Raw genomic sequence first — 144,179 nt, 5'->3', positions numbered from 1 at the left:
GGAATCTGATGTATAAACACAACAGGGGATCACCTGCTGGATTCAAGACGAGCGAGTGGGGGGGTTGATGACGCTTCTAACACACGACAAATGAAAAAATGAATTCCTCCTGATGAAAACACACATTGAAGACACAGACCAACATGTCAAGAGGGTTTGTGGTGATAAGAGCTGATGACGACTGTGCTGTAAACAAAGTCATGTGATCTCCGCTGTGGAGTTAATACGTCACTTCCTGCCTCTGCCTGCTGCACCTGGCTGCTCCACCTCTCGCCTGAATAATGCGGAGGATTTGTTGCTGTTGTGAACGTGTCTGTGCAGAAAACCTCCAGCTGTGTTGTACATGTGTGAAAAGCAAACTCAGGGTAAACTTCTAAACGTAAGCAATTCTCCAGATTTGACCTGGAGGTCATGTCTGAAAACGGGTTCTCTCTTTCTCTCTCTCTCTCTCACAGACAGACACACACACTGATACAATGCGTTCCCTCGCCCCTTACTCTAATTCTAACCATAACCATAGCATGATCTTAAACCCTTTAACTGACCTTTGAAAGTTAGTTGTAAAGTAAAAAAAACACCCAAAATGTCCTCCCTCCAATGGATTGAAACCCAAATTGGTCCTCACAATGTATGGCCATAGCAGTACAGACACACGCACACACACACACATGCGTGCGCATACACACATAGATCCACAGAGGAAGAAGGAGGGAGTAGCCTGGGCCTCATTAGCCATGATGAGGACAGGGAGCTGCCATCGCCTCTCCATCCCCTGCATGTCCCCCATGGCTAGGAACAAATTGGTGACAGCGCTCCCAGCCACTCTGCCGGGTTCCTCTCCTTCCACACAACTACGCATTTGTATATTGGAGTGTGTGTGTCCGTGTGTGTGTGTGTGTGTGTGTTAGTGTGTCTGTGTGTGTGTGTGTGTAAGTGTGTCCGTGTGTGTGTATGTAAGTGTGTCTGTGTGTGTGTGTAAGTGTGTCCGTGTGTGTGTGTAAGTGTGTCCGTGTGTGTGTTTGTGTGTGTGTGTGTGTGTGTGTGTGTGTATGTAAGTGTGTCTGTGTGTGTATGTGTGTAAGTGTGTCCGTGTGTGTGTGTAAGTGTGTGTGTGTGTCACTGTGTCCGTGTGTGTAAGTGTGTCCGTGTGTGTGTCCGTGCAAGTGGGAATTGTAGGTGCACACAGCAGAAAGAAGAGAGGGCGGATCAGGATCTGCTCCTTGGCTGCACCCCCCCCCCCCCTCACCTTTCCTTCCTGTGAACACTTCTGCTCGGGCCTTGAGCTTGATGAAGATGCCCCTCCCCTTCCTCCCCCCCCCCCCGCAGTGCTTCAGGTTCAAGGGGGTTCAACTTCCTGCCTCAGCTCCCGACTGGTTCTCGCTGCACCTTGTGTTCACGTCAGATCCGTGGGCGGCGTCCCTCCACTGTCACTGCGGCGCACACATCACATCCATTATGGGCGTGCAACATATTCAGACAGGTTGTGTTTCTGACGCAAGAGTTGGGAAAGCGTGTGTGTGTGTGTGTGTGTGTGGGGGGGGGGTATAGTTGCAGAAGTGCTGATGCATGCAATGATATATAAACATATGGCAAGAGCACATACTCTCTCTCTCTCTCACACACACACTAATACACACACCTCCTGACAAGCTGCACCCCCCCCCCATACACCTTCATTTCATTTCATTTCTTTATTCTAATTATTTCTCAGCGTTTCCTCTCCATTATTTTTCTGCACCGGCTCATTATCCCTCCTTATTGCCTTTCTCCCACTATCTCCCCATCTCCTGACCCGCTCGGTGAACTTGCTCGCCCTCCTGAGTGACAGCGTCTCCACGGAGCGGCGGCTGTTCCCTCCACCTCGCCGCTTCAAACCCCCCCCCCTGGAGTTTCTTTACAGGAGGAGGCTGGCGTCGAGTTTCAAGGTGCATGCATTGGAACACACTGCGTACACAAACGAACACACAACCTCTCTCAACCCCCTCCTCTCTCGTCTGCTTGCAACCCCATCGTCTTCTCCCACTTTTCCCCCCCTGTTAACCCCCTTTTCTTTTTCTAATTTGGCCACTCCTCCCTTCCTCCCTTTTTCCACTGGAGCATCTTTCTCTCCAGCTCTCTTTCTCTCCCTCTCCACCTCTCTCTCTCTCCTCCTCCTCCTCTTCTCCCTGTCTGAGTTAAGTTTAGCAGAGGCACCTGATGGCGGCATCATCCTGGAGCACCTGTCAGCTGTCTGCCTTCATCACGGCTCCTGTGCTGCCACCGGGGCCACGGGGAAGTAAACCTGGAGACAGTCGCTACTATCAACAGCTGCATCTTATTATTTTAAACACCAGTGCCACTCAATTTCCACCAGAGAGGCGTGCTTTTATTTATTTATTTGGTGTGTTTGTGTGTCGGCGCGTGTGCCTCCTCCTCCTCATTGCTCCTCAGGATTCGGAAGCTCAGCTGTTAAATGCGAGCAATTATAATTGAGCAGAGAGGGAGACGGAGAGACGGAGTTTATCCAGCCTGTGACAGAGGAGAGGAGGCAGCAGGGATAAGTTGTCAAAGTGCTTTTGGCAGCGCTGGAATGTTTTTGACTGACTGTAACTGTAACTCTGGCTCAGTGTCTGTCACTCGTCTAACAGGCAGCTTGGTCACTCAGGTTCCTCTTTGTTAATGTGGATATACTTTAGGATACTTCATGTGGTAAACACAAGATGTGTAATGATACAGAGATTCTTCATCCTGTCTCGACTTCTCTTAATGCCACGGCTCCCGTCTTCAGTCAACATGTCCTCAGCGGAGTCGCAAACTTGTTTTTTAAATAGTTCAGACACCATGGGCATGAAACATTGATTTGGCCGAAGGGTGAAAAGGATTTGTTTCTACAAAAGCAAAGATTTACATACACTTAACATAAACTATATCCAGTATTAAAGGAGACATATTATGCCCATTTTACCACAGTTGATATGGTTCCTTGGGGTCTTAATGAAATGTCTGTAACATATTTTGGTCCAAATTCCACAAGGATCATTTAAAACAGCACCCTTTTCACCCTGTCTAAAACAGCCCTCCTCAGATTGACCTGTTTTGAGTGACCCTCCTCCCTCCTTCACAAGATACAAGCGCCCAGATTTTTAGCTATCCATTACCCCTGTAGAAATATGGCTACTGGAGACGAAGATACAATCTTGCAACCATATCGTTTTGAACCAGAGTCAGGTGGGCCGAAGCCTGGCTCCGGGGAGAGACGGCCCGCGAGCTAACAGGGTTGGCCGCGAGGTAACCGCTGGCCGGCGAGCTAACCTGGCCCGTGGAGCTGGGCCGTGTAGCGAGCCTATGACGTCAATTCTGGTCATATTCCCATTCGACGCCATCTAGCGTATCGTTTCTGACATAGAGGAACCACAACAAATCACGGGAGTTGTTTTTTTCCAGAGTTTTTGGGACGTAGACATGCTAGATACCCAAATTAACGTGTAGACTGTAGCACTACAAAAGAGGAATTTTCATAATGCCCTTTAAGATGCCAGCCTAGATATAAAATGAAATACAAGCGCATCTCCTACTTCACATGGTCGGCTGTGGCTGAGGGGTAGAGTGGTCGTCCTCCAACCTGAAGGTCGGCGGTTCGATCCCCAGTCTGAACCATCTGCATGCCGAAGTGTCCTTGGGCAAGATGCTGAACCCTCAATAGCCCCCCATAGAATAACAAAGTGCTGCAAGTAAATGCACTGTATGAATGTGTGTGTGAATGTGAAACTGTACTGTAAAGCGCTTTGAGTGGTCTTCATCAGACTAGAAAAGCGCTATATAAGAACAAATCCATTTACATGGTTGTGTTTCCGTACACAACCATTGGCACAAACCTGATATCCTAAAGTAGCATTGGATCAATGGTAGTCTGGATGCTAGTTATCATATATCTATGATGATATGTGCATTATGAAAAGATTCTCATCCACAGCTGCTGTGGATGTTTTGCAGGACGGGACTTGGTTTATCTCACCGCGTGTTGAATAATGTACACACAGCAGGTGACAGGAGATATAGTAACAGGGAGGCAAAGCCAGGAGAAGATTTTTCCAGCTTCTTCCAGCTCTAAAATCTCCTGAGCACAATAAGGATGTATTTAACAAGGACGGATTGGGTTGTATTGTTGTTGGGAGGCACAAGTCCATACTACAGGCCCCCCCCTCTCTCTTTTTCTCTACACTCTTGAGAATAACTGCAAAAACTGTGATTCGTGACAGATTTGTCATTGTCTAAAATGTAATTAGTCATTTCCATACATTACTTTGAGATGGTTGCCCTAGTACATACTTTACAGGAAACTGTATTTTTTTAGTCAAAGGGCCCAGATGGCATTTTACTATCTGAATATCATATTTTCCAACTTACTATGCCAAGGCCCGATAGTCCCCTTGTGAAACCACATTTCAATTTGTTATACCCAGATTGTTATTTGGATCCAATGCCAAATTGCACTCACTCATAGATATCAGTCTCCTAAATGTAAATTGAGAAATTGGTGAATATATCATATATAAAGGTAGGTCTCGCAATGTTAGAGAAACTTAATTTTTTTCTTATATCCAGCCCTTTGTCCTCCAAGAAAACCTTCTTGGTGGGAGAAATTATTAGATTTTCTTATATGAACTATTTATTTATGTGTCAAAAGTTGTTGTTTTTTGTTTATACATGTGCATACAACTATGGCAAGTATGTTAGGTCAAGTTTAAATTAAAAAGTAGGTCTGTAAGATCTAATAGAGGTGCAGTGCACAGGGGTTACCACATCTTTGGATCTCATCAATAACACTAAATAAAACTTTGAGGGGATAAAAGATGTCTGCCTATTCAGATAAGGGTTACTGAACTGGCAGCAACATCAGTGAAAACAGCCTGTGACCCTCAGATTTCAAGACAAAAAGTTCACAATTGCCTCTAATTACTTGGACAACATATAATAATGAAGATCAATAAACCAACCACAATACAACTTGCAGCAACTTGCAGCTATAATTCCATGTGGACTTTTATGGGAGATCCTGGTGCGGCACCAGAAACAATACTTCAAAATCAAAGTTGCGAGATGATCAGTCATAATCAGCGTGTTGCACTCCAGGAGAGGAGCGAACCAAAATAACAACAAGTACAGACACAGCGTTGTAAGCCATTACTGAGCTGCCATTACCGATCGAAGTCTGTTTGCCTCTGCACACTTCATAATGAGTGCATCTCATAAATCCTCCCTAAACGATTCCTCCTTAAATGATTCCCACAGCTCCGGGTGTCTGCTCAGTGGAGGGCGCTCATGGATCAAACCATTAAACGGGGAACCAGGGCGAGGTGAGGAATGGGGGGGCAGCAAGCTCAGGCCCCAGATCATCACCCCGCCCCGAACCACCACCCTTTACAGACCTAATAGAAAGCAAACAGACAGACAATTTCTTTCAATTAGCCCGAACTGGCCGGCCCAATAAATTTTAGTTTGTTCCTCAAGACGTAAGGGCCCTGTTGCATGTCTTGCTGAAAATGAAGACTAATGGGGTATTGTGGAGCTGCTGAGTGCTTGATTTTGTGCCACTATACCACTGCCACTCGGCGGCTCTTCTTTTCACCCCCACCCCCCCACACCAACCCCCATTTCTCGCCTTCCCTCCTCCTTCCTTTAGCAAACTGGAATCCGTGCTGACCAGGCACAACACAAATGTTTAATACATTTATTCACGACTTGGATTCATTTTCTGTTTTAAGCATTATTCCTGAGTAGTTAGGCGAAGCTATTCATCACAGCGTGACAACAGCAATGATTGTAACCATTGTTCACCCCCAGTGTCATGCTGACGTGAGGCCTGAAGAATAAGAGTCAGCCACTCAGCTGTTTGCTGAAATACCTTAAATTCAAATAAGTTTCAAAAGTAACAGAGCTCACTAGGCAGATAATTCCCCACAACAGTGTCATATTATACATATTATAATCTTTAGTCTTTTCTTTATTCAGGTACATTTAGCATGTTGCCGTTAATAAATATGTTTAATTTTCTAATTAACAATAAAATAAATGAATTTTCCTTTTTAGATGTAGACACGGCAGTGCTCCACACAGTCAAGACCAATGCTCTGTTGACATTTACATGAACATAGATAAATACAACTCAAAATGTCTTTCATTTCTATCAACCGTGTCTTGACAAAAACAAGTGGAAACGTTTAACTAAAGCATTAATGATCTGACACTGAGACTTACCCGTTTATCTATTTAGTTTTTCTTAAATATTTTATAATTATCATTTGTGCTCCGTCTTTCCTTGATTTCCTTTTTTGTGTTGTTCTATTTTTGTTTGTTTGTGTGTTTGTTTGTTGGAGTTTGTGTATTGGTTTTGTTGCCCGCTGTTTTATATTTTATTTGATAATTGTTAGACATATACATAAAAAATAACTAATAATTTTAAGATGATCAAATATTTTAACATTAAGTGAAGTAAAAGTATAAGGTGCTGAGTAATGTGTAGATACTATGCTCTTAACTGTGCAGTTTCACTTAAAGTGAGATTAGATTAATAAAACGACCAGTGGCCGGCACTTTTCCTTTGTAATAAAACGGAAATAACAGCGATGCCGATAACAACAATAAAAAGGAATAGTTTGAGTTATATTTGCCATCAAACGCTGATGTATCGGAGATCCTCGGGCCACCGCTGCTTGATGAAGGAAGAATCAAACTTGCTTTGCCAAATGGAGAAATATTAACTACAAGTGAAAAGGAGGCAAGGAGACATTGATTTTACAATTCAGGACTCAATCAAAGAGAATTATGGATTGCGATACGACTGTGATTTGCCTGTGTTGCTCATTAAACTTAGTGTGCGTCTCCCTGACCCCCCCGGCAATAAGATTCACCGGGACAGGTTAAATACAGTTCAATACCGCAGAGAGGTGAAGTCACGTGATGGTTGGTAAAGGTGGGTGAGCTCGAGGAGGTGAGCGGATGTACAACGCGGGAGAAGGAAGGAAGGGGGGAGAAGAGAGGAACTGAGAGGAAGAGGAAGTGAGGCAGAGAGGGAGGAGAAGGAAAAAGGAAGGATGCACACAAATACAGAGAGGGAGGGGGGGGAGAGTCCATTATTGTAGCCTGAACAGAAACTATGCATCAAAGTGGAGCGTTTATTGAAAAAACATTTTTATGTGTGCTTCGAGGGCATGAAAATGAGAGGCCCCGTGTTCAAACACATCAATACAACACTGCAGCAACCTATGTATTCTTTTTCTTTTTCTTCCCCCCCTTCTTCTTTTCCCCAAGATTCCCAATCAGATCTTGTGGCTCCCTGCAGGCTTTTATGCCAGCCACAAATGGTGCGACTGCCAGACTGACAAACACGCAATCACTCAGAGTGGAGGGAGGAGGGGGAGAAAGAGAAAATACAGCGTCTCTCCCTCAGCCTTCTATCACAAAGGACCTTTTAATAAGGCCGTGAAAAAGAGCAAGTAATCCTGCGATTTCATTAAATGCCCTCATCACACCTGCAGATAATTCCATTATGATTGTGGCAATAAAATGAGGTTTTCATCAAGACGCGCAGGCAGCAGGAGGAAAAGCTATTATTCCTCTCATATTCAGAGATGACGCTGCCTCTTATGTTGTGATATGAGGCCATTTGGCAGAATTTATGCCACTCAAGATGATCCATAATGTTGGTAGAGAGAGTTTCTGCACCGGCAAAACCAGACACTTGACATGCTTCATGCTGAATCCGCCGAGGGGAAATCGTTTGTGGTGTTAATGTGCCAAAAATCCTTCAACCTTTAATTGTCACATGTGTATTTTTTGCCTCTTCTTAATACGTCTAAAGTGTTTTACAAGTGTTTAAAAGTGTTGAATTTGCAAACAAATCCAACACCTGTAAACTAAAGGTGTAAAAATTCGAACCTTTAAAGTGTGGAGAGGCTTTTTTCACACTAAGGGATAATAATACATCATCACAGTTTAAACACACGCTAAAGGATTGCGTTTGTTTTAAATTAAAGCTGAAAAACACACACACAGACATAAATTCCCTTTGTCAGGTTGTCGGTCAGTATTATTTATTCAAAGTCATATTTCTGGCCTCCTACAGGAATATCAGTTAATAATAAATTATTATTCACTCTCCCTTCAGCTCATATGCATTCACCTGCTGGTCATTGGCCTTTTGGTGCAAGCCTGTAAAACTGATTAACTATTTGATCCTTAAATTCAGAGTATAGTTTATTATACAATGGGTTTATTTCAGCTTTTCCCTCCCAAAATAACAGTGAGAATCACAGGTTGTGGGTAAATTTCTTTTTTACATAAGGAGTTTAAAATGTTAAAAAGCATAAAGTCAGGGAATGATTACCTCTGCCAAGGAGATTATGCTTTGAGTGTTGTCCCTCAGCAGGATTACTCAGAAACCGCTGACCTGATTTTCTTGAAACTTGGTGGAAGGGTATGAGCCAAACAAGAATCCATCAAATCCTATTTGGATTCAAATAAAGGGGAAGATCCAGGAAGTGTTTTTGATACTTATCACATTGTGAGATAGGGCTTTATTAATTTTTTTCTATTTTTTTTTAATCAAGAAATAATAAGGAAATCTTCATGAAAAAAGGAGGCGCAGAGTTTGAATATCTATGAACAGATCACTTTTTATGCATATCCAGAAAATGATCACAATGTATCTAATCTCAATACATTTATACGGAATATGGTGATAAAGTTGCCAATCAGATGTGGCCGAGGTATGCGCTCTTCTGGGTTCCTCATTTCACATTACACATAGTCTTTTGATCCATTGTCAATATTAAGTTATTGATTTGTGCAGCTTTAAGTAAATCTCCAAAGCAGTGAAGGGAAATGTATTTAAAATGACAATACATCGAAAATCAATAGTGTTATTTAAATTGAATGGAATGGAATGGTCTCCCTGACCACCTGAGGGCAACACAGACCCTGGACTCTTTTAAGACTGGCCTAAAAACCTTTTTATTCAAGAAGGCGTTTTTACTTTGAGTTGAGTTTTTTAGGACTTTGTTTTTAACTATGTACTTGTGGCACTCTGAGATCCTCGGATGAAGAGTGCCTTACAAATAAAATGAATTTATTTTATTTATTTATTTAAATTGTACGTTGGTTATTGAGCTGAGACAATATTTAGATATTCCAGGTTTATGTATCCTTGAGGGTTGAGTGAACACAAACCTACAGAAAATAAGCTCTAACCTACAAAACATTAGGGTAGAAAGATATGAATAGAAGAAGAGGAGAGAAAGAGTTTTATTACAAAGTGTACCCAGGCAGAACTTCAGCACTGCCACATTCTGTTGGCTGGCCGTGTGGATGTACAGTATAGGGGCTCTCCACAGAACTTATATTACTGCAAAGAAAAAATTCCAGCACGGCATGGAATATGTGACAAAGGAGATGTGGCGAGGATTCTGTGTGCTGTCTGGAGGAATTGGAAGCTATGTGTTTTTGGCATTCATGTCACATCCCTTTTGAAAAATGCATCAAAGCAATCGCAGAACTCGCGGGACTGGGTTTGGGCACACAGAGTCGTGACCATCATCCAAAGCTCACTGGTGGTGAGGGTGGAGGCGAGCTGCTGCTCATGGTGGAGGGTTTGAAACGCGCTATACTGTGCCACTTAATAATAAAAACCAGTGCCCAGCTAGAGCATGCTAACACAGATTCCTGTCATTTCTGCGGATGTGCCTGTTTAGATTTTGAGAGAGAGTTTGTGTGTATGTGTGTGTGCGTGCGTGCTTTTGTGGTGCCTCTTGAAAAAGTTGGAAACAGATTGTGTTGTTTTTCATGTTTACATTCACACATGGCGATTAGCTGGAATGCCTTCTGCTTTAAGAACAGCTCTCTCTCCCACCTTCTGCTCAGAGAAATCACAAAATAACGATGGCCACAGTCTAACCATGACTTTCTTACATGTGCACTAACTGTTGAGGACTGAATTTAGAACAGTCGCAGATGGATAATTACCCACAGATGTCGTACGCTCTTCTCATCTTCTACTTTTTTATTAACTCTTAGCCTAGACTACTCCAAAAAAAGAAAAATAAGTTACTCTCTCTGGGTTGTTTCTATAACAGGTAGGTATTGTGTTCCTTGTTTAATAACACTACAGTACGCAACTATCAAATAAAAAACCATAGGGCTGCAGCTAAATTATTTTCATTATGATTTAAGCTACCAAATATTTTCTTAATTCATCGATTGCTTCTTCAAAATTAGGTCAAAGAATTGTTTTAAAAAATAGATCAAATATACAGATATAGATAATGAACTGGCTCTCAAATGTGTGGTGCTGACATTTTAACCTACCTCCAAAATATCTCTGGGATCTCTCCACAGCAATATCTTATTACTTAGCAACTGACCTATACCAATACCAATATATCATAGATAAAAAAAATCCCCTGATAATATCAGACGTGCTGCTTTATCAGTCAGGCTCTAATTTATAATGAAGTTGGTTGGCAGTGGCAGGACAGTTTTTCACATTACGCGTCTCAGTCCATCACACCACACTGCACTTGCTGGTCTATTAAAAGGCCTTCACGCTCACAATCACTCTGTCTTCAGTAACTGCTGCTGCTAACAAAGCCACAAGGTTCTGCTCTGTTTAAATCAAAACCTACACACTCTGTTTTCAAGGTAAATTCACTGGAGGATTTCACGATGCACCCTGCATGTTATTTATCATGTTGTCCTTCCACATACGGTATTTCTAACAACAATCCGTCATACGGTGTAAAGTACATTTCCACATCCATTGTATTGCTGAATCCTATATTACCACAGAAAGATTCAAAAATTGATATGTACTATATCCATCGTGCTCTGTGAAAGATTATTGACTTCCTTCTAAACATAAATAAAACATGAAAAGCAAAATAAAATGAAAACTATTTTTTTTGCATCAGAGGAAATATGATCAGTTATCCCCCAGATGAAAAACCACAAAACATTTAGATCACAGATTTTCGAATACATTTTAAAGAAGTAAGATCTTCACAACTGAATCTTCATTGTTGTTATTAATTATAACTTCTGCACATGAGGAACGTGATATTTCAAGTGATGCAGTGCATTCTTTTTCAGTGTGTTCCTGTCGTGAGATGAAAGATGAATATTCCTCTGGGTTCTATGCAAGAAGGTGACACTGCATGATGACACCCAATATCCCAAATCCTGAGAACATTCACTCTTTTCATGAGGTAAGAGCCAATAAAAAGTCAGTCTCTTTCTCAGCACCACTAAAAAAATCTTTAAATTCTGCTTTAAGAAAAGATGTTGCAAGGTGGCCCTGATGGTTTTATATATATAAAGTATAGATTTTATGCATTAAGGTAGGGAGTCTATCTCACCCTCTCATAAGGACTAGAATTTAATAGTGGCACCCCTGCTCCTGTGTCCAGGCTCTGGAAATAGAGGTCAAAATTCAAAATAAACACAGTAACAGTCAATCTCTGTACGATCATGAGCCACAATCTAAGGGAGAGAAATGAGGAATGGAGCCATCTATTATTTGAAAGCCATCCTGGTGGGATCAGATGTCGCAGTCACCACTTATTTGTACATGGGTGAAGATGTTTGATAAGGCTCCTGTATTCCCTGGATGAATCAGACTCGTGTCACTGAGGGGACACATGAGTACTCACTACTCTCTGAGGAATGAAAGAAAAACATGTTGAGAATTTATGGAAGTTGTGTCTGTGTGTGTCTGTGCGTGTCTGTGCGTGGTGGATTTCTGAAACACAACAGGTTTCATGACCTCATTGTAAAGACTTTAAGAAGAAAACAGATGGACACTCAACACATCACTGAATGGTTTGATGCGAATGGGAAATATGACAATTATATGCTATGACCTTCAGAGTCCCATATAAACCTGCCTACAGTTTTTCAAGGTAATTGGCAGCTTGTTCCCAGCATCTTGGAGAACTTACCACAGTTCTTCTGTGGATTTAAATCGTCTCTGGCTATATCCATAATCACACAGTCACTCAATAATCCCTATTTCACTAAAAGGTGACTTCTATTCAGACGACAATACAGTGAGCTGATCGGGAGAAGAGAAAAACACTTTTAAACGCTACATATTCTTTAAAGGTTAATTTTATACTGAGTATAACAAATTTCAGGTAAAAAACAAAGAGAATGACTGTGTTTAAATGTAGAAATAAACGTGTTTGCTGCAGTTTGTGATGTGATGTGCTGATCTGCTTGTATTTAGATTTGTATGAAAGATCGGGCGGTTCCTGAGATCTTTCGTCCTCTGCCGAAATGCATGATGGTATATAGTGCTAGGTTAGGGACTATCGGTTGTATGCTACTTTTCACGATGCATAGTGTAGGAAACTGAGTCCACCATAAAGGGGCCTAGAAAATTTGACATCCGGGTAGCACTATAAAATGTCGATCTCACAACATAATTGATTAAGCAGTGATAAGTGAGTGATTTCTGAGTTTTCTGTACCTTCATGTAATCTGAGTAGACTGATGTTGAGATAGTGGCTCTATAAAGACCATTTGTTCTTCTCGTAGTTCTTTGGGACTGGGGCTTTATATTTTAAGTAGCTGTCATGTTGAAGAATCGATTAAGTCCGATGCCTCAGTGATGATTTGCATCGTGGATAAATATCATCTGGACATCTTGAGTACGTAAAACTTTTGATCAATACTTCAAACTGTACAATATTGATATAGCTACTTTACGAATTAAACAGATGTGTAGACAGCATGCAAGTGTAGCAATGTAGTGGTGGATTGTTTGGAGGTTGGGTCAAGTCTAGACTACTGTATTCAATAAATACCAAAGAAATCTGATTAAAGCCACTCAGCCTCAGCTGCATCACCAGTGGGAAACAGATTTGGATATTGTACTCTTTCACTGTATTTTCTTTTAAACACTTGGCCGGTAATCTGTTATGGGGAACAATGGAGGAGACTTATGAGGGAGGGGGGGTGGACATATTGACTTTTTCTCTCCCCTCTTTCGTCTTAATGCATCTCATTTCCCCCCATCCTCTTCTGTTGAAAACCCTTCCTTTCTCATCAACCTTCATCAATCTCTCTATCCTTGCTGGGTGAAAAATTGCGCCCATTACCCTTGTCATGTGGTATACAGAAATAGCAATCTTTCCACTGACAAATGTCAGGTAAAACAACTTAGGGTGACTCACAAGACTGCAGGACGCGGGCACCGCAGCATAAATCACTCCCAAATATTAGACAACTTTGGTACAGTAAACACGTTAAAGTTGATGAAATTGATGCACATCCAAAAATGTTGTAGGTTGTGCAGAATGAGCCTCTGCACGTGGATGAATGGGTTTATATCCTCCTCATACTCTGAAATATTGATCTCACAAACTGCTAAAGTAGATAAAAAAATAGGTTTTGTATTTGGCCAGTTACACGAGGGGAAACCTACAGTTACAGCAGGGCTCTGTCTTGTAGTCTTGAACCTCTTTAGAAGGTAGGGTTGGGCAGATGCTTGTCAAGCACTTTTATCATATTTGTTAAAATTCTCTTTACATTCCAATAGCCATCAATAAAAATAATAAATAATAAAAAATGAAAATTTTGACCTGGTGCTAGAGAAAAAATTCAGGCGATTACCTGAGCTCTTAAAAGTCATCCTATAAGGATCAATAATATAAAAATCTAAATACATGTGATTCTTCCTGATTTTCATTGAGAAATATTCAAAACACAGTTTCAAAGTCAAGATGTACAAAATAGTGAATTACAGTGAAAACATTGACCCTTCTGGTGGTGTCTGACTGTATATCAGTCTATGTCACTGTATATGTAAAAAAATAAAAAAAATACTAACAATTATTGAAACTAACAATTTAGTCGCACTTAGATGGCACTTTCTTATAGCACTTTGTAGTTTTGCTTTATTTTGAAGAAATTGTACTTTCTTGATTCTTGTTGTCCTGGGTCTGTACCCTCGGGGTTGAATGCATTTATTGTAAGTCGCTTTGGATAAAAGCGTCGGCTAAATGAAATGTAATGTAATGTAATATCGAGATAGACGACATGATGGCTCCCCGAAAGTGGAGCCAAATCATCTTGATAATTCACTAAAAAATCTAAGCCTCATGATGGGGCTATAAATGTAGAACATCACCAAAGTCAATGGTATTTATCTTCTCACGGGACATTCCAGATATTTCAGTCTGGATCAGAATAAAAGTTGTGGCCCATCTAGGGTTGCCTTCCCTAGAGCCGTGACATCAGCATTATTAAAAAATGAAACCACTCTGCCTCGTCCACATAAACATGATGAATGGTGCAACCAGTACTGTAAGTAAGGAATAGTAATGACCTGTGCCATTTTGCCCAGCGTAGCATTTTGGTGTTAATTACATTAGGTTGCAAACTGTTGTTAAGGAACCTGAAAGGTCTGCAGGTGCTGCATCACAGACCAATCAATTGTCATTACCGGAGACAAAGGTCTCAACCCAAGGGACAAGTTGGACACCGCCATTACTTCTCTGCTCTTTACACTGAACGAGATTGGCAGCTACATTTATTGGCTGCTGGGGGATGATTTAAAGTATCAGAGTGATGGCTATCCATAAAAACAGTCATTTTAGAAATAACAATATAACATGGAACTATCCGACCCAATAGCTGCAGTGTGGGTGTGAGGTTTGAATATGAACCCATTATTGGAGCTGGCTCCTCTATTGCTGCACCACCAGGAGAAAATGTTCGGAAAAATATCTGTGTGTATCTGTTGTGTCAGTAAAAATGGGACTTTCAGTACCTGCAGTTTTGTTGCTGTCTAACAAAACACTTTACAGAACCCAGTGAGCCTCAGTGGAAACTTAGTGTCCTCAGCTGACATGATTATAGGGATTAGGACTGTCTCTCGCTCTCTCCCCCCTTCTCCCTCTCGCCTCTGACCCTCTGGTTTATCCAATGGGAGGGAGGGAGCGGTGGCAGAGCAGAGAGATTGTCAACAGGTTTCTGTGCACTGGCACAGGCTCTGTTCCACAGCTAACAATCAGCTCTTTCTGTAAATCTGCACAGAGACACTCACTCACATGGAGACATTTGTCAGACTTTAGCTGAGTTTTTGTTTTCATTTGCCGGATTATATTTTCGTTGAACAACAGTAAAAGATGATTAGGACCATGATCCAACAAGTGAAGAAACACCCAGGGGTAGGTTGCATCTGTGTCTTGCTGTAATTCTTTTTATAGTCTATTTATTATAGTTATGTAGGCCTAAATAAACTGATGGTATAGTAATATGCTACGCTACATTTTAGTTTGTGAATACGTTTTCTTGAACTTTTGGCATAAGTTTTGCACCATTTCTTTTTTTCAGTAGTTTAAAATTAACGGAGGAAAAACACCTGAGCCCATTCTTATTACTCAAAGTCAATCTTTGAGCGTCTTTTAGATTATAAACAATTACAATTTCATAAGCACTGTGAACTCACATCATTATTTTGGCATGTTAATTTGCTATAATACTTTGTTTATGATGAAAGACGACAGGAAGAAAGACACAGAAGCTGTCTGTGTTTGTTTTTTCCCCTAACTGTTCCCTCTGAGCTTTTCTGAGGGTGACCCAAATTTGAGGATTGACGGGGTTGGCTTGGCAGTGCACCAGAAAAGTAATAAGGGCAACAACAGCATCAAACTAAGTATAAAACACTTTCTAAAGTAGTCAGGCTGAATGGTGAAAAGGTGGAAGCCTCACTTTTGTGCAGGATATGAAGATATCAGCACTGGGGAATGGACAGCTCCCCTCACGCAGGCCTCTGTGTGTGTTTGTGTGTTTGTGTGTTTGTGTGTTTGTGTGTGAGAGTGAGTGATCAAAGCTGACCTGCTTCTGTGCGGTAGTGTGTGTGTGTGTGTGGTTGGTTATGTTTGCCTCGATGATCGAAACTGATCATCTGCAGTCAGGCCACAGTATATGTGCACTTGTGCATGTTTTCACGTTCATGTGGATGTGAAAGAGACAGAAATATTGTATTTTTTTCCAAGTTTACTTGGAGAAGTTGAGAAGTTTATAGTAGATCTGCATAGAGAAGAATTCAGCATTCATAAACCCCATGCTGGGTGAGCTCAGGGTACGAGACATGACTGAGCAGCTCTGTGTCCTAGAAAGCAACAGGAAATATCGTTTACTTCAACTTGATCTGGTTAGTTAAGTTTTCTGTTAGTGTAACAAGAGTGACACTTTCATTTATTTGACATTATATTAGTCAGTAAAATAGTCACTATTATTATTATATGTAGGTTTTCCACAAATATAACTAAGTATAATATCCATTTGTACTGATTGCAGATTTAATGAAATGTTTTTATGGTTAAGGAATGAAAGTGGTCTGGTTTAATGCAGACAAGTTCACAGAGACTTAACACACAACCTGCTTCAACAGAAATCACAATCTGTCCCTATGACTTTAACCAAAATGCTTGCCTGAACTTAAACAATCATGACAGTGGATGTGAACAGTTAAACTGTGTGTGGTGTTAAAAGGTTAGATGGATATCTAAAAGAAATAATAATAGTTTATCAATTAATTAGTCAATTAGTTATTCAGAAAAAATAATTTGAGACTAGATTGATACTTGGTTAATAATTTCAGTGATTGCTTCGCCCAATTCCATAGCAACTCCAACGTCCCAAACATATATTATTCTGCTGTAAACTGAAAAGACTTTCATGTATTGAGTTAAAGTTGTTACACAGTTGTGTCCCGAGTGGTTTTAAGTGTGTGGCAGAGGGAGGGGGGGATATTTTCTTTAACCCTTTGATACACAAGCTATGCAAACCCCCTCTAAGGCACAACATGGGTCAAAAATGACCCGTATTGACTTACAATGATATTTCATGCATGGCTGAGTGTTTCTTTGCTATATTTTTGGAAATCTAATTATTTCATCATTTAATATTCAAAGTATTCATTACATATCTTGTTTTTGATTACCACAAATCATTATTTTCATTTTATCTTTCATAATTTATGAACTAAAATAGTTTTTGTATTTTTAAATCAAGTTTACACACATGGGTCAAAAATGACCCGATGGAGTTTAACGTGTAAATATCTTTGCAATAAATTTATTTCATCATTCAGAATTTCAGGAATTCCTCAATTAACTTGTTTTTGATCATCACATATTCTTATTTTCATTTGTCCTTTTCTACTTTTTTAATAAAAAACATTTTTGTATCACTACCCTTCCATGGGTCAAAAATGACCCGTATTCATTTCACATGTTATTTCATGCATGGCTGTGCTTCTTTGCTATATCTTTTAAAATTTATTCATTTAATCATTTAATATTTCAAAGTATTCATTAAAATATCTTGTTTTTGATTACCACAAATCATTATTTTCATTTTCTCTGTCTTACTTTTTGAACTAAAATAGTTTTTGTATTACCTCATCATGTTTACACACATGGGTCAAAAATGACCCATGTATGCAAGTGTGAATTTGATAGGAACCTTTGATTTGTAAATGTTTGTAGTTAGGAACATGTTTACTGTGGACAACTTTTCACATGCCACACTTGTCAAAACTACTTGTCAGAACTAAATCATGTTGACCTAGCTATCGTTAGCTAGAATTTTACATAAGCTAACATTAGCTAGCTAAAAGAGAATATGTTAACAGCTAGCTAATAATATTGGACATATTTATCTTTCCCACCAGTAGAGGGAAATAATGTTCAAATATTATGTGCAGTTATCTTTTCACAATATATCAAATATTTTCTTAGGTAAAACAATTGTAAAATAAGACTTACATGAATCAGATGTGCAAAAGCAGCCCGTTTAGTTCTGACAAGTAGTTCTGACAAGTGTGGCATGTGAAAAGTTGTCCACAGTAAACATGTTCCTAACTACAAACATTTACAAATCAAAGGTTCCTATCAAATTCACACTTGCATACATGGGTCATTTTTGACCCATGTGTGTAAACTTGATGTAGTAATACAAAAACCATTTTAGTTAAAAAATGAAGACAGAGAAAACGAAAATAATGATTTGTGGTAATCAAAAACAAGATATTTTAATTAATACTTTGTAATATTAAATGATTAAATAAATAGATTTTAAAAGATATAGCAAAGAAGCACAGCCATGCATGAAATAACATGTGAAATGAATACGGGTCATTTTTGACCCATGTTGTGCCTTAGGGGGGTAGTGATACAAAAATGTTTTTTTATTAAAAAAGTAAATAAGGACGAATAAAAATAAGAATGTGTAATGATCAAAAACAAGTTAATTGAGGAATTCCTGGAATTCTGAATGATGAAATACATTAATTGCAAAGATATTTACAATTAAAACTCCATCGGGTCACTTTTGACCCATGTTGTGTATCAAAGGGTTAAGGGAGTGAGTTTTGTCAGCAGACATTCTGCTAATCAAGAAGAAGGCAAGTGACAAGGAAATCAGACAGAAGACAGATGTCGAGATACAGCTGAGTAGAGACATCCTTCAGTTCAACCTGATCAAACTGTCATCTCTCTACAGCTCGACTAGATCTGTGTGGGCTGAGAACATCTGTTCACCAGCGGTGTGACTCTGTCTGCCGCTCTGCCTCCGTCTCAGACACCAGAGTCTCACAAGGCGGAGCAGAGAGGAAATGTATGGCAATGTGTTGTTGATGAATAGATGCTGCACGGCGAGAGGATTTTCACACTTAAGCCTTGGGTGTTTAAGACGACATATCACATTATCCCCCTGTCCCCCTAATGTGCTTTTCTATTTTAATTCCTGTCATCATCACAACTCAGAACATCAAATTAAACTGTGTCTGCATGTGTGCACACATTGAGTATGCAGCCTAGGTGTGTAGGCTCATTTCTGTGCGTATTTGTGCGAGTGTCTCACTCTCAGTGCGTGTGTGTGTGTGTGTGTGTTAGTGTGTGTGTGTAATGCGGTCGCTCAGTCTGACAGGTATGCTGTAGTGTTGAGGAGGTAAGGCTGGCACACACTGACATGCGGCAGCTCTCTCTTCCACCGCGTCCTTGCCCATTCAACCCAGGCTGACAGTGAGCTGCCTTACACATGGCCTGGGCCTCATGCATATGGAGGAGGGCAGCGAGAGGGAAAACAAGAATAACAACTACCCATGTTTGTGTGTGTGTATGTGTGTGAATTTCACACAAGTTTGTCTTACCATATCACAGTCAACCACTTAAAAGAAAATGGGTGTTTACCTTCATATGTCTCTTTTTCTGAGATTAATTTGTTCCTGCTCTTCTCTCTCCTCCTCTCCTCAACCCTAACTCCTCCATCATCTATCATCTACCCTCCTTTCATCTCCTCTCCTTTCTCCTCCTTTCCTCAGTTAATCCCTCAATTTTTCTTCACGACTCTGGGCCTCACCGGGGCCTTCCTCTACCTGATCCGTCTGTCAAGAGGGCCTCATGTCACGTAAGTCTTTCGGATGTGTAGTTTTGGAATCTTCCACCTTTCCTATGGAAATATGTGCATGTTACAGAATGTGAGCTGAATCTAAACTCTGGATTATTGTTATTTGATATTAACATTTTCAATATGGCCGATAGGGTTGGGTCCTGTTGGTCCCATGTTGGATCTGAAAATATTTTTGGCAATGAGTTTAGAGGTAAATTAATCTCTTACAGAATCCCTCTTTTTTAAAATGTTATTATTAGCAAAGAGCAGCACAAAAAATATCAGGGTACAGGAGTTTTACTTTAAGTGAGTATTGTCTATGTTTTTCACCAGAGGAAAGGAAATATCAACAGTAAAAGATTATAAGCTGTGAATTTTTAACAAGGCCAAAAGGATAGTGGGATATTGTCTCTGCCAAATAGTTTGTAATTTTAGAGATGTGCTCTACTTTCTCTTACAAATAGGAAAACCACACCTTCTCATTCAACGTGTCAGGTTTTCATATAATCAACTTTTCATGTGATTTAATTGTTGGACTCTGTAACAAATGTTCATAGTGAAACTCAGGTGTGATAAAATACTCTCCATCCATACATGCGCACTGGATTTTATACCAATATCACAACAAAGCTTTTATGAAAGCTGCATATTAAATTAGAGTTAACAACAAACGCAGATGGCTGGATTAACCTGTCATGTTTCAGAATGACAATGTGCACCAACCACGGTGAACTCAGTGACTGCTTACAGGAAGTAAATGTGCACGCTCATGTCCTATTTTGAGCCACACACAACCACTTGTTCTGAGGGTCAGCCATAAAGCCTGACCTCATCATCAGCTGGTGATGAGTGCTGTGGTCAGCCTGTGCCTCCCTCCCTTTCTGAGCCTGTCTAATGTTTGTGATAATGGAGAGAGGGGGGGGTTGCTCGCTCTGCCATCAGTCTCTCAGTGTCTTTGTTTGTGCTTTGGCGGCGTGACATGCTACCGCACGGGGAAGGGGACAGTCGCTGTGAAATCCAGACGTTGGTTAATGAACAGAGGAGCGATGCCAAGTCACTGGGCTGAGTTCACCTCATCTCATAATCACCTCTCTTTGTTCATCATTTGTCTCCATCCGCCATCTACATCTTTATCCCTTTTGTCTCTGACCTCCTGCTCTTTTTTCCCCGTCTTCTTTGTTAAAATTTCGGAAGGTTTCTCCCCTTCTATTCTTCATTCTCCGCATCCCCTCCTTGCCATGATCAAGTATGCCTCTCTCATAATCCTCCTGTCTCTTCTCCTCCCTCTTTCACGCCTCTTTTTTCTCCATACCCTGAATCTTTCCACTTTTTGCAGCCTCTGGAACAAGAACAAGAACCCAGAGCCCTGGAACGAGCTTGACCCGACCTACCAGTACAAGGTGACTCTTCCCATCACACTCTCATGGCCTCCTGGCTCAAACCAATCAAGTTTGTCAGAAACATATCCATGCAAAAATCTTTTCATTTCATCAACTTAAAAAACCTCCCCAAAATAGATTTAAACAAACCAGTGTTGACAAAACGATGTCCGACCAATATTGTTGCTTCCTGGCTTTCAGCACATCTGTTCAAATAAAAGAAAACAACAAGGAGAAACATATTTTTCAAAACTAAATGAAAGCAAATGGAACAAGGAGCTTTTAGTGGTTGGCCTTGATTTCCCTTACCTCCTGAACTAGGCCAGCACAGCTGACCAACTGATGAAAATATTAACAACCCCGACCACTCCACGATAGAGTAGAAAAACAAGCAGCTGACAGAAGACGCGATCTGGATGATGTGTTTTTCAGTGAAAAGAACGTTTTCTGAGGGTTTCAAGGCTGCATTGCTTGCCAGTGGAATGAAAGACTCTGCAGACAAAAGGTCAGGACATGGCATGTTTAATTCTCCACAGCAAGGCAAAGGTCTCACATCGAAATTCCACTGAAGTCCAAACAACGATCGTAATGAGGACGGGGAAGCGAGAGAGAGGGGAAAGAGAAGGGGATAGGCGAGAGTGTTAATGGCAGTCAGAATAAAGAAAAATACACGGGGAGGAAATAATCACTGCCAGTGGAGAAATGTGTCTTTTTCATGGTTGGAGAGCTGTAATGTGCTGACATCCAAGCAGTCACACACTGCATATTATCCATGACCCAAGTATTCATGTTTTCCTAAAAGACTCAGCAAGATAAACATCTATAAAAAAGCTAGAAAGAAGGTTTGGTGAGCAAATGCAGGCATCCAAATCCATATCTGCTCTATAGATGAGAAGGGATAACCTTAAACTCAGTATTTTTTTGGCCATTGAAATCACCAAAAGACAACACTGATTAATTTAATTTAAGCAAAGCAGATTTAAATGTATTCCTCCTGCCTTCCGCAGTTTGTGGCCATCGACACAGACTACAAGAACCTGAAGAAAGAGGGCCCTGACTTCTAAAGGTCCTCCAGGAGGCTCCGGCTCCACGAGGCTTGGCAGGCCCCCCCGCTGTCCCCTCACCGATGGGAAACGTCTTCCTCTACATTTCCTCAGTCCCACATCGTGCTCTGAATTAACACTGTAACCTTATGAATAAAAATGATTAAAAACGACACAAGACAGAGAGCTGGTTCTTCTGTGTATGAGCATACACATTGTTTATATGCAACTTGTTTTCAAGCTGCTCTGTGTGTCCTGCACCAGATGGGTTAAAAGCAGAGGTTAAATTTCCCCTTGCATGAGTGTGCTTGTGCATGTCTGTGCATGTGTTTGGGACAAATAAATGTATCTTAATCTTAATCTTAATCTTAATGTTGGGTATTAATCATCACAAAATAATCTACTTTGGGCTTCAGTGAAACAGTCAAAATGATGATAATTTGTTGGAGGGCTTTCTTGTGTGAATCATTGTCAATCAACTGTAAATAAAGATGGACAAGAAATCTTTACTTCCTCCTATTTTACAAAAACGAAGCAGATTCCAGATTCCGCCATTTTGTATTTTTAACAACATTTGGAGCCAGAGTCTGTGCAGTAGTGATTGTGGAGCCGTGGTCTCAAGGTCCCACCGATGAACACACTCAAAAATGATGAAGTAGTCTCAGCTGTCAATCGTGACATTTCATTTGTTTGTTTAGCATCAAATTACCAATTTAAACCAAAATTAACCGATAAACTAACACTTGCATCAATGTGATAATAAAAACATGAAATAAAGAAATACCATCTTTGAGAAAAACTATATTGATGGTTACTTTCACTATTTTGTATTCCCATCGAATAACATGGAGGAGGTGGGGTTTATGACCCACACTGCAGCAAGCCACCACGGAGCAATCGAGAATATTTGACTACACTTTTGAAAAACCGTTATGGACGGACACGGAAAAGCAACTTTACAGCTAGTGTAGTGACCCATAGCTTCTCTATTAAAAGCTGCAATAATCAATATATTTTATAGTCGCACTGGATCAAGCCAGAGTATTATTACCAGACTCAGCTGTTCCTCGGAGCTATAGATCTTTCTACCGTCTTCAAGCGCATTGTATTCTTTTTCTAAACTGAAACAATGCTGTTTGGGTTCATGGTCATTCATTTGCAGCAGACAGCTGTTTTCAGACAAAAACTAAAAATCTCCACGTACAATACCTGATGACCAGCAAGTGGCTCACAAACATTAGCTGGTACACCAAAGTGGATCCTTTCACAGCTTGGTTGAGCACAGTGTGTAATCACATCACTTCAAAATGTAAATTACAATAAAAAAAGAGGACAAATAAGAATAACTGCCACATCTGCAACAACAAGAGAAGGCATCGTAATATTTTGAAGAACTGGTAATGCACCACATGTCAAAGTAAAACATAGATATTGAACAAAATAATAGAATAAGGACGACACAAAGACGAAACAAAAGAAAAGAGTATCCAAACATTTCATATTGTGGCAGAAGAGCACCATAAATTCAAGGGTTAGCTTCATGTATTTTAGACAAAACAGCAGAGGACACTTTTTCCAGGGACGCCAGGTGAAGGACAACCTCTCTACTTATTATGCCCTCCATGCTGCTAAATTAATAAGCGTGTGACATTATTATGCACAACATGAAAAGCCAATATTTGTGCTTGACTGTGTTAATGAACCCACGAAGCTCCACAAAACCAGACTTTTGCTTTTAATTTCCAAGGGAGAGACATTATTTACCGAGCTCATCACTTCACAAATCCAGCACCGCGGTGACAAGTGAGGCACACATGCACTCACACTGAGATATGAAGTTGCAGATGAAGAGGACCAAAATAGAAATTAACCATGAGAGAAGAATATTCGTGTGGGTCAGTGAGCTCTTTTTCAAGCAGTTTTCAGCCCTAGAAAGATTCAGTCCGAGGAGACGCATCGCTCGACTGTTTGATCACCGCCCGTCTGGAAAGACCAAAACAATTTATCTTTGCTGAGGAGCAGGAAAACGACAAGCTCAGAAAGTGTGCCTCCTACTGGCATAATCCCCCCATGTCGGAGTGCTCATTGAATGATGAATGCTGGTGTCCGTGTACACCTGTGTGTCTATGTATCCGCTTTCATTCAGTATCACTGTGCACCCGACAGCATAATATCCAGCACTAATGGCACACAAACTGTCTGGATGTCGGACCCCTGAGTTCTCCTAATACACTACTTAATAGACAATCTATGTTCCAGGCCCCGCATGGGTCCATTTATGTGTGTGCGTGTGCGTCTGCTCCCTTTAAACAGCAATATGCTTCCTGCAGCAGCGTGGTGACCTGCCCAGTGGGTATTGTCTGTTGCTGGGAGGTGATTTGTGTGTGTGTGTTTCAAATGCACGAAACCCGCTGACAGGTAATCAGCCGGGCCAAAGCATCACACTGGGGCATAATCACAAGGTCATACACACACACACACACAAACACACGCACACAAAGAGGAGGGATAGTTATTATAGAACCTAAACGGCTTTGTTGAGATTGGACTGGCTCGGTGCGTTATATTATCGGTACAAAACTTTAAAGCCGAGAGTGACTCACAGCAGCAAATCGCTGCCATACAATTTACCAATTAGGATAAATGCTTGTAGAATATGTCAAGATTCTGTTTGTATTTTTCGGCGTCTCTGTTTTTTTCGTGCCATTCGCACTCTCCCCTTTCATTTTCCAACACCTCGAAACACAATGTGCCTTTTCAGATGGCTATTCAGAGCTTTCTTTATTCAATAATATGTTGTCCTTGCCTGCTTTTAGTCATTTTTCTCAACTCACGCTACCAATTAAATAGGCCCATAGAGCTAAATTACAACATTCGCATGGCTTCGGCTGTTAGAGAGTGTGTCAACAAACCCACGCAGTCCTCCTCTAAAACAGCAAACACTAAGGCAGACATGCAATCCCAATCAGGCCTGAGTAGGCAGCCAAGCATGGCGCTGTGTGATAAAGATCTCCGTTTTACAAACACAGGCTGTGTTTGTTGGTTTTCTGCTTCAGAAGTTGAAGGGAGAGCACTTTGTCGACACGCAGACACTTCAGCACTTGTCAGTTAAGAGGCAGAGTGAGGCAGATCGAGAGGGAGAGAGACCCTCTCCTCCTAGATTACATCCTCTCTGACGAGCAAGAGCAGATATTTTTAGATGAGGATTAATTTTAATGGGTGAGATAAGAAGTGAGTCGTGGGTGGAGGAAGGGACGAATAAATAAGTAAATAGGACATGCCGCAAAACAGGAGGCAGCGGTGGCAGCGCTCGGGTAGAGTGGCTGTTGTTGCGAGGCCCTGGGCAGATCCACTGATCCAGTGGAGATAGTGAGGCCTTTCATCCTTGAATGTTTTCTCCCACAGCTTGAAAAACAAAATCAAAAGAGCAAACCAGCCAACTTGTCCATATCTACAAATGGAGCGACCTTTCACAACGGAGAGGCTGCAAGGTTAGGTGGTGCAGGAAAAAAGCCAAGAAAAGCTGCTATGATAGTTTTGAAGTTTAACAGAAAAAAATACATATTGGTTAAGCATGTTTCAGAACTGAAGACAAAAGCTTTAAGAGTTCATTTGATAAAAATGGCGGGGGGTTGTACTGACGCAACGGCCCACTGGCATTTGTCTCCGTATGGCTGATGTATAAAACATTATGTATCTATCTGTTTGCTTATACTGTATTTTTAATCACACATTTCAGCAGCAGTGGCCATAATGAAGCATGGTTTTGTGTTCACATTTTTCTGTATTTAAAGTTTTACTAAGAAAAGTATACTGCTGTGACCAATGCAGATTGTGTTTACAAGTGAACCACTGGTAAGCACAGCTGAAGAAAACAAACAGCAGATCCCGCTAAAAATATGACAATGTACAAGGCAACATTCTTCCTCCATATATACACAGACACTAACTGTATATCTATATATGAGTGCCTAAAAATGCCAGCGGCGGGTTTATGATATACAGCATGAGAATAGCTCATACAGTGTTAAAAGCAGGACAAAGAATTATGCTGCATTGGCAGTCCTGTTGCTTGAATCCCTGCTCGCTTCAGGAGCGAGGAGGGATTCCATTGAGTTAGACCAGGTGGAAAAAAACAGGTTTCATTCATTGCTGGCTGCCTGCTGCAGGTTTGCTGCAGGATTGGAGGAAATGTTTGTTTGCTATTCTGGTAAAAATAAGAAAAGAGGTATAACCGACTCTTTCAGACACAATCTCACAGACCTCATTAACACAGATACAGACACATGCTGGTACACAGTTTCCTGGATTGGAGATCAGGGGCACTTTCTAGACGATTATTTGAGGATGGAAAGATTTCCTTGTCCTCCTGAGTATCATCTGAGTGTCATTAACGCAGCCTGGATACAAAGAGACAAACAATAAAAAGTCTGTTTTGCTTTAGGAGCTCAGAGATAGTGTTTCTTTTTCTTGAAGAAAGTGAAATTTATAATTGAAGTAATACATTACAGTGACCCAACCCCAATACATTAAAAGTTATAGCCAAAGTTTCCAAGAGGCCTTTTTCACTGCAGACATTTTTCACTGATGATTATTCTATTCAAGGGTCAAGGCCATGGCAGTGTGACAGTGAGTCAGCATGAACAAAAACCAGGAATCTCTAACATGGAATTCAGCCATCATCAAGACTTTTTATTTACACCTTACACCTACTGAAAACATGTGTTTCATTGTATGGCCACAGTCTCCTGTTTGATTGGTTGATACGCTCTTGTCCAATCAAACTCTCAACAAGAAGTCACCAGAGTTACATTCACAAGGGGAAAAGCGACCATATCACTATCTTTCAAGGGTTATTGCATTGTTTTTGGCAGCAATAGGAACAGACTACCTGAATCTTTTTATGGAAGAAGACTAAAAAGTTGAATAATAACTTCCTGTTATTCATTACATCATGACTCACTCCGATATGTTCAGGTGTTTTACTGAAACAGACTTTCTTGGTCTGGTAGCCGTACCTCTTGCAGGCAGTATTACACTTTCAGCAATAACAATTATTTCGTAATTGTCACTTGTGGTCACAGTCAGCGACGTTGAAATTAAGCAACATATTCTATATTTAAATCCCTCTGATCACCTGTGCTAGTCCAACACATGCGATTTAAATATTGGTAGACAGGTCCTTATTGACATTTCCCCAAATATTCAGTTAACTTTGTTGCACCTGTTAGGAAGGTATTCTTATTCACTACATAAATTGCAGCAGCAAGGTTTGGTATAAAAGATTAGGAGTTCGATTAGGATTATTGTACAGAGGTAATACTTGTGTTTCATTACAGGGTAATTGCAGTCAGTGCATTATCATGGCTTGGATGTCTAAATAAGACTTGGTACATCAATACAGACAGACAGACCCTCCTGTCCTGTGTTTTAGTATCACATAACTTCTGTCAGGACAGGTATATGACAAAAGGGCGAACACTCTATACACACACAAACACACACAAGCACACACACGCACAAACCAGTTAGGCAGACTGAAGATACTTTTTCTAATTAATTGCTGGCATTGTCATTTATCCCTCTCTTCATTAAACAGACATGATTTATTGTCAGATCAGCTACGATGGAGACTGAATGTTATCATCTTTTTCATTTGTGTATGCGGGTGTGTGTGTTTCTGCAAAAACAAGGGGAGGATCAGAGGGGAGTTTGTAAGGCTTTGATATATGACCAGCATTACGAGGAAATGTACCAGATGGGTAAAACTGTGTACAATTATTACAATTAGAACTGAGAAGTACTTTTTCATCACACTTTTTCTTGCTTACGGACCTATTTATTTTACAGAATGATTTTACAATCCGCTCTGCTGCTAAAAGATATCGATCATATCAGTAGACATGTGTAAGACTGTTTGGTTTTGGCAGAGCTATGCGTTCTACTGCGTGTTAGTTACGCTTATAGCACAGTCAGAAGCTGAATCATTCCATAGTAGGCAAAACCTTAACCCAGATACCATTAGTCAATTTAAACTTGTCTCTTTAGCTATGGCCTTGTGATATAGTTTTGAGTGGTCCATTTATTTAAGGCATACAATTTTGACACATCTTTTCTACAACGGATATGGAGTCGACCATGTGTTTAATTGACTACATTTTTGGTATCGCAGCATAGATTTATTTTTCAACCCCACTAGCATACACCTACCTGAACACATCAGGGAATGTTACAGAGCAGGAATGAAAACATGCAAGGATGGCAATAATAAACTGGCATTAGCAATAAGGCCAAATGTCTGCTAACATGTACTACTACAAACCCTGCTGCACCAACTTACATGTGGGGAATCTTCAGTATACTTAGTATTTATGTTGATGTATATATATATATATATATTAACACATTATTTATTACACCTGATATGTCAATCACAGGTAAAATCATTGCGACAGATATTCAATTATTATTAATATGAGTAACACTGATTGTAGATGCAAACCTCTTATGAAATGTTATGGACTGATGAGCAGAGAGAAACAGTGAACTGATCTACAGTTTAGGTTAAGAATGAACGCAGGTGATGCAGCAGCATTAAACTGCAGAGAAATAAGCATCAGATTCAAATACCATGAAGAAAAAAGAAAAAGAAAACAGTAAATCAGACAATCACATCAACACATAATTGCTTCCAGTTTAAATAATTCTCTAAAGTGTCCCACTAAGGCAATAGTACAGAGGAATAGTGTATGAATGGGCCATTGGAAAGACAGCATGGGAATTACAGGATAATGTCAGCAGCATCCAACCAAAGCAAACAACATGACAGCAGATCACCATCAATAAAAAGGACAACAGCAAATTAAACCCAGCAGACAATCTTGTTGGACATGAAATGCTTTGGAAAAATTATCACAAGTTGTCCAGTGCAGCTATTCCAAGTGTTTGTTGAATCTAATAATCCACGTAAAAAGTAACTGAATCGAGCAGGTGCATACTAACAGCTAGGAGAAGCTAGCAGAAGTTAGCAGCTGGTGGCAGAAGTTTAGAGAAGCTAGAAACAGGTAGAAGTTAGCAGTAGGGGGCAGAAGTTATAACCTTTAATAGTGGTGTAATAAACCTCTAACCACTGTCCCTCAACCCATTACTAAATGAAAACATCAAAACAGCAGTGGAGGAAATAAAACTTAAACCTATGTTATAATTTTGTCAAAGCCTTTCGTTAGTAAAATGTGTGTAATTAGTACAATGTTTTAAAGATAAATGTAATTGGTGTATTATACACTGATTATGAGGTTTGTATGTAAAATTGTATTTGTAAAGTAACTAGTAAGTTAATGTAAAATAAATGAAGTGGAGTAAAAGTTATGTGTTTTATATTAGTATCATAAATGTTAAGTACTTCAAAGTTAATCATTCAGTGCTTGAGTGCAAACCTTAACCAGATGAGTCATCAATGAGAAGACCGACCTGATTAAGTGATCTTATTAATCACTTTGTCACAATTTCAAACAATCTAACACACAAATACATCAGTGCTCCCAGACAAATGTGCATCATCACAGTCTAGATAAACACACATATAGGAATTATGGCCTTGTAGTATAAGTGTATGACAAGAAATGAATAATCATATCACTGAGACAACATCAGTTACAATTGCGTTATTCGATTTTTATTAGATTTCAGCTATTAACATAAAAATGTCCTGTAAAAGGCAGTTCAAACTTAATGTACAATTGCTGGCAACACATCAGAGATGAAAAAAAACAAATAGTGCATTTATGAACTCTAGTAAAATACTTGTTGGTGCATTTTGGCAACATCTACTTTATTGGCTGTCCAGAAAATATCCAGTGATGTGGATAATTCCTTTAATTCCGTTGACTTTAGAATCTGGGTTCTGTGCAAAGTAAGAGAGAAACACCCTGTTTCTAATGGCCTCTTTTCAGTTGTGCTGTATGACCACAGACAGAAATCTCGCTTCCTCACTGATGCAGTGATAATGACAACAGTGCCAATCTGAGAACCAGAGAGACAACAAAGTACCTCGAAAATGTTTTATCAAATCCAGCTGCTTCACAGTTTTCATGTGGTAAAGTAAATGACACTCAGAACAGACAGCACAACAAATCACTTTTCCCTCTAAATCCACAAATCATATTCATACTCGAGGTGAAACGATAGTTACACAGTTAATTCTATTTAAACAACATATACAAAAGTATATACTCTTTGTAAATGCACTTGAAGGAAATGATCCAGGATGACATCTGTATTTCATTTGGTTGTTTATGACATAACTAATATATAGAGCAATTATATTCTGACATTATATGAGTGCAGAGAAAAAAGAAGCGTAAAAAAGTACCTGGTTATTTTCACACCAAGGAGATGTTTCCAAAGCGGGCTTATTATATTGTAAAGCTATCTGATGCAAACAGAGTACTTTTTTTGTCTCAACTGTTGGCATGAAATGTATTTAAAAAAAAAACGTGAAGTTTGTCGTGATGCTCTATATTAATATTTCAGATGAAGATAAGTCCACCTCCTGTGCACTCAGACATAGACCCCTGAGAGACGGGGGGGGGGGGGGGGCTAGACAAATCTTTACTGAGTTAAAGGGCTACATTTCTGATTTTCAAGAAAATTCTCCTTTGAGAAAATGTTAGATGGTCAACACAACATTTTTGATAAAACAACCCTTCACATTATGAAGCTTTCTTATGAACATGGTTATGTAAACAGTAAATTAGTTAAAAAAAACATGCATGCATCTCCATGTGAATATAGAAATTTACATTATTGATTTTAGTTAGAACTCCTTACAGCATTAAGACTCTTTAGCATAATTTATTATATTTACCAATTATACATTACTCAGGCCACAGAGGCTGTGTGACCAATAACTGTTGCTTTGATTTGATTCAACATGTTTATTTAATCCTCGCTCTCATCAATGTTACAGAAATGTGTGTAAAAACAAGTGATAAAGATCTTCTACATGTACAATAGAAAATATTTTCTTCGCCCCTAAAAAAGACAACCCCTCTATAATATTGTATTTTTTTCTTTGCCTCAATATGAAGGCCAGGTTTCGGCCCCCCCAAAGAATAGTAAAATGATGACTGCAAAGAAGTATGAAAATGCAGTTTCCCAAATCTGACAGATTACAAGGAAACTTATGTTTCATCCCATTTTACTGGCAACAAGCACATTTGACTACCACGTGACATTTTTCCCGTCTCCTTAGACATTTCTGCTCAGCCAGCTTTCCATCACCTGGCTTGCAGCGTGCTGAGTCTGCACAGACTGGCCTAATGATCGTGGAAGCCTGGCATGGGGAAGGGCCTGGCGAAAGCTTCAACGCGGTGGCGTAGATCAGCGATGCGAGCCACAGTCTCTGGGTCCTGGAGAAGAAAGTTCTTGAAGTCTTGGAGCTTTCCTGGAAAACACAACGGAAAAAGAGAGTGTTCATCTTTTTCTTTAGAAACCAAAGAGCCTTCTTTACTCTCATGTTTCTGTATTCAACTATTTAATATAGCATAATGTCATTCATTTGCTGCATTTCAACTAACAGGCTAAACTGTAATCTGTCTCCCTCCTCACATTAGGCTTACCTGTCTTTTTCTTAACATCCAACGCAATCTTGAAGCCTTCGTCCATGAACTCCACCACTTGTACAAAGTCTCCTTCTTTGAACTGCCTAGATGTCAAGGCTGGAGCACCTGGAACAGAGACAATTACATATTTAATGTATTTATCTTTTAATTCAGCATTTATTTAACCAGGGAGGTCTCATTGAGAAACAATTATCTCTTTGACCAAGGAGTCCTGTTCAAGATGTTCAAGTTTCATACATAAATACAAGCAGAGACAGATAAAACAAAAAAATCATACTAACAAATCCTGCAGCTTGAAATAAAAAGTGAAGACTGGTAATTTCTTCCTTTTACTTTTACAGTTCAACGGTCTGTTTTTCCTTTTTTTAAACTGAGGAACCATATGGTCTTTGGAAATAAAATAAAAAAACAGAGCCCTTGAGCTTCTGGAAATTTTGAAATAGCAGATTCTAGATGTGCCAAAACCAAACAGATGCTGACAATCAATGGGCCACAAAGGTGCAGTCCAAGTTTCGATAATAACAGCAGAGCATTGTGCTGCTGGTGAAGTATTTGCCTTAAGATTATGCTAAATATGTCACAGAGTAGAAGTGGAGCTCTTGAACTTCCTGGAAGATGATTAAAAAGCCAAACATGCTTAATTAATTATGTTTTGCTCAGTGCTTGTGGCTTAATTGGTGGCTGACTAATTTCCATATGCAAAACTACATTTTAGAAAACTAAGCAAAACAGGCCAAGTGGAGTCGACTGCAAAGTAACTATGACAAAAATAAACTCTCTCCATCTCAGTGTGTTGGTCAGAACAACTGAACAGCACTAATTATCTTGAGTAGGAATATTGTTTACCGTCTTTTGAGCTATAAAACTTTCTGATTATACAAATCAGAGCAGTTCTTTTTGTTTACTAATAAGTATGGCATGAACTTGTCTGAGTGGAGCTAAATGTGGTGATGTCTGACGAGTTCCTTACCTAGCCTGAGGCCACCAGGAGTCAGGGCGCTCTTGTCCCCAGGGCAGGTGTTCTTATTGGCAGTGATGGAGGCGAGCTCCAGCACCCGTTCGGCTCGGGCTCCGTCAATGCCCTTAGGCCGCAGGTCCACAAGGACCAGGTGGTTCTCGGTCCCGCCTAAAATATTCAGCATTATGAGTTAAAACTTTTGAAGAGGCCATAAGTCCAAAGCTTCTTGGACACATACTTCACCTTTAAGCTTTTGATCAAACCCTCTCAACTTTGAATTAATGTTAATGAGGTTATGTTTCTAGATTTATTAACTTGAAGATATGTAATTGATGAAACCAAATTACTGTCAAGGCCCCAAATGTTTTACATCTTCACTTTTCTCATGCATTTGTCTACTTGTCTACTCAACTGATCACCGTGTTTTACTTAATCAATGAAAAAAATGAGTCTGCTTTTCTTTGGGAGCTCCGACAAGTGAGTAACGGCCAATTCCATTAAAACTACATTTTAATCAATTTCACTGAGAGTAAAGTTGATTGGTATTGTGATTATGAGCAAATCAGGAAATTCGTGACAATGATATTACAATTAAAACCATGATCATTTGTAATTGTTTCATATATATATATACACTTAGTTGACAGACTCCTGACAGCACAGGGGTATATTTTGTCCACCCTTGCTCTATCATTGAGACTGGGCTAAATAACAGAAACAATCAAGTTTAACAACACAGCAACGACAGCCTCTGCAAAGACCAAAAATTTCAATCTACAGCTCTCTAACAGTTTTAATAAAACATCAACGTTAGCATTTAGTGCAGTACTTCTGCATTAGTCTACATTAGTTTAAAATGAGAGTACCTATTAAATTAGCATCTGACTGAATATTTTATTCTAAAAAGGACATTGCTGAAAATGTCTAAATCATATGTAAGCCGCTTACTTGAGAAACTGCACGATTTTATTTTTTTACAAGTTTCTAATTTAATTTAATCAGTATAAAACACAGCTTTCCTTTTTTTTCTTTTTAAAGCGACATCTACAAAGGGATTACAAATAAAAAGAGTACGCAAATAAAGCAATGTAAGCACAGGACGTGTCTGTATTTGTTAGGGTTTCAAATGAAGAAAAAGCTGAGGCCAGCGTATCGAATGCAGTACAATATTCTACTTTTCACTCACAACCACAAAGTGAGCACTTTCTGGTTTCATTTTCTTGACTGACGAGGTAGTTACTCTGACATAAGCCCATTTGCACATCATGAATTTAAATGCATTTCTGTTGTTTTTTTAACAATGTAATTTCAATGCGGTGACAGGACATTTCTCTTTATTGACCTGTGTTTTGAATTTTTCTTATCGTGTTTGCTGAGCCAGTGTTTAAAAGTAAGAGAATGCTTAAATATAAATTACATTACCTGATACCAGGGTGTAGCCTTTACTGAGAAGAGCTGTGGCCATTGACTTAGCATTCTTCATCACCTGGGCAATATACTCCTTGAACATGGGAGAATTAGCCTGGTCACAAAGAAAAGATAAGGCATTAATATATACATGACATTGTATTTTTCTATATTTTTTTTAACTTAAGTCTTTGTTATTTTTGTCTTGGGAGATAAACACAGGATACTTTCCTAATATGACCTTATGTAAGTGATAAAGACATGTTGGCAACTTTGGAGAAAATTCCCTCCAGTGGTTAAAGTAAAATATGCAGCCTGTCTGTCCTCTTTAACATATTACATTTCAATAACCATTTATCACAACATTAATGACCACACAGTTCACACTTGGGAAAGAAAACAGACAGATGTCTGCCTGTAGCTCAGGGAACAAGCATCTGAGGCAGGTGGTGTCAAAGCATCTCAGGGGTAAGATTTCGTTTCACTGTAAAATTTGATTCAACAGTTATCAGTGTCTTATTACGAGATAACAGAGCAGCATAATAAAGCGCTACATCAATACAAAGTTCGTTATGAAACAGGGCATGTGTGTGCAGTACTGACCTGTCTGAGAGCCACAGCCACACCAGCGATGGCGTGGTTGTGAGGTCCACCCTGCAGCGAGGGGAAGACAGCGAAGTTGATCTTGTCCTCCAGGTCATACATGATCTCCTTCCCCTTCTTGTCCACTGAGCGGACGCCCTTACGGTAGAAGATGAGGCCAGCCCTGGTCAAAACAGAGCAATTTACTAACTGGGCATTTTTAGCATTCTATCTTTCTCTAAAACCCAAGTCCAAATGTATCCCTGCTAATGTTTGTCCCTGCCGGTGCCTCCTCTAGCACATTGGCTGTGCTTCTTACCTGGCTCCACGGAGGGATTTGTGTGTGGTAGACGAGACCAGGTCAGCGTATTCAAAGGGAGAGGGGATGGCTCTGGCTGCTACCAGACCGCTGATGTGGGCCATGTCAGCAAGCATGTAGGCCTTGATGTCAGTACATAGCTGAAAGTGAACGGATGTAAAAGAAGAAACAAAGTCCAAATTAGGTTTCACATTTATACCCCACTGCAGGAAATATTAACTTTTCATCTTTCTTTGTCTGTAAGATAGCAGGATTATGCAAAAAGTACGAATCACAGTATGGGTCAGGGAAAAACCCCTAAAATATTGGTACGGATCAGGGGTCATTTTTTCCACTTCCTTTAATGTTGTTGGATAGGCTTTTTCTTTGTTACATTTTCATAAATTTCCCAAGGAATAATTAGTAAAAATTCACAGATATTAGCAAAAAATATCAGGTTAGTTTAGGGGAGTGATATCTTTGAATGTTTGGTATTTGGTACAGTATTACCAGTACACTATTTAGCAAAATAAACATCTTAAATCTTCTTTTGAGTTTAATTTGCCAAATTGGAAGATTAAGTATCAAAACGGGTTAGTCGTCTTACCTAAGAGTACAGACTGTTCTCTGTACTGAAATGTGAGATAAAGAGATATGATCTCTGGGCTCTAATACATTTACATTTTTCCCCCACGGTTAAGATTTGATAACTAACGCTACATCTGTTAGCAGTTCCTACCTACTCAAATGGCAGATATTTCAAATGGGAGCTGGTGTAATTACACTCTTCAGTTGTCTTCAGAGGCCAGAAATATTACAGTATAATTCAATAAATCCTGGCTGTCTCTTGCCAGTATTTATTGAAAAAGAGACAAACAATAAATAGCTCGCTATCATGCAAATGACTTGCTGGCGAATGATCAGAGTAGTAAACAATCTTTTAGTGCTCCAATTAATATGCATTATCATGACAACCTCCCTTCCCTCATATCTAAACTGGATCAGCGCATGTTTATTAGATTAAAGGCATGGGAGATGGCAGGGTTACTGGAGGGGGTAAAGAACACAAGAGGGTGATGTGCAGTAGCTGATGAACACAGATAGTGAATCAAATTTCAGATGTGGTGTGTGTGTGTGTGTGTGTGTGTGGGGGGGGGAGCTGCTCCAATCTAGGTAACAACGCTGAAAGTCTGGAAAGGAGCCCGGCCCAGCAGATTCAGCCATAAAACGGTGAACAGTTCCAGAGAGACATGCCAGGGGGAAAATATGGCCCCACTTCAGGCCTAGTGGCAAAGTAGTTATGGTGCTTAATAAAAACACAGCTCTGTAATGGTGGGACACTCCATCTGATGGTGCAGGCTAGAGTGGAGCTCTGCAACAAAAGGGAAGCAGTCATGGAGTGAATGAAGTGAGTCAGCGAGTGGGTATAACAAAACAGATAAAGGGGCCTCTTGTGCACTGTCAAAGAGCAGTGAAGTGTGCGGCTAGGAGTCGGTGCTGCGTATGCGTGAGCCGGTGCCATGTTTAGTTTGGTCGAGTAGGCGAGAGAGGAAGACAGCATCTGTGCTGGTGTGCAAAAGGTTAAAAGAGACTCAAAATCGGTTTGTGTTTGGAAGTCAAAAGTTAAAAAGTGAATATTTAGACCAGTCTCCGTCTCTTTCTGCTCTAGTTTTTAGAACAGACGGAAATATGTTTAGAAATAATCCTAGCCGGGTTTCACCGAGGGAATCAGGTGACAAAGTGACAGGTGAGTTTAAAATAAGATGTCCTTCTTCAGGCAGGATGAGAGGTGGAATAAACAGGCTGCTGGTAGAGCGAAACACATAAATAGAGAGATGGATGGGGTAAGAGCTGGGGGACTTTTGAATATACAGAGTTCTCCGTGCACCTTCTTGATGCGGGAGTAGTCAATGAGGCGGGCATAGGCGCTGGTGCCAGCGATGATGAGCTTGGGTCGGAACAGCTTGGCCGTCATCTCCAGCTGCTCGTAGTCTATGAGTCCCGTTGCAATCTGCAGAGACACAGAGAGAGAAAGACATCATGAGAGGAGAGAATAAAGAGGACGTGGAAGAGGAATATGAGAATATTAGAGGGAGAGTAAGGGTCAGGAGAACAAAAAATGAGGAGAGACATATCTTGAGGATCAAAAGACAAGATATCAACATTTTTTTTTTTCTTTTGAAGATTATTTGAAGCACCTGCAATTGAGGCACTTTGGCTACCTTAAAAGGGGAAGAAATGTATCTAAGGGAGACATTTCAACCCATCATATCATGGAGGAAGATAAGGCAATTGCAGTAATCCCCCCCTATTTATCCTAATTCAACCTTTCAGGGACCTACTCAACTGGTGTAATGAGGCTGAACAGATTGGAGGTTGGTTTGGAGACTTTTCCTGCTTTTTTCACTGAACTGAGCAATAAAGAGGCATGTTAGACCGTCTATTGTTCAGTGGGTGAACTTCAGAGTCACATGAAATGGAGTCAGGAGCACTCAACTGACCAGTTTGTCTTGTGTCAGAATCTGAGGTTTTAGCCCCAAGCCTTCACTCCAAGAGCCAGAAAAGAGAGAAAGGGCAAGATGGAGGAGAGAAACAAAGTGAGAGACAAAAAGGATTGAGAAGGGACACAGGAAAAGAGAGAAGAAAGAAGAAGGGAAAGCTTTATTTAGACAACCTGATAATCTCCCATCTCCAGAGCACATCTATGGATGCCCCCTCACTCCATCAAGCTGCTCATTGTGAAGACAGAGCCAGTGGTGCTGGCCAGCCTGTCGATTTCCCATTATCTCTCTCGCAGAGGGGTCCTGCCAGCCCATACATCAGCAGGTCTGGACATGCACACTTTCATGGCTATCCATCAGCCGCTAGCAACACTACCACACAACTATGTCCCAAGGAAATAAAATGCTGCACACTAACACATGATGATGATCTTATCTACATGTTAACTTGAAAAATTACTGGTCACATCTGAGTGGGCCTGTTAGTACAGATTCTCATGGAGGTGGAAAGCAGCACTCCAGTTGTTTTATGTTGTATGCTAATAGGATTGAATGGCTGGATTGGGGAAAGACTGGCCACACATCAAACAACACTTGAGTTGAAGTTGCTCTGTCTGGCAAGCACCAGTAAGAGCGAATGTCTGATGGGATAATGATTCCCTGAGTTAAATACTGAGGCTACATATCAACTTATATGTTTTTGTTTTAAAATAAAACAATCTCTGTTCAGGCAAAATTCCCAGTTCATATAACAAACCCTAATTCCATTCAAATCCCAAACTTGTACAAAGTAACTTACAAAATAATAGGACGGTCAGGGGTAAGTCAGGGGTAGCTGTTTACAATGACCACAAACATTGAAATTAATGTAACATAGATTGACTTCAAACTGAGAATATCTGCCTTCTGAGGTGGCTCAGTCAGAGCCCAGACCATAACCCAGTGAGGGCAGATGCTGTGGTATGACCCCAAGAGAGCGGTTCACACCAGACATCCTAAAAATATCACTGAACTAGTTCTATAGATACATTTTTTCCACCAGCAATGTAAGTTTTATGTCTGTGTTGTTATTAGTTATGCTGGGGGTCTATAAATGTGAGTAAGATAATGCTGAGATCACATTTGATGACATTTCATTCCAGATGTTTCACATACATTTTCTTGCCTCATAGTCAAATACATTATTTCGCAAAATAACCACATTAAGTGCAGTTTATCAATAAATACCTGCACAATTTAATAAGTAGCAGAGATGACCTTGTACAGAGTGCTGCTGCAGAACAAGTCAAGCTTTGCACTGGCAAGTCCAGACATCTGACAAGTCTGTGGCAGCTCTGACCAACTGTTTATGAGACAGTCATAGAAAACAACTGACCCTGAAATCCTGCACACGACTGTCTGAACTTTAAAGGACCAAATTATAGGAACGAAAGTCTATTCATCTGACAATCCAACATGATTATACATAACATTTATTCATTAATTCCAAATATGGTTCTGTATAAGCTGTATCAGCTGCACAGCTTTCATGATACTATAACATGCTTTTATCACTGTTTTATCAATTTGTTTAACCAAACATCTTCACCATTTTTAGGAATCTTGTTTATCACTAGTAGAAAACTCCTCTTGTTTGTTACTTGATACCAGTAGTAAGGGTCTCTACTTACGTTTAGCTTGTATGGCATGGACTCAAAATAGATCGAGGTTGCTGAGATCCTCTTCACGTCAGACATGTAGCCATGGGTCAGACTTGAGTGACAAAAACAAACAGGCAAACACATCAGTTACAATACTTTGCAAACAACCCGATTTAAGTTAAACAAAAGTTAAACAATTTGCAGCTAAAGAAAAATAAATAAAATTCATTCCTCTGGTCCTAAATGTGACGCTGTAGCATAGACCTAGAAAACGGGGCAACTTTGCAAAAGTGTGAGTAGAGGAGAGAATAAGTGACAGGGCAGTGATGAAGTGTTAAAAGGAAACCACAGTAACTACTCACTGTCCTCCGTCGGGCAGGTCCAGGCCCATGATGCGGTCGTGGGGGTTGAGGACGGCCGTGTAGACAGCAAAGTTAGCGGGTGAGCCAGAGTATGGCTGGACGTTCACACCCCACACAGCTGGGTCCAGGTCAAAAGCCTCCAGGGCTCGCTTCTGACACAGAAGCTCAATTTGGTCGACCACTTCTGCTCCGCCATAGTATCTTTGAATGTATGGTCACAGGTGTTCGAGAGAAGGAAAGAAAAGGAAACAAGATTTGCTTTGAATGAAAAACACACACTGTACAAACAGATCCTGGAAATCACTTACTAAATGAAGTTAAGATACAAATTCAGTTTAAGCCAATCTACAACAATCCCTGTTACATTCCATGAGTTTGTGACAAATAACAGTGTTGGTCAGCAAATGGTGACCTGACATTAGATCTGGGACACATTGGGTGAAATTACAGAGAAAGACACGAATTTTACCTTTTAGCTTCATTAATTTAAATTAGTTCATGACATTTAGGTGTAAGATGACAGACAAGTATAAAGTGGGGGAAAAAAAAGATGAAACATATTCATTAGGAGGGAGCTTTACTTTAGGCAAAAGAAAAATCCAATTAGGAACATTTCAACAGTTCTGTTTGCTGCTGTTAAATGTGAATTATCCGAGGGAAATAATAGAAAACAGAAAATAGAAAACATCCAACTATCCGCCTGGCACCAAATTCTTCCAATGTATCCCCTTAGGAATCTATTTTGGCAAAGCAGAGGCTGTGGATTATTCGCTGTGTGGCTGGCACAGTAATACGGGTAGAATGCACAGTATAAATCAGTGCGTGCCTATACGTGTGTTTGTGTGCGTGTCTGTGACAAATATCCCGAAGCGAATATCAACAGTGTTAATAATCTGGGGTGTGGCTGGATAAATGCTCACCTTCTCCCTGGGTAGCCTTCAGAGTATTTGTTGTTGAGACAGGAGCCCTGAGCTTCCAGAGCTGCTCGGCTGCAGAAATTCTGTGGTGGTGACACAAGCACAGACACACACAGTCAGATCAATGATGCCATTGGACAAAAGGGACAAGGATGGCAAATTAAAGTCTGTTAAGTGATAGTGAGAAATCCCCCTCCAGCTAAAGACAATCATTACAGTATTGAACCTCTGGGCTTCCATAGACTAACACTCTGCACTTCACAATGCTGCTTGAGGATACAAGATAATATAATAAACTTTTCTGCCTTTTTCATCATTTTGCAGTGTGTGTGAAACATACTTTTATTTCAGAGAGTGCGGTTTGCAAAGGACAATTATTCCACAGATTTATAAAACATCGTGTCCATGTGCTTGAACATAAGACATGTTAAATAAGATTAGTTTAATATACCATTACCAATAACTGATAAAGAACTCAATGATATTTATGAACCCAAATTAAGTAAACTCATTCCATTGATTTATTTTTAAAAATTACTGCGAAACATTAGATTGGACCAATAATGATCTTATACCAGAATCATGATCAGAACTGGATACAACTTTAGTTTATTAATTAGATCATACTTAAGAGGCATTTTGACAAATATTTTAGAAACCTTTCGTTTAATCTTTGTTTTTAGAAAACCATTCCTTCATTTGAGCTTCTCAAAGGTGAGGATTATCTATCATGATGAAGGGCTTATGATTCAATATGTTGGGATATACAACAATACTGAAAAGGTGATATTTCAATCTAATCCTTTAAAACATAGTATAAAGAATACACCACCATATTAATTAAATAATTGTTGTTTTTTCCTTTATATGCAACAGTTGGATCTGCATTTGCATTCATCCCAGTCCCTGTCATATCCAAAATCCTTGCACTAGTTTTCAGCAAAGCAAGAATCTTTTCGTAAACATATTATGTAAATAAACTAAATGTGAACTGACAGTTTTACATAGAGTAGTTGAGAGAGATCCACTCATTCCATTTGCTGTGCTCTCATTTTGGTTGTGTCCCCAAAGTCTTTGATGTTGGCACAGTACATTTTGCAGCTTGCAAGGCTCTTGTCAAATGGCTCCTTAATTGTGGAAGCCGACACTTCAGCTCTGTACTCCACGGGAGCATGTATCACTATTTGGTTTCTGCCATTAATGGTAACATTCTTCACCACCCATCATTAACGCATACCACTTCCTGTCTCCAGTTTATGTTGGCTATGATGAGTAGAATAGGTGATTAATACAAATTTAGCTATTGAGGATTTAAATTAAACACAAAACTTTTGTCCTGCCACTACTTCACGAAGGGGTTTCGGCCCTGCCTTGTATGCACGTAACCACCCACAGCTTTTGTGATTTTATGATCAGCTATTTAAGATTCTCCTGTTTGATTTTCCTCCACTGAGGTTTCTTTTTTTCTCTTTTTTGGGGAGTAAAATGATTCTGTTTGTTGACATATTATTGGTATATCAGAGAATTTATTTGTGAATATGTATTCTGGAGATTAGGAGTTTCTCCAAATCCTGTCAAACCCTTCTTGCCACACAGACACTTCCCTCTTATTTATTTCATAAAATTAAAGGACAATGTACAAAAATGTTAAACTAAACATCAGAGGTATATATATATTAAGTTGCTTTTAATGTTTTTACTGTAAGCTTAGCCCTGGCAAAGTGTTGAGTTGCATGTATTTGGGCACAGGAAAATATGTCAATTTATTTTTTTTAATTTTATAAAAACAACACATTGCTGTTTTTAATCACACTGGCCAGTAAAAGGCTCAGACACAAAGCACACACAAACACCTACAGTCTCCACCTGCTCTGGCGGTGCTCGTGTTGTGTGTGGTTATGATAATGTTTCACCTGGGAGCCAAGAGGAGATCAAGGGAGATAAGAGCTCCAGTACCAGCTTTCTGCTGCGTCCGTCTGTCATGCTGACGACTGTGCATATATTAGAAAAAGAAATTAATTTGCTTTTCGGGGACTTGAATGTGTGCGAGTGCGTCTGTTTTTACATCCCGATGGCGACTTCAACCTGAATACACAAATCCGTAGAGTCCATGTAGTCCAGCCCACTTTATACAAGGGTATTTTTTTTTACAAACGCCACATTTTAGCACAGAGGCTCCAGTTAATGACAAGTACTTTAACTGCATTGAAGTAAAAGGCCAATAGGTACTTTATAAAAACAGATGTTCATAGAAAGATACTATTTTCACTTGGTGAAACTTGGTTTTAGGATCAGGGAAGTGTTAGGTTTAGGGTAACAGTTAGCGCTGCAGCATTTAGTTAGTTAATGTCAGGGTAAAGGGTTATGGAATGCATTTTGTGTACGAGTGTGTGTGTGTGTGTGTGTGTGTGTGTGTGTGTGTGTGTGTGTGTGTGTGTGTGTGTGTGTGTGTGTGTGTGTGTGTGTGTGTGTGTGTGTGTGTGTGTGTGTGTGTGTGTGTGTGTGTGTGTGGTACTGAGATGCGCCAGAGAAAGAGGTGGGAAAGAGGCAGAATGAAGATATCAGCTTTATCTCACACTCGAGTGGTCAGGCTTTGTGCTGAGAGGGAGCTGATATACTCCACTGAACAACTACTGTGGCAAAGAGACAGGAGCAGAGAGAAAAAGAGCAACACGGGATAAAACCTTGCCTGCTTTTTTGAAGAGTAAAACGTTTTACATTTCACACCATGCAGCTTTGGAGTGAAAACAAAAGTGTTACACAAATGTGCTGCAAGTTATTCAAGCCACATTTGACTGAAGAACAGCAAACTGTGCACAGCTGGTCAGTGGGTGAATAATGAATGAATAGTGAGGATAATTTGAACTGCATATGTCAGAGTTCATGATATCTGTTTTTTGTATGCCTGAGTCAGAAGGTCACCATTATGCTGGAGAAGCAGTTCACTAAAACGTTAAAAAACAAGTAATTAACTGTTAGTATATAATATAAAGTTATTTTTCCAGTTGTTACTGAAAAGTACATATAAATGTTCATAATGTCGGTGTTTTCAAGGCACTGGACAAATGAAATCATATTTAAAAGAAAATCGCAGAATCATGATCACTAAATTGAATCTTAATGTCTGACTCATTCAGCAGCCAAACAAACTCATGCATTTCTTTGAAATATTGGGAAATATTTATTGTGAAATATAATCTGTGGAAATGGATTCCCAACACTGTTGCAGAAGCTCCCACAAATGTGCTGCACTTTGCATTTTCACTTTCTGTCCAGTTCATACCAAAACCTGCTTGATCAGGTTTAAGTCCAGAGACTGTGCTGCTCTTCCATTATGGGATTCCACAGTGTGACAACCAGTGTGCATTTGTTTCCTGCCTTTTTCTCACCATTCTGTTAACAATAGGCACCAAAACTTCCTGCAGGGCAACATTGTCCTGATAATTGAGGTGTAGTAGCACAATTTGTTCCCTCACTGACTTTTTTTACACCAAGTTTCTACCATTGGTTTTCTTGCTTATATTAGCAAGGTCATTTAAGGTTATTCACTTATCATGAGCCTATTAAAACTCAATAAAACCAAAAAAATGTGTCTCTTTTAATTTTGTTAACTGTGTATATTAGAAAGTTGCTTTACCTCAGACGCAATGAGCTCCAAGCCTCGGCACTGCCTGTCCTTCTCTTTCAGAAGAAGATTCCACATCTCAGGGTCGTCCTGGGCCAGGCTGTCCTGGCCTGTCCATGGACGATCTTCATTCTCGGTATGGGAAGCAGCGTGAGACTGCTGCCCACGTACACTGGCAAGAAGAGGGGCTCTGTGGCACAGAGGCTGTGGACAGAGACAAACGGTTAGGGGCTTTGATAAAAAGGAGCAGGGAAACAAAGAAAGGAAAACAATCAAGTGACATTGTATGAATTTAGTACATATATTAGCGATATTGTTAATTAATTTATAAACACTGTCATTGCACAGAAACTGGTCTCGTTAGGACTGTTATTAATTGCTGAATTTTTGGGAGATTATACTTTAAACTAAACCTGCAGATTGTACTACTAAATCCACAATACATCCATGCCTGTCCAGACAGAAATATACAGAAAACTGATCAAATTTTATGAAATGTATTGAGAGTATTTTGTCATATTTAGTATAAGAATTATTAGGTGATGATTCATGATCAAAGTTGTGTTTTGTGAGGTCACAGAAACATTGACCTTTTACCACTGAGTTCTAATCAGGCCATCCTCCAATCCAAGTAGCCGTTTGTTCCAGATGTAATGAAGTTTGCTCAAAGTCTTCAAAACCATAATTTCCCGAGTGAGGGTGTTGTTGGCACTGAGGATTAATTTGGACAACTGTAGGGTTTTTGGTGATTAGGAAACATTAAGCAAGATAAATTATCTTTGTAGAAAATGTGGACCTGTTAAAGGAGGGAAGAATCGATAACAATGTGTCCGATGAGAATGTGCTGATAAAAGGTAGTTGGGGCTCTTCTCTTAAACAGGCACCAACAAATAAGAAGAGACACACGTTACACATAAAACAATTTCTCTGCAGAATGTATCAGATCATTTTACATACTTGAAGTGACACTCTGATTTGTCCTACATAAATACAGAGACATTTGAGGTCTCTTGCCCTCCTCTGTTCCTCAGTCTAATATGTAGCCTGGTATAATTAGAAGCTGGCGTGTTTGCATGATATCAATTATCAGCATGGTTGTTCAATTATGCCTCTATCAGCACTTCTACAAACTGTTGGACTGACTTTTACAGCCTCAGTGTACCAAAGGAGGCATATAGAGAACAGATTCAGCACTTCCTGCTTATCTAATCTGGACTGGAACTGGAGAGTTTTTCCTCTGCTGCTGCAGCATGCCTGATCATGTGAGTGAGCACAGTCCATACAATTTTCACTGGCTCTATATCTTTTTTGAAAGTTTCACATGAATACCGCTCCTCGCTGGGCTAAGTCCTGGTTCTTCCATGGGCTATCCCTGGCTTGATATCACATACAGTAGATGCTTTGACTAGATAATAATACAATCTTAAAGCTGCATGTGTGTAACCTTCACAAGTCTCCTTTAAAAACCATTAAACAACAGGGAAAGCACTGAGTGGAAGAACTCTGAGGTTAACAAAAATCCCAGACAGGTTGATTGCACTCTGAAAAAATTGGCTCTCTGCTGTCATTTAATCAACAACATGATGACTCTGTGATGAGATCAATCCCACCACAACCAACCTATAGTTATCATCTGTACAGGTGTGCTGGGGTGTGAGGGACAACCTCTCTTTAATAGCACCATTAAAAAGCAATTAACACAATGCTCAGGACTGACTGAGGACACCCATAAGACAAAACCAAATGGTTGAGCGCTTAATCTTGTGTAGTGGTTGTATTACACCGTAAATCTAACAAAGACACTAACTATGGGATTTTGTACTTAAAAATAATGAATATTTGTCTAAGACAGAATGATAAATGCTACGTAAACCAAATGAGGAAAACTTCTCTGCAGGCAAAACGACCAACCATTAGTTTATAATGGTTTCTAGTGTAGTTTATATTGGATTTTAATAATTGTAATTAAAAAAGACTATGCAGACATGTCATGTGTACCAACTATGTACTACAACTATATAATCATGTATGTGTTTGAAGATTAATTTGTACACGTGAAACTGGCTCTGCACTGATGCCAGATAAAGTTCAGCATGTTTAATAACCCACTGGTCGTATTTCAGGATAGAGTTCACCAGTCTTCTCCTGGTCAGTGTGTGATGTGCTTGTGTATCCTGCATTATCTTGGGTTTTCGAACTAAGTGTTATTTTTGTGTTGATAGGAAACTTGGGCTCAAAGCAAAAAGTATTTTTTCTTTAGATGTAGCCCAAATGCAAAAACATTAACAAGGCAATCTACACACTTTGCCTGATGGAGGCGGCAGCTTCTGGAGGAAACATTTGTAATCTACCGACACACCTCTAAGTGCAGTGCAAGAGTTCAGTCACAACATGGCATCTCTTTCATAACTCTCACACAAACTGACAGGAAGCCACCCACAAATGTGCAAATCCCAATTCATAAATACAAAAGGATCCAAAAACATGAAGATGCGCAAAGAATAAGTTCTGTGAATTTGCCAAGATTTCAGTATGAAATGAACAACAAAAATACAAGTTAATGTGAGTCATAACTATTCAAGTCCAATAAACCAACGTCTGAGAAAACTTTACAAGAGCCCTATTCTCAGAAGCAGCTTGAAGATCGGCTCTTATCTAATCCCTCGCTGTTTGTCCAATCCTCTCTACTCCGCTGCTCCCCGGGGTGGCAGAGGAGACACTGGTGACACACCAGGGGAGGCGACAGCCACATTAATGGACGATTTCTAACAATCTCTACCTTGGCCTTCTGTCACCAGTGGCAGTGGTGATGGTGGGGAAGGGGAGAGGGTCCCCCCCGGGGGTTCTGGCTGAGATGAGGGCCTGGGGAGACAGGTCAGGCTGCCTCCGAGGACAAGTTTCTCGCAGAGAAATCACACGGGTCATTAAATCTTGACGGGAACTGTCCTTCGCTGTCTGGGTTTCTGCTGGTACACACCAGGGCCAGGGTAAGCAGCCAAAGAAAAACCCAACACAAGGCAAAGCTGCCATAGTTATAGCGTAGCTGACGACTGCAAAACAGACAAGGGTGCCTCTCCCTCCTCCTCTGCACCTCCACACTTCTCTCTGCTTTCCTTCTCCCCTCCTTCTGTCCCCATCATGTCACCCTACACTGCTAAGCAGACTCCAAGTTGCACTCGTGTGGCATTTTTATTAGTTCCTCATGTCAACCGTATCACTGCCATGGTGTCCAAACGGGACAGCTCTGGGCTTACACAAACACACAGGTCAGTCCCAGTGGTCTTCCTCTGTGCCTTTCCGCCTCACTTCGCAGTGATAATCATAACAGGAGATTAATTAATATACACAAGAAACTGATCCAAGAAGTGTGAGATCCAAGAACAAGCACCCATATGTCAGAGAAGAACTATTTTTGGCGACAGATTATGCTGTCGTTTGAAGGTGAACTTGATGAAAACTCTGCTGTGAGTAGAGGGGCAGGATAGGCCACATCAACCTGGGCGTTGAGCACAAAATAATGGCAGAGTCACAGATGTGCTGCATCTGCATGACAATGATAAGGTAATTGTCAGCAGTTTGCCTTTCCTCTCAAACATCTGTGACCAGATGACAACGGCAGAGGAGGAGTAACAGGAAGACGGAAAATCATTTTTTTCATTAATCCTACTTCTGTATTATTTTTGCCCATTTCCTGATGCAGCTTCCAAAGCAAGGCAATTTTACAGATGACTGCTGTCCATCAGTGGCTGTGCCAAACAGCATGGTAACACAAGAAAAACAGAGGGAACTACAGAGAAGGGGAAAAAAAACGTATGTACGGTCAGAGAGTAGAAGTGTCAACAGGGCAACAGCATCCGTCAGTCTGACAAGCAGTTGCTTCTTTCCCTGTCACTGACTAATAGTAGGGCTGTCCGTTACAAATTGCCCTGTGATTCAGTCTAGATGACACCAGGCGGAGAGATCTGGATGGGGTGAAGAAGCATGAAGGGACAAAGGCAGAGTCTGAAGCGACTCCACTCTATTTGGGTCAAAGGGTTGTAAGGGTGACAATCACAGATTTAACCGATGCCAGAACGACTCAGTTTTGGTGTAATTCTTCCGTAACGCTTTGTGCAGTGAAGAAGATGATGGTGAAAGAGCTCTTCACGGGGCTTCATGATGCCTTAGTGATTCAAGATACAGGTGCATGGTCTTTCTTGAACCTGAACCCTGTTGAGGAATACCAATACAGACGTGTCCTTCTTTGACGAGGAATAAACTTGCTTTGCTGTTGACATTTGTCTAGGGGTTCAGATGTGCTTTTTCATAGGGTGGGTTAGTCGGGCAATACACTCCATATATAGTACTGCAAGTGATTCTGGTCTTAATAAGGAACTTTTTTTACCAGTTTGAGGGATGTTAAAATGGGCACAACAAGGCCAAAAAACAAGTACCTCCAGTTCATATAAAGTATAGTAGTTTAAAAGACCGTTTCTGATGGGTGTCCAGATGTAGCTGGACAGCAGTCAGTCTCATACACTAACTCTAACCCTGTTTCTTTTTTCTTTATTCCCCAGATGTTCAACAGAACTGTCAAATTAACAATCTGCCAAAAAAGTGAAAGTTGAAATACTTTACTCACTGATAGCTACACTTAGTTTGCTGCACTATTGCATTACATGATCAACGTGTCCTTTTGAATTCAGATGTTGTAAGGTTTAAGCTTTTGTCATCCATGTGCTGTAGATTGAATCTAAGACTAAGAACCTTCAAAAGCCCTTTATTTTGTACCTATACAATTCAATCATCATCTGTAACAGAAAAGAGAGTATGTTAACGTCGCACATTACAGTCTGAGGTTGTACTTGAGCTCAGCATCGCAATATGAAGGAAAGTTAATCTTGTTCAATCATAGCTCTAGCACTGATGTAATGTGAAGCCCTAAGATGTCTCACCGAGTACGATTTGATGGAAGTGCAGAAACACTCAGTTCGCTCATAGTTGTGCAGTAGTGTTACAGAGTGATGGCTCTTCTACCACAAAATATCCTTGACAAGTACTGACTAAGGTGTGCAGAGACACACAAGTTAAATTTAGACTTGTCATCTAGTTAATTAGTATCAGCAGACTCGAGGACTCATCAGCACCAGGTAAAAATGAAAAGCTGCAGCTGAATGTTTCCTACACTGCATTCATTGCTTATGTTAATGATGTTCGCTGATTTGCATTGGAGTTTGTTAATCCTGTACAGTCTGAGCTGGAATCTAATACCTTCAGCAGCTAGTCCAATTCAGAACAAACATGCCAGTGATGAACAAGAAAATGTGTGTTTGTCAGAGAAAATAATAACAAAGTTTCCCTGGTAACAAGTTATCTTCATGGGATCAATCCTTAAACTGTCCCCTAAAGAAATCCAGGTCAACTGCAACAAGAAAAAACTGCAATGTGACCTATGAGGACACCACATGGTTTCACCTAAAGGAAGACGGTCTTGTGAGGCCTTCGAAAATTCAATGAAGAGTCACATTTAACCACTTAGGCTCAATAGGAAATGTGTGCAAGCACGTGAACCACTTTGTTTAATAGTAACGTCCGACATACTGATGGTGACTTATAAAATCTAGGTCTGAGTGAGAGCCTTCTCCTGTAAGACATTTTTGTGAGTGATGGCAATGTGTGCCATACAAGAACAACACTGGTAAAACAAGACATGTAGCGAATGGATCTGAACTGCAATTTTCTCATCCCCCCATAACCATCTGAAACTGTAACAACGTTGGATGCTTTCAAAAATCCCTGTTCGACTGGACGTCTGTAGACGGCTCACTTTTCCAGTAACCAGCTCTACAACCGTACAATGAGGCAACAGAACAAAACACACATCTTTTGTGCTATTCTGGGAAGTGTAAGAAAACATCAGATCATAAAGAAACAATGGTGACCACCACAGTCTGGGTAATTAAATAGACTCAGAGTGGTATAGTACCCTACAATTACTGTCAGAAAAAAACCTTATTTAATTTTTTTTAAAGGGATTTTCATGGTAGGAATCGGACTGCATATTGTACGAGGATAATATCCTGTCATTAAATTACAACTTCATGAAGCTTATAACCAACAGTGACAGATGTCAATAGAGAGAGCAAATTCCAAAAGGGAGAGAGGGGTTGCTTCACTAGTCCAGATATAAAAAAAAACAGGCGAACTCTGGATCCAAAAACAAATCATGACACTGAGAATTGAGAAATCTTGTACTTTGCCTTGTGATAAACAAGGCACAACAAAAAGCAAGGTATGCTGCTTTGCAAAATTCAAAAGCTCCATGTGTTTCAACTCAAATTCTTCATCACAATGTAAAAACAAGTGGCAGCTAATTGTTTACGGGTAAGTTCAGGTAATGCACTGACAGCTGTGTGTATTAGGTCAGTGGACCTTGGAGCTTAGACTCTCTGTATGAGGATAATATCTATATTGTATCATAATCAAAAATAAGATTACAATACCATGGCAGATACAATGCAGCTATAAATATTCCAGCAGTCAAGAAGCTGCTGACACTGCTGAAACGGAAGATATTACTTCCCTTATATGACAAAAAAAAGACAGTGTTATCTGTTTCATAATTTTTTCAAAGTTGGCAGTAAATATTTGCTTGAAGCTTGCAGAGTACAGTTCCGACCTTTATTGAACTTTGGACGTTGTTGGGGACAGGACAACTGCTTTCTAGTTAATATATCAGTGTGTGACGCTTCTCTGATATCTGCATTGAGTAACAAAGACTGAGGCTCCTAACCTGAGGTGCATTTCAGTTCTAAAACAGCCTATGTAATGCTGTAAAACGGCAAAGTGCAGTTCTAGTGTTTTCATAACTGAGACCAAGTCGTAAATGCCGAGAACAAAGTAAAAGATCGTGGCATGTCAGGAACGATTTATGTGGCAATCACTATGTGCAGCGTCAGTAACTGTACGAACCAAGTCAACATGTAAACACATGTTAAAAAATAGCACTTTTTCAGGCTGTGCTCCACTTTACCACAGCAGCACAAGTTTCAGGAGGCACATGATGCAATCAGATTTTAGGATTGCATTTTCAGTTTTCCAGGATGGTGTGTGGGTAGCAGCAATGTCCCCAACTGAGGGATTTTATGTATAAATGTATGTTTCGATAAAATGGTGATCAATAGGAACGTAAACTCCTGGTTTCGGAGATACAGGAATAAAAGTCTGTACACTTTTTTTATATATATCCCGGTGGATTATTTTGTTTCTATATTTTTGCTCTGTATTTTGTCATTTCTTTATTTTAATTTTCTTTCTTTCTATATTAGGATCCCATTAGCAACAGTATAAGCTCTTCCTTCTGGGGTCCACCTCACACACAGTCACACACATAACTTAAACCTAAGACACAAACACAGCCACATAAACAATACAAATTTACAAAAAAACGGTACAGCTCATCTCATTAAGCCTTTTAAGTTCAGAGTGAAGAGAAACTAAATTATCTTTTCAACTTTTGGGCAAAACACCAGATTTGTGATCATTTAGAATTCTTTTAAAACTTCATAACACTTTTTCCCTTTTTCGTTCACACAGTTACGTAATACTTCTTATCAAAGACTGATATCTTTATAATAACTTTTAAGTTTTGTTGTACCAGTCTTGCACAGTTCCAAGGGAACACGGTTATAATACTTGTACTTTCACCATAATCCATTTATCATCTTACTGATGAGGACCCGTGAGTCTGAAACAAAGTTAAACTCAGTTAGATAAACTAAACAAGTTGTTTTGATGCATAGAAGCGTGTCCGTCGTGTTGCTGCTGACTTCTCCTCCACATGATGAAACCCAGCAGTCGCTGTTGCATCATCACGTGGACTCAGCTGCAGCTCTGTACCACGCAGGCACGACTAGCCTGCTAGCTTAGCAGCTAGCTAACCACTGACAGTTTCCAATGAGAAAAAAGCACGGCAACAACACGAGCAGAGCAGACACACAACTAGCAGCAATGGTCGTTAATCATTCTTTTATATCTGAGCTTACTCAAGCAGAAGTGGACCCCCCCTCACCCCATGGCTGTAGTATTAAGTAACACACACGTTCATCTGGCTAACAGCTCACAGAGACCCGCTAACTCTCGCTACCTGGGCAACACAGTGAGAGAGAAGCTGTGTGTATCGATGCACGTACCCGTGTGAGCTGCCTCAGCGTGAAGGAGAGCATGTTCCCAGTTCTCTGTTCCCAGTTCTGTGTCCAGAGGAAGAAGCAGCGCCGACTGGCTCTGGAAGGACTGGGAGGATGTCACGGCTGAGCTTGCCGCGAGGGCTGCTGGGAGTCGTAGGCCGCGGAGAGGAAGCCGCCTACACGATCAGCTGTCTGTACTCACACGTTGCATATCCGTGCAAAGGGCTCATGGGGATTCTGCGCACATGATAGCTAATATCGATATTTATCACAATATACATCAGATCATTATTTCCTTTGAGTTCATAGACTGGTGCTTGCTTTAAAGTCCTAGTTTTCTTTGATGTCAATGAATGACATCGAAGATACTTGATAAACAGCAACTAAGTCAACAAAGGACAATTTATTTTGTCTTATAGCTTCTCACTATCCTTACAAAATGCATAAAGTCTCATTATATTGCTTTTGATTGAAATTAAAATTAAAATAGCCATATATGATTTATATAGTTGCGTTGCCCAGGCGTGCATTGGTTGTGCATTTCTAAGGAAATAGGAACTGGTGTGAGAACCTACATTTTTTTGTCATAAAACATGGTTAAAGAAAAAATAAATCCTGGATTCATTCCTTGATCTGCATCCGCAACAAAATGCAATGAGTTCATCCCAGGACCAGGCCCCATCCCTTCCACAGGTTTGGTGTGTGGACCGTGTGGTTTTCTTTATTAATGTTTGTATAATCCCGCTAACATATAAACCCACAAACACACACAGCAGTGAAAGAACAACATTCTTGGCAGAGGTAATGAGTGTAGGCAGCTTTCAGTGGTTTTATCATCTCATGGAGATACCGAATAGAAACTAGTTCAATCAAGATAAATCTGGAATCCCACTGAATTGTGCATAGTCATGATCGTTGAAGTTAACTAATTTGCAGTTTGAAATGTGGAGTTTCAACAATTTTGCACCAATTTTCACACATTAAGCCTTGGATCTTCCAACTTTTATTATACTCCAGGGTAAACAAACTGTAGAAGATTTGTACCACATGATCAAAATGTCAAGAGATCCTAAGTAAGCATCTGAGCATTGCATTGCTATTGTGTACTTATTTTTATCAGTTTATTTATAGAAAATATATACAAAAAAAGATGTGATCACATCTGGTGTCACACACAGAGGCGCCCACAAGGATCCACAACAACTTGCCTGGTGATTCGCCATCTAATGATGGTAGCAGGTCTGTGGGGAGGGGAAGAGAATCTGGGTTGCAGTGACTCCCATCAATCTCTGTGCCCGGACTGTCCTCGCCAACTTGTGTAAGATACATGGACCTCCCCGGACCTCCAGCTCCATGCCATCGATCACGAGCGTAATAGGGTATTGAGCCTCAGTGAGATGAAGATTCAATTAGCATTGACTGTGTGTTACCTAATGAAATTCTGAGCACCATTAATGTCGAATCAGAAGTGTTGCAAGCACTCTGTGCCGGGGAAGAAATAAAGGAAGTGTGAGATGGGCTGAAGGAAGGAGGGTGTTTCAAGTGGAGTTTCTTTATTTCAATCAACGAGAAGGTGGTGAGCTAATTGAATTGATCAAGTATATATTTTTTAAATAGTAGAACTATCCCACAGAGCCCATGAAGGGTTACAGCGAGAAATCTTGAGGAGTACTTTTTTATTACCTCACAATACTTTTCTTCTATTCTTTGTGAGCCACATGTAGTAGAGGGCAGCTGGGCACCTTTCTGTCTGAACCCATCCAAGGACAAGAGAAAACCAATCACGCCCGACCCAAACCCGACAGGCATTCTGTTTCGTGGTCCGGACCTGACCCTAATCCTGATGCAGTTAATGTAAAGCTGCCCTGTCCCTGACACATGGTTATTGCTTGTTTTCCCCAATTACAGACGTGCAGTGTAAAAAATATGCCCAGCCAAAGTAAGAGACAACCAGAACCTGAACTTCCTTTCCAAATTTTGTCCGTACCCCGCCCGGCCTATCTGGTCCCAATGGGTCCGCATACACTCGACTTATGTATCCACACTCTTAACATGTGACTATTTTCTGCTCATCTCTTCCCAATGCAATCCTGCAGTAGGGATCAGCTTATTGAATCTTACTTTGAACAGGACATAAGTTAGGCTGATATAGTACTACAGATCATATCATATGTTCAGTGAAATTAATAAATTCTTCGATCAAGAGGCCTCTCTGAGAGAACCCAGTACAGTGTTCTGCAGGATACTGTCAGATTCATTTGGATCCAGATACTGCTCTTAGGACATGGATACAGACAGACTTGTGTACTTTTAATGAAATGACAATGTGATAACAATTTACATGTAACACAAAAGTAATCCTCCAAAATATTCTTGCTGTGACCCTTCAGGGGCTCCGTACTGTCCGGCTTTGTCTCTCCATCAGCTCATATTTTCAGCAAAGAGAAAACTAAGATTTAACTGTATCTGTGGCAGCGAAAATAAGGACGCCAATAAAATGTGAGGAAACCAACTGGAGGCTTATGTGCACCTGAAAAAAATGTTTGATCAGGTGTGCACTACTTGCTTTGCTTGCATACTCACACAAACAGAAATCTGTCAGTAATATTACTTCCAATATAATAGTTCTTGTTTTTTCAGTTAGACAGTGTGCATAATTAAAAACCATATCAGATACCTCCCTTGGATTCTATTAGTGCACATACCAACTCAACCCCAAAAGGAGACACACATTATTGTCATCTTAAGAATGTCTCACAGTTGGTTTTTCATGTTAGAATTAATTCAATATATTTGAGAAAATTAAAATTACATATCTTCACAGAAGACTCGGGCGTGCATTTCTAATCAGAGTGAAATGTAACTTAATTTAAAACAGTGTCCTCGCTGAGTTCAGATAATGTGAACACGCTGCTCAGCTTGTGTCCTGCAATTTTGCTTCTGGCTCAGACAGAACACATTCACCCAGGGAGAGACAGACAGTTTAAGAGATTTTAATGTGCTTTTTCATACAGTATATTGTATGCATATCCAGCATAGCATTTCTCATACATATAACTCTCTTATATCCAGGTTTTGAAACATAGAGCTGAGAGGATGATTAACAGTCAGTCTACCATAACGTTACGCCTGCCATACGGTGACGGCACAACACAGCCGCCTCAGAGGCTCACTCTGTACTCGGAGGGCATAATACTGATTCCAGCTGTTTTCAACCCGAAGTTCTCCAACTGCAGAAAGTAATAACACCTAGAAACAAATATCTAAAAACAATAAGTGTGCTGAGTTTGAGTACATTATTTACAGGGAGGAGAAAAAAACTAATAAAAACAGAAGTTAACAAATACAAAGTTGGAAAATAATTCAGAGAAATCATCCATATCCTAACCATCCATAGCTCTGATTATACGTGTTTTAAATCCACAAGTCACGGCAGTTCAGAGGCAAAAAATGTCCCCTGCATCTTCACTGTAATCAATATGACTATCATATCCATCTTTATCATTATTATCATCATCTTTGACATTTACATTGTCTCTTTATGCTCCTCTCAGTTCAGTCTCACTTACTTATCCTAAGTAAGGGTGCTCACTTTGGAAGTTGTAGTCCGGACACACTTTCTGAACGAGCTTGTAGTCGATGCTGAAGAAGGAGATGAAAATGCAGATGACCTTGAAGGGTTTGGCACAGAGCCAGGCAGCGTGGGATTGGGTGTGCTCTGTGAAACAGGTCTGAGACGGGTCGTACAGGCAGGGTTTGGGCTTCTTGGATCTGTTGGTTTTCTCGTACTCCACCCGACAGTTAAAGGTCTTTGTCTCTTTGGGGTCGACGGTGGATTGCCGGGTCTCCTGGAGCTGGACGTTATGCTGGGTGTGAGGATGCAGCTGCTGAGGCTGGAGGACCTCGAACTCCACCACTTTGGATGGCGGCACGATACTGACCGAAACATTCCCCAGGCTGGAAGAGTTGTGGCGGAAGTAAACGGTGAACGTCCCGTTGATGTGGTCCACGATCTTCCCCGTTACCAACAAGCTGAACTTCATGGTCTTTACGTTGAAGTAGAAGTCGCCCCAACCGAAGATCTTCTTGGTCTTGGATATCTTTAGTGAGGGCTTGCGTTTGGAGCGGTAGCCTGTCTGGTCCAGGAGCAGGGACTGGTTCCGGTTCGGGTCGTACGGGTTGAACATGCTGTAAGTGGGTGGCTTGGATTTCATGGGTGTCTGGTCGATGGAAGTGGAGAAGATACGGGTTTGGTACGGAGGCTTAACCACCCCTCCTGTCGTTCCTCCAACTGCACCTCCTCCCATGCCATATGGAATAGTCTTCATCACAGAGCCCACTGGGCCCAGGTCTGAGAAGTCCACTTGCTTCTCCAACCCTTGGACCTGAAGAAGAAAGAAAAACAAGTAGAAGAAGAAGAAAACGTTATTGATAATGTCACAAAGGCTATACAATTTTCTTTTGTATGTCAGAATTAAGACTTAGTCCTTCTGGAGCAGTGTATGAAGGACAGCACAACAATATGATATTGTTATAGAGCCACAAAGTCCTTTGGTTAGGTTAGGGTGTATGGATGGGTAAAAAAAAGATTGACTTTGCTACAGGACACGACAGCTTCCTATTGATGCAGATCTTTAATCGATCCCTAACCTTAACCAAATGTTTAACCCTGTAACCATGTCAACAAAGGTGTTCTGTTAATATGACACATCAGATCAGGAAAACACTTCTATGTGTCATTCTGGAGGGCTTCATTTGGAGGACTTCCAACTCAACTCTTTTAGGGATAAAAAACACAAAGTAAAGCTGGGTACGTGTACTGTGTATATTTATATGGATCTATTATTAATGCACTTTATGTACTCAAACTCTCTGGACAAACCAAAGTTGCCTTGTCAAGACTACAGCCGCAATACATGAAATAAGGCATAATATTAAAACAAAGTCAGTATGGATAAAAATGGATATTCAAACAGTTAGAAATACAACAAACATTTCTGAAAAAAATCCACCATTATGGAGTGTCCAAAATCCATATTATTGATTACATCATTTGGATCCTGCTCAGACTCAACAACAGCCGGTGGGAATTCAGCCTAATTCAAAAATTAGTTGAGTGTAACCAGTCAAAAGCTGTCTCAATTTAAAAAGTGTCTGTCCTGCATCAGCCACAGAGCAGCATCAATGGAGCAACTGTTGGGTTTCAGCACTTTGCTTAAGATCCCTTAACAAAATAGATGGCACCCAACAACAATAGATTTAATACAAAATATCCATTCCATACAGAACAGTGGAAGTGCAGCCAGTTTGTGGCTGGTTTATCTAGCTCTAATTGCCTGTACTCCAAATACAAGACAAACCGAAACATTCAAATACATTTCCATTTTATCCCTTTAATTTCACACACACGTTTTTATAATCATAGATGCTGTATTGTTGACTCTTCTGCATCAAATCTTTTTGCCTGGCTTACTTTTTTTATCTCAGTGAGCATCCAACTTTTTAGATATTGCAATGATTCATCTCCTGAAACGGAGAAAACAGACCCATCTATTTTTATTATCACACTTTAATTTTGTTGTCAATGTTGCTCCAGAGAGAACAAAACAACCACTCTGCATGTAAGGTAGTGGATGTGAGCCTTTGTCTGTTCGTCTGACATCTCTCTGTCTCTAATCCGCAGCCTTGGCGGTTATTCACACGGCTGATTGACTGGAGATCTTCCTCTGCTTTCCTTCATGTGTCATCAATCACATTACTGCCATGCTCCCATACATACGCATTCAAACAAACACACACGTTCACACACATGCAATACTACAAGCTCGGAGCTGTCATGAGGTGACAGGAAGAAGTATTGGGAGAGGTTACATGTGCTTCCCCTGAGGATGCTTTCGGGTGTGGTTTAAAACTATTCTTCTGGTGAGTAAACAAACCAAACAAAATATTAAAAAATAAATGAAAAAAGCCTTTCAAAAACAAGAAGGATCAGACATTTGATCATGCAAGGGCCGTTTCTGTCTCTATTCACTCCTATCCAGGGCAGTGGAACAGACAGGTTTGTGCCAAAGCTCTCCTCATTGCTCATCAATCACCGCACCTAATAACGACTCCACATCGTTATTTGCAGAGGCAACAGTGCAGCGCTCAATACAGCTCCTAATGTATTCAGTCATTCAATTAACATATCTATTTCTGTTGGCCATTCATTAACATGGCAGCAGTGTTGACTTCTAAGCAGATTGATTGAGGAGAAAATAACTGAAAATGTATTGACCACTGAAGAAATGAATTACCGAAAAAAAAAGAAAAAAAAGAAAGGTGTTGATAAATGACCAGTGACTGGGATTATGAACCACTGAAGGTGTTTTTTTTTACCCAGACACTGACTCCCTTTGTGGCCGTGGCAGGAGGGTTGTGCAGTGGTCGTGCAATTTTGAGTGTGTGAATTGGTGATGTGATGTGATTCTGACAGGTCGGAATAATATCCAGTGGATGGTAGGGAGAGAAAAGAACATCAGAATACATACGGCAACAAACAAAGTGTAGAGAGCATGCAGGATGGGGACTTCCTGTGAATGCGCTGTCAGCACTGCTGTCAGCTAGCTCCGTGTGTTGCCATCTGTCAGGCTAACACTCGGCTGGTGCAGTCCTAATCACTTCTCGAGCTGATGGCACAGAGCTCGAACTAGCACCATCATCATAATACTCATCCCATCTTCAGCAGCAGCATCGCAACACGAACCACAACCCAACCTTCAGGGTCAACTGCATGAAGCTCAAAGATGATTTCATGTTGGGGCCTGAGGTCGGTCTCTCTAAGGGGGGGGGGAGGCAAGTGTACACAGTCAGCACCTTTGCCAAACATCGACTGATTGGAAAGAGATGAGTGTGTGGAGAGGGCTTCTTCTTCTGTGGCATGAAAGTAATAAAATGCCAACAGAAACCAATAAATAGATGGACTTTCTATTAGCATAAATATGAAATTTTTTTGTGCTTGACAGTAAATCCATTTAAAGGGTGAGGATTTGTTAGAAGAAATATCAGATATTTTCTCTTGACGTGAAATCCATAAGCTATGGACTTTTTTGCAAAACAGCGGATGTTTGCTATAAGGTCATATCAGGCTGCCGCAAACCGGCGTCAGGTTGACGGATTGGAAAACGCAGCTTCACCCGTTTTTCTCTCCTCCTCAGCCTCCATTCAGTACGGTTACAATGAGTGAGAAGTAAGTTTGGTAGCAGCAGCCGGAGGGATGTTACTGGGGTGACGAGGAGGTGATGAAGTTAACAAAGGTGCCTGCACACAGACAAACACGTAGATGACTAACACATTCAAACACTGAGTCAATTACAGACGCTCTGGCTTGTGTTTGTTCAGAACTATTACATGCAAAACGAGATGTCATTCGACAGTGAGTCATGAATAAATATTTGTTACTACCAAGAACATAAGGCAGGGATTAACAAGAATAAATACAAGGCTTTCGGTGTATAATGTTTCCTAGTATATTTAAATCCGATACAGGTACTTTAGTTTATATCAGTTACTTTAATGTAGGTTAAAAGGACTTTGGTCTTTATTTTTCTTATGTTTCATAATCTTTATATAATAATACAAACGTTCACACTGAGGAATAGAACAGGACTCAGGAGTTTGTGACCTTTGCAGGGACAGTCCTCTGACAGATGAGTAATACCTTAGACTTTAAGAATGCAAGCCTAATGAAAACAAGTGAGGCCTACTTGCCAAATAGTGTATGACGTACCCATTTGTCCAGTCTGGAGTCTACAGCCTTGACAAACTTTATGGGGCTGCACACAGGAACAGCTGTGTTTTGGGCTGAATGATAATAACATGCTCACACTGACATGGCGAGATGCAAATATCATTAGTTTTGTTAGAATTTCTAACAAACCAAACATAATGTTTATCACGTTGCTATTTCAAAAGTCAGGAAAGAGTGTTTGTGCCAAATTTCCTCCGTAATAACCAAAATCTGCAAAATACATCAACATCTGTACAGAATATTGTACCAGTAATTTAGTTGACAGAGTAGATAGTTGAGATAAATAACAGCTCGAAAGAAAAGTCATTAGGGCTCATCCCAGAGGGACCATGAACGTCTTTATAAAATTGAATGCAATCCATCATGGACCAACCAACCGACCTTGCCCTGCCTAAAACCAGTATGCAGTATGGCTAAAAAATCTGACTACGAATATCACAGGGTGAAATTAGCTTTGTGAGAAATCACTGGTAAAAAGACGTACTTGCAGTAAACATGTCATCTGTCATGTTCCACTGAGGTTAGACAGCTTTACCTTTCCACGGTTTACTTTTACATTAAATCTTCACCAGCTTTTTTAATTATTTTCCTCCTTCACAGAAAACAAACTTGAATACGTCATTTCCAACCCATTCAGCTCACTAGAAATGACCTAACAGTAAATGTCAGTAGAAACCTGACTTGAGGGGCCAGTTTGAGTTTTCACTTGTGGCCAGTTTGGGACCTGACCACGCTCCCCACAGCGGAGCTTTATACGTGTCAACACAGCATTAATGTTTCCTCCCTTTAGGTATGAGATTCCTGTTCATAGAGAAGGAAATTATAGAGGGAGATGGAATAAGTATTGTGGTGGACTTATACATATGTATGATACAGACAATTCAATAACAGCACAATCACAGAAGGAACAATCAGATTACAGAGCTTGGGAGATAGAGGGAGATAGTGAAGAAAATGTTATTAGTGGAGAAGTGAGACGAGGAGAGGAGAGAGTAAGGAGATCTTGTACATTTTCCAGGAACGGGGAACATTAATCATCTTTAACTTCATTTTGAGGTTTATATGAGCAAAAAGCATCCTTAGATGGAAGGCCCTATAACTATATACCTGGGAGTACATGCAAGTATGAAATGCAGGGATTGTTCAGTGAGGAGAGAGAAGTGACAGAAATAAAAACGACGAGACGCACATGCAGACGGACGGAAAAGACTTCAGAGAGGGAGTGAGCCTGTGCAGTGGGGGGGCTTCACACTAACTTATTAAGTGAGAGAAGGTCAGATGAGCTGCAGCATTGACTGCTGAAACCTGATATATCGCATGCCACCACAATTAAGATCTCTTTTCATCATTAAGGAAGCTTCGGATCAATGGCAGCCCCTCGGCATCTGCTCTCTGTCTTCCACACTCTGTCTATCGGGTGTCCAGCCCTCCGTCTGCAGTTCACTCGCTCTCATATTCATCCATAACTTCCACACCTCCTTGATAGCGCGAGTATTCGGAGGAAATGGACCTTGTGCTCCGGCCCACTCCTGCCACCCCTCCCTCCCCTTCCTTTTCCCTCCCCTGGAGGACTGATGAGAAGATGAGAGCCGCTTGCGGAGCTCTCTCCCAGGCTTGTTCCTTTGTTTAATTGGAGTTTTATCGGTGACAATCAATTCATTTCTATCTGCGCTCCAGGCTGCATTGATCTGCTGTCACAGAGAAGAGTCAAATGTACAGTTCCACTCCCACCGCACTACAAAAACCACAGGCTTCGACGCCGGCTACAGAGGTTTTTTTCTTCTTTGACTTTCCCGTTCGGCTGTTTTAGAGCTTGTTTTGATTAGAAGTAGTGAGGCTAACGTGTTTCCTAAGGAAGGATGAGAGTGAAGGATTTGTGAGGAGTCACAGGGTGAGATGTTGTGCAGTTGAATTCACATTATTAACCCCTTTTCCACTGGTCAAAAACATCACTAACAACCACTAACATCTGGCTTTTGTTAGCGATGAGAATGGAAGCAATCACCACCATAGTCAAATGATGTGACACCCGGGTGAATGTGCTGATGTCTTCCACCTCTTTATTTTCCCAGTTTAGATACCGACGCTGCACATTTTCCAGCACAAGGTTATGACGTGCAATGTATTTTTGGGTGTTGGTGTTTAAATGGCCATGAACGTTTATGTGCTTATTATTTTCCAAATCTTTGGAAAAACATGCAACATCAATTCTTTCTTGCAGATATGATGCAAGCGATTTCAGATTGTTCTGTGGTTACTGACTTTTCCTGGATTTGTACAGACATGATACCAGGAGGCCAGGAGCAATAACTGTTCACACATGCACCTCATCCGGAGAAAATAAGAGTTCAGTGTATGTCTGGAAGCAGATTTGGTGTGACACGGATGTGATGAGGGTCACAGCAGTTTGCAGCTTGAAAACAATGGAGCTCTATCAGGTTTGGAGAACGACAAAATCTCGGAGAGCAAGAGGTTGACTGAGGTGGTTGTAGTGGAGCAGGGCCTGAGGGTGAAACTCTCAGTTTGTCAGGTGAACTACACGTCTGCCCTCACCTGGTTGTTCAGCTCCATAGGCTCTGAATTAAAGGAGAATTTAATTGTGTAAACAGTCTGTTGTAAAAGTTGTGATAGACAAAGTGCAGATACAACACACAGAGCAGGTAGTTTTTTTTAAGAAAGTTCTTCACGTGGAGATCAGCTAGGAGCAATCAGATTCAGCAGGCAGCTGGACTCTAACAACAGGTCATCATATCATGGAGGCAGGTTTCAGGCAGGTAACAGGTAAAAGCAGCAGGTTGAGGGAGAAATACTAAAATGAAAAGATACAGAAAATCTGGATAAGACGAATGGCAAGCAGCCCTCATTAGATATAGTATTGAGAGTTATGACAAGAGATACAAAATGTTTGTGATTCAACTACTTCAACTCAAGGTGTTTTCTGATACAGAGAACAGATCAATTCCAGAAGTCAGTCTGTCTGTGGCTTATTGGCTTCAACAGTGTGGAATTTGGCGTGATTTGGACATGTGATAAACTTTTAACACACACGTGACCAGTCCTCTCTAGCAGCAGCAACTGGGACTCATCAATCTATATGATGATTGTGAGTTATAAGTGTGTTTTCATGGAATCGGCAACGACAACAGCTTCTCCAGTTCAGGGTTGTTCACACTGAGCCGAGCTTCGCAGCACTTTGAATTAACAGGTGAACAGCTCTATGTGCAGCGTTGTGGCTTCAGGCTCGAGCAGTCGGTCTTTACTCAGCTCGGCTTATTTACTGCAGGTCACTGCTGCAACCAGCATCTCCACCAACCAGACAAACAGCCCAATCCCAACACACAGGTACAGGAAGGCCACTGCACTAGTATTCAAAATCAGCCGAGTTCACTGAGTGGAACTCATTTGATAAATCATTATTTACTGTAAGGTAACATGAGGCAGAAGCTGAACACAAACTGTATTAAAAGTGGATTGGTCGTCCCCACAGCAGATGCCCAATAAAGTGATTATCACCCACAAACATCGTCATTAAAACCAACGTGATGTGAGACTGTTGTATTCCTGCTGATGCTGATGATGGACATTTCAGGTCAAATACAAATCACAAATGGGAAATCACAACAGTAAATCACACAATCAATTCTTACTTGCTGTTTTGTTTCGTGACTTCCCATTATATATTTTTATTGGAGTGTTTTCCCATTTTATTTGTTGAGTTGTGCACTTCAGAGTAAGAATGAGTTTTGGACGCTATTGCCTTCACTGAAAGGATCTAGTTGATGTGCTTTGGGCGTTTGCAGTTGTTGTAAGATCACAGACTCCCTGTGGCACCTCTGGGCAGACCTATAGGTCTGATCCCAGGGATTACAAATCCCACCTGATTTATGAACACAGCTGGAAAGGACCTGGGCTGAAAAACATCTGGGCTTCTTTTCTTAGCATCCAGCCACTGTGACCCTGGAGCTGAATGAGCAATGAAAACCGATGGATTTGATGTGTTGGACAGAGCTGTCAACACACACATTGGATGTGAGAGAACCTTTTTCTGTTTGGTTAAAGGGTATTTTGTGTAATTCTACAAAGTGCGTATTGCTACTGTAACGGTACTAATCTGTGAGGCAAATAAGAAAGAAGGCTTTAGTGAACAGATTTAGATGCTATAGTGTGGCTCAGTGATTTTTACCAGCAGTGACTCCTCTATGTCTCAAGAAAAAAAAACTTTTCTCTCTTTTTCAAAAAAAAAGAGAAAAAAATGGAGAACTGAAAATGACATTTAATTACAAAGAGCAAAATAAAGCCAGGAGGAAAAAAGATAAACCAGTAGGGGGGGAGAAGCTGAGAGAGAGAGAGAGAGAGAGAGAGAGAGAGAGAGAGAGAGAGAGAGAGAGAGAGAGACAGAGAGAGAGAAAGAAAGAAAGAAAGAAAGAAAGAAAGAAAGAAAGAAAGAAAGAAAGAAGGAAAGGGGGAGAGAGAGAGAGAGGGGAGAGAGAGGGGGGACAGTAAAAGCGATTTCGCAGTCCAGTGGTGTCGCTGGATTATCATGAAAATGAAAGCTACTGAGTCAGGGAGTATCAGGGAGCAAGGAAATGGAGCCGGGACAGATAACACAGTGAGGGAGAAGAAGAAAACGAATAAGAGGACGAGTGTAGAGAAGGCAGACACGTCTGTAAGACAATATGAGGCAAAAGTGCAAGAAAAGAAAAGAAAAGGTAAGAAGACAATATATATACGACACACAGTGAGATTATGAGTGCAATAAGACAAAAAAATGAGAATCACTTCACTCCATAGAGAATAATCAGAGGTTTCTTGAGAAGTAATATCTGTAATATTGTTTCAAGAAAGACCAGCTCAGCTCTGAAATCATAAAAGTCCCTTTTCCTATGTATCAGGCAGAATTTAAGTAGTCTGGCCGATGATGAGCAAAAGTTGCACTTAAAATAATCTTTACTCGAACATCTTGTAGCATATACAGCAAATAAAATGATATTAAAGTGTTTGGATCTGGCATTTACTGAGGAAAGCGAAAGACGGAGAGAGAGACTGTGAGAGAGTACTCTTTTGCCATTTGATGTCTACATAAGAGGATTTATGAAGGTATTGTGCGCTGGCTTAAGTGTTGTATGCTGACAATATTGCAAAATGTTGCAGATGCCACTAAGATTGGACTTGACAGGGAAATGTGGAGCTCCTCGGTCGGGCGTGCAGCAATAAAAACAAAAAGGATTTCTTCAAGGTTCTTTAGGGTTTTATTATTTTTCTGCATTATATTAACCCATGAGTTTTGGGAGAAAATAGTGCATTTACTGTTAAGATAGATTCACTTATTTAAAAATTCTTATCATCAACACTGGTTAATTCACAGAGCCAGTTAGGTGACTGTGATATTGCCACAGGGTGTTTTGGGTGGAGAGAGTCAGACAGAATAACATTGTCTTTTATTAAACAGGGTTTCTTTTACCTTTATCCTTAATATCACGAAGCAAATATACCCCCTCGGTAAATGTTGAATATAACACTTCTTCAGACATTTTCTTGCACTGAATGTTAGAGCATCAATTTAAATCATATCCAGGGAATTTCCCACTTTCATGAGTGCGTGCATATGGACTTTTTAAAGTATTCCTCCTTCAAACGATGTTCACTTTCTGAGAGTGAGATGAGATTTTCTCACATCTGTCTGGTAAATGTAAAGTTGTAACCAGCTGCTGGATGTGTTATGTCAACTACTCCTTCAAATACTCCCCACTTCACAACATTTAGACTACAGACGCAACTCTATTTGATATGCCATCACAATCCTAAATTACACTACTGGCCATTATTCATTCAAAACCAGGTAGATACATTTTACACTTTACAACCTAATCTGAACTGGTCTGAGCTGTTTCATTCAGCTGTTGTGCACATGAGGAGCTGAACTGGAGAGATGGTAGAATTAAATGATTTCTGCCTTTTTTGGTAAAAGAAAAGCACAAACATACTAACACTGTAGCATAAGGGAATAAAGGCCCTCCACTTGTAAATGCAGCTGCTATATACGAAATACTGCATTTGTATACTCCATCATTATAAATCAATGTTAGATGTGAACCCAGAGGATGCTGCAAAATCACCCAGTGAGTTCAAAATCATAATGAAAATAGGTGGGCTGCCAAGAGCCCACACAAATATAATCTTTCAGACAATAAAATGTATCAACAATCATTTTAAATCAGCTATGGTGTTTACAGGTATCCTGCATTGTGAAAATATGATAAAGTGATGAAAGTAAAAACAGCAGCTGACAGAAAAAAAGAGCTGATGAGCCGTTAATCTCACAAATGTCTCAGTGGTGACGGCCATGTTGGGATTACTGGAGATAGGTATCTGACTTTCAACCCTGGTAGTGGTGTGGATTACTCTTAATATAATGAGATCTGCAGTGGAGCGACCAAACAGCTACAAAACAACAGAAGTTGCATAAACCAGTAAAAAACAGGAACAATCAGTGTAATTAATCCATATAAAACCATCACAACACTTACATGTGAGCAAGTGTAATAGAACAAAAGAGCTTTGCAGAACTGCCAGAGGAAAACATTGTAATGGTAAACTCTGAGGTTAATAGTAATGAGGTTTTATAAATATAATTATCCTGGAGATTACATAGAAGATATCCATACCTTCATCTATACTGCTTTTCCTTTAAGTGCTGCATGTGTGGGAGGAAGCCAGAGTGAAACGACCAAAGAGAAACTTTACAAAAAACATTGTTGACTGAACTTGATTCTCATTAATAGCCTTTTTTCAACTAATGTGCCATGACCTGACAAACAACTTTTTATAAGATTTTGTTGTGCCGCTCAGAGGGAGAAAGTTAATACAAACAGCGCTATGCTTTATCTATAAAGCCATTAGAAGCTTTTACTCCCAGGAGCCTGGCTTCAGTGACCATAGATCAACTGTGTGTACTCGTCCTCCTCTTTTTGTTCTCCCTATCTTACCGCTCACGTCGGATCAGCATGCCGCTGTCTTTTTTTGCGCTCGACTGGCAGGGTGGGCAGACTTTTCCCTGCATGTCTCCGGTGATGCCGCGGCAGGAACTGATCAATCACCAGAGACGAGTCTTTGGGGACCCATCTGAGAGAGGGAGGAGGTGCAAGGGGGGGGAGGCGTTGGTGGTCCGATGATGTCTGGTTTGCATGCAGGGTGGCAGGCAATGCATCAAAAGATGACAACTCTCCCATTCCTCTTTAAATAAGGGTGGTGCGACTCTTGCTGGCTGCGGCTTAACTTTAATCATTCATCTAAATAACTGTTGCAGAAGTCTGGCAGCAGCTGACGGGCCGGCATGGATGTGAGGGAATATGAGAAGTGACGTGGCTCGCTTGGCTTTCTCATTTGTAAAACGTGTAAACATATATTCGACTCAGATTGCGAGAAGCGCAAAAAGCGCTCGTCCTCATCAGCGCCACACCCTCCTCTCCCCTCACGTTTCTCCCTCTCACAGATTCATGTATTGAAAGAGTTTGGGATTCATCGAGGTTTAGAACAAGCGAGGAAGGTTCGGAGCAGGTTCTGGGGATCCGGGCTCGGGCGTCGTGTTAAGCAGCTAAGTGACAGTGATTGATGCCCTCTGTGTTTTGCAACTTATCAAGCATATATACCCACACTCGCTCCGCAAACAGCAGAAACATTTGATATAAATGAGGAATCAAATAAACACAAGGGACCGGCGAAGAAGAAGCAGAAGAGGGGAAAAAATCTGCATAATGAATAGATGTGATGGAGGAGGAGGAGGAGGGAGAATAGAGGAAGAGAATCCCAGTGGGTGAAGCTGAGCTTGAGAGACGTCAGTCAGGGAGGGATACTGGGACACATGGGCCTGTGACGACTCCGACAAGTCACCCAGGCGGGAAAATAAAGCCCGGCTTCCTCAGATTTGTTTCCAGTGCTCATCAGTAGGAGAGCTGCATGACAGATGGACTGGCACTGAGCGCAACGCGAGCATGTCAGTTACTCACCATAATAAAGACCTGCTCTTTTCCCTCCATCGCTCCCTTTTTTTCCTCCAGCCACCTGCAGTCCCTCAGCCCACAGCCCATTTCATCTCATTTCAATCTGCCTTCGTCTGCATCATGAGCTTCCTCCTATCTAAATGCTTTTACACACAAGAGGTCGGAAACCGAGGTTTGTACATTTCAATCATTACGTATATATATATTTCAGTATAAATACTGAAAACTTTTTTATTTTGTCATATTTTCTTGCTTAATCCATTCCCTGGTCGTTTTTATGTTCTTTCATTCGTTCCCTCCTTGTTTATTTCCTACTTCTTTTTTGTCATTCAGTACCTCAATACCTTCCTTCCTTCTTCCCTTCCTCCCTGCCTTACTTCCTTCATTTCCTACTTCTTTTAGTCATTCAGTACCTCAATACCTTCCTTCCGTCCTCCATCCCTCCCCTTCCTACTTTTTTGTCATTAGTTCCTCATCCATTCCACTTATCAGTCCATCGATGAGGACTTCCTTCCTTCCTTCCTTCCTTCTAATTTCTAATTTATTTTTGTCATTCAGTCCCTCAGCCATTCCACACATGAGGAACAGGATTCTTTCCTTCCTTCCTTCTTTCCTTGCCTAATTTCCATCTTTCCTCATCTATTTTCCTCCTTGCTGATATCCTTTAATTTCTCCACCTTATCCCTTTACATTACATACATAATATGTACATATAACCACCTCCAGATGCCTTCCTCCATCTCTGCCATTCCATCCCTTCATTTTTCCTCATCTTCTCATTCTTCTTTCTTTTCCAGCCTCCATATCCATGCACACATTAACCTCCACAAAACTTAAACCAGCTCCTGATACTTCCTGTGTTTATTTCCCCCACCCCTCATTCGGTCAACTCCATTCCCCCATTCATATTTCCACTTTTCTCTCCTCCTCTTGTCAGAGCCCTGACCTCCCACCTTCTCTCCCTGGTGCGGGAGTCAGCAGACTTTTGGGATGTGTTGGGATGATTAGACAAAAGATGAAAAGACTAAACGTTTCCGTGTCTGCTCCTCCCCTGCTATGAAGGATGCTCTCCATGTGTCCGCCGCAGCCTGCGAGCCCGGCGAGGATGAGCGGGTTATTCATACCGTCTTCACCGGGGCTGATGGCACAGTTAATTGGAGAGAAAACGGTGGGAGGTGCCGATGAATAAAACCCCTCGGAGAGGCTGGCAGCAGGGCACGACGACATTCCCCTGTTCACGTCAAGGTCGCGCACACACACAAGAACACACACCTGCTACTGAGGCTGAAGTGACAAGGTCGCAGCAGCTTTATTTGCATAGAAAGCACAAGATTATCTCCAGTGCGACTTGATTCTTTAAGAGTGATTTGATAAAAAAGCACAAGGGAATTATACGTTACATTGTAGATTTGAAGATGAGCTATAACATACTCATGTGAGAACATAATGTACAGTAACTTTTCTTCTCTCTTGCCTTTTGGATGCCTTTGCCAGTGTATAAATCACCCAGCTTCAAGGGCGCAGCGTTGGGACCCCTAACTGGGATCTTTCACATCCACCATCTGGACACAGAAAACCAGAGTGCTGACCAGCGGACCTGCTCTCATTCTGTTCCTCAGGACGCAAGATGTGGGTGTGTATGGATATTATAAATCCATCGCCTGCTTTAGTGTGTACGGGACTTCATTTAAAATCCTGGCTGGAGAGGAATAGAATTGGAATATAGCAGGGGTGATACTCTGAGAGAGAATGAGAGATAGAGATAGAGAGAGAGGGAGGGAGAGACATGTACAGACAAACAGAGAGCCAGAGAAGCTGTCAAATGTCTCTGCTCATCCAGAACTGTCCGAGGCGTTCGTTCACACTCTCCCTCCCTTGCTCGCTCTTTTCCCCCTTTGCTCAGCCTCCCCCCCCCGAGACAGCCGTCCTCCATCATTCGACTTGGTTTCACACTCCAAGACCCAATATCAGAGCAGATATGAACAGAGATGAGAAACCGAGGATTGTCTTTCCACGGAGAGCTGGTGTCCACTCACTGCAGTTCTATTTGTGTCATGCTATCCACTGGTGTTAGTAGAGAGCTATATCTCTGTGTCTGTCTGACCGCCTGTCTCTCCACCCGGCCGAGAAGATCACAGAGGACAGCAGTGTCCCTCTTTTTCTCCAGTCCCAGCTCACTGTCCACAGGCAGAAGCACACGTACGCAGGTTAACACACCCGAACCTCATCCCATAAACCCACACACTCACTGTATAGTCAAATAAACACGTCTGTGTGTAGTAGAATGGAATAAACCAAAAATATCCAAATCCTCCCACAGTTCAGAGCTTGTAGGGAGGAAGACACTTTTATTTACTGGATCAAATCAGAATTTATTGAATATTTTGGATCAATGAAGACTTTATTCATAATTTTCGGGGAAAAAACAATAAAATCTGTCTGTCTCTCTATCTGCCAACAGATATTGATCAGATTATTAAAATGACTAAAACTGTTAACTCTAAATGTTGAATATATTAATACATGGGTCAGTACTGTACTGAGTGCAATTGTAGTCAAAGAAAATATGTGTGCCTAAAACTGTGACTTATTGTATGTCAATTAGATAATTGAACATGTAACTTTTTTTTAAACTTTAAGTTCAAAGCAAAGAGTCAATGCATTCACCCTTTACATTAAAATTAGGTAATAAAGTTAGTAAAGGAATAAAGGAAATTGATTTTTTCTTTATGCAGAGAAATCTTATTTTACTTTTGTATATTCATTACGTAAATATTCTACTCTTATCATTATTACCCTGTGTTTTATTACTTACTTAACTACTTTATTTTACGACTTTTCACACGAATAACCACGGAGTAAACTTGGTGGAAGGTGAAGCAAGAGGTTGGTCCATCATGTTGACATTATTATAATGAACCATTACTATCTTTTAAAGGAACTGCGAGTGACAAACAATGAAGGTAAATCTCTATTACAGTTTCATCACTACATTTGCGGATCCAAGATCTGTGCGACTTCCGCAGAGGAGTTTACTCAGGTACCAAGAAACTCTGAGGATTTGTATAAAAGAAAATGAAAATGTGGCACTGCTATGATAGCTACATTTGTATTACTGCGCTGCTATTATTCACAAGGCTGGTGTTGATTTAACAGCGATATAAAAGGTTGTGGACAGACCAGGACTTGTGACTAATAGTCCGGCAGGATCTGTGGTTCAATTACCGTGTGGGGCAGCTCTCCTCTGTCCCTGGGCAAGACACTTTGCTGGAATAGCTTCAGTAAAACACACACACACACACACACACACACACACACACACACACACACACACACACACACACACACACACACACACACACACACACACACACACAAACACCGCACAGCCTTTATAAATGTGATGTCACTGACCAAAGGATATCAACACTGATACTTTTCTCCTCCTGTTTTTTTTCCCCTTTAAGATACGTCCAGGAGAAACATATGGGAGGATTGGGTATTGGCTCGATCTAAATGAATGTTTTAGAGCCCCCGGGAGGCGCCACTCTACGCACCGTCTGGGTCTTTAAAAATCGGGGGACAGCTGATGAAAAGCTCGGCCAAAGCAGCCTATCCACAATGAGTGAGAAAACACAGGAAATGAACAGTGACCTGTGAATTCCATTCCAGCACTTTCTCTGAACTCTTTTGAAAGTTAGTGGGTGGGAATTTTAACCGTCTTCATCTGAATTCGCAGTTTCACTCAGGTGGCAAAACTGCTCCTTTGTGATTTGGAATCCAAGGACTCGTAATGTGCGTCTGGAGCAAACTAAGAGCTGTCAATGGCATTTTGTTCTGTTTAGTGCAGCCTCGGTTCGGACAATGTGTGCTTTAAAAGGCAAAACAGCTCATATCATCAGAGCCGTCTTAGCCTTGGCGTTCACAGGGAGAAAAATGATGGATGCAACAAAAGCATGACAAGAATTTACCGACGGGGTCCAAACCAGCCTTTCAATGACGAAAGTGAACTGACTTTACACGTTTGCACACACACACACACACACACACAAACACACACACGGTGTAAATACAGCATGGTTCTAAAGATCTGGCATGTTTCCAGAGCAGATGGGTGAGTGGGGTGGGAGGGTAAGGTTGAGGCTGGTGGGTAGGGGGTGCAGGAGAGCGTCAATCTGTCATTTCTAACAAGCCGGGAGACTTGGAGCCAGGGCAGGTCACAGACACGGGAGACTCACACTCACACACACACACACACACACACACACACACACACACACACACACACATGCCCGTTCCACGTCCTTACGTTTGCGTCACATTCCAACTGTGGCATTCCTGCTAATTAGAATACAAATTAATGATCCAAGCTAAGCAGACAGGCTGCCTCTCCCTCCCTCCAGTCAACGTTTAGCCTTCCTCACGGCTGCGTCTTCCTCCAAGCTGCATCGCTTTTAATTATTTTGCTCTTACTCCTTTTCTCTTTTGCTTTAAAAAAAAAATCCCTTTCCCCCTCTGTGTTTTCATTCCCACATTCTCCTCCTCCAAAACAGGTAAAAGAAACACTCCAGACGTCATCAATAGGTCACTTAAGAAAACAATTTGCTTTCTATTTTTTTTTTTCTTACGATCACACTATAGCTAAAGCTGGGATGTATATGCCATGTCACCTTAACTGCATCAAAAGCCAGGTTCAAGGAACATGATTTTTTGCCTGATTTTCCAGTGTCCAATGGTTTTGGAAGTCGCCCAAAATTGGATCCAAAGCGGCGTTCGATCAACAGTCGCTAATCGCTTCTGTATGAATTCTTCACAGACACGATTTCAGCCAAATCACGACAGTTACAGTAAATCTGGATGCAGGATGCTTAGTTAGAGTATGAGCCACACAAAGTAAAGCATGTAAATGTGTAATTATCAAACATAAAATTATGACCAATCATGAGGCAGTCTCAGCTGTCAATCATGAACTTTCACACCATTTAAAAAATATATAAATAACTTCCAAAATGAACATTTGAACAAACAGAGTGATAGGAACTTACTAAAATGACAGAAATCATCTTTGAGAGAAGTGTATTTACTTTTTAGTTTGGTCCATGTCCCATCAGCTAACATGGAGGTGGTGGAATTAATGACTTATAGTGCAGCGAGCGGTCATTTAAACTTTGTTGCCCCAGGAACAGGCTGAAATGTATTAAGCTGCCGGATGAACCTACACTTTCGAAAAAAAATCTTCATGAAGGAATATTTAGGAATATTTGTGCAAACACTGTGGCGTTGAACTACATCTTCTCCTGCATCTTTGAAAACGTTGCATCCTTTGTTTCTCTCACATAATTCCCCCATTAGCATTAGCATGAAATCCGACCGTGCGTACAGTAACAGGAAGAAACGGTGGATAATTGGGTGTGTAACTCGAAACAGAAGGAGCGCTGGTAGTTCCCTCGGAGCTGTGCCGCTGAATAAATTGCTTGTTTCTGTGATTGTATCTGTTGTTCTTTCAGGAGGAGCAGTGATAGATTCTGGGGCAAAGTCAAAGAAAACAACAACAGCAGCAGCAGCAAACTCAATCTGGCAGTGCTCCTCGGCAGTCCAGGACACCTTGCCCATGATGCATCAGCGGAGGGCTGACCTTGAGTGCTCGGCATTAAGGTCAGGAAGCATCATTAGTCCTGCTTCCCCGCTGCAAGGCTAAGAATAGGAGCAGGAACACAATCACTCACTCATCATCTCCATATATCTCTCTGTTCTTGCTTTGTTCTCACTCTGGTTCATTATTTTTTACATGTCAGGGATTTGCTGGAAAGACTGAAACAATTAAATCTCCCACTGTAATACATGTGGGCCTAAATGGGATTAAATGAGCAGCAGCCGAGCAGCTCTGCATCGAGTATCATTATCTCCGCTGCCAAATCGATACGCAACATGAATTGCATTGCCTCTCCCTTATTTAACACTCTGATCAAATAACACAAAAAAATTGTATACATTATTTTTGTAGTTGTTTACTCCGTCTGCTTCTTACCGATAATATTACATCGTAAGGAGCAGGTCACATATTGGCACGTGCACCATATACCTGCAGTTTGCCGGTAGAATAGCACCACTTTCCGTTATTCAGATAAATAATTGCGACCTGCTCTTTTGTGTAAAACGCGCTGCAAAATAACTTCTTACTTGACGGGAGCAAAGACTGTGTGTTTTTTTTTTAAGCACATACAAATCACCTGCCAGTAAAAGCCCACACCCTGCATCTCTGTTTCCCTCTCTTCAGTCCCTGCTGGGGCTCTGGCTCACAATCAATACCTTTCACCGCTAAGCCAATCTGCAATAATAAAGGCATTACAGACAGGGGGAAAAGAACACCAAATCTTATTAAATATAGGGAATTGGTCTCTTCCGTTCTACGTCTTCCTGTCTCTTGTTGCCTAGGTGAACAGGAAGCCGCTCCATTGGACGGGGCTGGCAGCCGTTGGATTGCTTCCTAAATGTTCCGGTGCGATCAACAGGCTCAGGATGGGCGCCGGTGCTGCTGGGTTACAGGTACAGTCTGGAGCTCAGCATTCTGCTCACCTCTCCTACCGGCCATGTATATTTCACAGGATTGTCTTTCATATTCAGTCTGTGGCTCAGCGGTGCACTCATCTTTATTTCATTTCGTGGCATTTTTTAATTTCAGCTGCGATTTTCTCTCTTTTGCTTCCCCGCCTCTCCTCCTCCACAACCACTGCCTCCACCCTTCCTGACAACCCCTTCTGCCGACTGAATCAGTAATGGCATTATGCATCTCGGAAGCTTTTAGCAAAAACAAACTAAGTCCGAGTCTGAAAAGAGGGGGATTCACATCGTGAGCATCAATGTGACACGTGCCAATTATTCTGTCTCACAATGAGTAGAGACCTGCAAACGTGCCACTGCGGCAACTCTGTCACATTGGTTTACACTCAGAAAAATTATATGTCATGGGAAAATTACAGGAAAGGAAGGTCAATTATTAAAGGCTCCGGCCTCCAAAACAAAACAATCCAACCAATTTTACCTTCATATTTCTAATGGTGTTAAAGTCCCAATTTTACGAGAGTAGAGTTCTAATTTGAGTCTACGTGACATGTTAGAGGGGGAATATTGGAGGATCAGTGTTGCATGTGTTACAACGGGGAATGTGGAGCATCTTATTCAGTTACACTTTAGAACAGATTTCCCAAATATCAAAAAATCTTTTGTAACAGGAATGTATCAGGAATCTGGAAACATGTGCAGGAAACTTTCTTTACTTTCTTACTTTCTTTGTCAAAAAATTATGACTGATGATTTATTACTTTATTCTAAGGATGCAAACATTTGACTCTTATTGGAGATCCATGTCTGTTTCATGTCTGTAGAACACTGATGGCACTGCTTACCACCTGCTCACCACCTGCTCGTCACCTGCTCATACATGTCATACATCAGCAGCAGGGACAGGGAGACTGATCAGAAGGAAGAACGCAGTCAAATACAAAGAGGTCCTTGAAGAAAGTTTGCTTCAGGGTGTGTGTGACCTGAGACTGAGGCGACGATCCACCTTTCAGCACGACAGTGACCCGAAGCAAACGGCCAAAACCAAGCCGGAGTGACTCCGGGACAAGTTTCTGCCCCGACTTTAACCCCACAGAACATCTGTGGACAACCAGAGGAGACTTTCTCAAGTAGAACCGAAGCTGTATTATCTGCCAACGGTGCTTCTACAAAGTACTGAAATAAGTACTCTGAATACTGTTGTAAATTACAGATTTCAGTTTCTGAGTTTTGATAAATTTGCAGACATTTCTAGAAGCATGTTGTTATAAAGTGTTTGTGGGTTTTGCATGTAGACCACTCGGCAATGATGTCCATTTTATTGATTTAAAATTGAATCTACAACACAAAGAAAAAGTGCAAAAGTTAAAGGGGCTGAAAATGTGTGAAGCTGGTAATACAGTAAATATAGTAACTATAGCTGTCAGATATAATAATATAGTCAAGTAAAAAGTATATTATTTCTGAATGTAGTGGAATTCGTGTGTAAAGTATTCAAATTAAGTGTTGACAGAAAACTTGAGAGAGGAAATGAGAAATCAAAATCATATTTTAACCACAGCTCCTTTTACCAAACCGATGAATTCAGCACACGATGTGAACATTATTCTCTCAGTTTTCCTGAACATCATCTTCTCCAGGAGCTTCAGAACGACGACAGAGCTCCTCAGATCGTCTCATTACAGTTGGCTCGCTCTCCAGGGGACAATTAACCCACAAACACAACAATCTAAACACACTCTGTTAGTTCTGCCAATATGCCCTCGAGTCAATGCAGCTCACTCTTGATTTTAGACACTTGTTTGTGGTCTTGGTAAAACTGCTCACAGGCTCTCTAGACAATCCCAATTAGCCGCTAATTAAAAACTATAATGGAGACGTTTTGATCGTACCAAGTCAATTTGAAGAAGGTAAGCCAAAATTAGATACATAACATGCTGTGTGTACAAGGTGATGCATTGATGATCACATAATAGTTTTTGGAGAATTTTACTAAAGAAAATGCAGAGTGGACTTTTCTGTACAGTGACCTCTGGCTCCTGCACAACCGCGATGATTCAGCCAAACGTTATTGAATTTCTCCCAGGCTTTTTTTTTTCCTTTTTAAAATACAAAGTTTGTTTCTCGTTTCTCATTGGGTTGTTTTTAGTAGCTTACCTGGTAAAGTAAATGTTCTTTGAACATAACAACAAAAAAAACATTAAGTACTAAGTACTAAAGCTGTGCATCATTACTGGCCGTGTGTTCCTTCCTGTACGAAGCACAAATTCAAACAGTGAACAGACAATGTGAGCAGGTAGGAGTTCCTCTACTGAGCCAAAAATAGATGTTTTCCTTTAATATGCTGTATTTTCATGACTATTTTAGAATTTTTCCTGCACAGTTCTTTTTTAACAAGCTATGAATGACAAAAAAGCAATGACCTCAATCCACAGCGACTCCTTCAGATGGCAAAATGCATCAATAAAACCAACTGAGAGAAAGAAGTAGACGACCAAACTTGAATTAATGTCACATAATACAGATTAAACTGTCAAACAAGCTGGTCACTGCATGATACTAGCAAAACCACAGGGGATAATTTTACACAATCTTATTCTTGGAGGAGAAAAACAGGATAATTTCTCTCAATCTTCTTAAACAACAGTTAATGGCAAGGTTGTAAAACAACAACAATGATTGAAAGAATCAATTATTTAAAGCACTGGTGGACACCACAAACCCTAATATACATCAGTTTGCATTGCCTCAAAAAGTCAAACTATAAATATAAATGCATGTAGCTTAAAAATACATAAGCATGCACTAATTTAGATTTGTGAAATTGCCCGGTGCATCAAAAATAAGTAAATGTCTTTGGCTTGAAAACCAAATTGTGGAAATTGGTCACTGATGAGACATTTTCAACTTTTTCATGTCATGCAGACATCAAACCCACTGCACGGACCATAGGGTTTGTATTGCACATATATATATATATATATATATATATATATATATATATATATATATTTAATTAGCTGTGTGTCAAATAACGGCCTTTTGTGATGCCTAATAATAGAAAGCAATTGTCCAAGAAATAGTGTAACACAAATCCACTATTGCTTATACATATGAAAAAAACATCTGGCTTAAAGGATTGACACGTCTTTACCTGACATGACATTCAGTCTAATCTATGAAACAAGTATGAAATTATTTGGCTCAGAATGTAATCTCCACAACACTGGGATCGTGAATGGGAAGGAGACACTGGGATTTGATATCGCAATAAAAAACAGGAATGAAATCATGAACTAAACCATTTGGCAACAGAATCTAATCTTTGCTACATCAGACGAAGCAAAAGAAAGCGGGAGGGTGGTATCTCAACAAAGAGGAATTGTTATTACAGAGGAAAATCAATTCAAAACACCGCAGACACCAGCACTGTTGTACTGTAGGTAATATTAATGTGGTCTAAAACACACATCCATGGTTAAAAACACAAATTAAATCCCAAAGCCTTTTGTAATCCATGTCCTGTACAAAGATAATAACTGGAGCAGGTAGTGCATCTCATAAAAAATTTAAATAAAGGAAACGTGGGGGAGGAATGTGATTTACGGAATTGATATGGGTGACACGAGGGGGCTTGGATTAAACATCGGAGAAAATTACAAAAAACATTTATCAGCAACATTCATTTGTAAATCTCATTTTAATCTCCATTTAGTGGATGTGGCAATCTCCAAATAATGCATATCCAGTTAAATACGAATAGCTTTGCCTGATGGGATTTTGTAAGACGTGATAAACCTTGAGACACACAATTACGTGGGAACAGAATTTGTGGACACGTCATTTTTGATATCACTCTAAGGTTAAGTCCTCAAGTCGATCACAAGAATGATGTTCAGGCTTGTAAACTACACCATAAATTCTGGGGGCGAGTCATTTCTCCGAGTGAGGTTTTACACATTCAAGGTCCACACAGGGAATTTTGATACCAAACCACTGCACAGGTATGTATATACAGAAGTACGTTTTCTTTTTTTTAAGTTCTTGGCAGTTCTACAAGGCAACAGAGTGATCAATCTTTCACGGATATCTTTTTAATCTTTTTCTTTCTGTCCTTGTGTGTGCATGCGTTTGATTTATGTGACTCAGCAGGCCGACACGATGGACACGAGGGTCTCTCTCAACACCGCCGGTCTCTAAATAGTCGGCTGTCTGATGTAGAAAGACACACGAGATCACGCTGGCCTCCTTATCTTCTGCGACGAGAAAACATCCAAACACACAGGGCGACGGAGAAGAAATGAAAAGGAAATGAACACAGAGAAAACAAAAGGAGTTAAAGGAGGAGAACGGTGTAAGTAGTGGAGGACGGAGAGGAGAACTGAACATGACTGAGTCTATGCAAGCTGCTCTAATGGGCTGTACTGTGTGGCACGGTATAATGCAAAGGTCTGTCACCATCTTGGGGCGTTCAGAACAAGTTGCACGTCTTTATTACATGTCAGCATTTGACCTGGTTAGTTGTAGTTTCACATTGAAATGCAGGGAGTGGGTTTAAGACTTTGTGTGACGTATGTACATTCTTTCTTTATCATCTACTTAGGCTGCGTCTACCTATACATGACATTGATTGGTTAGTAGATGAGGATGTGTTTTTCATGTTATTCATGTGTTATCAACTAGGGCAGTAGCGTTTCTGGTAGAATGGAGAAAATTAACGAACCAGCTTATTAACATTGTTGCCCCTGTAATATCAGTTTGGTCTAACTACCAGCAGCACCAACTTCAGGCGCTGTACTCAACACTAGTTCGAATGCACCAAATGAACGTCCTCTTCATCAAACATTTCACCTTCAGAGGCAATGACTGAAAGCACTGCTGCAAACCTGGTCAAGTCAAACTCTGATTCTTCTTCTATTGCTTAATTCTGTCTCAGCAATTGGTCAAAAAGTCCAAACTGTCCAGTTGTGTTTTCACACTGCAAACAAATTGAAACATTTTTTTCAGTTTCATCTAGACTGAGACCACCTCTTTGTGTTCAACACAATTTTGGTCCATTGGTTCAGACCATAAACCAAGGCCGGTTTGACACCTGTTATTTTGGTTTGAGTAAATTGAAAAGTCAGAAGATCCAGAATAAACAAAGTAGGCGTGAACAATGTCCTTAGTTTAACATGAATGAGGAACTTCAGCGTTTCTTTCTCTTCACCTCTGCTCAGGGACGGTTTTTGAATGTTGAAGTTCATTGTGAGAATGTACAACTTTGGACCATATTCAGTCTTGTTGTTATTTGTCTTGTAAAATTCTGACAGGAGGTAACTTGACTCCACAGTAGTAATTCTGTAAATAAGTAAATACATACTTGGACTCAATTTTACTCTCTGTGTCACTGGTTGAACAGCGACCATCACTTATTTCTAAAAATATGTTTCAATAGAAAAATATTTTTGGGGATATAGACATTCTCTGGAAATCAGCTCACACTGTGTAATATGCAGAGAAGATATGTATCCTGTGGCATAAAAACCCAATTTATTTCAATATCAAGTGTCAAATTCGGTTAACGTAAAAAAAAAAAAAAAAAAAACTAGGGCATTGTGTTTGTAACTGAATTGTTTGTTACACAGAAGGGAAACAAAGACACGTGGCAGTTAGTGCAGGATTGGTCATCTGGATCACAGAGCTCGCAAATGAACTGGATTCGCTCAAGCGACAACTCATCACCGCCTGAACTGTAGTTGCTGAACTTCATGCACTCATGCAACATATTTCTCTCAAGCAGACATGCACTGGGCGTCTGAGGTTATACTTTTGCCAAATCCTCAGCCCAAAGTCCTGAGGAGACGAGGAAGAGTATAATCAGCATTCCCTGGCTGGTCCTGGAGGGATAACACCGTTCTGCTGTCTCCTCTCCTTGTTTATGCTGCATTACATTGTTCACACTCTCCTCAGCAGAACATGCTGAACACGGCCCTCTGCAGCGAGATGTCCAGCCTCTCGCTGGTGGAACATATGTGTCTATTTCTCTGTCTGTCGCTCTGTCTGCCACTTCCTACCCCCTCATTCTCCGCCGGTCTGTTTCTCGAGGTTCCACATTATGTCCCTGTCACTGGCTGGTCATGTCGTTACATGCAGTTTGGGGCCTGGTCCAAGTGTTTGCCAAGGGGAGGGTGACATCTGGTGAGCAAAGTGAACTGAGGCTTCAGGAAACCAGTTCCATTTGCGGGCGTCTGACCGCGGCACACAAAGAAGAAGCTTATTTTGGACACGAGCATGTGTGACCCGACTGTGACTCTAAATGAGTGAAGAGGAATGCAGTTCCAGTTATCTTTAGAAAAGTCAAAGTCAGTCAGAACTTTGAGACATAATGAGATAACGAGGTGGGATTTTGGTATTACCCAAATTTCTCTCATTTAGCATCAATATTCATTTTAAACCTTTCCTCAATTTTAAAATTTGCAAAGAACCATTTATTCTGCATTGTAGATCTAATTATGAGAATTATTCAGGATCTGCATTCCCTGTAGTTCAATCCCCACAAAGCTACTGCATCAAGGAAAAACTTCAAGGAGATAGTTTTGGTAAAATGTGACAAAACTTTCAGCTTGAGTAAAAATCAATGCATCTTCCAATCTTGCCCAATATTTGAACAGTGAAATTGTGTGTTGGTGTCTTCCAAGAATAATTCCAAAGAAATCTGTGAGCTTGATCTAAGGATAAGGTTTGGTTAGTTGTTACTTAAATTCATCTTTAACTGTATAATATGATCATATAGAACAAACAGCCAGTTGAGTGACATGACCCTCCATTCATATTATAAATGATCTGTCCATGTTGTGGGGGTAACATCTGATGTTTAAGGTGGATCCAATCATCAGCAGCGAAGGGATTTTGTTCTACACCAGCTGACCGTGATTCTTTATTTGCAAACAGCAAACACTTCGCCAGCCTTGTCAGAACCGAGTGAGTGAACAAAATTTGTGGGCTAGTTCTACAAGGCTACTCACTTATTAGAAACCTCCACTTTGACAGCTAGAGCCCGTAAATATTATTCTCACGATCCAAATCTGTAATAACATCCAAAGCGCGAAGTGCTAAAATGCATGTCAAGGTCCTCTAACACACACTGACAGCTAAGCTCTGCATGAGGAGAGTAATGAAATTTGCCAATGTGAGGGATATAGATGTGAGATGATTTTCTCAAGTTCAGTTTGCGATGTACTCCTCTCCCTCCTCAGCACTTGGCCTAGACTCCCTCCCCAGCAGCTTCCTCTGGGCCAACTTGGACCAAGTTAAAGGAGAGAAAGTCTACCCTCACCGCCTCCACACACACGCCATTGCTTGCCTCCTGCCATCTATTGCCTCGTCCCCCCCCCTTGCTTCTTCAATGCTCAGGCTAATTAACTAAAACCCAAGCAGAGATTTTATATAATTCAGCAGTGAACTGCCATGTCTCGATCCGGAGACACCCAGAGAGAAACATGGTGACGGGAGCCAGAAACCACCAGGACAGAAAAATGGAAAAATAAACCTCTTTTTCCAGTGTATGAGGAGCTGGAAGCTGAAACTATGAAATTCTCCTCACATATTTTATTTCTTCAAGGGCTACATTTTAATCAGACAGACTGCGGGCCGGGCATGACCAGTATCAAGACAGGGGAGCGGGGTATAGAGGAGGAAACGAAAAGAGCAATGCAAGAGGAGGAGAAATGGGGCAAAGGAATGAAAGATAGAGACTCGATTGTGAAGGTTCTGACAGGCAGGTGGCAGGTTAGAGAGGTGCAAGATGAGAGACAGTGAGAGGGAAAGACAGAGGAATAGACTGAGAGGTGCAGGAGATCTGTGACCAAATGGCTGTGCCGAGTGTTCGCAAATCTCCTGACAACTCTGCATTAATCCTGAGTCCAGCAAACAATATAAAGAAAGTTTTGACATGCGGAAACAATCCGGAGAAAACAAATGAACTAAATAAAACCAGCTTCAACAGGCGTATTGTCTTGCTTTCTTCTGAATAATGCATCCCATGTAACTCCTGCAATTCTGAAAAGACAAAAAAGGATGCAAACAAGACTCCATTATTACATGTCTGAAAAAAAAAACAACAGCATCAAATCCCTGACATTCTGATATGTCCAGTGGATTTACACCGGATCTTGTATTTATTAAGATTGTGTGATTCCGAGGTGGCTTAGTGTGTGAAGGTGGACACCAGCCTCACTGGGTTACTTATGTCTTCTTATTCCCTCTCACGCTGTAGCTGTTTTCCAATAAATTCAATGCATGTCTGAATTAATGCATTACAAGCCACGCTGGAGATATTAAAAAATGATAAAAAAACTAATCCCTCCTCCACAGTCCCATCTGTGGCAGCCGGGTCTTCACGCTGAGCTGACCCTGAGCATTCTCTGCCGTCTGCACCGTGAGTTATGATATTTGGTGTCGCTCGGATTACACTTTAATATTTCATACATGCACACAATCCTCTTCTACACTCTCCGCCATGCGTGTCACTATTACTCACAAGGTGTTGTGAAAGCATAAAGCTAACTATGTATGTAACAGGGAGGGTACATGTGTGGAAACCCAGAAAAATAAAGTCAAGTCGGTGCAGTATATATGGAGGTAATTACAAACAGTGCACATACCAACACACGCACATACACACCCTGCCGTTTTCTTCTGATTGTGCAACACTACAGTGCTCCATTGAGTCTGTCTCTCACACCAGTAAACACATGTGAACGCATCAGAATACAGATCGCTCGCACCAAATAGCAAAAGTATGAGGCGCAGCGTGTTGCCTCCCAGAGGGGGCCGAGACTAGGCAACACATTGACCACGGGCAGCGGCGCCGTGCCATAACTGGTGGCCCCCCCCGAGAGCCGAGCTCCTCATCATGCATGTATGAAACAAACACGTTGCCCGTCATCAGGAGCCAAACGTCCCTTCTGATCTGATCTATTTCCAATGCTCGACTCTGCTCCTCGCAGCCAGGAAAAGAGAGAGAGAGAGAGGAAGAGCAAGAGAGGGGTTGGGAGAGAGAGAGAGAGAGAGACACTGCTCACATCGTGATGATGACTGGGGACCTCACAAAGTGGAGCAACATCAGTAGAGCGATCCAAAGTAGGGCTGACCACTTCACACCCAGAATCCCCCTCTGCTGCTTTGTTTAGGTCTCGCAAAAAGAGGGCAACAACAACCAAACACTCGGAGTGAAGATTCAGAAGAACTAATAATTGAATACATTACTGAACCAAATAAACTAAAACAAAAAAAAACATTTCCTCCACAAAAAGAAAAGAAAATGGCAACAGGGTTTTCAATATGATAGACACCTGCAAATTTTCATCCTAATACCAAAATGATACCTGGATTTCGGGATGTGACCCAATCTGCCTGACGACTGACAGAAACTGACTTTTGTGTGACTCGCTCACTAAATACTTTGGTCAGCCAATCAAGTCATTCAGTCCAAATAAAATGATTGGCCGTGTTTCTTACAGTCATGCGAGGGCCACAGACACCAGCTTTATTAGTATTTAGACAACTTTACTTATTAATCGCTCTGGAAGTTAGAACGATTTCAACAAATTAGATAAAAAGTGTCACAGATGCTGCCTTTAATCTAGCTAGTGTTTAGCTTAGTAATGTTAAGTTGAACCTGGATTCCATCTTAGTTCGTCATGCTGCCTTGCTAAAATTTGCAAATTAGCTCTGAAGTCAAGGTACAGCTGAGCTTGATGGAAGTTTTCCTTCTCTTTGGTACATGACCAAAGTACTGGAAACTATTTTGACCCTATTAAAAGTGATGGGATCACCAAAATTAACAACAATTGTTGGACCAAATGATTTTTTTAAATGTAATAAATCTGACTAGACATTTCAATACCAAAAAACTGCACTGGGGTTTGTTACTCACTCCTGTAAAATAAATCTCAGGCTCCTAATTGAAAATAGTTCACTGAGAAATTTTTGAGTTAAAATCAGCGGTACAAATGAGGGATGAAAAAGTGGATTTGGTTGTGGAGCTTCTCTCTGCTCTTCCCTCCTGTTCAGGACAATCTGCACAGGATGGCTGTCTGCCCTTTTGACTGGCAGCATAACAGGGCCATCCGCTGGAATGTCCCTTTATCAGCTTCAGCTAAGTATTCATCTTCTCACCCTGCCATCATGGCTGTAATACCTCAATGGTAATGTTGCTCTTTGTTTATCACACCTCTGTTACGACGACATAGAACAATGCACTCCTGTACCGCATGTTCCTTTTTTTACCTCTCGGTTGTTTACATGTGTTTCTGTGTGTGCTTGCGGATAATTCACTCCATCTCCATTCCATGCATGCATGTCTGTGTCACATATATTTATGGCAAACACATAACAAGGGATATTTTCAAACTGATTCCTATTCAGGCGTTATCGCCTCCTCAGACAATCCCTGTTTTTGCCCCCAACAGCTCGTCTCAGAGAGCAATTTCCCACAGTCTCTCCATAAGGCCTGGTGAGTCATACACAATACCATTGTAATAATGGTAGCCCATTCATTGGGGTAGGCATGGAGCATTAAAATGCTGGGCGAGTTTGTGTTCTGCACAGTAGAGCTCAGTTCGTGACAGAAATCAGGCCCAAGAGGAAAAATCATAGAAACGGATAATGTCCCAAACACTAGAACAATACAAACACAGAGTTTTACACAATTAGACTACCTGCTTGCTCTCTAATATCCCAGAAACAATTCAAAGATCTCTGACAATCGCTATCATCAACACCTCCTGAGCTGGCAGTTACATAGAGAGCTTTGACCAGGAGACGCGAGACCCTCTCGGGGCAGAGGCAGCAGCTGTCCACAGGCCTTCACCTCCAGATGATCCTGGCAGGGAAATTCACGTGGTCTGATGTGGAGCCCAATGTTCTGCTTGTGACTGACTAACCATGGCTTCCCTGTCGCCCTAGAAATAACTTCTCCAACAACATGTCAGGCCCATTTTGTGCTCGTGTTGAAAACGGCTCCCTTAACTGTTTGTTTCCACTGCGATCCAGTGAATGAATGAGCTAAGCCTATCATCATATGGTTTGAAATGATCTGTGCTTCCTTGATGCCAAGAACAGAGCAGTTGTGTGGCTGAGGTGTGATGTTAGTTATATGTATACAAACAGTTTAACTGTTATTTTATCCACTGACACTCAAACAGACTGACTTTATACTGCTCCTACATTCGGATACATCATCTAAACTGCTGCCTGTGCACAATTCATCCATTCAGTAGCATTATGGCCTGAAGCAAAAACAGTGGGAGTATTCATACCACAATTTTTGCATTTGCGTGCTTTTGATATTTTCATTTAAATATTAAAGTTTAAGGTGAATACACTATGTTAAACTACTGTCTTTACTGTTATTTTATTATCATCACTATATTTTAGCGGTGATGGAAGCTACAAATACCAGTTGCTGCTACAGTTTTGATATAATTGTGCTTTTTACTTAATTACCTTTTACTTTCACTTTATTTTATGGGAAAACACTCAAGTCTACTATGTTTGACAGCTCCAGTTACTAGAGCTACTATTGTTGTGATTTATTGAGGGTTTGCTGAGTAAACGGTTTTGTTTTTCATAATTACACCCCAAAGTACCTCCACCACTCCAACGTGTTATTTTAGCACAATAAAAAAGATAGCGCAGACAATTAGAACCAATTATGACGTGAATGGTGGTAAAGAATAAAAAATGGATAATAAAATACACTGTAATTTAAAATGAAAAAACAAAAGCAGTACATGAATACTGAGTAATTGTCGTGGGACCATTAACGGTAAGAGCACAGCAGAATATATAGAGTATATACAACCGTGGCTATAACCATCAGACCATTCTCCATAATGAGTACTTTAAATACTTGAAGTACATTTGGGTGATTATGCTTTTTCAAGATTCCAAATGCGAGGCTTTTACTTTTAAGATTTAAGTTCCTGAATATTTCTTCCACCACTGCCTTTAAGTTATATTGGTTGAACAAGCTGCGCCAATGCAACAGTTATAGGATTCTGACATGTTGTGAAGGGTGTGGCTGTAACCTGACGTGCCAGATGGTTTGTTACACGGAACCATCTGGAAGACTTTGCTTAAAAAAAAACAGTTGGGAAAAATGACAGGCGCTCTTAAAAAAACTCACTTGGCAGGTGATTGGACGAGCCATCTGTCTATCACTGTCCATCACAGCGGCTCCAGCGAGAAAACATCCCTTCCAACAAGAGAAGCTTTCAGGGCTGTTCTCTCCTCTTTCTCTGACAACTGATGCAACAGCAGCATCCCAATAACCTTGTTAGGAGCCGATGTCGTGGTTTAATGTTATTTCTCGTCCACCATCACACCTGAGACACGCTCCAAACCGCAGGTCCTCGCTCATCGGAAGACGATTTGTTCCGAACCACTGTGGTTTGGCCATGAGCGAATAGCTGGGGGCCTGACAAGATGGATTCTCCCTCCTCACCCTCCCGAGGTTAGGGTGCAGCAGTTCAGTCAAGAAAATGTTTTAAAGAAAACATTATTCATCCTGCTGAGGGTCGAGCTTTTTTTTAAAGTCAAATAGAAAGTTCAGCCTTCCTCCTCAATTATTTTCACACAGTGCTTTAGTGCTACACATCATTTTTGTATTCATATTTATTTGGTTGGGCAGTCAAGCACCGCATAATACCAGCATTCCAATAATCTGTCCAGAGAATGTGAAAATTGTCGGTATTACATGTGACATGTTTCATATGCAGGCACCACACCGAGTCGTGTGTCTGTGGCTAGAGCTTCCAGTCCTGTTCCTTCACAGTGATTTGATTTAACAAATTCAGTCAGTGAAACGAGTGAACAAAAAACCAACACATTTCGTTGTATCTGAAAACCGCAGTGGTGTGTTTAACATCTTATATTAGCTCGACCTTTTCTACAACACAACAGAAGCCAAGACAAGGCAGGAAGGGGGTTATCTTATTTAAATGATCAGCTTCTGTTTCTCTGATTTACATGATTTTTTTCTTTTCCATCATAAAAGCTTCAACCAATCGCCCGTGTTATTCGCACAAAAACAACCATCTGGCATTCATACCCCTGTCAATACAAAGCAAAGCAAAACTCCTCAGGCAGCTGGAGACTAGTATATTCAATTAATTAGAAAAAATAAACTTTATCAGTGCACACTCATATGTTCACATCTATATTTACATTTGTATTTGTTTAAAAGTAGTTTGACAGCTAAGATTTGGTGTAATGTAAATGGGGGGGCTGATCTAGATGGAGGATAAATGGAGGAATGTCTGTCCGTCCATCCTTTGATTCAATTCAGTTGTCTAATCAAATTCAAACTTTATGGCTGCTTTGCTAAGGACACTGTGGTAGTGCGGGTCGTCCTCTAACCAGAAGGTCTGCAATTCGATCCCCATTTCCTACATTGAGCTGGATACTGAACCCCAACTTGTCCCTGATGGCTGTGCCGGCAGTGTATAGGATGTGGGATAGATAAAAGTGCTGCACTTAGAAGCACTGTATGAATGTGTGTGTGATTAGATGGATGGCAAATCTGTTCTGAAAAGCTCTTTGAATGGTCATCAAAAAATAGAAAAGTATAAAGAATTTATATTTACAATTTACAAGAACAATGTCAAGTTTTTCAGGAGAATAATCAACAGACAACTTGGTATCCAGTGCCGATTGTTCCAGAAGTCTAGAGACCTCATCCTCAAACTGGTTCCAAAACAGTGAGAACACCTTACTTCCTCAGTTTCCTGTTCCTGCCCGAAGCTGGACCTCAACCCCAGCGTTTCAACATGACACATCTGTTCTGCTTCAGACTGGCTGCATACAAGTAAGTAAATGAGGTCATGTGATATATTTACTTTCAAGTGGCCGCTGGATGACTCCACTCTTTTTCCTCGACATATCATCATGCTCCTCTCAGCTTTATGTGGAAACTTTGCTTTTTTAAAAGCACTTTGAGACACACACTCACAAAACAAACACGAACCTATATACCCCTGATTCACTCTTCTCTTGACTTTCAACAACCTCTGGTTATTTACAGTGAGGCTCCATAGGACCAGAAGAGGGGGAGGAGTGGAGTGTATAGATGATAAAATGCAGCTACCTACACTCCCCCTACCTGTGCATGATGTTGTCGTTTCCTCTGCACTGAAGATGACAGAATATATACAATATTGAAAAAGGTTGTGTTATATAGTTTGAATGTAAATTCACAAGTGGATATAGAAACATCGTCACATAAAAATTACACAAATGAGCAGAAACATGAAAGAGTGGGGATCAGTGGGTAAATATAACTGCATACTCACATACACAACCCAAAACCTAAACCTATAAAAGTAAATGTACATACAAACTGTAGGTAAGACTAGTAATATTAAGACTTACTTTTTTTTCTGCAAAACCAATACATTTACTTTCTGAGGTAGTTTGCAAATAATACGTATGGTACTTATGGACTTTAACTTTTACGTATTTTTAATAATTGCTATTTTTTAAACATTTCTTCGACCAGTAATCATATTATTCACACACACACAAACACACAGACACAAACACACACACACACACACTCACACACACACACACACACACACACACACACACACACACACACACACACACACATACACACACACACACACACACACACACTCACACACTCACACACACAGAGGCTTCTAAATATGAATGTGTGACCCAGGAAAACCTTTAACATCTGCACATCAACACATTAACAGGTGGATCCAGCAGGAAATGGAGCGAACACTGGGAGCAGGTCTGTTTAACAGTGAGAGCAGTAGCAGCAGCAGCAGCTCTGTTCATGCACCTCACAGGTTCTGGATTCTCTTCTTTTGTGTGCTATAATAAAACATTGGCTTTATCAATAGTTTCAGACATAATTCTCCCTTTCTAAGAACTTCAGGTGCAGTCAAGCAGTCAGTCAAACGGAAGGTGTTTGGAGTTGGCACCACCAAAATATTGCCTCCGTAGTTTTCATTTCTGAGCCTGCTGTTGCCTCCATTATTATAACTGGATACCTATTGTAGAAAAGTAGAGGGATTATGATGCAATTATTGCACACACCTTACTTTATCCTCTTTAAGTTTGAAAAATAACAATTTAATTCAATCGCTAAAAATGCAATTATATATGTTATATATGAATGTCTGCAGTCGACGCTCGTGCAAAGCAGAAGCCACAAGTCTGTAATGATGTTTTATTTCACATTAGTCTAAAACATAGGACATGCTCACACATTCAAATTAAATTCTCTTCTCTCCTCAAGGCCAATACAAAGCCTGGGGTGGAACTATTCGCTGAACCGAGCAAGTGATGGCTTATTTTAAAAGTAATGGCTTGTCAAAAGTGGAGCAGAGAGCCCTTGAAAGGGGGAGAAAGCAAATTAATAAAAATGGATCGTTGCTTCACCTTAAGCAAACCATGTTAGAATTCACTAAAATACTGTATGAATCTGTGCCATTTTTTTTTACGGTTAAAGAACGCTTTGATCTGCGGGAACAATTTCAGAGGCAACAGATATAGCAGTAATGTGATTGCTTCTGTCATCATGATTCAACAGATTACACATCTAATCGGTTTGTGAGGGGAGAATATAATTTGCACAGATTACAGACCAGTGGGGCCTCCTGCCTGTTGGAACTGGGCTGCTTGACGGTTCGGATGATCCAAAGACAGACAGATGGACGGAGGGAAAAGACGCAGCGAGTAGGAGGGAAACCACCAACCACCTTGTCTAATCCCTGCTGGAAAAACATCTGATCCTGCTCTTCTGATGGTTCATAGATTTATTTTTCGCTTTCCCCCCCCCCCAAAATGGCATGAATAAGTGCGTAACATGTGGGCACAAGCACGAGGACACACAGCAACTGGGTTTCACATACACAATTTCCCGGGACAAATACAAAGACTGCCGAAACGCAAAGCTATGCAGAATATGAGAGACGTGATTGCAAGGGAAGTAGGACTATATATATAATGAAATTAAAGTGACTCAGTTGCTGTAATATCCCGGGGGTATACAGCTAGTTGTTTTATGGGGGGAGATAAGAGGATTTCGTCAGGTTGAGATGCCGGCTAATGCTATTGTTCCTACTGGGAGCATAAAACAGTAAAGAAGCTTTTCACACATCCTTTTTTCTGTTGTAGTGCTGTTACTGTAGATATCGCTTCAAAGTACGAGGTGTAAGGAATTACGATGTTGCAGCATTAGACGTCATAGGCAGGAAACAAAATTCATTTTTCGGTCTGATGTAAGAGCCCACCCACAAATTGTTCTCATCCAAGTATGTCAACACAAATTCGTTTTTTGGGAAAAGATCTATAAATTATATTCTGAATTTTTAAAATATAAACGTTGATGTTTAGAAGACGAGTCTCATCCTTTTCTCCCTTCGTCTCCTCGTCTTCACTTTGCAAATACTCACTTATGCACTCACACATGTGCTTCAACAGGCCTCTTAATGACTCTAAATGACCACTGAAGGTGGGTTTGTTCACAGAGACCACCAGATTCAGTTAGAGACACAGTCAATGTTTCCTTCTCCTCTTTCACCCTCCGCTTACTTCTACTGCCCCTCTTATCTATCCTCTCTTTCCTTCTGTCCGTCTTTCCTTCTGTCTTCACTGCGTCCTTTACCTCTTCACTTCCTAATCCCTCGAGCTAATGGTGCCTCCACGTCAGATTATGTCAGCTAAATCACTGAGTCATCTACACCAACGTGCCCGTTGAAAACAAACCAGATTCTTATCCTCCCTCACGCTTCAGGAAATAAAAGGGAAAAAGATCTAGCTTAAATCCAAATGGAGGATTTCTGGAGAGCGTGGCTGATCTAATCTAATACCGGGTTGAGCCTGGTGCTTGAACCTGAGTTGCACTCTTGTGCGGACGACGCACGGCGGTTCTACTTTTGCAGGAGACATGATTTGCATTCAATCTTCAGGAGACGTGAGGGTGTTATTACCTGTCACAATACAACCTCACCCCAATATGCCAGCAGCCTGTTTTAAAAAACCACACGTCACCAGTATGTTTCACCAGTATGTCGGCTACTGTTGGCCTCTAAGCAGTGAGGCTCCCCACCCGACCGCCCCCTGAGCTCTTTAAATCCTTACACTGCACGGTGTGACGACTGCATTAAGTTCTTGTTTTACACTTCAGGGCTGATTTTTTTTAAAGCTTTGTAAAAATAGCAGATTACAGAAGTCGTGTGATAACCGAAACCAGATTTCACAGTGTCAGCTTCTTTTTTTTTCTTTTTACAGCAATATTTGTATAGATACAGTCGGTGGTTTCTAATGAAAACCGGTCTTGGGGTAAAGTTATCCATAATGGAAGAGGAGCAGAGAAAGGGAGGAAAAGGAACAGGAAGGAGGAGGGAAAGGAAGGAGTCAGAGGTGAAGAAGAGGGAGGAGATGGGGAACATGGTGAAAGGTCATGTTTTTATTCTCTTTCATTTCTGGCTGAGGCCAAAGACACACTGTGTACAGATGCTGTCTCCTGGGACAGACAGACTCCCACAGCATTCGGTTGTATTGTGTTGCATTGTATTGTGTTGGGTGGTATTGAATTGTATTGTGTTCTGCTGTGTGTTGAGGTCCAGATATAATATCTCGGCTACATTATTACTGTCTAGTGTAAAGCAATCAGGAAAACACTCGTGCACAGCAGCCCAAAACGAGTGAACGCGCACGTACCCGCGCACACGCACGCCTTTAACCACAAATGATCAGCAGCTGCAGCAGCCAAACTACAGTTCGTGCGTAAAATAAGTATTTGCCACAACGATGCTGAGATAATAAAACAAGCCACGGGCGAGTTTGACTTCTGAAGAAAAAATTAGAGGAAGTCGCTGCGAGCGCAAGAAGATAAATAGATAAGCAGCAGTGCGTAAAGTGCGAGTGAGAGAGGAACAGCAGAAACCCGCGCGTCTGGAGATCGGGCAAAAGTCGCTCATGCGTTTCTATTTAAAATAATAAGAGAAAATAGAGCCCAAATCCCCCCTTTACAGGTTGCTGTATTTTAAACAGCTGGTATGGGTGTATAAAACTTTAAATTAAGTTCCATAGATGAAATATTTAAAGGAGACTTGAAGATACAGTTAGAATAAGGCGATATAAAAACAAACAGGTCACTCTGGATGTGGACAAATGGGTAAAATGTGTGAAACATTAGAAACAGTATCATTTTTTTCAGTGAACTGATTTCTGGCAAACTGACCCCTCTGACAGAAGAGGACAGGTGCTTCTCTCCAAACGCTTACATCTCAGGATGAGAAAAGATATTTTTAAGTTTCTGCTTTTTCTTCTAAGGATGAGAATAAACTCACCTTCCGTAGGATCCACTGGCAGAGGAGAACTATGGTCCAGCCAAGGACCTGCATGTCACCTTCCTTTACAGCGGACCACCCCGACAACAAAACAAAAAAACTACACGTCTCCCTGGATGGACATACAAAAAAAAAGACACAACGCCGAATCCAAGCAATCCCAGGAGGCAGGCGACGCTTCAAAAGTGTCGGAAAAGGAGATAAAACACGCGTAAAGTGTGTTTGCTCAGTCAGAGTCACAGTGGATTTCTGCGGACAAACTTTGCTCGGTGGCCTCACTTGCTCCGGTCCGGCTCATGTGGCGCATCCATGACGCGCGGCTCCGCTCATCGTGGACGTGAGGATGGAAGTTTGCGCGCAGACAGTTTGTGGAGGTGGAGGCGCAGAGCGGCTCTCACTGAAGATCTCCAGTGTTTTGGGAAGCTGACTGGTGGATTTGGAGAGATGAGATCTCGCTCTCACCCCCTTCTCTCTCTCCCTCTCTCTCTCCTTCCTTTCCCTACCACCCTCTCTCTCTCTCGTTCTCTCTCCATGCGCGCGTCACGGCGCACAGCGGCTCACATTTACTGGAATCAACACTGACCAACACTGCGTGGAGGTGATTTACTCCTGTCGGTGATTTGATGAGGAGGTGACTCTCCACCTGGTTCTGAGTCACAGAGGAAGCTGTGCATCAAGCCTCGTGAAAGTTAGAGCAGTGTAACCACAGAAAGAAAGAACGTGGTTGACTTAGAAATAAAACAAGGTCAATTCATCTGCTAGAGGATTGACAGAAAACGTGTTGGTTAATATTTTATTATGACATATTTTGAAGTAATGGTTTAGACAAAGATGCCCAAAATAATCAGGTCCTATCTTGACAAATGTGCGTTTTCCTTTGTCATACAAGATAAGAAGATGATTTGTTTGTGTGAAAATAGTTATAAATTATATTTCATAATATTGTATGGACTTAATAGCTACAGTCCCATTTCATAACTGCTCCCCGACATTTTATTCTGAAAAGGTTGATTTAATAATCCCATATTTTCATAGATAAATTCGATCTGTAGCTTTACATGTGTCTGTTTCTTTGTACAAAAACATCCATTCATGCATTCATCCATTCATCCATCCATCCATCCATCCATCCATCCATCCATCCATCCATCCATCCATCCATCCATCCATCCATCCATCCATCCATCCATCCATGTATTATAGTGTTTATCCTCTGAGGTTCACAGTTGGAGCTGGAGAGAATCCCAGCTTACATTGGGTGAAAGGCAAACTACACCCTGGACAGGTCACCAGCGTAACCAATCAAAATAACCTCAATCTGCATGTCTTCGGACTGTGGGAGGAAGAACGGAGAAAACTCACACAGACACAGGGGAGAGTATGCAAACCGAGACCCTTCTTGCATCGGCAATAGTAATAACCCTTTCCCAATTGTATACAATAGAAATAACTACACGTCTTGAGCTGACAAATTCATATATATGGCTTAGGGCTGGGCAACGATTAAAAGTTTTAATCGCGATTAATCGCATGATTTCCCTGATTAATCACGATTAATCACATGATTTCCCTGATTAATCACGATTAATCGCATTTGTATACTTAAAATCCAATAATGAATTAAAAAGTAGTGTATAGCGCAATTTTATTTTCAATGTTCTGCCATATGAACGAACGTGCCATAACATTTGTTGTGCAAACACTTTTAACATCAGCATTTAATACAGTAGCAGTTAAATAAAATATTCAGTGTAAATCTCAACTTAACAATGTTATCAAAGCAAATACAAAATTAAAGCTCAATGCCATTGCCAGGGCATTAATGTTATCCTCTTCGTTATGAAAAATGTATACTCCTCCCTGCGTCTAACGTAGTCTGTCGAAGCCTCGCTCCACCGCTGTTTCGTTGAATGATTTGCTGATATCAACTGTGTGTTTTGCATTTAGGTGATATTTTAGACTGGAAGTACTCCGGTGATAAGAAAATTCACCTTGGCAGTGGCTACAAATTACTTTGGTTCTGTCAACTCCGCCGTCTGGAAGAACTTTAAAATGAAAATGGCCATGTTAAAGCTCCGTAGCCTTATCCATGGTTGTTTATCCGCCAATTATTTTCTTTTTCTGGTTCCGCAGCAGTCAGCAACAGACTTTCACAAAATAAAAGCCTGACTTTCACAATAAAACAATAAATAATCAAACCTGAGTTAATGCGAGATAAAATAATTGTCTGAGTTAAATAAGTGATGAGTTAACTCGATTAAACGAGTTAACTTGCCCAGCCCTAATATGGCTGCATAATCTTTACATTCACAATACGTGACTCTGCCCCACTCAGTGGCAGCTAAACGTCTCGTATCCACCAGCGAATGGAAAACAATCAACATCTTACACAGAAACATGAACCTCGACTGTTGCTCAGAAGTGACTGTGTGTGATGGAGGCCAACAGCGCCATGCTAGCCAGAATATAAATTCCCAGAAAAACAATTTTGAAATATTAATGCTGCAAGGATATATTGGGGCAGCGTGGCCCCACATCTCTCCCTGATGGCCAGCCCCAGCTGCCGCCTGCCCGAGTGTGCCACCTTCAAAATGAACTGATCTGGGATGTGTGGCGTTTTTTTTTTGCTCGCTTGTCTTGCAAGTTTTGTCTGTGCGGAGATCAGCGCATCTGTCTCTGTGCGTCTTTGTGAATCTGTGAATCCGCCGTACATCATCGGGCTGAGTGACTGACAGACCTCTCTTCTATCAGCATAATGTCCGTCTCGACTTTCTGTCAGTGCATGATGAAGTGTGTCCCTTCTTCATAACCGTCTGTCTGAATGAGTGACTGACCAGCCCGTTTGTTCCTCATCCCAAAGCCACTTTGTACCTTCCACCGGTCTCCCTTTCTGTTTTCACACCTGTCTTCCCAGTCTGTGGCTTTTACCAGATATTTCCAGTACATAATATATTCAGTACACCAACTGCTCTTCTCTGCCACCACAGAGAATTACATTTCCAACGGCATGAGTGTCTTTTTTTTGTTCTTTTCTTTCTTTAAACGTCTGCTGTAGACTTCATCTGTCCTGTGAATATAAACAACCCTGTTTGGCCTGTAACCCTGAGATATGGATCCGCACATCAAACACAAACATCGCCGCGCTCTCTACTTCAGACAGGGGGCGATCTCGCTCACCAGTGGCACCTCATCATACTTCCGCTCTTGCCCTGATGAGGTCAGTTTTAGTGACTGCTGGTCAAAGTGCACATCACACGTTGATGTGCTCAGAGCTGCTGGAGTCCAGACTGGTAGCTACGCCGCAGATGGAGATGAGCGTCTGTGCTACTTTGTGGTTTGGTGTGACTGTATATGTTGTATGGTAGCAATCTGTTATCGCTCTTTGAAATGCAGACTCTCTGCAGTCTGTCCGAGGCTCTTATGTGAGTGAGAGTGACACAGCACTGCCTCCCTGAGAGACAAAGAGTCACTGCAGGCGGAGGCCAACTGCACCGAGAAGAGCTGAACACCAGGCACTGTGTCTCTACAAGGGAGGGAGTGCAGTGATAGGAGGATACAAATCTAATCATAGTTCAGGGTGAGCTACAGTACGATGCTCAGCAGGTCTGCAGAGGACTGGATGACCACGATGGTAAAGCACAAACAGCTGGTGAGACTTGCCGAAGCAGGATTTCAAGTGTGAACCCCTCTTACCATCGTTCAGCCGATGTAAACATTTACACAATCTGTCAATTAATGCAGGAGAAGATGCACAACGATATTAAGTTACATTTCAAGTGTTCAGAGTGACGTCTCAGAGGATTAACTAATCCTCCTGGAGTCTCCTGGAAAGAATACATACATGTAAATTCCAACATAATGACGAACTGTTTGAATATAATTTGTTGAGTTGCAAAATGTGTACAAACATTATGTGACTTAACTCTTCCTACATTATTCATTTTCAATACCGTCTATAACCATAGACTTTATATAAAGAAGATCAACGTGTCCCACCTCCTCCAACTATTCAGAAATTGAAACAAAATATGCCGGATACGAACGTCTTCATCTTGCGAATTTGGAACAAGAGTTTGCACAGAAGGGAACATGGAGTGGAGTCACTGTAGCGTGGTCCCTTTGATAAACTCGCTCAACCAACCGCCAGTCACTCTCAGCTGTCAATCATGTATTTTTGCCCTGATTTTATAACATCAAATAACTGTTCAAAACCAAACTTTTACAAACACTTGGACAAACATTAGTGTGAACTACCTCAAATGACTCGAGACGCTTTGGCTTTACTTTTAAGGAGCTGTCATGCCGTCCATCTTTATGTACTGTCTATGGGAGTAAATAAAGCATCATTAAAAGTTCAAGGATAAAGATGAGAGAAAGTCAGCAGTGACCTGAAGCCTAGAATATTTCCCTTTCTCAAACTGAAGATTGTTCTTATATATTTGCGAATCCTGATTTCCAGTGTCCTAACCTAAGCCCTCTTCTTCAAACACACACAACTGTTGCATCTAAACTAGAAATCACAATTCCCTCAAAGCTTATTTGGCTTAATGCAAAACTTTGGTGTCTGAATGTTTACAGCACATGCTACATAACCCCAGCGTCCATGGTTTGATTCTGCCTGTAGACCATTACTGCACGTCCCACTCCTTCCTTTCTCCTTGCTTCCTGTCTGCCTCCTCACAGTTGACTGTCAAATTAAAGGCAGAAAAAAAAGATATTTGGCTAAACAAATGAGAGTTTTTTCAAGGGAGAGCAGGTTGTAATAAATCTTTCAGAATATTTTGTGACGTAAAAAACGTCCCTCAGATGAATATAAACTCACACTACTTAATGTCTCCCTGATTATAAAGAAGAAAGCACTTCAGAGTAAGTTACCATTTTGGTTGCTGTCAATCTTACAGCTGCTGTAAATCAGTGCGTTACACCCAGTGCTTCGTCTTCAGCCGACCATGAAACCCTGTCTATCAAACACAGCGGGTCTCAAAGAATGTGACCATTTCCCGTTCCCATCACGGCCCTGCGTTCAATCTGCTGTCTGTGATTTGTATGGCCACAGCTTTCCTCCCACTGCTGGAGAAGGGATGCTGAGTGCAATTTCTGATCCACATTGGAAGTGGCAGGTGAATTTTGCCCAGCTGCTCCCCTTCTCTGTTCCACTTAACAGCGACGCTGTTGTTCCGAGTCTCCCGGTCGCCAAATGGTTATAGTAAATGAATGAACATGCTCCGAGCAAGAGCCGAATGCATCTACTTTCACAAATATTATCCTCACATCACGATCCCCTCTTTCTCCTTCCAAAACGTTGAGGGAAAGTTTCAACATTTACAAAACTGGACACCGTCGCGATGCTCGTGTTCATCACCTTCATGTTTGATAAAAAATTATAAGCATCTACCATTAATGACAATAAATTACAGTCAAGACAGAGGGCCACAAGTCGTCCGCACACATCTAGCCATTAAACAGCCTTAAAGCACTTTACACCATTAATTCCATTTGATAAATTAAACAAAAAGCCGGTGGAGAAGAAGGAAAGCAAGGAGGTAAAGAAGGATGTGTGAGGAGGACAACACCATGAGTGTGATGGAGGAGGAAAAAGCAGATAGTTGAAACAGGAAAATGAGAAAATGAGGAAGAGTAGAAAGGGAATGGAGAGGACAAATAGGTTGTGGTGGTGGTGGAGGAGAGGAGGGTGGTGGTAAAGAGAGACCAATACTGAAGAGGAGGAGCAGAGAAGAGGAGGAGGTATAGTAGGGAGGAAGATAAGGCAGTGAAAATATTAGGAATCGGGATTTACACAGAAAACAACAAGAGGAGATGTGTATTTGATTTGTAGATTTTACTTATTAATTTAATTTTAATTAATATTTAATTATATCTTAAGTATATATGTAATTATTACTGAAAATGTTGCTTATTTATTTAAACAACCACTGAGGTTTGCAGTAGAAGAAACCTTGCCTGTATCACAGAGATAAAAAAAATGACTTGCTGTCAATAATCATTCGCCAGTATATCAAAACCGCAGTATTTAAAGTGTCCATGGGGTATCTATGTAGCCAAGGTAGACTTGAACTGTAGTTTTTGTGGGAGACACATAACCAGTGACGTACCAACCCTGTGCTGCTGCAACCCCGTAAAGGTCTCATGTGTAGGATTTAGTGGAACCCTTGGTGGAATGATGGGATGAGCAAACAAAGAAGAGGAAGTGGAGGAGAAAAAGAGGCAGGGACGGGAGGAGGTCGGCGAGGAAGGGAGGTGCAGAAGGAAGACCCAGTGGTGCAATGGACAGCACTGTCCACCATCCACTGTCCAGGTCCTGGGTTTGAACCTCATGGGTTAAGGATCAGCTGTATAGATGATGGAATAGAATCCACACAATCTCAGAGCTCATAAAACAAGATCACACAAATATCGGGTAACAGTGTCTGTGGAAGATATGATGCACGATTGGTCGCAATTGAACAGTCGGAAAAAAAAGGAAATTCAACATCACCACAGAATTAAGTCCCTTATCTTCTTAATGAGGTAAAACATTTACTCAGGATAGTTATTAGTAATTATAAGCATGCCAATCGACAAAGGGAAAATATAATTAGCCTCGCCTTTGACACTTTGTGAAAGCTGGAATATTTATTGCTAAAAATAGACGGCTGTGCAGTCATTGCAAACATGACAGCTAAAAGAGAGCAGGGGGAAAAGTGAGGATGAATGACAGATTCCTTGCCACTGCATGAAGAGCTCTGGTACATGCACAATTACACACACACACACAGACACACACCTGCTAACACATACATCGAAACGCCGATCCTGGGGTGTCTAACTCGGAGGTTAAGGAACACAATGACGAGAGGTCACCTGGCAGTAATGGAGCCTTTTGTGTGTGGAAATAGTAATTTCCCTGTGTAGTCTCGGGGTTTCACAGATATGATATGAAACTCCGTCATTTTGTTTTCCTTTTCTATCGATTTCAGAAAAGGAGAACGTGTGGAAGGCATAGAGGATGAGAGGGGAGCCGGAGCGGAGCATGGGCGGCGTGTCAGTTGTGGGTGTCAGGACTGAGCCATTGTCATTCAAATGTTTTGTTGCAGGAAGGGAATTTGAGAGGGGAATAGGAGATGAGCGCTAATGGGGAGCAAAGGGAGAAGTGGAATAATTGGATTTGATTACGTCTGTCTGTCAGTGTGCGGGACAGGACATAATATGCGGCTGGAATCATTTTCACCGTGTCACAAGGTGCGTGTCTCATTGTGAAGTTGGTCCAGTGTGAAGAACTTTTTACAATGGGAATTGTCTCAAGTTAGATTTTTAGCAGTTTTGCTCTCAGGATGTCGATCGGTCATTCACCTTCTTTGGTCCGGACATAGTGTGAACATTTAAAAAAGTGTAGGGTCCCCACAGGATGACTTTTCCTTCTATCGCACTAGCAGCTTAGTGGCAGGTGAAGACAACTGATTCCCCAGTTCTAGGTTCTGTAAGTCCAACCTGACTGAGCTGTGAATAAACAGGTGAGCAGCTCTCTGTGCAGCAGCGGTGCTGCAGCGTCAGGGCTCTGCGGACTGAGGCCAGCAGCTGGTCTTTATTTGCCGCAGCTCAATTACTGCAGGTCACTTTTACAGTTTCAGAAAGAAAACTGCAACCGGCATCAACACAGCCGCCCCCCCCAAAACCACCCCATAATAAACAAGCAGGCTTGGAAGGCCCACTGCACTGGTTCAAATAGATAAGAGGACTAAATTTCAGTAAGTGAGAAAAGCCTGTATTTATTCACAGACTTGGGCTGTGACTCCAACTTTGAAAAATGTTCACAAGTTAGTTTTTAAATGTTCCTATGAACCATGGCTGTTTTCTTCTGAAATAAAGACAGAAAACTCTGAAACAAAATGTTTTTCCTTTTCTATTTACCTTGTTTGCCACTGATACCATCAGAAATTGTACAAAAGGCCTGAGGACAGCCATGAATAATGAAGGCTAATGCTTGGACTACAGATAAAACTGGGATACAAGCTGGGAGCTGATTGTGTTTGGCCTGAAGGCATGTGTGAATGTGTCTAATGCTGAAAGCACTCTCTGAACACTCAGGTGACCTCAGGTTACATCGATGATGTGTCCAAATGCATCAGATGACAAACAACATCAAACTCATCTGTCAAAACATCCATCATTTTAGACACAGCCCGGCCGCAGAAGTGTAAATACATCTAAACATCGCATTGATCAAACATAATCAGATTCCTCTGTCTGACTCCACCATACACCACAGCTTCTACACAGCTTCTATTTGATTTCAGCTGTTTTAGGTTCATGTTGTACTGTGACATTATGGATAAAATGTCTGCTGCTACAGGATCCTTATAATGGAATCACTTTACACGCACTGAACTCACACACACACACACAGAGTATCGTTGGCATCAAACTTTAAAACTCTACAACAAGCACATTAAGGTCATCCAACATTAAGGTAATCTCAGGACACATTTCACATACCAAAGATAAGTCCAATTTTGAACCACGATCATTAATGAAACGTGACGTTGCCACCATTTGTCTGTTCATGTTAGCAGCGGTCACAAATAGCTTTTGTGAATCTGGCCTTGAGAGTTCTCAACCTGGACCTGACAGGAATTTTTAGTTTCCCTGTCCGAAGCAGCCCTGAGCCTGATGCAGTTAATGTAAGCGGCACTGAGTTTGTGTGACCCTGTCTCTGACACACATGGATATTGCTTATTTTGCCTGATTATAGACACGAGCTGTGTCAAAAAAATCTGCCCAGCCAAAATATTTGTCCAAACGCGGCCATGCCCTGATTAGAATGTGGAGACCAGGCCCAAGCTGGTTGGGACCCATAGGGACAGTCGGGACCTATTGGATCCTCTGGTATTCACACTTAAATTAGGGCCGGGCCAACCTGTGACAAGACACAGAATGTGATCGAAATATGTCAGAGTTTTCAAAGTAGGATTAGGTAGAACTCTAATGTGGCCGGAATATCAATGAAGAAGCTGCAACATTAAGAACACATGACAAACACAAACGTGAAGGTAAAACGATCAACCGTGACAATACGGTCGTCAATTCAATGTGTCTATATTTACATCTTTGTGCTTCTGTTATGTCATATGTTTGCAGTTTGCCATGTGTTTCATTAGAAGGAGAACTAACATAGCATGGAGGGAGCTACAAGCATAATGTTTGGAAGTATTTCATGCTTATTGCACCGACATGTTTTTCAGCTAACATCTGCAAAACCAATGTTTTCTTCAGATTTTAATTGGATTTATTTGTTAAATTTTATTTTACAAAGTTTATAACAATGTTTAAAGTTAAGCCGGATGTTGCCTTCCACATAAAAGGATCCTTCCACACAGTGAAGCACACATGTTGTTAATCAAATTGGTATTGGAGTATCAGTATTAGGACTGACCATTGGATTCCTAGTTTATATAACTGCATTGCACAACTGTTTGAATATGAACAGAGGTTGATAGTCGGCTGGTAGCCAAACAAGCTAAAGAATGACCCGGTGATGCTTATGCATGTATGAAGCAGCTGGTGAGATGAGAATAACTAAATCCAAGCTCCATAATAACTGTGATGACAAGCGAACATGTCAGTGGTCTTTACATTGGACACACCGCACATTTTCAATCCCTCTGTTTATCTGCGCAGCTCCTCACAAATGCTTGCTTTCTATGAGTGAGAGCACCCCCGCCCTCAGCGCTGTACAGCACACAGATACAAACACGATCACGCAAACGCACAAACGTTGGACACATAAAGACACAAATAAATGGAGACAGTCGACTGGAGCCAGTTGCACCGCTGCTGCTGTTGGAGTGTTGTTATATCAGTAACCGTTGGAGATAAAAGCCCCTTTAAGCAACAATGGTTATAAATTACCGAAAAATAATCTGGCAGCAAGGAGAGCATAGAGGGCCTGTCAGCACTCCGCAACTCCCCATCTGTCACACACACACACACACACACACACACACACACACACACACACACACACACACACACACACACACACACACAAACACACACACACACACACACACACACACACACACACACACACACACACACTGTAACAGCAGCAGCGTGCATCTGCTTCCACGCACCCCCCTCCACCACCCCCACCTTATTAAGATTCATATCCCCCGAAAGGTGACTTCTTAGTCGGGCACGGTGACAGCCCAGCGCTCCTCACCACCTTGCCCCACAAGTTTCCTGGAGGTGTAGCCACAGTGACAGGTAGCTCTTCACTCCCCTGGGCCCTGGGCAGGGGTGTAGAGGTGTGTGTGTGTGTGTGTGTGTGTGTGTGTGTGTGTGTGTGTGTGTGTGTGTGTGTGTGTGTGTGTGTGTGTGTGTGTGTGTGTGTGTGTGTGTGGCTCAGAGGGTGGAGGGGAGGGGGGTCGTATCAGAGTGGTATAGGTGATATGAAGTAGGATTATCAAGTCAAAGATGCCCCCTGTAGATAAGGAGTCTCCGGGGAGAAGTGGCTGTCTGAGAGCGCTGGGAGCTGAAGTCTCTCTTTCGCTCTCACTCATCCTCTTACTACCTGTGTTGCGCTTGCTCTCTTTCTGTCTGTCCTGTCTGTCTGTCCTGTCTGTCTGTCCTGCCGGTCTCCTGTCTCTCCGGGCGTATCTGCCTCTCACCTCCTACGGCTTGCCATTCTCTTTATTCTCTGACATACATTCTCCCTCCTCCTCCGTGGAGCACTCCGTCTGCACTCCAACAAATGAATCAAGCCACTTGACTCCTGATCCGCCGTGCTGTTAAAGCTAATTCTCAGTTCCCCGCAGCAGCCATACGAGGACGGTGGGGGAGCAACGATTCCACTTAGTTTCTCTCCCCTTTTTGATTGTTCCATTTTGCAAGAGGTTGTAAGTCCCCTCGTTGTTTGTCCTGCTCGGTGGCCGCTGTGTGTGCTTTGTTCTTTCCCACCATTTTCACTGTGGACACTTTAATCAATATATTTACATCCCTTTTCACATCCAAAAAATGAATAATTAGCACAGAAGAGGCTAAATCTTGCCTTAAATTCAAGAGCATGGACTGAACATGCAGTTTCTCTCTCAGCTCATCTAACAGCAATATTGACAGATGCATATCTTTTTAAATCAGGGTCCAGGAAGGGGCCACAATTTATACAGAGGGCCCAAATATATGTCCAATTTCCTGAATAGGGTGCACATTAGGCAATTCGTTATTTACTGTTAGCTCTATAGCTTTGAGCAAAGACACACATCATTGTATATATTTTTTCAAGGATATTACTTCAGAAAAGCATAGGAAATAAAAAAGTCTTCATACATTGTTGTGTTTGTGCACTTCAGGGGCCAACCAGATTTCATTTGGGGCCAGTGGGGGTGTGGCTCCTGGATCTGCTCCTTCTCTCAGTGTTAACAAAATACTTTCATCGGTTGAGACTGTTAAGATCACGGCGATCTAAGACTTTTTACCTTGTGCCTCCTGCATGTGTTTTGTTATTCCATGTGTTTCCCCCTGTTTATTTATGTCGTCATGATGTGCTTGTTGTGTTTATGTTGTCAGGCCATGTGTGTTCTGTTATTGTACGGAGACTCCGCCCTCCGCTGATTCCCGCTCTTTTTCCCCCTCACCTGTTCCTTATCATCACCCTGAGTGTGTTCACCTGTGTCTTGTCTTTGTTCCCCCTTCTATATAAGCCCAGTCTTTCTGTTGTCCCCTGTCGGATTGTATTGTTTTTGCCTGTGAGAAGCCATGCCAGGATGAGGTTTTTAAGGTCTGTTTCTCTGGTATGATATTTGACATTCTGATTTTTGATCCTCTTTGTTTTTTCCCTTTTTTGGAATTCTGTTTTGCCAACTATTGAATTGGATTTTCTGTTTTTTTGCTCCTGTCATTTTTTCCTTTTTGGATCCTTGGTTTTTCCTATTTTTGAAATGAAAGAGTATTTTTTGCATCTTGGTCTGCGATTGGGTCCTTACTCTGAGAAAGCCTAACAGAGACATTCTAGCATTCAGGAAATAATCAAGAATAGACAAGCGAGATTGACTAAAATGAACAAGAAGCCCATTCAGACCTATTAGTGATCTCATTCAAGACGATGTTAATAGCTTGATTAACTTAGATTTTCTTTGTAACTTGTAAAAGTTCTCTAATTGTCTGGTGTCAGCCTCTTCCACTCTAATTAACACTGTAATCATCACAGTGGTAAAATTGTATTATCAGAAATGGACAAAACTACGACAAAACTATGAAAAAAGAATTTGACCTTTCAATTGATTCTCCCTGTCTGGTGAGTCAGCAGACTCTTGTTATCTTCACTGGTGATGCCCTGCCAGACCTGTTATTACTAAATATTGTTCATATTCATCTCTTGCCTCAATCAATTTGACCAGTGTTTCTTTGAGCTGCTGCTGCCGCTGCTGACATCTCAAGTGGAAATATTCCCACCACTGAAGATGATCATTTAAGAGTCTGTGTGGCTGGAGATCATTAGGGGTGACAAGAACAAAATGACAGAAGAAGGTAAAACGTGTCCGTGTGAGACTCTCACTCCGACTTTTTAAATTGTTGAGTTTTAAAATAACATGACGGCAGATTTCTGACATTTTAATTAAACCTCTTCACCAGAACAGACAGTTTCATGAAAGGGGGCGGGGGCAGGACAGTGCTCACACAGCTCATATTATGTGTACACCATCAGGTGATCTCAGTCTGTGGATTTGACTCTGTCACATGCAACAAAGAAGGATGAACAAGAAGCTGTGTTTGAAGCCAATTCGCTCGACCAATCGCGCTTCAGTCTCAGCTGTCAACCATGATGTTTTAGAAAATCAAACAATTCAAAAACTAAACTCACTGGAAAAATTAACCCCGGTACAAACATTAGTGTTATAACAATCTTTGAGAAATCGATGCCTATTTGGCTGAGGCAGGGTTTATGACCTATACTGCAGCCAGCCACCAAGGGGGCGATCGAGATTATCTGGCTTCACTTTTTGTCGTCCATCTCTTTTTAGACAGTCAATGATGGAAACCCATTTTAAATCAGTGGTGTTCAATGTAAACCTTTCATAAATCCACTAGCTAAGAAAAGTATGTTGAAAAACATGGGCAGGCATGTTTAAGCGATCTGTAGAGTTCTGTACAAGGGCACTCGGAGACATTTGTCCCTCCACTGCAGAGACAGCGATTCCTTGGGACTAGAGGGACAGTCAGATCCGAGGGAGACCGAGCTGAGAGACTGAAGGTTGGTCGGTTGGTGAACCAATCGGATGGGTGTTTAATGAGGCGGTCCAAGCACACAGGCAAGGCTAATACCTTCACACCAGGCTGATTAGTGTGAACCTCCCCTAGGCTGCCAGCTAGAAGCAGGTCTAGGTGTCAACCTGGTCCTCATTATTACTCCTCATGCAGGGAGGAAAGAAACTATTTCATACTCTTTTTTTCCTGCAGTTTAAATGCACTACTCTGCTGTGGCCAAGTGAATGCTACGCTTGCAAAAAAATCTTTAGTGCTAAAAGCCAACATGTTATAAAATATATCATTAACAAAATACCACAATAAAAGTCTAAAACTGACTGATGTGGTAAAATCATTTGTTTGAAACCTGTCAATGATTTGGTATATTTGCTGCTGTTTGATCTAGATTAACTTTCGGACAATTTCTGTGTAAATTTATGCGAAGCTTAACTCTTTCTTTACCAGGCTATGGTTTTATATTATGCTGTGTTACAATACAATACAAGAAATCAATAAAAGGGCAGAAATGTATATAATATATATTATGTTAGTATAATATTAACAGCCTAGGTGAAATCAAGTAAGGCTTTCTGGTAGGAGTACAGTTTAAGAAGTAAAGTTTTGCTCGAGTGAAAAGGTTAATATTTAGCTTTATTAATTTTTTAACAACAGTTGTCTATGTTGTTTCAATCATTGTATGATATTGTATTATTTGCATATTTCCATAGAGTAGTGGTTGGAATTTTCTAACTGAGGTGGACTTTTGATCTTCCAGTGTCGGACTACAGCCCAGCATTTATATAGATTACTGACCACGGCCACAAGCTATCATTACACTTGAAGAAGGATAAAAGAAACAACAGGAAAGTGGAAGAGACTAAAGTTAAGAGTCTGTGTGCGAATAGTTGGTCACTATTCTGCTCCAACTAATTAACAGCTCAAGAGCAGCAGCGTTGACCTCTGCATGACAGCGTACCGCCTGAAAGGTCCACATGGTAACAGCTCCTTTATAAGGAAGGCTGCCTGATGTATTGTGGTTGGAAAAGGAGAAGGAAAAAAAACACCCACTGCACATTCACCACAGAAAGTGCAGCTAACAACGGTATAGCTGTTGGCTCCTCACCATTTGCTAAAATGCTTTTGAGCCCTCAACAAGATTTGGCTCAACCAATTAAATGTGTTAGCAAGCCATGAGAGGAAAGACGCCTTTGACTAGGGAGAACTTTTTTTCTTACAGCACGAACTGTTCACCTCACAGAACAACCAAAGACGGAAGTAAAGAACGGCAAACTGTTCTTTGCAATTACAATGAAACATGGTTTTGTTTCTTTAGCTACAGTCATATTGACAGAATCTACGTGAGACACTGATTGCGTTTACATGCACATTAGTGTCCTGGTTATTATTAGGTTTTTTAAGTACACCGTTTTAGGTGTTTTCTGCATTTAGACGTCAAATCCACATTTCAGTATCCTGGATAAGCCCTTATCCTGGTTTTGAGGAAAAACAGATTTGACCGCAACCCGATGTTGGCAATTAATAAGCCCACTATAGATGGTGTCATTTTCAATAGACCAAAGAGGAATCACAATTATCGGTATAGGTGGTGTTGTTGTTACCATGGTAGCTAGCTTTGAGTAAACAGGATACTTGTAATTACATGTAGGCTATGGGAATATGAATAACCAGATTTTTTCATGTTTAATGTAAACAACCTATCTTAAGGCTGTCACTGTCGTCAGTGCACAGTTTCACAGCACAAGGACCGCAAATGTATCATAATCGACCCGAAAATGGAAGCTCAGTTAAAATGTCAAAGCTTTCCTTTCTAACTACCAGCAGGACAACCTTTGTACAGAAGAAAGCAATTACACATTGAGACAAAAGCAACCGTCCTGACAAACACTCCCTCACTGCACGCACACACACTTCATTAGCATGCCGCGTCCAAAGTGGGATGCAACGCTCAGGTTCTGTCCTTCATTTTGAGAAGTGGATGGAATAAGGAAGGGCAGGAGATGGCAGCTTAGCAGGGCCGGGGCTGTGGCTCCTAATGAGCTCCTGGTTGGCGTCCCATCAGCACAGAGCTGGGTTTTCCTCTCTTACATTGCATTATGGGAGCTTGTTAAGAGACATTACCTTTAAAAACATCCAGCAACAACCATCTCCTCCCTGTTACTGTGTCTGTATTATATATTGTTGTTATTATAGCTCATGCCTTCTGTTTCTCTTTGCCTTGGACTTACTTTGGTTTCTCTCACCCTCCACACAAGCCTCTTTCCCTGCTCGTCTTACTACCTCTCCCCTCCACCCACCTGTTGTTCAGGCATTTTGCTCAGAATTCGGATTCCCCTGATTAAAAGGGGTCAGAATGACAGGAAGTAAGGGAGGAGGACAGAAGGCTGAAATACAGGAAGTGGAGCATATGCAGAACGCATCTGTTATAATGTATTGGCCAATGAGAATAAAGGGGAAAGGGGAAAGGTCTTTATCTTGAAAATGTCTCTAAAAATGACATTCATAAAAACATTAAAGCAGCACTATGTAACTTCCTGCTACCTCTGCAGCCTCTCCTCCATTTTTTAATCCATCATCCATCATCCATCATCAATCATCCAATTATTCATCCATACATCATTCATTCATTCATTCATTTATTCATCCATCCATCCATCCATCCAATCATCATCCATCATGTCTTTTCGAGTTGAGAGCGTTTTTATCCCAGCAGATTTGATCTTATTTTATTTTATCTTATTTTATATATCCTATTGGTATTTGATGTAATGAGTGTTGCTGTCTTCTTGTTGTACCTTTTACTCTGTGAAGCACTTTGGTCAACCCAGTTATTTTAAATGTGCTATATAATATAATAATGTTGATCTTGAATTGTGGGAGAATTGGGGTATGCAGCTCTATCATTGTTGAATAATAAATCCAGTGTTTATTGACCTTGTACTAACTTATAAAATATATACTTCCACCGGTTTCACTGCACATACAGCTGTCAGAAGTGGGTCTTTTTTTTCCTTTGGCGCTCCTAAAGTTTTCTCTATTTTCACTCTCTGTGCTCTCCACAGTACTGCTGGAGAGTTTTTTCTAAAGAGCTCTGGCTTGGTCGGAAACTGTGGTTGATGTTTGCCAGTGCACACTAGTGAAACCCTGGGGATGTGATGTTGAGCAAGAGAGACAAACTTGACATGTTTATATGGTTTATCTGGTTTAACCCCAGGAGTCACACAGCAGACTGAACAATGCAGTCAAAAGAGAATACTTAACAGGTAAATGTACTGTATTATTTTTACTTTTGTTTAATTTAGTTGGTTTAGTTTTGGTTTCACAACACAGCTTTGTTTTACCATGACTTGCATGTGATTACTATATATCTAATTACTTGGAAACTGAAGTCTTACATGTGATACTGTGTAATATGACCAAACTGCTGATATTGGAACTTGCTCTGGCTAATGCTACACAACTGGAAATCACTTCTTCTTCACCACTCCAAGTTGTGCTGTACTGGCAAGTTCTGTTTTTAGAGAGAGCGATTTCCCAGGAAGGAAAATTACAGTTTTCTTTGGTGGAACTAATTATCCGTTTATAGATTTACGTACATGTCGAAGACCAACGCAGCATTTTCAGCAGTGACAGACGCTATTCTGATTCTGGTGTCATTATGAGAACATCTTTCTTTATCTGATGTATAATTAAAGGAGCATCACTACTCCACACAGATCTGATGTCTTTCATCTCTTATTCTAATGCTTCATATCCGTCATGATTTATTCCCCAACTCTGTTTCCACTACACTTCCTCACATGTGTTGTTTTTGTCCAAGATGAGCATTAAAGCTTTCTGCAACATGTTCCATTTCTTCTCCGGTTTTCTGGGTAATTATAATTTCACTATTATCTGACTTTTTATAGTTAACTGAGACAATATTCAACAGATTAAAGAATAATGAATATACTTGTCATTTGTAGCTGTGATTCAGTCTGTTTATTATAGAGAATCAGTTTGGGATGTTGTGGGTAATGCTGATTAATATGTTTAGTTGAATTTTAGTCTTGCAATTGATTTGCTTCTGACTTGTTAATGGCTGGATTTGATCTCTAAAGAAACCAAAAACAAAGGAGAAGCAGAAAACAGAATGAGAGACGAACTATGTACAGAGCTGATCTGTGATATATACACACACAGATATATATACTGTGACATTTCCAAGTGGTCTCCTATGTGGCGACAGCACACCTGTTTAATTAGCCGATAATGGGCGCACTAATTGAAGCTGGCTAATTTCAAGTCATCATGAACTCGTCATATACGGCACCGGAGGGGTTGGATCCACGGAGCAGGAGATATTCACTGATAGCTGCACGCTGGATGGAAGAGAGGCTCCCCCTGATCAAACCCCCCAATCACATCAGCCTCTCTGAGGCCTCAGATTAGAAACGCGGTTTCCTGTCGATTACTATCAAGCAACGTATCATTTATTAACACTGGGCATGAGCAGACACTGCTTAGGATGATCGCAGCAACACTCCAGTGAGCAGCTGCTGTGTAGCTACAAAGGGAGATTAAATAAATAGATTTATTTTTATGTCAGCGTTGTTATCCCCCCCCCCCCCCCCCCTCACTGTAATGAGCAGTGTTTTGAAGCTTGGCTGAAGGTTTCGGTGGAGTGGTCTGAAGGATTGTGAGGCACTGGACAGTGGAGAGTTGTAGCTGGGGAGAAGACACAATCCTCTCACACCCCCAGGCTTTTCCATTATCCCACTCTTTCTGGATCATATAACACAGGCTGTGTCTGTGTGTGTGTATGTGTGTTTGTGTGTATTTGGCTGTGATTGCGCTCATGTGTGTATATATCGATGTGTGCACGTTCACATCCATCTCACAAAGTCTCTCTTCATTTTTTTTGCTCCTCCCGTTGCTGCTCTCTCATCCAGCTCCGGTCTGCTGAAGCTTTCCTTTTTTCTCTTTTTTTTTTTTTACCACTGGTAATATCTGGTTTGTTCTTCCAACTGGGCGTGTGTCTGATAATAATTTGCCAAGTGCTTGGGGTCCTGAGAACTTTGTGGGAGGAGCAGAGAGGGGAAACAAGAGGAGTGAGGTTAAAACAGCACGATGAGGAGAATCTTTTCATTCACTGTCTGATGCCACGCTGTCGCACCACAGATGTTTCCTTTTTTACTCCGCACACACACACACACACACGGCCACACACTATTACGTAAAGGGGGAAACAAAAAGCAGACATGAGACAGATGTGCAGGAAAACACACTTGAATGATCGGTTCCACAGTTTCCATAACACAACATTCACAATATGTAAATTGGAAATTAACAGTCACTTTGTTGTCGCTGACAATTATTGTTGGTTTATTACTTTAAACTTTAAACTAATGACATTCCCATCAGCCTTAATTGTACTCTGTGTGGAGCATTATATTTTAGCATGCTAACACACTAAACTAAGCTGCTGTACTTTACATTTAGCTCAAATTAAAATCTACCAACCAATCAATGCCAGTTGTATGTAGAAGCAGCCCAGGTGGGCGATGACAACATGTCCTGCGATATGAAACCAAAACTAACTGGATCAAAAAGACATGATGGGACAATGACACAAACCTGGGTTTGGACAATGGTCTGGACTTTCAGGTGTGAAAACACCACAGGGACATCCCTTTGAAACACGTAGAGGCAGTTTTTCTCGCTTACTCTTAACATAAACTCATGTCCTGAGCTTAAAACCAAGGACTTTAATTATTGAAAAGCGCCCCCTTGTCTTGCTGCAAAACTCAGTCAAGACTTATTTTCTCACTACACTGCAATTCCACTGCAAGGGAACAATAAGGAAGGAAACACAAAGCTTTAACTTTTGAAGATAACTTCTTAATTTGACTTAATCTGACTGATGAAGCCTCATTTTAGCTTTAGCGGAATTTAAAACAGAATTACGACGGTGGAATTAGATTTGAATAGTTTGAGCATAAAATCATACAAGCTCTTGCCCATGGGTGGGCGCAGGGTGCGTGGTAGCATCGATACTTCCTGTACATTTAGGATAAAATATTTTAAATCAAATTTAAATGTTGGGGCTTACGGACACTCTGATGACACCACAGGAGCAGCATGGAGGCTGCACCTACGTTTACGCCTGAAACTCCAAGAGTGGTCTCAAACACTTCACCAACCCCTCCATTGGTATAGTGGTGAATAAATAAAGTGTGAATTTTCTTTTTTGGTGAACTATCCCTTTAAGTGAAAAAAATGTAAGTCGATCCTTCAATATTGTCCATCTCCCAATCTTCTCTACAACATGTCCACATGTGTATAGACGGCACGGAGTCCGGCAGGGCCCTGAGCTGCTGCCCGACTGTCCGTGCTCCTCTTCTACCTCTAAACCTCCCTCAGTGCGGTCAAACCCTGTGTTCTCTACGTGTGTGTTGATAGACAATCTATATCAGTACCTGTGCCCCGGGTCAGCGTACGCCTTCTCTCTCTTACCCACCGCAGAGCCGCGCGACTGTCTGCAGCCTCACAAAGCAATGGAGTAATGAGTCCCATGACAGTCGGGTGGGAATCGGCACTGAATAGGTAATGATGGAGTCTGAAGGTGCTGGAAACACTGGCAGTGTCTGATTGGAGGTTATAATGTAGTCTAGGAGCATTCTTCCCTCTGCTTGTCAGTGAGAGTTGTGCCAGCACAATACACGCTATCCAAAATGTATTGTATAATACCTGCATACCTGTGTTAGCATTGTGTTCCCTGCACACTGCCCATCAAATCATATTCTGATCCCTATGCCTGGTTAATGGTCTATGCATACAGCCCTCCCCTATATGTATGTATGCTATACGTGCTGCTGGCCTCATAATAGGTAGATGTACGCCAAGACAGACAGCGACTCGGACGCTTTATATTCAGAGGCGATGGAGGCCAGACAACCAGTAGCTCACTGGCTGGAGCAAGGAACCATGGGACTTCCGCTGACTTCAGCTTGCATTACATTCAAATGACTTGTGTTACTAGTGTTAATGTGCCGCTCTTCACGGCAAACTATGTATCCCATCTCTGGATCTGTGAAGAATAGCACGTTGTGTGTGTGTCTGTGTGTAACATGACACAGTGCCATCCTGTGCACATCTCTGTATGTTTTCCTGTCAGTACTCATGTATTTAGGTATTTATGCTCAGAGAGAGGCTGCCTCGTAGCGCCTGAAGCATAATTAAAGCCCGGGAGTCTGTGCACAGGAGAAGTTGTGCGAGATGAATCTGACACAGCAACGACCGGCAGACAGTGACAGACGGGAGTGGACAGTCATCTCTGTACCTTGCAGCTCCAGGGTATGAGGGGGGGGGGGGACTGGGCCCATAATGCTCTATTCCTCCCATCTCATCTGCAGCACTAGACAGAGAGATAGGCCACATATTCCAATTGATGGCTTATCTCATCATGATCGTTCTACTGTCTCATTTTGCTGCCCTTGAGATTTGAACCTTGTCATCCAACTGGTAATCGGAGTAGTTTTTATCACCGTACGATCACATGTCTGTGATTAGCTGCTCAGTGCCTATGGCTGCTTCTTCTTCTACTTCAGGTAGTGTACTCTGTTACCTTTTTTGATCAATCTACAATCCCTAAGCAACACACCTATCAATTAAACCAAAGTAATAATTACTATATGAAATCCTCAGAAAAATATCACCTCAGGTACATTGGAACATTTGGAGTTGGACTGGACCCAAAAAAAAAACGCACAATTGTGCTTAACTCATTTGTATTCATGCCAGTAGTAGTGTTTCAGGAAATCTGCACCCTTCAAAATAAAGTTTTTGTTTTACCACAAAAAATCCTAAATGAAGTCACAAGATATCGCAATTTTTGCAATTCTGCGGTACCAACGATTGTATAGTTATAAATTATATGATTTCAGTCAGGAACACTTTTTCGTGATTGCAAAAATGTGAACACAGATATGCTTGGCCCAGATAGCTCCATTCTATGGATGTTCCCTGGATTAGCCGCGCAGCATGCTAAAATAAAACAGGGAACACATGCAAAAAAAAACCTGTGGGAATAGCAGGCAAAATACATTTGTTGAAGATGAATACCAAATCTACTTTTTCTAGTTTAATGGTGGAAGAAAAGATTGCAGCATCAGGCACGTGGTTCAAAATGGTTTAAATGACTCTCTTGATTGATTGTTGTGTTTTGGATGTAACACACATCAAAGCAATCAGAGAGTCATTTCCCTTTTCCTCTAAAAACCAGGTGCCCTTGCACTTTGCTGTCTTCCTGTGAGTTTGCCAAATATTAGAGAGAACCCTTCTCTGCGTCTGTGAGCAGCATGTTTGCATGTTGTGTGTACCCACCTCTGGAGGTGCATATTACTAAAATGAGACAAAACTAAAACACAGTGGAAAAACTACAGAACCGACTACAGAGCAGGTTGTTTTGGTGAATCATGCATTCGCTTCCCGCTGCTTCAAAAGAGCAAAGCACCTGACAAGACCTCATTTTACAACCAACACAGCCACGAGCACTCAGATGCCCGCAAATGCATTTTCTATTCCAACAACGTGGGCGTTGTATGGGAAAAATGACAAGTGCGTCTGAAACTATAGCAAAGATGAAGGTGTTGCACTTGGCAACATTTTGTGCTGAATGAAAGATTGGGCCCTATGTATTATGTATGTAATTATAGCTATATTTTTTTTCCTATTGTATCACGTTTCTCCCACACAGTTACATACTTTTCTTTAATGCTCATCAAGTGCATGGACACCTGCTGGAGCTGGGACTGCAGGGCGGAGATGCCGGCCAGATGAATATCACAGTTGTTCATCATCAGGAAATATCTTCAACTATACGTGCCTCCTTCATAAACCACCATGCCTCATTTTTATTTCCTCAACTATTGAAAACATTACAAAAACAGCTCCTCGACGCACCTTTCCTCTTCCCACATAAGTTTCCGTGGAGGTCACAAGCGTCCCGTTACTGGGAGTTTAATCAGGACGCCGACATGGAGCGCCGAGAAGCCTGAACAGCGCGATGAGGTTTTTCAGCTTATGTCAGCACGGAGCAACAAAAGCTATGGCAAGTGAGGGAAAGGAGAAGTGGAGAGAGATGGAGAAGGAATGCATAAAAAATACTTAGAGCCTGTCAGCCATTCATCTTAAGAGTCCTTCCTCGATCGAGTGGCTGCAGAATGGTTGCAGGGGGCTTTGCCTCTTCCTCCCCATCTGTTTAACACCTGTCTGGTGTGAGTGGCAATGTGTGCATGGAGGTAAATACACACATACACACCCGCACGTGTGCTGCTAGTGTTTCTCTATCCGTCATATGGGTGAGGTTGCGAGGGCCAGCTGGTGGGGACGAGGACCGGCCCCCCAACACTCTGGGCAGGGACCCATCCAGTCACCTCGTGCTATTAAGCATGGAGCTCACTAACAGGAGAAGTTCAGCGTGCAAGGTCTTTACATCACACTGTTCAGGCAACTTACTTATAGGCTTGTGCACACACACTGGTTCTCTTTATCCACTAACCCCTCCACTACCACCTCTTTATCTCTATCCAGCTCTCTCTACCCAGCTCTCTCTCTCTCTCTCTCGCTCCTTTATACATGCACGCACATGCACACACTCTTTTACACACTCGCTCTCTCAGTCTGAACTTGAGAACAGGGACATTTTTCATTGTCAGGAACCTGCTTGAGGAAAAACACCCGTGGTAAGGTCTGCTGATTTCAGCAGGATAGGGATTTAAACATCATACCTGCATGGCATTGTTAGTGCAAGAGCCTCCTCACTCTGCTCGATAAAGTCATCCATAAAAACGGTATAATTCCTTTTTCTGGATTCTGGCAGCTGGCGTTTGGCTCGGGTGGTGAAGACGTCAAAGAGGAAGCGGAGCCCAAATCCCCTCAGTGGACCGACCGGGGATGAAACACACTGACCCTGTTACAGTTGGAGATAAGACTCTGGTCAAACACAAGCAGCAGCCACAAAAAAGATGAATGGAGAGTCAAATGTGAACATGTGAGGATTCACCCTCTCTGTGGGTGGTGGCTGTCTTTTTACGCTGTGTAGGAAAATTACTTCACATTTACATTCATTATTATTATATTATAAATATTTTTGTCAATTTTTTTCCGGGGAGCTGATTTTAAAACATACAAAAATACTTGACTCTAACTACTATTTTGTGTCTTATATTCTTTTCTGCACCTATTATTTCATAAGGTTATTAGTAATGTACAATATTAAAATATTAATTTATATAATAAGTCCATATTCAGTGCGTATATGCATAGGAGATTTCAAGCTTCCAAATTAGAGCTCTAAGATGTACACTGAATAATAGTCGTTAACTTAACTCAGATTAAAGCTGAACATGCAGCAACAACTCCACCCACCAAAACAACCACAAAGGTCACATGTCTCTACGCTTAGGAGCATTTCCTGACTTGGTGCTGTAGGGACAGGAGATACGACATATAAACTATTCAAAATGATCGTCTAGTGATAAATAACTAACCAGTGATGGAGTTAAAATGCTAAAGTGATGTTTATGCCAGAACTACTGGATTCGGTTCAGAGAAATATCATAGTTTGGGCTTCAATAAAAAGAGGACCTTTGTTATCATGACCTTTATAACAATTCAGTATTTGCTAAAAAAAAGCCTTCAGTCTCATATAGCCATTAAATGTTGCACGTAAATGAAGAGTAAATATAAGATGGTTGTACAAATAGTCTTTTTTTACAGGAACGTATCAATCTATCAACAGATAAACCTGAAATCTGCTTCGTACTGTAAAATGTGCATTATGAAGAAAAACATCGAAGACTAATCCAGACACACTATTGATCGGAGGGGAGATCAGAGTTGCAGAATCCCTGCATCGATGAATATTCTTCATGAAGTTTTCCGAACTAAATGCTAAACTGACATTTACAATCCGTGCTCTCTAGTTTCTAAGTATTGACATTTTTCAGATAATGTGAACCATCCATGTAGCAGCTTTGAAAATCAAACTCAATGAGTTCCTACTTTCTCCACCACCTCTCCTCACCTGCTCGGCGGCGATTCCTCCGCACACCTCTTGTCAGTTGAACCCTCGCTCCTGACTGCTGACCTTCCTGTGAGGACATCTGATGAGAAGAGAGGGCAGAGGAATACGCCCAGTATCTCCTCAGGACTTTCATATCATGGTGTCTAAATAAACCTGTTTATCTCAAGCTAGGTTCCTCTGTGAGTCAGGCTCAGCTGCTGAGATTGAAAACTTGATTTTAACCTCTTCATGGTGAGATTTAAACCCCCGGCACAGTTACTTCCATATGTCCTTTCATGGTCCCATTGTCTGAAGAGAGTTCTGTTCTTTAACCTTTACCCAGTGATATACAAGTTCAGAGCTGTGGCTGCAGGCCCGAGCATCCGTAACTTCAGAGAGGAGAGGAGAATGGCACCGGGGGAAAGAAAACAGCCCTAAACTCAACTGTTATCTTTTTTAATTAGGTTTGAACCATTTAAAAATGCATTTTGAAATGTGGGATATCTAATTAATTTCATTGACGCATCTCAAATGTGAGAATTTGCTGCTTTTTAATATCTTTTATTTTAGACTGTTGATCAGAAAAAAACAGGCAATTGGAAAATGTCACACTGGGCTGAGGGAACCTGCGACAGGCACTTCATTCATTCTGCGAATCAAGTCAACAGGTAAATTCATAATTAAAGCGGATTTAAAGGCTCAGACTCTTTATGTCTAATCGTCATTTTAACTATTGGCTACACTGCCCCCAATTTCTTGTGGTACTGCTTTATTCCATCTGTTTCATTCGTATCTGTAAGGCTTCAGAATACATGCACTAACACGTACAAAATAAATGCAGAGACAGAAGGATCGGTCCATTTCCATATCTATCGTTGAGCATAAATGAGACAGTTCTCGGTCTGTTACATAATCAACTTGAATCAATTAGGCAGAATTTCATTTATAAAGGTTGTTAGACTGCATTGGATTTTGCTGGGTGTACCTAAAAAAACTGGGAACAGGGAGTTATTTTACAAAAAGCATATCCTCACTCCAGACCCTCTGCAGTAAGATAAAGAACTGAAATCTTCACACTCACTAAATAACGTGTGTATCTCCCTCATTTCCTGACTTTGGACTGTGTCACATCTATAACGTTTGCGTTGTCATGATAATAAAGATGCATTTTATGGATGCCGTCCAGATTTGTGTTTTTTCCGCCCTCTATTGCTGAGATACATAACTACTCACCTACAAGGCAAGTACACATCCACAGCTATAATGGAGGCTTATCATTTGGAGGCAATTTCACACCATTCCGCCCCTAATTGAACAGTCTGTTTGTTACACTTCCATTTTCCCCTCTCCGCCCTCTCGGCGATCCTGTGGGACAGTCCTGAGAAATGACACTCTCTGCGTCTCATTGAGCATCCTGGAGCTCAAACAAAGCTCAGGGAGCCGCACACAGGAGCCGCGCATGGCCGCCTTGACTCATTGCCTCTACTTAGTCGTCATGTGAAGTAACGCAGCAGACAAAGCGAGGGACGAGGAGAGGGAGAGGCTGGATAGGGTTGGCTTGGGAAGAGCATCTGCGCATCGGTCATCAAGGCTAATTGTGGTTCTTGTGAATTTGCGGTGATAAAATAGAAAAAGACAATACAAAGAAACACGTGCACCTTTCACCCTCCCTCCGTCATTTGGTATGTCTCACTTTAGGTCAACATTTCTATTTCATGAGTAAGACGCTCCCACACGTAGCAATGCAAAGACTGAGTGATGATGAGCCTGCAGTCAGTGACCCCTTCTTCGTTAAGCTAATTAATATCCCTCTAATTGGGAGATGCTTGAGTGTTCATCAGCATGTGAGGAGAGAGGCAAAAAGTCACAGAAACACTTAATTGGGCTACTGATTGGCTGGTGCTAGTTGATGGCGAGCGGAGCGGGAGCAAAGAATGGGAGGAAGCCACGGAGGGAGTCGGAGGGGCGGCTGCTGATGTTAACAGTACGACACGTCTGAATAGTGTGAAATATTCCAATTAAAGCCACGGAGGATCGGTCTTTCTGTTTGCCTCTCGCTCGCACTACGTCGCCGCTCGTTAATTAATAGTGGGAGTTTTGAACAATCTGCTTCCAAACACAAACACTAATTTCTTGTAGATGTTGCTTTTTGTGGCTGAGGCGACGGCGGAGAGGGAGAGGGATGAAAACGTGCAGATGTGAGCTCAAACTGTTTTCTGTAGCCGAGAGGTGATGATGCTGATATTGACGGTGATGATGAGGGGGGGGGGGGGGGGGGGCTGCTGCTGCTGCTGCTGGTGGTGGTGACGACAGCGACGGTGCTGTTAGAATGCCCTGCGTCTTCAGTCACGACTGCAACAGATTGTCTCTCTGGTTATTGCTACAGAAAACCAGAATAGAACTAACCCTGCAACAAATATTAAAACGAGCCTAAGAGCTAAAGACAACCTGTCTTGTTATTTTATTCTAACACTGCTTTGTCAACCTGGGCCGATAACAGTGCAATTACTTTCATGCAGCATATTTAAAATGTCATGCTCTACCTGAATCTACAAAAACAAAGTCTAGTCTTTTTATTTATAGCGCATGAAATACTTTTTGGCTGCTTGACGGCAGCAAAACAAAGTTAACAAGTTAACACTTGCACATAATGAACACTGGCATTATATGCAAACTAGCATATTCTCTGTAATACTGACAGGGTGAACATGTTAGCAAATCGTGGCTAAGTAGATACAGAGTAGCAGTGTTATTCATCTGGAGTTGATTTGCCAGACATGTGATGAAGACAGATCCAATGTTTTTTGTTTTATCCTGTTCACATCAGTGCTGGCACACAGGGTCTTGTTTTCACCTGTGTGTGTGTGTGTGTGTGTGTGTGTGTGTGTGTGTGTGTGTGTGTGTGTGTGTGTGTGTGTGTGTGTGTGTGTGTGTGTGTGTGTGTGTGTGTGTGTGTGTGTGTGTGTGCGTACGTGTGTGGCCCAACTTGTCCCGCTCCTCTCTTCGTCCTTCCAGCTAACCCAGCCACACTCTGACCTCACACCTCTTCCTCCTTGTTTCGCTCCCATCTCTCACTCTCTTCATCTCCTTACACTCCTCCTTCGCTCCTTCTTTCCTCCGTGTTCCCTCTCCCCTTGTTTCAGATGCTGTCTGGTGTATGATGAAGTGCACATATTGAGAGACTCTGGTTCCCATCTTCATTTCCTTTTATCTCCCCTGTTTGGAGTGTCAGTGTTATTAATGCAGGCCCAGGGTCCACAAAAGAAGGAGAGACCAAGCAAAGTGGGAGAGAGAGAGAGAGAGAGAGAGAGAGAGAGAGAGAGAGAGAGAGAGAGAGAGAGAGAGAGAGAGAGAGAGAGAGAGAGAGAGAGAGAGAGAGAGAGAGGGACTAGGAGAAGACAGGAAGGTGGCACATGGACTTCCAGCAGCAGTAAATACACAAGTAGCAGTATAGGATAGAGAGGAGAGTGTCACCGTGTGATTTATTACATGGGTTTCATTAGGCAGCAAACAAAAGGTCAGGGAACCTTAAGGTGGGCCTCGGCAAATGATGGAAAATGCAAACAGTCGTAAGTATTCTTAGATACAATTAACCTTTTCCTTCTCTCCTGGTTCCTCTTTGTGCTTCTCCCTGTTCCTTCCTCCCACTCTGCAGCCTGGGTGAAGCAGGTTTCTCTGACCGGGGCTGTCAGCAGCTGCTGCTCTCACACACTTATTGGGCTGTAATCTTTTTTTTTTTTTTTTTTCGCAGCTATGCTTGGCACTGTGTGGTGACCTGTGCTTTGGTACTGCATATTTTTCTCAGGCTAATTTGCAGTCAAATCATGAGCTGTTGATTGTTTCTGCACCACAAGACCTCTTTTTAAACTATAGTGTAAAGTCTCTCTCGTTAAGTGCAACCTGTACTTATGTCACAGTCAGACGCGATCACGGTCCATTCTCTTGCAGGTTTTTATTTCCTCTCAATATGTCACAGGCTCTGATTGTCGTCCGAAATATATTAAATGATATGCCACTGCACTGACTTCAGGCTTTTTGAGACAAATGTGTGGGGAAACAATGCAATGGAAATGGAAAGTGCAACCATGAATTAGTCACTGAATCAAACTTTATTCTTATAGCATCTTTGAAACTATTGAAATGCTTTACATGTGATGACTGAAATAGAGGATGTTAAGAAAAATGTGTTAAAAAGTTAATAACCTTCAGTTTTTGAGACTAATGAGTACCTAAGCAATCAGTTATATAAAAGATTACAATTAAAGAAAGTTAGGATTATAAGATATATCTTATCAACACTCTAACTTTAGTCAAACTAAAGAGAATGAGATAAATAACAATGATAAAATGTAAATCTAAAAACTTTTTTTAGAGAAGTATAACACTACATAAAAGCCAGAAGAAATAGATGGGTTTTTAATTCATGATAAAAATGGCATAACATCTATTTTAACAAAAAAAAAAAAGAAGATTACTCCTCCTATTACTGCATAACTAAATGTTTTGATGGTAAATTATGTTCAATGGCTTGAGTGATTCTGGTCTGTTTAACAGGTGTGAACCCAATGACTGAGAATCCTTTGCCGTTGCTCAAACTTAACTTTAAAAGTAATCTACCAGCGCTCACAGGCAATCTACCAAGACCTTGAAGTTTGGAATGCAAGATGGAGTCCTCCTCACTACCCCATCCTCCCCGGAGGCCGGGTAACAAGTTAAAGGCCTCGTAATACATCAAGTGGGGGGGTCGCATGCCTGCACAAACAGTTACAGGATGAAACAACCACAGTGCAGTAAACAGGCTGCAGGACGTGGACTGGTACCATTCACAGATAATAATTCAGCCAGTGTTTGTGTTTTGTGCTAAATACTTGGACACTTTATTTATTGAGGTGCAGGGAAGCAGGTTTTTATGGCGTACATGCAGGGCCAACAATCAAGATTTCAAGGATATCACATTTCATTTCAGGGCAGTTTAGTGCACTTGGAATTTTTATGTTGACAAGACAGTTGGTGGGGACAGGGTGGTTTATGGATACTTATGATAGAGAGATATAATTGAGTGGCTTTGGCAAAGCGGAGGAGCTGGTGGTGATGGCACCAGATAATTTGTCCCCCGATGTCGGATTCTGGAGTTGAAATCATTAATGTCAGGGACTGGTTGAGTTATGCTGTGGAGTCATTACAAACAGCTCAAGTGCAGACAAATGGTCTCTCTCTCTGTACATGTATAAATATATATTTCTATTTGTCAGGGTCAAGATAAGAGGGTTAGACTTCAGATTATTTTTCACCTTAATGTTGTAGAAAGCAAAAACACCTTTTGCTTAAGTGAGAAGAGTAGCAATGCTGTTCGGATCAGGAATGTATGTAATTAAAGAAAGAATTTGCTAATGGGAAATCTTCTTCAATACCTCACAGTTTACATCCATTTGCCAACATTCATTGCCAGTGCAGTAAGTTCTGTTCTCTGTAGAAAATGTGAAGGTCATGTTGTCGAATTCTGATCATGTCTGTAGTTATTCAGACACAGGAGTTTTCATCCTGTTACACAGCTTCAATAAACGTTTGTCTATTTCTCTAACTTCAACAACATGGTTTACACCTCACTATACTTATCTGGTTAGAAAGATTAAATCACTAACAGTATTGAATCATTTTACAGAATGAAGGAGAAAGCTACTGTGGCTGCATAAAAAAGAAAGTCAACAATATAAAGTATTGTTAAATAAATCCACCATTACAAACATCAAGAAAAATGCCTTATTTCAATGATACAAGTTTTAGTCGTATTGAACCTACAGTGAGAATATACACAGATACATGAGATATAGCATAATGAAATAAATAATGGATGAATTTACTGTGTCCATTGTTTATGTTGTGTTAGTGTACAGAGCCCATTTTTACACTTTTAAGCATCATCTTAAGTAGATTTACCAAAGGTTTAATTTTCCATGAATGCACACATTTTCCCGAAGCATTTCAAAGTCAACTCCAATTTTGATACAAGTTTCCATAAGGCCAAATTTATTGTTTGCCATCGCTGGTGTTAATTTATGGAGATAATCGGTGATGTGTTATCTTTGCAGAAGAGCTTAAAGTGTTGCGTAAAAGATTCAACACCCTTGGCAGCATTTTCTGTTACTGTGGATAATTAATGACGCTGATGGGGGAAAAAAACTGTCAGGACTTCAGACCTATTGATCACCGTCTGGAGCACATTATGAATCGTTGATGCAACTTACCAGATGATGGCATTAATCAGGGGAGAGAAAATAAAGTCATTGGTGATGAACATTCCTCTCACTGATGTTTAACAGTAAAATACTGCCGGGGACTGAGTTGTGGTTTTTTATGTCTGGAAGTCAAGGACAAAAACGTGTCCTGTAGAAGTGGTATCATCCTAGAGGCACATTATGAACAGATCCACAATGTGTTTCATGGCAATACACCTCGAATAGAACCTGCCTTTGTTGCATTCTTAGACATCTTAAAAAGGAAAAACTAAAATGACCGCCCTGCAGTTGTATGATTCCACCAACAAGTGCAGTTTCAGTCTGCATAGGTACATCTGCTCAAAGTTTGCAGAGATTCAGAAAAGGCAGACTTGAAATATCAGGTTCAAGAGGCTGAAAATGTGTTTTGTGAGGCCACTGTGACCTTTGACCACCCAAATCTTTCTGGCTCATTTTTGAGTCAAAATAAACATTTGCACCAAACGTACTTAAATGTGTTTCTGAGATGTTTAGTTCAAAATTCAAAAAGGGATGGGGACCGCCAAATTCTGATCAGTTCAAATGTGATTACAGGTGAACGATATCGAGTCCATAAGACAAAAATGTGATTTGTGAGGTCAGGGTCACCTAAACCTTTGAGCACCAAAGTTCATCCTTAAATCAGTCAATGTTTGTAACAAAGTTGAGGGAATTCCCTGAAGGTGTTCTGGAGTTATCATGTTCGCTAGAATGGGACAGACATACGTACACAAGGATGGACGGATGGACAACTCAAAAATTTGCCAGAAATTAGCTTTCGCCAGCAAAAAGACATAACAAATTGGTATCTTTGTAATTAAAGAGCAACAAATACATAAGATCCAGTTAATCAAACCATTGGAATCCTCCTTATTCATGAAAACAGTACTGATCATATATTGGTTTCCCACTGATCTCGGACCGTAAGAGGCAGTGGGCTGAACTCCATGCTGCAGAGAGCCTGCAGGTTTGCTGGGTTATGGATGGTCCTAAACCTGCTGCTGAGAGGCTGTTCTCAGCGAGCAGATGCCAAGGTAACCGCTAACTGGCCGCTTAGATGAACATTTGTGCTAGGCAGCCTCTGAAGCACCGCACTGATATCATAACACCACCTGTTCTCTCCAGATCCTAAAGAAGCAGATGAGACTCCCTCTCCCCCCCCCCCCTCCTCTCTGACTCACTCACGTTTTTTTTTTAACTCCAACTCAGTTCACTCTCTCCACTTGACTTTCTAATGTTCTCTGAGAGAGTGAGTGAGACACAGAGGCGATAATGTCCCTCTGTTTGTTCAGTCTATCTCTCCAACAAATGATCTCTCCTCTCAACGAGTCACATGATGGTTTGTTGTTTGCGCCGGTTCGACGATTAGGAGAACTTCTCTGTGACCTTCATTTACACTTCACCACCTAAAGCCGATGGCAGACATATGGCAAAATAACTTAAGCATCGATGGCTCTAAAAAGCATTTGAAACAGATTGAGATCTGACTAAGAAGCCTGAAGTTCATAAATATAGATCAGTTGTTTGAGTTAACAGGTGGATAAGCTTGATTTTTTACATTAGCTTCAGGTCAAGTTTCCTACACAAAATAAATAGCTTTTGTTTTGCTATTTGGAGGAGATGCAACCGCCAGACAAGACTTAAAACAGAGTAGTAAAAACACACTGACACACACAGACGCACACGCACACAGTTGTGCACCTTACAATTTGATTGATTTACATTATGTTGTATCCCGCCTCTCGCCCAACATCAGCTGGGATTGGCTCCACCGCCCCCGATGACCCTAAAAGGATAAGCAGTATAGAAAATGAAAGGATGATTATAGTTCCTATAATGAGTAAACAGACATAAGTCCCCACAACTCGAGTAATACCTGGACCACACACACATATATTATTTCCGTTTAATTCATAGTATTTAACAACAGAATGGCACCTATTAGGTGAACATCAATTAAATTAATTTACACCTTTCTGTTACACTTTAATTTGCACCTCTTCGTCGTGTTGTCTCGACAGCATTTTACAGGTAAGTGTGTTTTTGCCGTAAGCATCTGTTTTAAACTGCTGTGATCTTTCAGTGAGAACGACTGAGCAAAAATCAAAAAAGGGAAAATTTATTTTTACTATTTAAAAGTTAACAACAGAAAAGTTGGCCTGGCGGTGCAGAGCTGTTAGGTACAAGTTACTGTTGTAACGCTGACTAATGAGGAATTGCAATAGGATTCTGAAGTGTCCACACATCACTAATCATAAGTTATCACATTTCTTACCACCCTTTCTCACACAGGATGAATATTACCTATTCAGCACTTTTTTAATTTGTGCTTTGAAACATAGCCAAGTAAATGTCCCATCAGGATTAACACCACCTTATTTAGATTTGCCACTGAAACACATATTCATCAGGATTTGTCTTTGACCTTTGCTGAGTCTGGGACAACAGATCCGGCCTTTGGTTTTCACCACAGATGACAGCAGGAGATGAGGTGTCATCCTTTGTGATCAGTTTAGTTATGTGCCTGTTGATTTATACAAACAAAAGACATTTCACTGTGGGAAATAACACGGTGTCACTGTCCACCAGCCTTATGTCAAGTCTCCTAAGTCTGTGTCTTGTCCTTGTTTTGGCTAATGTGACATTTCACTGTGAAAGATAGTCATTCCTTGTGATGGTTGTCTAATTAAAGCTGCTTGCATCTAGTTATTATGCACAGAGGAGGAGGCTGTTACTTATAAGAAAATAACACAGAATGTGCATTTCAATGCTTTTAGTCACAACTGAAATCTAAACTTGAAACACTTTTCAGTGTCACAGATAGGGTTGCAAAATTCCGGGAATATTAAAAGTTGGAAACTTTCCATGGGAATTAACGGGAATATACGGGAATTAACGGGAATTAACGGGAATAAACGGGAATATACGGGAATTAACGGGAATAAACGGGAATAAACTGGAAATGTTGTGGGTAATTTATACTAACTGTATTTACCTTTTCATATACAGACATAAATATAAACATTTTGTTTTGTCATAGGCTGATTTGAGCCCTGAGGAAACTTTGGGCACTTGATTATATGCTTCTGCATCGTTGTGTCATTCTTAACATAGGTCTTTGCACAGTATTTGCAAATGTACACAGCCTTTCCTTCTACGTTGGATGGGGTGAAATGTCTCCACACATGAGATAGTGCACGTGACATTGTTCTGTAGAATAAGATGAGAAAAAAGTTTGTAAAAAAACGCTAATGCAATGTCAGAGATATAAATAATTGGCCAAACAATTGGAATCTTCTGTAAACATATTTTACAATTGATGGATAAACGTATGGAAATAGGCTAGATGAACAGATGAAAAATCCTCAATCAGCATACTCATATATTTTCCCCAGTAATATCACGGAAACTTACCTGACTAGTCCTGCACACAGCATCCTTCACTCTACAGCAGGGCTACTGAGGCCTGCTGTAGAGTGAAGGATGCTGGGAGTTATCTGTGCATGTGATGGAAGAATGCACAGGGGAGGGTTGAAAATCAACGTGCAGCGTGTGCTGCATTCCATACATCTTTAAAATAGAGTTTTGAATGATGTTTTTATTGCTCAGCGTTTAATTTGCGTATTTTTTTTTTTTTCAAAATTCCCAAAATTCCCGAGCTAAACTTCCCATGGAAAGTTTCCGGAAGGTTTCCGGAAATTTACCGGAAACTTTCCACCCCTTTGCAACCCTAGTCACAGACGCAGCGAAGTACAGGAACTGACTTGAGCTGTGTCGTTGTTCCTGCTGATGTAGTCGATACAAATACCAAACATAACTGTTTTCATAAGGTTTCTTTGTTAGAAAGATCACAAAAGAATTACAGAACTGATTTCCTTGAAACTTGGCGGAAGGGCGCGACATGATCGGCTGTTTTCCCACATGTTTGTGAATTCCTCTCTAGAAATAATGCAGAGATCTTTATGAAAAAACAGATCAGGTTTACTCAGAGGGCTGAAATCTATGTGCAATTTTCAATTTGCTGGTGTTTGATTGAATTTGCAGAGACTGTTTGGCCTTGGTGCCATTCTAGGTTTTTTCTCTATCCAGAGTGAAAAGAATGTTAAAGGTCACTGTACAATGTGAATTCACAAACAAGCCCATTAACCATATCTTTTTTAAACCGGATTTTCTAAATGTTTCACAAGCTCCACTGTACGTACCTGCTCCACATTCCAGATGTAATAACCGGCAAAAAAAGAGAAAAGTGATCGGAGAGCAAACCATTCACAACTAGATATAAATCATGGTAAATCAAATTACAGAAACAAAATAGTGGCAACAAAAGCAGGGAACTAAGGATCCAGAGACAATCTCTTACACAATGTCTGTCATTTTATTTGATTTTATCTTATATTTAAAGATGACCGTTGAAACATCACATTTCTCTCACATATACTGGAAAGTAGGTGTATGTATCTGTTCTAATTTGGTCTGTGTGGGAGCAGCAATGACTTGTCAGCGATAGGGCGACAGATGGGAGAGTGTCCATCCGCGTTGTTGTCAATGCAAAAACGGTGTGTGTGTGTGTGTGTGTGTGTGTGTGTGTGTGTGTGTGTGTGTGTGTGTGTGTGTGTGTGTGTGTGTGTGTGTGTGTGTGTGTGTGTGTGTGTGTGTGTGTGTGTGTGTGCTTTAGTGTGTGTATTTTGTGTTTGAAGCAGTGAAGTGCTAGGTGACCTTTCGGGTGGTGTAGAGGTGGCATCACTGTGACAGTGTGACAGAGCGGGCCTCAGTCTTCCTGTAATGGATGAGCACTCTCAAGGTGAACACCTCTCCTTCCTCTCTTTTCTCTCCCCCCTTCATCCCACGTGTCCCCTGTTCTCCACTGGGACTTGCCGCACGGGGCCGATCACCTTTGGTTGTTTTTGAGCTGCCGCCTGTGAGCGATACTCTCCTGTTCCTCGCCGTTATGGTTTAGTGTGTGTGTGTGTGTGTGTGTGTGTGTGTGTGTGTGTGTGTGTGTGTGTGTGTGTGTGTGTGTGTGTGTGTGTGTGTGTGTGTGTGTGTGTGTGTGTGTGTGTGTGTGTGTGTGTGTGTCTGTCTGCGTGTGTGTTTCAGTAGAGTTTCCTTTTGTATCATAAAAAGATCTGAATAATACCAAGTGGTTTCAAAAATGTTGTTGAAAAGATCACAGTCTGTACCTAATATCAAACATTTGAAAAGTAAATGTTCACATTAAATCTCCTGCCCGATTGCTTCTGTATCAGTTACAGTAAATTACTACCTATTCCATTTTATTCCATAGTGCTTATCCTGTCAATTGAGTTCCTGTAGCGCTCCGACAATCCAGCTGACACTGCCCTTTCAAAGAGCGTGTTTATGATAATGATGTCGAGGCAGCATACACTAATCCCTCAGAGAGTGGAGGTACAGATTGGGGTTTGGGGCGGATGCACAATCTGTCCGTGTTATTGATCTAAGTTGAGGGGACACAGATGGCAGGTCACAGCTACATACTTGCATGATATTGATAAGCGGGTAGAAGCAGCCGGCCACCCACGTCTCTGAGAAATGGACCCTGCTGTTCGTCCTTTACAGCCGACTGTGGGAGACACAGTTCTTCTTTCCAGGAGACGCGGGAGAAAAGAGGACATCGCCTCACACACGGCAACAGACACCGACCAAACCAAACCTTTCAAATTGAAGTTGAACATTAAAAACTTGCTAATGGAGGAAAAAAATGCACAGTCTAACTTCTAGAACAGGTCCAAAGTAAACATGTAGCAGAGAGACATTCAAGTCCTTTTCAAGAACGATGCAGATTAAAGCAACAGTTTGCGTACTACTGGTATTTTGATTTATAAGTATATTAAGTCAGTTGGTCATTTAATATGTGAATACTGGGAGACTATTCAGGTTTAAACTCAGGATTAACAAACATCATTTTCTGTCCCCATTCAGATTCTCATATCACAGGATCACTGCAACACCGATGCCGTCACCTCACTGTGTAAAACTCAATGTGACCATTTCCATTCATATAACATCATTTGGAGATGCAGTCATTTGGTATTTCAGATGGGCCGATTAAATTGGATAAAAGATTTATAAAATTCTGATTCCAATGTTAAATGAATTGCATCTTTGTGCGCTTGTTATGTGCATGAAGAGAGAGAAAGAAGAACAAGGACATGACCTCTGTGTCCTTGGCAGCAGACGCACAACATGTCTCCTCTTTCTCCCAACTGTACAAAAATGAAGCTAAAATATCCGGAAGATTATTTGATTTCTATTAGTGCAATGCAACCGGAGATATAAAGTTGTATTTGCAGTATTTAATTTAAAAAAGTGTGTAAAAGTGTTTGGTCTCCTCTGCGGTGAACCTTCCAGGTGGTTCTGCCTGAACCGACCCGGGTCACTGCCTAGGCCCCCCCCCCCCCCCCCCCCGAGCTCAGTCCAGCTGTGAGCCTCCATCTCATGAGCGCCATGTCCCCCCCCCGCTCCGTCGCTACCACACATCACTCAAATCTAATTGAATGCGCAACCGCTTTGCCTTAATCGTCCAATATGTTACTGTACACAAGTCTAACGAGATTAACATTTACACACACCGATAAGAGGAATTAGTTACACATATGAGCTCCGCAGTCGTTGAGTTAATTGTCAGATCATTAAACGTTAATGACGTGATTAGGGCGACACTCTCGCTGGTTCAGCCCAGCGCACGAGCCCTCGCCCCGAACAGGGGGAACAGCGGAATGATTCAAAGAAGATTGCATTTGTGACAAACACCATCCCCCACTCATCCATCATGCTTGCCAAACTTAGACATTCATTATAAAGTTTGCCGATGGATGCAGCCCGTTCTACTCGGCCATTCATTTTTTAAGGCCCCTCTCTTCCTCTGTCGCTCCATCCCCTCTTTCCATCTCCATCTTTTAACCTCTCGCTCTCTCTTTGGCTTTGTTTCTCTCTCTCTCTCTCACTCTCTTTGTACAATCTCAGTGTGAATGTGTTTTCACTTGTTCCTTCTCTCTCAGACTGTGGACGGAAAGATGCTGAGCAGCAGTGTAACAAAGGAGGCAGTGCATTAATTAAACACAGCAATTTGCTTCCCTCTCCTTTTTGTTGTGGGGACAGCGGCGCTAAGATTGATGGGGCCCTGTCTGAAACACGAGAAGCCCACTACATCTACATCTGAGGCCGATTGTGATGGAACACCCATTAAATTGCCAGTATGTATTAAGATGTCAACTTTTATATTATAAACCATGTTGGTCTGTTTATTCTTATTTTATTAATCTTTCTCCACCCCCCACACTTTTGCATGTAAGCATATTTGTTTGCCAAGCAGCAGTCGTGCTAATATTGGCTTTGTAAGCAGCGCAAATGACTCTGGAGCAGAGTTAAAGGGAAGAAAGAAGAGGTGACAGAAGCCATCAGTTGAAAATGTCTTGGAGAAAATAAGATTCAATGGTAAATGTTAAAGAACGTGATCTTTACCTTCTGTTTTTTGTTATTTTCTTGTAATTTTGACACGGCTGCCTAGTGTGAAAGTTCACATGTTACTCAGCAGAGCTCAAAACCTCCAGCAACGCCCAACAGTCACCTTATGAAACCACATTAACATTCACTACATCTGCACAAAGCTGCTTACACTCATAAATATCAGTCCCCTAAGCCGGTGGTTCTCAAATGGGGGTTGGAGGACCCCAGGGGTCCGAGGCTCACTGCCAGGGGTCGATGATAGGTTTCCAGATTAATCCATAAAGAATATCAAGACATATGGGTTTTGTGTGTTGAATACATGTCTAATATCTTTCTATACATTTTTCTTGTGTTATTCTCTTACATAATTAAATAGAGGTTTAAAAACAGTTCATGAGGATCCCTGGAATATTTATTTCTTGAGGGGTCGTTGACAAATAAGAGAAATAAATCGAGAACAACCTTAAACATACGATTTTTCAGGCCAAGGCCGATATTGAGGTTAAAACTTTGACGATTAAAGACTAAACAACTACCAGGAAGAAAAGCTGTGTGCCATTGTGTCTCTGTTTGACAGATATCAGAGGAGTCTTCACTTTTATATCACTTTCCACTCAAGACAATGATTTCACATTCATTTCTTAAAAAATTGTATTTCATTTTTTTCCAGATAAGTTGGATTTCCCTGTTTAAATTGGCTTAGCTATTATATTGAATGCTTAGAAATAAGGGCTCAGCAGGCTTCACCTGCAGCAGTGGCAGCAAGTTGTGGGTATCGTGGTTCCTGTATCACAATATTAGTTTGCGGCCGTTTCTATCATGTGTTTGGTCGCATCCTATAGAAAATGAAATGATTTGAAAGATATTGTTTCATTCAAGACAGACAGATTTAGCTAAAGAGTGAGCCTTTTACAATAATAAATGGAGAAAAGTGAGAAACTGAACGACTTCAGCAAAAACTAGATTATAACGATCCGTTAAGGTCCTCCTCAAAAAGCCAGATCATATCTCAGAGCAACAAAAATTAACATTTCTGGTAACAAAGAATTGCAAATTCGATATGTACTGAGCGAGAAAAAAAAATAACATGCCATCCAAGACACTATTTCTTATTGCATATCAGCACATATCTTTTTTTTTGAAATATTTAATTTTTCCAAATATTTTCACAACGCAAGAGAACATGCAGAGCATACAGAGCACTCCACATTAAACATTACAGAAAATTACATAACAAAATAAAAAAATACACACATAGATGAAATAAAACTAATTAAATAAATAAAGTAAATAATTCCCCCCACCCAAAGAGAAAAAAAGTTGGTGCATAGGATGACACATCACAGAGAAATACCGCAATGACACAGTACACAATGTAATTCAGAGCTCCAAATAGTTACAGTCCTATGGTACCGTTGATGGTGTATCCATGTATTCTATCAGCACATATCTTACTTATCCATTCATCTCTAATTTATATAATTAAGTTTTTATAGTAACTATTTATTTCTAAATAGTTAATAAAAGTGTTATTACCCACCAAGTGAACAACTGCAGAGGTGATTTAATCAATGATTCAAATAACTCTGAGAAGTGACTGTAGATCCCAGTGTAATGATTATCTGTGCAGCCGCACTCAGCCGTGCTCCTCCTCCTCCAAGTCACCGGAGTCACACTTTTAATTCCAATGAAGTCATCTCCGAGACGCAGCCAGCACCCACGTCTTTCTCTGTAGCGCCGCGGCTTGACCCCTCATTCGCTGGTATTTTTCCCCTGTTCCTCTATCACCTCTGCCCCCCCCCCCCCCCCCTCTTCGGCGCTGCACACCCTCGCTTCTTCACTCTAATTTATCTGAGCAGCCTTAGTTAGGTTGTCACCTGAACCCGTCCACCGCCCACCACCTGCCACACACGGACTAACTGACGGTTAAATTGGTATTGTAGGAGGGTCAGGAGAGCCCGCGGGCCTCGGGGAACGTTTGACCCTTCCTGTCGCACACACACACTCACACACACTCACACACTCTCACACGCTCTCCACCTTTCCGCTGGTAGCGCTGAGGCACCACAATCCATTTACTCCCACAGCATCTCAATTAACACACACAGGCAGCGGCGCAGGTACGACAAGCTTTTAAGTATGCACATAATTACACACATATGCACGTGCACGCATCACTCACCAGAAGCATGTGACACGGCTGGTAATTGCTTCCCTGTTCTGACCCGGCTGTCATGATCAATGGGTGCGACCAGGTGATTAGACAAGACAAGCACCCAAAGCCATTGATTAGAGACATCCATTCCATAGGATATAGATTTATGAGCCTTTCCGCTGCACAATGAGTCAGTCCAATGGGACTCCTTGTGTAAAGGTTACAAAAGGGTAGAAAATCTTCTCCTAAAGGATTTTCATTTCTAACAGGATAGAAGTGACCTTTCCAAGAAACTTTGTCAGAATAGCGAGCGGTGCGGTAATTGCGCAGAATGCATCTTTAAAATTCAGACAATGGATTCTCTTATTTTGACAGCATTGCCACATAGGTTTTGTCTTGATTGGAAAAAACAAGTAACCAGTTCTTCTTCTGCTGATTCAAAAGGGTTTAACCAGTGGCGAAGGGTCGTTGTATATCGAGATGATTCCAGGAAGCTGAATATTACAGACGTTGTGTTTTCACCGGACTAACAACTGGGATGAAAAGACAACAAGTCCAACCTCAGCGTCAATTTCCCGTATTGTAAGAAAAAACATGTTAGCGATGTTTTAGTACAGCATCCTTTTTAGTTATTGCAGAATAAAACATATTAACATCACTATAAATGTCTCTGTAAAAATTTGACATTAAACTCACCTACTTGGAAAAGATGGGGTTTAAGCATTTCAGACCTGAAGCAATGCATTTCAAATGATGTGCTACAGCTGAATTAGATGGGATCAATACGCTACAGTTGTTATTGCTGCATGGTGCAAATCAATAGACGGTATTAGAATTGTTTTTGTTGTGTATGTGTATGTAGATAATACTGTATCTAGAAAGTCGTTAAAGTCTGTGTGTGTGTTTGTGTGTGTGTGTGTGTATACAGGATAGCGAAAGGTTCAACATGACAAGATTGCAGAATGGATGCACTTTTATTACTTTTTCAGTCGACAGAAGAAAAATGTATAAAGAAGTTAAAGGTTGCTGTTGTATGAATGCTTGGATAAAATTCAGAACTTATACCATTTGAAACCCTGGTGCTTACAAGAGAGCAAGAGCCCGACAGTCCCTTAAGAAGCCACATTTAAAGTTACTACATCTGTATTTTATATATCTGCACCAAATTACATACATTCATAAATATCAGTCCACTAAACATATTCTTAATCAAGATTTATGGATTATTGTCTGCAAACTCAACACAAATTTGCAATGCTCAATCCGTCATGTAAGGTTAAATCATTTTTGCAATCTTTGTTCTTTTGTTACTGAAACTTACATTTTGTTACGTTCTGTTATAGTCTCGATTTAAGCAAAGAACACATAACTAAAATTTTTTAAATGAAAATTAGCAATTCAATAATAAAGTTATGATAAGTCTCTTGAAACGAGGGGGTGGGGGGGGGTCCCATTCCTCTTATCGGAAGGAACACATACAAACTCATTTCTGGCCATGGGCCGGGCCTGTTGTGCCGATGGAAACTCAAAAAGCAAGACTGAATAAACCCCCCCCCCTCCCCTGCCGTTCACGTGGTGGTCAGCAAAAGTGTATCTCCAGAAACCCGCTGTCAGGCAGAATGGATTGTACTTTATTTCCAATAAGGTGCTTAAGCGCGATCCCTAATCACACATTTAATTAGAATCCCTTGGTCATTAAGGAGAGATAATTCAGTGAAAAATACCTCCCCTCTCTGTGGGAGCAGCGAAGCAGCAGACGGACGAACGTTCTGCTCCGTACATCGGCCAGATTCTCTGCTCCGTGCCGAATATGTCACAGAGGATTCGATCTACGCAGGTTAATAATGAATCTGCATCTTTCACGAGACATTCAGACGGCTGGAGTTACCGCCCTGTGGTTGTACGCCTCCGCCAACCAGTGCAGTTTAAATCTAAATACATTTTTATTTCCAGACTTGTATAAGGTCCCTGTGATCTTTACCTTCCACCACCAAAATCTTTTCAGTTTTTGAGTCGAACTGAATATTTGCACCAAATGTGAAGAATTTCCCTTGAGGCGTTCTTGAGATTAAATTGTTCACAAGAATGAGACAAAGGGAAATTAGACGACCAAAAATCATGACATGCTGTCGTCGGCGAGGGGCTGAAAACAGAATGATTTTGTCTGGTTTCACTATGTACACAATGATAATGTAGACTGTAAAACTGGAGGCAGATATTTCAAGGCAAGTTACAAACCCTGAAAACATGAATGTAGAGCACCACCAGCGCACACATCATATGTTGCAGTCAAATATTTTCCTGCAAGTTATAAAAATAATTCCTTGGCGTCGTCCATTTACTGCTTCTCCAGCGTGTCGAGTCTAAAAGAACAAGTCAGTGTGTTTCTCTGTTATTTTCCGGTCGTGTATTATCTCTATCACTTGCGTGTCACTTATTTCCTTGTACATATTTGTCTTGTTTGTGCGTGTGTCTGAGGTTCAGTCAGTGCACGTGTGTGTGTGTGTGTGTGTGTGTGTGTGTGTGTGTGGATATATGGTGGCGTTTGGTTAATAATCCTGACCGTTTCATTACAGTAATCAGGGCTGGGATCGGCAGCGCTGGCAGGATGACTTAGAGCTCGGGGCCTCGCCTCATTAACTCTCTGTGACCAACGAGGGACGACCTCGCAACAAATTGGAATTGCCTCAGCGGCGACAGACTCCTCCGACTCCTCTGCAGCTCCTCTCTCAGTCCAGTGGAAGTAAAGATTATATCCTTCCCCCTCTAATCCGACACCTACACCTGAGATCACGCCTGTTTATATTTCTTTAGATGTCAAAAGAGGGAGTGATTTCATTTTAATTTAAGTTTCAAAAAAACAAATTATGTGGTTCACAGCGATTTGTTCTCCTTTGCCTTACGACCAGGTTTCATTAATATGCATGTGTTTAGTCGCATTGTAAACGGACTGCTTCCCTTTCATCTCCAGTCCTTTTCCACAGCGTTAAACCAAAGTTAACTTTGTTTCTGCTCCTCTCTTTATTGTTTCCAATTCATCTTCTCATGTGTCAGCTTCTAAATATAAAGTCTTCTTTACCTTGAACGCTCTCTTGCCTCCCAATAACCCAGTGACAGTGAAAAAGAAGGATGAAAACAAATGCTCTGCTCAGAAAGCATCCTCGCTATAAGCCCAGTGCTGCTCTGGGTTTATAAGTGTCTGGAAATCTGGCGTCCAGTGGAGTGTGTTTTTAAACTCATTTAGCATCACTAACTCCCACTTGTACGTCTGAAGTGAGACGCTTCTCTCACGCTTGAAAACTCCCAGAGCTGCGGAGGAGAAGGCTGCACAGTGTGAGATCACTTACTGCAGCTTTGTTTATCTCTATATGAAACATTTCTGGACATGTGCTGTGTGCTGATGCAAGGCTTGCGCGAGTGTGTTCTCACACTTCAAATGATGGTATCTAGATGAAGCAGCCACAGCTTGAATAAGAACCTGCTGTCATCTCCATGGCCCCTGAATCCTCCTCTTAATCAGCCCCCTCCATGGGCAGTCACACACATTAATTAGCTGCCCACCAACGTTGTTATTAAAACTAATCTAATAAACGTCACCACAAGACTCTGATCACATCCCGATGTGAGACTTTGACGAGAACAATAATCATTCTTTTAAGAATCCAGAGTCGACAGGGCAGGCGGCCTCGTCACCACCGCACTTCCATGTCGGGATCCTTCCTCTGCGTCACTGTCGGAACTACATAACCTCCATATTTCCCTGTGCGGCTGACACTAATGGGAACCACGCTGCGCTGCTCGACTCGCCATCCTGCCAGCACAAGCTCACTGATGCTCAGCCTGCTGATTGGGTCGTGACGGAGGTCTCTTTTTTTCTTCATGCACTGACCACAAGCTGTGGAGCAAAACTTCCAATAACCCACTGGGCTAATGCAATTAGTAGCCAACAAGCATATCACTTACAGAGGGAACCAGCGCTGATCAGGATAAACACAATGAGATCTTCACAAAGAGGGAAGAAGGACGGAGGTGGGAAGGAAGGAGGGATGATGATGCAGCCTCTGTGTTATCGGTGGAGGGAGAGAGAGAGAGAGAGAGAGAGAGAGAGAGAGAGAGAGAGAGAGAGAGAGAGAGAGAGGGAGAGAAAGATGAACAGGGTGCTACCAACATGGGATAAGAGGTTGTTTTATGATTTTTGTCAGTTCTGGCGTCACTATCAGGCCTCTCTATCTGCTCAGCGCAGTTATGAAGTGTTCACACACACAGAGATATGGCCCCTGTAAAAGTGTTTTCTTTTTTTTCCCTTCATGTCACACGAGCTTAACCAGGAAGATAAAGAGCTTAGAAATCGTATACTTTTCAATTTTCAGGAAGAATTATCACAATGTTTTTCTCTGCGTCGATCGTTCAGCAGTGTATATGTGTTTTTTTTGTACATATGGAGATTAAGAGGCTATGCAAGCATCATAAAATATGAAAAATATACAATTCTTTGCATTTGCGAAGAATAAGAATAAATTTATGTTGCTTGGATCAGGAAACACTGCAGTTAATTTACTGCAGGTGCATTTCTATAAAACGCTATTCCCATAGTGAAGAGTATTTTCAAATGTTATGATTGTGAAGTGTTAGCATCTTAAATTCATTTTGGAAAGAGTGGATAAAGGTTGAGTCCATTTAAACCATTGGATTGTTGGTTTTCCGTGAGGCTCTGGGGGCATTTAACTGTGGAGACTGTGATGATGGATTCTGCACTTATAATTTGACAAACCCCAGAAATATCTGTGAGGATTTAAAGAAATTATCCAAAAGAACTTGGGTCAAACCAGATCTGTAACAGTCACAGCCAGCGTGTGTCGCTCTGTCTCTCGTTGCTGTTTGGCCTTCAGCCTGATCACTATCTGCACTTGACGTAATTAATGAGGTGATTAATTGTTGGATTGATCCACTGATCAATCAAAGGGCTCTCAGGCAGAAATTGGACCTCTAATCCCAGTTTAATTACTGGGAATATTAGAGTTTAATTGAAACCTGGGGTAAATTTTACATACGAGTCATCGATATATAAAATAATAGCACCGGACTACAACTAAGCCCAAGAGGGAATAATCAATCAATCATAGAAACATTGAAGTATACAGTAGAGAAAAACAACATCCGTGATAATGTCGAGTACTTATAAAAACTTCTTCTTACTAGAGCAAAGCCCCACTGGCAGGTGAGAGACGTCTCCAGTCCACAAACCGAAACCAATCCCAGTTGCAGCCTCTTGCTAAGTATTATGGACAAGTGTGAGATCACAGCCATAATCTGCTTAAGTGTTGATGCCACCTACAACAGCTTTGACATAAATCTCTTGAGAGTCGAGACATTCTTAATTCTTCCTTGAAACATGCAACTTAACAGGGCTGTAATGTTGCAACTGATATTTCATCATGCCAGTAAAAAAACGACATCTTCCACACAGACGGCTGCACAGTGGGGGGTCATGTTTTGGTCCCAAGGATAAGCAGTGCTGACTATGGCATCAAACAATCCATGCTTCTACTGTCTGATAATATACAGCAGCCATGAGCACAATATCCACAGCCACACGTCAGGTTTGAGATGGTTACACAGGACAGGAGAGTCAAAGTGCATGGGAGCATTAGGGATAAAGTGTGCGACAGAGAAGACGCGATGAAAAGCACAGGTAGTGAAAAACACAGAGGGAGAGAGAGAGAGAGAGAGCAGTGAAAGGAGGCAGCGGTGGAGGTGGAGGCTTGTCGCTGGAGAAGGTGACCCTGAGATACAGGCAGGGCCGTTCATTTAGGCAGGCAGGGAGCAGAGCAGTGACAGCCGGCACCGGAGCAGCGCCGGACCCCTGGAGAGAAGCACTGTAGCAGATGGAATGAGAGAATTTAGATTAAACAATCCCACACTGCACAAAGTCACCATGTTGATGCTGTTCTCTTATTAGAGAGGATGTTAGACTCTGGTACCTGAAGGATTTAGCAGGAAAAGGGTAGATTTCCTATATTCCTCTAAGATACAGCATATTAAAAACCAAGCTCCCACCACATGTATGTTTTTGAAGAAGTGCAACAAAGGGTTTTTTGATAACAATTGATTCATTTCTACATTATTTTATTGATTTGTTTATTTTTTCCAGCTACCACGCACATTAATCAATATCTTTGTCAACGTGCCAGTGTTCGTCAAAACTCTTGCTCTTTGTCCAGATGTTGAATTCGAAATGAAAACAACAATAAAAGGTACAACATGTGAAATTAAAACAGAAGACAGTCAAACAAAAGAGATGAAGCAGCTGACTGTGGTAAACATCATGCAAAGAAGGATGTGTACAGTGCAGGCTTTTCTAATCAATAAAGTTATTGTTGTATTCAATTTTCATCCATCAACATTTTAATCAATGAGCCAATCACAATATCTCTGAGTGTGCGGTACAGTCTGAAATCCCAAAGACTCTCATTTTACAGCAAATTAGAAAATATTTTGCATTTGGATTTGATAAAACACTTTTTCCCCTTATGTTATTATTATTAAATTTGAAATATAAGACATTCATTAATATATATATAACGTATAAAATGCAAAAATATATTAACAATATTAATTATTCCTGCTGCACATACTGTACATATATCCTTTACTTTAGCTTTTTTTTTTCATATGGTGTAATGCAAATGACCACTGACTGACCACAGGGGGCAGCACACACACACACACACACACACACACACACACACACACACACACACACACCTCACACAGTCGGTGGCTGCGACCCAGGGGATAGAGCGGGTCGTCCACTAACCAGAGGGTGGATTGATCCCCATGAAGCTTCTCCAGTTAAATTCCTGAGTGTCCTTAGACAAGATACTGAATCCACTGCTCCACTGTGTGATAATAACAGCGATGTGTGAATCTGTGAATGTAAAGTGATTTGAGCACGATATAAATGTGTTTATATACCGTGTACAAACTCTAAAAACCACTGTGAGAGCCACTGTGTAAAGCAGACTGTCTGACTCAGCACTGAACTCATGACTGATTGTTGTTTTTCAGTTTTTGAAATGTGCATTTATTATATATACACTGTAGGATGATATATATATAATAATATAACAGATATACAACACAATCTCCTGAGCAGTATTATGTGATTAGAAAGCCGCGCAGTAATCAAACACCACCGGTAACAATACAAACTATTATACCTGCACAGTGTATAGAGGCAGTTACGGAATATAAATATGTCGACTACCTTTTATTGACAAATGGCAACAATAATAGCATCAGACATTGAGTTTGATTCCATATGAATAAAAAAACACTTGAGCTGTTACAGATATTTGACAGTGAAGTCATGTCAGCCTGACAGTGGCCATTGTGGATCCAGATCAATAAGAAATCCAATAAGAAGAAAGAGTGAGTGTGGTCAGGGTTGGTCAGACTCATCATTATTTGGAGCTGGACTTGTAATTTGTCCATCTCAGTCTCTTTCTCCATTTCAAAAGACACGTCGGCTGCTGAGCGTGTGATACTCCCTCCGTTGTGATTGGCCGGCGCTGCCTGATGTGTTATATCTTCTGATTACCCCCCACCACACTCACTGATAAGATCCCAGCTGGAGCAGGTCAGGGGCCACAGGGCCAGCTCTCTGTCTTCATGTCTGTTGTAAGGATCAGTAAGAACATGCCTTGTGTGAATGTTCATGTTTGTCTGGCCGCTCAAACATCGTCACGTTTTAATTGTTTCAGTGAAGAACACCCGACGTCAGCACTTCACGTTGCAGTGGTGTGAAAAAGGGAAATACAATCACAGCTCTCACACACACATCAATATGCTCATGTACATACAACGATGTACTCATCACCCTTTCAGACCTGCACTAAATTCCAGAGATCCTCTGTTGAGGTTCTCCACAGAATGTGTATGCGTGAACTCAAATATCCGATTGAGAGACTCCAGAGTTTCTTCGGATTTTATACTAGGGCGCCAGCAGGAGGAGCCATGTTAGAACACAGCAGGAGAGACTCTGCTGGATTCACACCGGACCAGTGGACGCTTCAAACACACAGCAGATGCAAAAATGAAAAAACTGGATGAAGAGGAGGAGCCATGTAGAAGAAACCAACGAAGATATCAGGAGTGTTTGCAGTAAACCAAAACATGTGATCTCCGGAGCAAAATTAATACGTTGCATCCTCGCTGCTGCACAACCCCCGCCTGAATCCTCCAGAGGATTTGTTGCTGTTGTGCACGTGTGAAAGGAAAGTCCGGACCCAATTGTTCGGAGTTCCTCTGAAGGAAATGTCTCAACTGGCTTTAGCTAGCACGGATTACACAAAAAATTACCGAACCGATTCCCATTGAACTTTCAGGAGGGGTGGGGATGACTCAAGGAAGAACCCATTATAATTCCATCTGGCTCAGTGAGCAGAGCAAGGCTTTTTCTTTTTTTTTATTCTACATTTTTAATAATTTCTCAGAGAATAATTCATATGGATCTTGAGAGCAACTGTAGTTTGACACATCCAAGCTCAAATAATTAGAGGACCCATCTCTCTTTGCACTAACCTTCACTTGGCCTGTATGCTATCTCAACAGTCTCATTTGTCACTACAAATGGAGGGAAAAAAATACTGTTCACGAAAAAAACATCATCATTGGCTTTTCAGTTGTTGCTTAATTGTTGAGTTGTCCACAACGTATTGATTCACTCAGTCCCGTCATTCACAACATACAAATCCAACAAACTCAGACTTGCTATTGGGAGCATGGAGAGAGATCCTAGTGGTCCATTAAAAAATCTGTTATGTTTTTACTGTCTCCTTACCAGCCATGTCCATGTGTCTATCATTCAGGGTGCTAATGAGAATGTGTTGCATGCTGGGACAGGGCTCACTGTCCAATCACAAAATGTAAAAAACTATCAATTATCGTGCCTCCTAGGGCCCGAATGTAAGATTTAGCAGAAATAATTTAGATATTGTTGATATTTTTTGTTTTTGTTTTTTTGTCTATAGTCTTGACAATAACAAATACGTATATGTTAGCATGTATAATAGTAGAAAAACACTATGCACACATGAGAGAGAGATTACCTGTATCAGCCTAAACAATTTTCATCTGATGAAGATCCACCAGTGGTTAAAACATTTCCCCATGTAAATAATTGGAGTCTATGTGCAGGCGTCCTCAGCCGTGCACTTACATGTGATTTGCATATAATTTAGCTCTTTCAGAAATCACTGCTGGTAACAAGATGGTTCGAACTGTTTGCTGTTGTTGCTTTTATTGTAAGCATCCAGGCTGCTGAGATAATTTTGCTTTATTATGGCTCACGTTGTGCCTTCTCCTCATGGCAGAGCCATTTCTCACCAAGACACCCTCTTCTTACTAATTCATTTTCCTGAAACAGAATTTATCTTCCATTACCCCGCACGTGCAGAGACACAATCATATTTCCTCCTTGCTGAAAAAGAGGAAAAAAGGGGCTTTTGTTTCCATCTCTCCATCGATGGAAGGTTCCTGACGATCGCCTCTCTATGTAAACTATTTGAATTCGTAATGTGGAACTGATGGATGAATTAATTTCCTTGGCCACTTGTCTGTTTCAATATCAAGCGTTTATTTGAGAGTGCTGCCTCTTCATCTCACAGAGAAAAGAACAATCTTGAAATAGTGATAAACGGATATTCATCTCTCCGCTTTCAGTCACCGATACTTTTACCTGCTACTGTTTGACTGTATCCTGCCTTTTTTGCCGAGGGAGCAGGTTCATATGATAACTGAACTGTGTACACACATTTGAAGAGTAAATGCACACACACACAAACACACATGAACAGATTTGTGCCCATTAACGCAAAAAAAAAACCTTCCCACACAACACAAACCCCAAACAGGTACAGATGGATTTTTTTAAACATCAACAGCCCTCAGCCATTTCTCCCCTCGTCATTCCCTTCATCTCACTCTATCTTTTCCTCATCCTTCTTTCTGTCTTCCCTCTCATCTCCTGAACCTCCAGCGGGTTCCTCCTGATTCATTATTTCCTGTCAGCATGTGTCTCTCTCGAGGCCTCGCATGCACTGGAGCCCCTTCGCTAACTTCACTCGAGCTGGTAAACGGGTACACACCCCCTCTCTTCCTAAAGAGCTGCACCCTGTGTGTTCGCACTTTCACTTTTAAACAAGCAGAAAACACTTTCAAGGAGATAACGTGGAAGAAGCTCGTGCTCTCGGCTCCAGGCTTATCAAGAAGGGGTGTCAGGTGCATACAGCCTCAACACCTGAGACGTGCTGATGACGAGTGTGTGGCTGAAAAGTTTCAGAGGGGAGATTCTCCAGAGCAATAAGAGAGTTTTGAGAGGATTTATATTAGGATATATAGGAGCCGCCCTCCTTCTACTTTGTCCCAGCGGCTACGTGACGGTAAATAATCAAGGCGCTAGGTAAGTTCGGGTCTGTGGATTTTGATCTCATTTTAAATTTCATCAAAATTTTATGAGCTAGAGTAGAAGTAGAATGTTACAAAAATAAGACCGATATAAAAAAAAAGACAAGAGCCAGCAGTGATTGCTCGGCCAGTGCTCCTGCTGCATTGATTTAAAGTTATGTCAGAGTATGGAAATGATTTGAATGATATGCTATGAACGTCACAGAAACCAGGTGTCATCCCACTTTCCTCACCTATAGGAGATTTGGGATGTTTGACAGCATTCTCCACAATTAAAAACCAAATTCCACATGAGCGAGTGTTTGGAAGAATGTTGTTCATCCCACCACTTGTAGAATTGATGCCAAGGGCCAAACATTTCACCAAGAAATTCAGAAACAAGAACAAACAGGAAGGAGATCCCCTTGCTTATTGCTACTAGGTGACAACCAGGTCATGAGAATAATGTTTATATATTTGCTGTATAATTTAATACAATAGTATTTGTACGGCGCCAAATTATAACATACATTCTCTCATGGCACTTTGTGTAGCAAGGTCAAGACCCTAAAGTTTAATTTAATTTTTAATTTACTACACGTGTACTATGCATGTTCCTTTGGAAGAAGCTTTGGATTTTCACTCTGTCAACAGAAAACATCGCAGGAGGTTAGGCCATAGTTACTTCTAAAACCACGGCAGAAAAGCGATTGTGGTGCTGACAACATCGTGACAATGGTGAGAATGGTATCCGCCCCCACAGCGCCCCTACTGTTCATGTGCACATTGCATCTTATGGAGTTGTCGCATTAATTTCTTAGGATAGGCACAACCAGCGTACCAAACATGCTAGGCAGCAATATTAGAGTGTGGTTACCCCATCTGTGTT

General features: G+C 41.1%; 3 protein-coding genes across 3 annotated transcripts; 1 reads left to right on the top strand and 2 right to left on the bottom strand.

Annotated features, from left to right (window-relative positions):
- Positions 1-15,161: 15,161 nt before the first annotated feature.
- Positions 15,162-21,877, top strand: LOC133000671 (cytochrome c oxidase subunit NDUFA4). Its single transcript, XM_061070624.1, has 4 exons — positions 15,162-15,203; positions 19,367-19,452; positions 20,771-20,834; positions 21,821-21,877. Exons 1-4 carry the CDS (start codon positions 15,162-15,164, stop codon positions 21,875-21,877), a joined length of 249 nt encoding a protein of 82 aa, XP_060926607.1.
- A 7,632-nt stretch (positions 21,878-29,509) lies between these two features.
- On the bottom strand, positions 29,510-52,071 carry shmt2 (serine hydroxymethyltransferase 2 (mitochondrial)). The gene is made up of 12 exons (XM_061070706.1): positions 51,941-52,071; positions 43,782-43,973; positions 40,148-40,227; positions 39,228-39,428; positions 38,896-38,977; positions 36,613-36,735; positions 34,746-34,885; positions 34,448-34,610; positions 33,860-33,959; positions 32,450-32,605; positions 31,477-31,584; positions 29,510-31,301 (listed from the first exon to the last, which is right to left on the bottom strand). Exons 1-12 carry the CDS (start codon positions 51,971-51,973, stop codon positions 31,174-31,176), a joined length of 1,506 nt encoding a protein of 501 aa, XP_060926689.1. The 5' UTR covers positions 51,974-52,071; the 3' UTR covers positions 29,510-31,173.
- A 3,432-nt stretch (positions 52,072-55,503) lies between these two features.
- Positions 55,504-92,715, bottom strand: LOC133000536 (neurexophilin-2). Its single transcript, XM_061070482.1, has 2 exons — positions 92,662-92,715; positions 55,504-56,319 (listed from the first exon to the last, which is right to left on the bottom strand). Exons 1-2 carry the CDS (start codon positions 92,713-92,715, stop codon positions 55,504-55,506), a joined length of 870 nt encoding a protein of 289 aa, XP_060926465.1.
- Positions 92,716-144,179: the final 51,464 nt, after the last annotated feature.

Source organism: Limanda limanda, chromosome 4 (assembly GCF_963576545.1).
Source record: "Limanda limanda chromosome 4, fLimLim1.1, whole genome shotgun sequence".
NCBI classification, from domain to species: Eukaryota; Metazoa; Chordata; class Actinopteri; order Pleuronectiformes; family Pleuronectidae; genus Limanda; species Limanda limanda.
Note: the sequence above shows the minus strand (reverse complement) of the source record. Positions and strands in the feature narration are given on the sequence as shown.

Bases quoted from the DNA above. Each gene is read 5' to 3' on its own strand.
- shmt2 (XM_061070706.1), bottom strand. From the start codon at position 51,973: ATGCTCTCCTTCACGCTGAGGCAGCTCACACGG. The intron at 40,228-43,781 runs GTAAAGCAACTT...TCACCACCACAG, and splicing joins TGGAGCTCATTGCGTCTGAG to AATTTCTGCAGCCGAGCAGC. The intron at 34,886-36,612 runs GTGCACGGAGAA...GTTCACTTTCAG, and splicing joins ACTACTCCCGCATCAAGAAG to CTATGTACTGACATCAAGGC.
- LOC133000671 (XM_061070624.1), top strand. From the start codon at position 15,162: ATGATTAGGACCATGATCCAACAAGTGAAGAAACACCCAGGG. The intron at 15,204-19,366 runs GTAGGTTGCATC...TCCTTTCCTCAG, and splicing joins AAGTGAAGAAACACCCAGGG to TTAATCCCTCAATTTTTCTT. The intron at 19,453-20,770 runs GTAAGTCTTTCG...CACTTTTTGCAG, and splicing joins TCAAGAGGGCCTCATGTCAC to CCTCTGGAACAAGAACAAGA.
- LOC133000536 (XM_061070482.1), bottom strand. From the start codon at position 92,715: ATGCAGGTCCTTGGCTGGACCATAGTTCTCCTCTGCCAGTGGATCCTA. The intron at 56,320-92,661 runs GTGAGTTTATTC...TTTCTTCTTCAG, and splicing joins GCCAGTGGATCCTACGGAAG to GTCCAAGGGTTGGAGAAGCA.